Consider the following 143,801-nt stretch of genomic DNA (forward strand, 5'->3'; position numbering starts at 1 on the left):
TCCAAGTCTATTAATAAGTAACCAGTAACCAGTGCTGGGACTGAAATCATGCTTCTGCTTCTGTAAACCTGCTTCTGCTCTCCCTAACTCTATAAAAAGAGACCCTTCCCCTTGCCCGGCGCACTCAGCCTCTCGAAGGACTGGAGTGCCCGCAGGCGCCTGTGTAAACAATAAAGCTGCCTCTTGCCTTTGCATCCAGTGGCTCGGTCTTGGTTCTTGGGCGCGGGTCTCCCACCACGGAAGATTCCCCCTCCCCCGGGAATCTTACAGAGCCAGCATTTAATCCCAGCTGAGAGAGATAAGGGACCTTTTGGGCTTTATTTTTTTATTTTGTTTTTTCGAGGTAAGGTCTCATTCTAGCTCAGGCTGACCTGGAATTCACCATGTAGTCTCAGGGTGGCCTTGAACTCACGGCGATCCTCATACCTCCCGAGTGCGGGGATTAAAGGCATGCACCACGCCCGGCCCTTCTGGCTTCTTGCGGCAGTGTCTCACTCTAGCCCAGGCTGGCCTCGAACTCAGGGGGAGATTCTCCTGCCTCAGACTCCCGGTTGCTGGACTTGCAGGCGCACAGCACCACCTCTAGCTTTGCTTTAGGCTCTTAGACTGGCTTCTCCAGGTCCCCTCCTGCTGTGAGGACGAAGGTGACCTTAACGTGGGGCGTGTCGAAGGATCGCACTGGCCACCTCGCTCTTTGGGGAGCTAAGGGTCCTGCGCGGGCCTAGCCAGGCGGGAGCGCGCACCCCCAACCCCCGCGGGCGGCGCCCCAGCCTCTTCCTCTGCTGCCGAAAGCGGAAATGCGCACGGCGCACAGCGCGAACAAGTTGGTGGCCAGCGCCTGTCTGCTGGGACGCAGTAAAGTGGCTCAGGTGGGCTCTCAGGTTTTGCCTTTTATGCACCAGCGCGGAGATTTCCTTCCCCCATAGAGTCTGGGCACTATCTCGACGACGTTAAGAGCACCAGTTGTAGAAATCATAGGGTGCTGTGATTTTCTTGTTTCCTCCAACAATATCTTTAAAAGCATTCTCTAGAAGGCGTTTGTGAAGTGTATGTTCTCATTTGAAATTACAGAATTTAGGGAGAGCTTTGGGGTCAATATTTGAACATTCCTAATTCATCTCTTGGCATAATAAAAACATGAAATGACTATGGGTGTGCGATCTTGTAAATCCAGCTGCACCTGAGGCTGAGGCAGGAGGATGGAAAGTTTAATGCATGTGGTTAGCAAGATGCTGCGTCCCAAAATAGCAAAGTGGGAGCCTGACACACGCCTTCCAGCACACAGGAAGCAGAGGTAGGAGGTTGGGCTGTGAGTTCGAGGCCAGCCTGGGACAACAAAGTAAGTATCTGTCCAGCCTGGCCTATAGTGAGAACCTTCCTTGAATAAAACAAAAAGCATAGTGTGTGTGGGAGTCCTGAAGAGATGGCTCAGCAGTCAAAGGGGTTTGCTTGCAAAGCCTAATGGCCCCCAGGTTTGATTCCTCACTACCCATACATGAAGTGGCACATGGCATCTTGAGGTTTGTGGTGGCAGGGGCCCCTAATGCACCCATACCCTCTCTCTGTCTTCAACTTTCTCAAATAAATACATAATTTTAAAAATAATAATAATTTTTTTATGGTTCCTTCTTTTGCCTCAAAAGTGATATTTATTCAGAGAAAGGAAAAAAAAAAAAGACAGGATGTCCATCCCTTGGCTCCCTTCCCTCCCGCCTCCAATTGCTCCTCAGGCCCCCAGGATTGAACCCTGGCTAGGGCCAGGAAGCAGACAGCCCCCCCCCCAATGAGGTCAGCAACATTGAGGGGCATCTCTTTAATGCAGGTGTTGTAGAAAGTCTTGATGTCTCGAAGAGTCCTCTTGTCTTCTGTCACCATGTTAATAGCCACACCCTTGCGGCAAAACGACCATCCCAACCAATTCTGTGAATGTAGTTTTCCCTGTTGGTGGGTAATTGATGACTAAAGAAACCTGTTGCACATCAATGCCACTGGCCTGTCAAGAAAAGAAAGCTTGTTAGAATAAAAGTCTTAAAAATTAAGCATGCGTGATGTAGGCAGCCAAAGGAAGGCAAAGGAAATACACATCCCATGCACTCCAAGGACCCTAGGCATGCCAGGTTTTCTTCTAAGTTGCTATGTTCCTGAAAGGGGCTAAATAATTATTTTATTTTTATTTATTTATTGGAGACAGAGAGAAGGGGAAGAGAGAGACAGTAAATAGGCACTCCAGGGCCTCTAGCCACTGCAAACAAACTCCAGACACATGTGCCACCTTGTGCGTCTGGCTCATATGGGACCTGAAAAATCAAACCTGTGTCCTTAGGCTTTACAGGCAAGTAGTGCCTTAACCGCTAAGCCATCTCTCCAGCCCCATAATTAACTTTTAAAAAGCAAAATGTAGGAATCTACCCATGCTTATAATTCCAGCACTAAGGAGGTAGAGGCAGAATCTGGAGTTCAAAGTCATCTGCAGCTATATAGCAAGTTCAAGGACAGCCTGGGATACTGGAGACTCTCAAAAACAGAACAAATAAAAACAATAAACTCAGGGGCTGGGAAGAAGGCTCAGTGTTTAAAGGAATTTACTTGCAAATCTTGGCAGGCCCTATTCAATTCCCAAGCCACTCACATAAGCCAGACACAAAAAGTAGTGCAAGTTTACTGAGTGTATGCAGCAGCAAGAGGCCCTGGCACCCACCTCCGCCCCCACATACAAATAAAAATTAAAGAAAAAAATAGGTGTGTAGGTACACCCCTTTAATTCTAGCACTGGGGAGGCTGACATAGGAGGATCACTGTGAGTTCCAGACTTGCCTGAATTTTAGATTCATTAAGAGTCCCAGGCCAGCCCGGACTAGAGTAAGACCCTGCCTCAAAATAAATAAATAAATAAATAAAAAAGTAGGGCTGGAGAGATGGCTTATGGTTAAGGCTCTTGCATATCCAAGTTGGCACATGTGTCTGGAGTTCATTTGGCCTTGAACTCATAGTGATCCTCCAACCTTTGCCTCCTGAGTGCTGGGATTAAAGGCATGCCCGCCCAGCAAGGGCCCAGTTTCTTTCTCTCCCCATTCTCTGTCTGCTTCTCTCTCAAATAAAAATTTTTTAAAAATGTCTTTAAAAATAATAATAATAAATTAAGAAAAACACTGAAACATAATGCTGAATACAGACACACCCTGTAAAATTTATGGCTTATATAGTAGGTCTGTATTTTCAAATAGGGCAATTTAATGGACAGCATATGTCTTTTTACCCCCTCTTTCTTTTTTTTTCTCAATTTTTATTAACATTTTCCATGATTATAAAAAATATCCCATGTAATACCCTCTCTCCCCCCCATTTTCCCTTTGAAATTACATTCTCCATCATATCCCCTCCCCATCTCAATCATCCCCTTTTTCTTTATATTAATTAGTTTTTGTTTTTTTGAGGTAGGGCCTAACCCAGGTTGACGTGTCATTAGTCTTAGGCTGGCCTCAAATGCAGGGCAATTCTCCTCTGCCTCCCGAGTGATGGGATTAAAGGTGTGTGACACCACACCTGCTTTTTTTTTTTTTTTCCCCCAGGTAATGTCTCGCTCTAGCCCAGGTTGACCTGGGATTTACTATCTAGTCTCAGAGTGGCCTTGAACTCATGGCAATCCCTACCTCAGCCTTCTGAGTGCTGGGATTATGTGCACCACCACGCTCGGCTTTTTTTTTTGTTTAATGGTAGAGTCTCATTCTAGCCCACTTTGACCTGGAATTTACTTTGTTGCTCCAGGTTGCCCTCAAACTGTGGGTCACCATGCCCAGCTTTAAATAACCTTTTTTGTTTTACAAGGTAGGGTTTTGCCATAGTCCAGGCTGACCTGGAATTTACTACGTATCAAAGGCTGCCCTAGAACTCACAGCAATCCTACCTCTACCTCCTGGGTGCTGAGATTAAAGGCATGTGCCACCACACTGGGCTAACCACTGAGACTGTAAAAGTCTCTCTCAAAAAAAAAAAAAAAAAAAAAAAAAAATTTCTGTTAAAATATGTACTTTTGTATTATTCCATTAATATACAATCCTAAACCATCTGTTAAAGGCATGTGCCACCACACTGGGCTAACCACTGAGACTGTAAAAGTCTCTCTCTCAAAAAAAAAAAAAACATTTCTGTTAAAATATGTGCTTTTGTATTATTCCATTAATATACAATCCTAAACCATCTGTGGAATTACACTGTTAAAACATGCTTGGGAAATGATAAACTGTAGTGTGGCACTCGAATCTGAAATAACTGTGCAGTTAACATTAATGTGATATACTCATAGCTGCTTGTGGGAGAGCAGGTATAAAAGGAAATCACTAACCAGCTTTCAAGGAAATAAATGAGAGCACAGGTATCTGACCTATTCTATTCCCAATGTTTTCATTGGCACTATGTTTTATCTTATCAGAGATGAGGACATCAAGGTGATTTTATTCCTATGTGACTAGCTAAGAACACTAGAATACTTCCAGGTGAAAAAGGAAGTTGTGAGGGCTCGAGAGATGGCTTAATGGTTAAGGCACTTGCCTGCAAAGCCAAAGGACTCAGGTTCAATTCTCTAGGACCCACAAGCCAGCTGCATAAGGAGGCGCACACGTGTGGAATTTGTTTGCAGCGGCTGGAGGCCCTGGTGCGCCCATTCTCTCTGTCTCTCTCTCAAATAAATAAAAATGAGCACTTAAAAAAACGAAGTTGTAAACTGGGCGTGGTGGCGCATGCCTTTAATCCCAGCACTCAGGAGGCAGAGGTAGGGGGATTGCCATGAGTTCCAGGCCACCCTGAGACTACATAGAGAAATTTCTGGGCTAGAGTGAGACCCTACCTAAAAAACAAACAAACAAACAAAAATCCCTACCAACTTGTGAGAGAATATGGACAGGACACAAAAGACTTGGTGTACGTGGTATGCAGAGTTCCCAGGTTTGAGCCCTAGCAACCTTCCCCACCCCTGAAAAAGAAAAGGCTTTGTGGGTAGAAAAAAAATAAGTTATGTACATGTTCTAGGAAAACTTTGCCTAGATTCTTTAATTAAAATGATCAAAATTAAATGAAAATGAAGTTAGAGGCCTAATGAAGAAGAAAACCTGACTCTAAATTTTTTAAAAATTTATTTTATTTCTATGTATTTATTTGACAGCAACAGACAAGAGAGAAAGGCAGATAGAATGAACGCACCAGGACCTCCAGCCACTGCAAACGACCTCCAGATGCGTGAGCCCCCTTGTACGACTGTAGATTTTATAAGGAGTGGTCTACTAAGACAGTATTTCCTAAGATTTTTTTCATTTAAGGAAAAAGCTGACTTGATGGCACATGTGTGTAATCCCGGAGTTTGGGAAGCATGGGAGAATGAGTAGTTTAGGGTCAGCATTTTAGCTGGGTGTGGTGGTGCACGCCTTTAATCCCAGCACTTGGGAGGCAGAGGTAGGACTGCTGTGAGTTCAAGGCCACGCTGAGTCTACCACTACCGAGTTAATTCCAGGTCAGCCTGGGCTAGAGCAAGACCCTAATCTCGAGTAACCAAAATAAATAAGTAAATAAATAAAATAAAAATTTAAAAGTAAAAGCTCTTTATTACTGGCAGCACGCAGGAGGCCCTGGATTCCATCCCTCATTAAAGAATGTTTTCACTCCCTAGCATTAAAAACAAAACAAATTTATCTTTCTTCGGATCATTTCTTAGGGTCTGATCTGCGAAATCGACATAAAAAGGTCCCATCTTTAGGCCCAGCTACTTGGGAAGCTGAGGCAGGAGGGTCATTTGAACCAGAAGGTCCACACATTTCTGTTTAACATCGTGAGACCTCCATACTCAAACAACTCCCAAACCAAAATAGGTCAACTCTTTCCAACCTCTCGATTTATGCCAAAAATGCAGTTGCATCGAAAAGGAAGGCAGAATATAAAAGCAGTTTGCTGGACATGGTGGCTCACGCCTTTAATCTCAGCCCTTGGAAGCAAGCGCCTTAACCGCTGAGCCATCTCTTCAGCCCTGGGGAGGCAGAGGTAGGATTGCTGTGAATTCGAGGCCAGTTACTGAAAACAGGCCAGCCGCTTGCGTGCGTGGGAGCAGCACCGGCCTCACACCGTGGGCAGGGCAGGGCAGGGCAGGCTGATTCCGGGGCGGAGCGGGCAAGGCTGAGCTGAGTCTACTCGACGTCACGAGGACAGCCTTCTCTGACGGCTTCTCGGGCTCCCAAGTGACTGTCCTCTAACAAAAAGGCCGAGCACACACATGACCGACACTAGCAAGGTCTTTTTATGTCGCAATAGTAGAATCAACAAAGCTGAGTGCAGGGTGGGGTCTATTTGAACGGAAATCTAGACATTTGGGGTTTAGGCAGGGGTCGCCGCCGCTATCCCGCAGAGGCCAGGGGTGAGGCCAAGACCCGCGGCAGGGCGAAGGCACACCCCAGTGTCCACTCAACCTCTGTGCTAAGCCACGAAGAAAAGGAAGATTCTGGACTGCCTTTCTGGCGATTCCTAGCCGCCCCACCCCCGGCTGGAACCAGGAGTAATTCATACAAAAGGAGGACTCGCCTCTGCCCTCGGGAATCCCAGGGACCGTCGATAAATTCTCTTAATACCCGCCCCGCGGCCTCCGAGTCGAGGAGAGCATGGGCCGCCGAACTGGTTGCGGATCAGGGCGCCGAGCCCACAGCATCACGGTCCCCGAGGGCGGGGGAGGGGACGGCAAGGGAGCAAGGCCAGGAGGAGGCGGCGCGGGGCAAACTGGGAAAGTGGTGTCGTGTGCTGGCTCCGCCCTCTTTCCGAGGGTGGGGGAGAACGGTATATAAGTGCCGTAGTCGCCCTGGACGTTCTTTTTCGCAACGGGTTTGCCGTCAGAACGCAGGTGGGTGCTGGGTGTTGCTTCCGTAGGCCTGGCCCGGGCCGGGAGCTGGCGGTGGGCCTGCCGGGCCTCTCTCCCGGGCAGCGCCTCCAGCTGCCGTGCGGGCCTCGGCCCCGAGCCCGAGGGGCGCGGCCTTTGCCTTTCCAGAAGCCTCGGCCTCGTGTTCTGGGGCGAGGCCTGGCTTGGCGTCCGGAGCGCCGCGTGCCGGTTCGGGCGCGCTGTGGCGGCTGCCTGCTGCCTGGGTCTCGAGTCCAGGCCTTTTGGGATAACAAAGGAGCCCCGGGTGGTAGTCGCCCGCGGAGCGGAGCCGCTCTCTATGGCAGGACCTCCGCCCCCGGACCGGGCGGGCCCGCGCACAAGCCTCGTGTCGCTTGAGCGAGGGGAGGCCTTGGTCCGTCGCCGGGTCGGTGGGGGCAGTTTGGTGGCCCGGCGTCCCGTCCAACCCGGGGCATCCCCTAGTTCCGCTTCGGGCGGCCTTGGCCGCTCGGCACCAGTTGCGTGCGCGGAAAGATGGCCGCTACGGGCCTGCTCCGGGAGCTCAAAATGGAGGACGCGGCGGCCGGGCGGTGAGTCACCCACACAAAGAGACGGGGCCTTCCCCGCCGGCCGCCGCGTCCTGTGACCCCCGCGGCGCTCTGCCCGCCATTGGTCACCTGGGTTACTCTATGTCGCGGTGGGGGAGGGGAGGCAGGCAGTGCGTTGGAGTTTGCTCGCACTCGGTGGGTGGAGACGAAGTCAGGCCAGCGTGGCCTCGCATGTCAGTCTTGGAGTTTGCCCCTCTCGGTCTGGTTCGTGACTTACTTGGCTCTTACAGCGGTTCTCAGACAATTTTTTTTCCACTTGTTGCCTTAGGTGTCGTGAAAACCACCGCTAAACCGAAGCCAAAATGGGAAAGGAAAAGACTCATATCAACATCGTTGTCATAGGACACGTAGATTCGGGCAAGTCCACCACTACTGGCCATCTGATCTACAAATGCGGTGGGATCGACAAAAGAACCATTGAGAAATTTGAGAAGGAGGCTGCTGAGGCAAGTACGAAGGAAACTTTGGGCTAAACTATACTGAGCAGAAACATTAGGAATAACAACATTAGAAGTTTAAGAAAGGATTTGAATGTTACAAGTGGCAATGCGGGTAAAATGTTGCTGCCATACTGAGCTAACGTGTTTATACCACTTTAACCACTGTAAATCGTTACAGATGGGAAAGGGCTCCTTCAAATATGCCTGGGTTTTGGACAAACTGAAAGCAGAGCGTGAGCGTGGTATCACTATTGACATCTCCCTGTGGAAATTTGAGACCAGCAAATATTATGTGACTATAATTGATGCTCCAGGACACAGAGACTTTATCAAGAACATGATTACAGGCACTTCTCAGGTTTGTAAGATTAGTACCTTTATGACATTCTATAGTGGGGAAACCTTTTGCTTGAAGAGCATTCTTTAAAAATGTAACTTCCCTTTTTCCTGAAAGGCTGACTGTGCTGTCCTGATTGTTGCTGCTGGTGTTGGTGAATTTGAAGCTGGTATATCCAAGAATGGGCAGACCCGAGAGCATGCTCTCCTGGCTTACACACTGGGTGTGAAACAACTAATTGTTGGGGTCAACAAAATGGATTCCACCGAGCCACCCTACAGCCAGAAGAGATACGAGGAAATTGTTAAGGAAGTCAGTACCTACATTAAGAAAATTGGCTACAACCCTGACACAGTAGCATTTGTGCCAATTTCTGGTTGGAATGGTGACAACATGTTGGAGCCAAGTGCAAATGTAAGTGACCTGTCTTAACAGTTCAGTGGAAAGGCATGGGAATAGGGAGTTGGTACTGACAATGTTCTGTTTCAGATGCCGTGGTTCAAGGGCTGGAAAGTCACCCGCAAGGATGGCAGTGCCAGTGGAACCACACTGCTGGAAGCTCTGGATTGCATCCTACCACCTACTCGTCCAACTGACAAGCCTCTGCGTCTGCCCCTTCAGGATGTCTATAAAATTGGAGGTAAGTTTTGCATTTTGCATGTGTACAGCTGCCAACTTGACTTGTAAAATAATTATGCTGTAAATGTTTCAGGTATTGGAACTGTTCCTGTGGGTCGAGTGGAGACTGGTGTTCTCAAACCTGGCATGGTGGTTACCTTTGCTCCAGTCAACGTCACAACTGAAGTCAAGTCAGTTGAAATGCACCATGAGGCCCTGAGTGAAGCTCTCCCTGGAGACAATGTAGGCTTCAATGTGAAGAATGTGTCTGTCAAAGATGTTCGCCGTGGTAATGTTGCTGGTGACAGCAAAAACGATCCACCAATGGAGGCAGCAGGCTTTACTGCTCAGGTAACAATTTGTAATAGGCATTTTAAGACTTAAGTGCAGAAAGCCTAACATCAGTTCACTGAAGGCTTGTCTTTTCTCAAGGTGATTATCCTGAACCACCCAGGCCAAATCAGTGCTGGCTATGCCCCTGTGCTGGATTGTCACACAGCTCACATAGCTTGCAAGTTTGCTGAGCTGAAAGAAAAGATTGATCGTCGTTCTGGTAAGAAGCTGGAAGATGGACCCAAGTTCCTAAAGTCTGGCGATGCTGCCATTGTTGACATGGTTCCAGGCAAGCCCATGTGTGTGGAGAGCTTCTCTGACTACCCTCCTCTGGGTAAGCAAGGATTAAGCAGTTGTACTGCAGATGAAGTGCTATATGGTATGTAACAACCTTCAGTGTTTCTCATCCTAATGTTCTCTTTATAGGTCGTTTTGCTGTTCGTGATATGAGGCAGACAGTTGCTGTGGGTGTCATCAAAGCTGTGGACAAGAAGGCTGCTGGAGCTGGCAAGGTCACCAAGTCTGCCCAGAAAGCTCAGAAGGCTAAATGAATATTACCCCTAACACCTGCCACCCCAGTCTTAATCAGTGGTGGAAGAACGGTCTCAGAACTGTTTGTCGCAATTGGCCATTTAAGTTTAATAGTAAAAGACTGGTTAATGATAACAATGCATCGTAAAACCTTCAGAAGGAAAGGAAAATGTTTGTGGACCTTTTTTTTGTGTGTGGCAGTTTTAAGTTATTAGTTTTTAAAATCAGTAATTTTTAATGGAAACAACTTGACCAAAAACCTGTCACAGAATTTTGAGACCCATTAAAACAGTTTAATGAAGTCTGTCTTTTGGTCAATACTGGGCTGTGGCTGGTGAAACTTGGAACTAGAGGAAATAGTCATAACTGAGAATTTAAATAGGCCAGCCTGATCTAAGCCTCAACCTTGATCTGCCATTCTATTGCTGGGATGAATTACTTGCAAGCAGCTGAAAACATTAGATGGTCTTGCCTAAAAAGGTTTGGTTAAAGGAGTTTTCATCTAGAGGGCAAGACATTTGTAGTAACTTTATAGCAGAAAGCTAAGGTGCTATTGAAATGACTGGCTTTTTTTTTTTGAGGTAGTTTAGCCCAGGCTGACAAGGAATTCAACTGAGTCTCTGGGTGGCCTCAAACTCAAAGCAACCCTCCTACCTCTACCTCCCAGAGTGCTGGGATTAAAGGTACCATGCCTAATTGGCTTCATTGTTGCACAGTTGATAGTAACACAAGCATGGTGCAAGTTTGCCGTCTTTGGGATACAGGAGACCTTGGTTTCTTCTAGTCCACCTGCTGACAAAACTGGGTGGGAGTGAAAAAAACACTTAGGCAAAGCAAACATGTTAGAGCATCAGTTTTATAGACACTTGTGAAGGAAATTTTACTTTGGCTTTTTGAGGTAGGGTCTCCAGTCCAGGCTGACTCAGAATTCACTATGGAGCCTCAGGGTGACCTTGAATTCTGGAGATCCTTCTACCCCTGCCTGTGTTGGCAGGGGAAGTTTTAATCTAGTGTTAAGATGTGTTCTGCAAAGAATGCTAAGGATTTTTGAGACAGGGCAGGGTCTCCCTGACAGGCTTTTTGCCTAGATGGGATTTTTGAAAGTGTAGATGGTTGGCGGACAGCAGCTGGAGCTTAGAGGCTAAGATGCCTGCAAAGCCAAGTACTCTAGGACCAATGTAAGCCAGATGTGTGGTGCATATGTCTGGAGTTTGTGGTGGCTAGAGGCTCTGGTGTTGCCACTCTGCAAGGTCAAAATTAAGAGACGTGGGTAGTGAAAATCTTACCCCTTCCGTACCTAAGTTTATATGAGGGATGCATTGAGGGTTGAAAAGAGCTGTCAGATTTCATGAAATCTAGGAGTATGCTTTTTGCTTGAAGGACAGCAACTGATAGGTGAAGAATTTAGTACCATGGTGGCAGTTATTTAAATGTTAATGGCCGGCCCTCTTTAGAAAGTCTAAACCTGCCAGGTGTGGTGCATGCCTTTAATCCCTGCACTTGGAAGGCAGAGGAATTCCTGGTCAGCCTAAGCCAGTGAGACCCTACTCTACCTTTTTTTTTAAATAAAAAAAGCTGGGTTGAGCGCCACCTGCTGGCAGTTACTGTTAAGGAACAGTTTCATTTGGTAAATATTAAGTACCCCCTTTTTCTCTGGTAGGGATGGGGGCCAAACAGGGCTTCAGCATGCATCTCAAACCTATAGAGTGTTTGGTTAAAGGCAAACTATCAAGTTGATTTGAATACCTATTCCGTCTTCAGTCTTAGTTACAACCTTGGTGGGAACTTGAGCTGAATTTGCCCTCATGGGTGATATCAGAATAAGGCATTCTAGATAATGGAATTACATAGTTTGTAAGGCTTTTTGATCCATCCTCAGATATGCAATGAAAAACTCATGGTTTTGGAAGTACTACTGCCTTTTACAGAGCATGTGTTATTAAGTCACCATTTCAAATGAGTGCTTTTGAAAATAAAGTACAGTGCTTGGGAAGGCAGGATGGTCAGTTCAAGGTGAGTTTGAGAGCAAGGCTCTGGGCTACATGGGTGACTTCATTTTTTTCAGTGCTCTTAAAAAATGCTCTCTACCACTGGTTGTAGTGGCACACCTCCCAGCATTCCGGAGGCTCACAGTTTGAGGCCACTCTGAGACTACAGTAGTGAATTCCAGGTCAGCCTGCGCTAGTTTGAGACCATAACTCAGGGGAAAAAACTCCCTACAGGGCTGGAGGGATGGCTTGGCAGTTAATGGTGTTTGTCTGCAAAGCCAAAGGACCGCATTGCCCCAGGACCCACATTAGCCAGATGCGCAAGGGGCTGGAGCCCTGGCATACCCATTCAAATTTTTAAAAATGTTCCCTACAGTGTCACTTGCAGCTATGTTAAATCAGTTCCTCTTGATAATTTTGGGGAGAGGGCCCTGGAATTTCTATCCCCAGACTGGGCTCTTGGTGATACCTCTCAAGTGCTGGGATTAAAGATGTGCACCACCATGCCCAGCTAAAATATTTTTTGGTTTTTCGAGGTAGTGTCTCACTCTGGTCCAGGCCAACCTGTAATTCTGTCTCAGGGTGGCCTTGAACTCTCAGTGATCTTACCTCTGTCTCCGGAATTCTGGGATTTAAGGTGTGCCACTCCTCCTACCTCTGCCTCCCAAGTGCTGGAATCAAAGGCAGCTCTGGTCTTCAGTCCTGTGGCTTCTGGTGTTCAAAGGATGGTAAAACTGGGAGATGCAGCAAATAGTCAGGCAAAAGGCCTTTCTGGGAGTAGACTGCTGCAGGAAGGTCTTCAGCCCCCAGTTAAACACCAGTTAGGTATGTGCTTATTCTTTTTGAGGTAGGGTCCAGGCTGACCTGGAATTCACTCTAGTCTCAGGGTGGCCTCAAACTCATGTAATCCTTGTACCCTCTGCCTCCTGAGTGCTGGGATTAAAAGCATGTGCCACCATAATACCATGCTCTAGGTATGCTTCTTGGAAAAGACTTCACAGATTTGCCCAAGAGGCATGTCTCTTATTCCTACTCTGACAAAATGCACAGGAGCCTCTTTCTGGGCTAACAGACATACAGATTGGCATTCCAGGGACAAGCAGTCATCAGGCCTAATGGTCTTCTGAGTTCTCACTAGTCTGTCCATAAAGGCTAAGGAGTCAGCCAAGCCAGCCCAGCTGGTCACAGCATTATAACCCTTATAACTACCAGATGTACACCAGCACCTTTCTGGTTTTTGTCAGTTCTGACAGACTGGGAAATCTGCCTTAATAGGGTTTTATAAGAAAAAAGGTCTATCAGGGCTTAGTGGTCAAGTCAACCAAAGAACCTAGGTGCATCTGAAGTTCATTTGCAGTGGCTGGTGTGCCCCATTGTGTCTCCACCTCCTGTCAAAAAAATAAAACTGGGTGTGTGGCACACATCTTTGATCCCAGTACTTGAGAAGCAGAGGTAGGAGGGTCACCTTGAGTGAGGGCCACCATGAGACTACACAGCCTGAGCTAGAGTGAGACCCTTACCTCAGAACCCCCCCCCCAAAAAAAAAAGGTCTATCAGGCTGGTCGTGGTGGCGCACTCGGGAGGCAGAAGTAGGAGGATTGTGAGTTTGAGGCTACCCTGAGACTCCACTGTAGCATGGGCTACAGTGAAAAACCAAAAAGAGTACAGGCTGGAGAGATGGATCAGCAGTTGAATGAAGGCACAGGCTCACAATGCCTGAAAGCCTAGGTTTGATTCCCCAGTATGGATCTGCAGTTTGGCGGAAAGGAGGCCCCTAGCACACCCATTCGCTCTCCCTCATAATTATAAAAAGGGGGGGGGGGGGTTAGCGGTTGGGGCCCTTAGCTGCAAACCCTGAGGACCCAGGCTCTGGAGTTCCTGTGAACCACCACACCCAGCTTTTTTTTATTTACTTATTTATTTGAGAGAGCTGACCCGGAATTCACTATGTAGTCTCAGCATGTGCTACACAACTATAATCTTTGTCTTACAAACTAATGACAAGCCCAAAACCCAGTCAAAATTTTCACAGGTGTTACAACTGTTCTATTCACACTCTCCATCTATTTGTTTTACAAGTCTTCCATGAAATAAAAAAACTACAACTTCCTCTCTTGAAATTTCTCTGTGCCATGTAAGTACTCATCAGTTTGGGGCAGTTTCTTCATGGCTCCCTGTCTTTGCTGAGAAGTCTTCACAAATCTGAGCAGATTGACGATGGCAGCAGGTGTCACTCCAGGTATACGACTAGCAGCCCCAATCTAGGAATTCAAGCCACAGAAGAACCAAAGTGAGCCATATCAAATCAAATCCATTCTCCTTACAACTTTATGTGGATTTAAAATTTTTTATTATTTTTATTTATTTGAGAGCGGGAAAGAGAGAAAGAATGAGAATGGCACACCAGGGCTATCAGCCATCTGCAAACTCCAGATGCATGCACCACCTTGTGCATCTGGCTTACATGGGTACTGGGGAATCGAACAGAGGCTTTGCAGGCAAGCAAATTAACTGCTAAGCCATCTCTCCAGCCCCTCACCCTTTTTTGAGGTAAGGTCTTGCCCAGGCTAACCTGGAATTAACCATGCAGTTTCAGGGTGACCTCAAACTCATGGTGATTCAACTACCTAGGCCTCCTGAGTGCTGGGATTAAAGGTATGTGCCACTACACCTGGCTCACACAAACATTTTTTAAATTGACAACCCATGGTAATTCCTTCCCTCCCCGCTCTTTCCCCTTTGAAATTCCACTCTCCATCATATCCTCTCCCCTCTCAATCAGTCTCTTTTATTTTGATGTCATGTTTTCCTCCTATTATGATGGTCTTGTATAGGTAGTGTCAGGCACTGTGACATCATGGATATCCAGGCCATTCTGTGTCTGGAGGAGCACGCTGTAGGAGTCCTACGTTTGGGTGTGACAGATACTTCAGCTGAGAAGTGACAGAGAAGTATCGGCACTGAAACATCTGTCACATCTTCCAAGGCTCAGAGTCTGTTGTGGAAGAGGTGGCCAAAAGAATGTAAGAGCCAAAGGAAGGGTAGGACTGCTTATGATGCAATCTTCCAGAAATTACAGAAATTGGCCTGGATATCCATGACCTCACAACAACAAACAACAACAACAAAAATATGGCTGACAGTTAAAGGCACTTGCTTACAAAGCCTGACAGCCTGGATTTGATTTCCCAGTACCCATGTAAAGTATGAAGTGGTGTATGCACCAGTTCAGTTCCAGCGGCAGTTGGCCCTGGTGTGGCTATACTCTCTGTTTATCTGAAATTAAATAAAATAGCAGGGCATGGTGGCACACGCCTTTAATCCCAACTCGGGAGGCAGAGATAGGAGGAGTTCGAGGCCACCCTGAGAATAGAGTGAATTCCAGGTCAGCCTGTGAAGACCCTACCTCAAAAAACAAACCGACCCCCCCAAAAAAACCCCACCAAAAACAAAACAAAGACATACAAAAGTAACATAAAAATTATTTTACGTGTGTGTAGAGGTCAGAGAACAACCTTGAGGTGTTGGTTATTTCACCTTTTTTCAAGGTAGCCCATATGTTTTTCACACTAGCCCATACTGACCTAGATAGAATTCACTATGTGGTAGTTTCAGGGTGGCCTCAAACTCACATTAATCCTCCTACCTCAGGCAGGCGTGTGCCACCATGCCCAACCTTTATTTTTTTTGGTTTTTCAAGGTAGGGTCTCACTCTGGTCCAGGCTGACCTGGAATTAACTCTGTAGTCTCACGGCGGTCCTCCTACCTTTGCCTCCTGAGTGCTGGGATTAAAGGCCTCCACGCCTGGCTTTTTTTTTTTTTTTTTTTAAACAGGGCCTCTCTTGTTTGCCTCTGGGAAAGCTAGGCTAGTGTTGAGATTCTCTCGACTCTTAACTCCCACTGCTATATGCATGTTGGGATTTCTGATGCATGTGCCACTTCATATCCAGTTTTAAATGAATGCTGGGGATCTGAACTCTGGTTAGCAAGGTTTCCAGCACAAGTGTCTATAACTGAGAGTCACCTCCCAAGCCCCTCTTTTTGAAACAGGATCTCAACAAATACATACATAATAAACATTTATTAGAAATGCAATACTAACTTTGCTTATATTAACTATGAAGAAACTTGCTTACACACACATACTGAGGCTAAAGCATGGGGTGAGGAACTCTGGCTCCCTTCTTACTCCCATTAGCTTTCAGGCAACACTGTGCAGTCCCTAAGGAGGGATGAGAGTAGTAATTTGAAAACCATGAAAATGTGTTATATGGTTTAAATCATGAATGTGTACACATGCTCATAGAGACATATGAACATCTGTTGCATGTAAATAAAACTTAACTGTTTTTATTTTTTTTCAAAAGACAGAATCAGGATCCCCAGCCACTGCAAACTCCAGATGCATGCACCATCTTGTGTATCTGGCTTCTGTGGCTCCAGGGGAATCGAACCAGGGTCCTCTGGCTTTGCAGCCCATAAATAAAAGTTAAGGATAGTTTATGATTAAAGAAACCATGGCGGGGGTGGTGTGGGAGGGAAGTCTGGGGAGATGGCTCAATGGTTAAGTTACTTGCCTGAAAAGCCTAACAAGCTGGGTTGGTTTCCCCAGTACCCATGTAAAGCCAGATGTACAAGGTGGCACATGTATCTGGTGTTTGTTTACAGTGGCAGGAGGCCTTGGAATGCCCATTCTCTCTCTTTCTCTGCAAATAAATAAAGTGTGTGTGTGTGTGTGTGTGTGTGTGTGTGTGTAAATGAAACAGGGCTACAGAGATGGCTTAATGCTTAAGGCGCTTGCTGGTAAAGCCTAAGGATTCAGGTGTGATTACCTAGGACCCACATAAGTCAGATGTACATGGTGGCACATGCATCTAGATTTTGTTTCCAGAGGCCCTGGCATAACCATTCTCTCTCATAAATAAATAAATGGAAAAAAAAAAAAAACAGAAACAAAACATCAGCGCTGGACAGATGGCTAAGCAATTAAAGGCTCTTGCTGATAACATGGGTTCAATTCCCCAATACCCACTTAAAAGCTAGATGTACAAGTGTGTCTAGATTTCATTTGCAGTGGCAGGAAGCCCTGGCATGCCTATTCTTTCTCTCTCTCTCTTCTTGAAAATGAATAATAAAATATTATCTTTGCCTGGTGTGGTGGTGCATGCCTTTAATCCCAGCACTCAGGAGGGGAGGTAGGAGGATTGCAGTGAGTCTCTACCACAAAAAGCCAATAAATAAATAAATAAATAAAGTAAAAACGGGAGATGTATGCAAGCTATAAGCCTTAAAAACACAAAAAGCAAGGCTCTTTGTCACCTGTTCTTGTTCTGCTGCTGCCCATTTTCTTACCGTCTGTGGGCGACTGAATTGTAGTTTCTCTCGAACTTCATCTGACAAAGACACATCCCTGATAGTTAAATAATCCAGGTCTTGTGGCAGCTCTAAAGCTTCATCTCGCTGAACTTCATTGATTTCTTGTAGCTGATAAAACAGTACTGACTCATATGTAGCTGACAACAAAATGAGAATTATATCATTATACCAAGATTATATGAAGGATCCTTTACTAGTTACAAAGAGCTTTTGCATGCACCATTGCATTCAGCACAATGAACATGCTGTTGGTCAACCTTGTGTTTTTTGTTGTGTATGTACGTGTGAGACTTTTAAGGCAGGATCTCATGTAGCACAGGTTAGCCTCAAACTTGTTTGTAATGACCTGGAGTTCCTGATCTTTCTGCCTCAGCTTCCCAAGTGCTAGATTACAGGCATGTGCCAATCTCACCAGGCAGGTATTCCCTTTGCATATTAACTACAATATTCCATTTAATAGTTTAATGCCTATCTTTTTCAAACATCTAGGCAAGAAAAAGACCTATGAAAGCCTACTTTTTTAGACAATGACACACCCAGAAGCCATAGGTTGTTACTAGAAATTTTTCTGTGCCAGAAATGGGTTATCTTCTAGTGAGTTGTTGGCCAGGGAGTCCTCTGTTGCCTCTAAAACATCTCCCTACCTATTTCTCTCTTCCTCGCTCTCTCAAATAAATAAAATAATAAAAAAACTATTTTTAAAAAGCCTAGCATTCCAGGCGTGGTGGTGCACGCCTTTAATCCCAGCACTTGGGAGGCAGAGGTAGGAGGATTGCCGTGAGTTTGAGGCCACCCTGAAACTTCATAGTGAATTCCAGGTCAGCCTATGCTAGAGTGAGACCCTACCTCGAAAAACCAAAACCAAACAAACAAAAAAACCTAAAAACAAATAAAAGCCTATGGCATGGGAGGTCATGAGCCTTAGGGATGTAAAGCCTGCTCTTGACTGGCTACATGCATATATTATGCTCACCAAACTGCCCTGTAAGCACTACACTTAATGTTCATACCCATATATTAATGTTACTCTCACTTTTGGTTAGAGAAGCTTCTCTTTTAGATGGCAGAGACCACTGGGATGACCCCAATAGCAACACTGCGCTGAGAAGTGACAGAGGAGTGTCCAGCACTGAAACATCTCTATCATACCCTCCAAGGCTCAGGGTCTGTTGTGGAAGAGGTGGCAGAAAGAACATAAGAGCCAAAGGAAGGTAGGATTCCTTACAATGCAACTGTCAAGAGAGAAATTGGCCTCGATATCCATGACCTCACAGTGCCTAGCAGTACCTTCATAAGACCCTCATAATAGGAGAAAAAGATGATGACATCAAAATAAAAAAGAGACTAACAGACAGATGGAGGGGATATGATGGAAAATGGTGTTGTGAAGGGGAAAGTGGGGGAGGGGAGGGGAATTATCATGGTTTATTGTCTGTAAGTATAGAAGTTGTCAATAAAAAAATTATTCAGTAAAAAAGATTTGCCTCTCTTTTTCAGCCACTTCTCTCTCTCCTTCTGACCATGCTGTCTCCCCTACCAATAAGTATCTCTCTTTCTTTCGGACAGTCTTCTGTAGCCCAGGTTGGTTTCAAACTCACTATGTAGTCAAGGGTAACTTTGAACTACTAATTCTCTTGCCTCTACACATTCCAAGTGCTGGCATTACAAGCATGTGATACTGTGCCCAGCCACATTTTCTTTTCTTTTTTCCCTTCCTTCTTCCCTCTCCCTCCTCCTCCTCTCTTCTTTTTTTTTTTTTTTTTTTTATTTTTCGAGGTAGGGTATCACTGTAGCCTAGGCTGAATTCACTATGAGTTTGAGGATGGCCTCAAACTCATGGAGATCCTCTTTACTTCTGCCTCCCAAGTGCTGGGATTAAAGGCATGCGCCACCATGACCGATTACATTTGATTTTCTTGTCAGTGCAAATCTTATTTACAACTTTCCCTCAGTTTGAATGGTAGTTCACAAGATGTTTCTCCAAGAAAATGGTTTTCTGAATTATTGTCACATAAAGTTGCGTATGTGTGTGATGCTAGAGATTAAACGCAGGGTGCTCTACATGATAGGCAAGTGTTCAACTACTGAGCCATATCCTCAACCCCAAAGCTGTTATTCTTTAAAACGAGGCTTCTTAGTTGAAAACAGATACATAATTTAGTTGTTTTGTTTGTTTGTTTGTTTTTGCTTTTTCTGAGGCAGGGTCTCATTCACTCTAGCCTAAACTGGCATGGAAGTCACTCTTCCTAACTCAGTCTCCTGAGTGCTGGGATGAAAGGTGTGCTCTACCACACCCAGTTTATTTTTATGTTTTTTGAGATAGCACCTTACTAAATTGGCCAGACTGGCCTTGAATTTGCTTTGTAGTCCAAGTAGGCCTTGAATTTGTAATGCTCCTGCTATCTGGGATAATAGGTCTGTGATACCAGGCCCAACAAAATTTGTTTTAAAACCCAAGGTGTCCCATTCAACAAAGGTTACGTTTTTACCATGTAAGAGGATCTGTCATTCACATAGCAAGTTCAAGATCAGCCTGGACTACATCAGACCTTGACTCAAAAATAAACAAACAAATAAAAAGAGGGCTTGGGAAATAACTCAGCAGATAAAGGCCTTGTCTCAGGTTTGATTCCCCAGTGCCCATGTAAGTCAGATGCAAAAGTGGTGCATGCGTCTACAGTTCTTCTGCAGTGGCAAGAGGCTCTGGTGTACCCCCCACCCCCAATACTCTCTCTGCTGGTAAATAGGGCTACAGTGAGATCCTACCTAGAAAAACAAAACTAAACTAAAAAAAAAAAAAGTTGTAAAGTACCAAGGCTTTGTTTGCAGTCAGACATTGTAGGTTCAAATCCTAACCATGCCACTCGCCAAATGAGCGATCTTTGAAAAGTTATTACTATCTAAAACATGTGGCTTGGAAGATAGCTCAGTAGATGAAGCACCTGCTGTCCAATTCTTGAGTATCTCAGTTCAGATGCTGAGACCCTCATGAAAAATAGTTGAAAGCTATGGTGGGCTTTGTAATCCTAGTGTATCTATGAAGAAGGAAGATGGACACAGGAAAATTTTCTGGAAGCTCATGAAGGGAATGGTGAACCACAATGAGACCCTGCCTGAAAACAAGAAGGAAGGCAAGCTGTCATCCTCTGACATGGCACAGGCATGCAAGGGCCTCTTGTCAGCTGCAAACTCCAGATGCATGTTTCACCAGTGTATCTGTCTTTACATGGGCATGGGGAAATTGAGCCTGGGGACAGCAGGCTTTGGTAGCGAGCATCCTTTCTTCTTCCTTTTTTTTTGGGGGGGGGGGCTGTTTCGAGGTAGGGTCTCACTTTGGCCCAGGCCGACCTGGATTTCACGATGTAGTCTCAGGGTGGCCATGAACTCAAGGCAATCCTCCTACCTGTACCTCCCAAGTGCTGGGGTTAAAGGCATGTGCAACCATGCCCGACTTACTTTTTCTTTTAATTATTATCATTTTAGAGAAAGCAAGAGAGTGAGTACAAGAAAGAATTTGTACGCCAGGGTCTCAGCCACTGAAATTGAACTCCAGATGCTTGTGCCACCTAGTGGGCATGTGCCACCTTGTGCTTGCCTCAACTTTGTGAGTCTGGCTTACGTGGGACCTAGAGAGCTGAACATGGGTCCTTAGGCTTCTCAGGCTAGCACCTTAATCACTGAACCATCTCTCCATTTCAGGAAGCAAGCATTTTTAACCACTGACACAAGTTCCCAGCCTGTTCCACCTTTGACACAAGTTCCCATCTAACCCAGCCTGGCCTTGACTCACAGTGATCCTCCTACTTTAGCCATGCCCAGCTTAAAAAAGAAGTTTTAGGGCTGAAGGGATGGCTTAATGGTTAAAGCATTTGCCTACAAAGCCAAAGGTTTGATTCCCCAGGACCCATGTTAGCCAGATGCACATGGGGCACATGCATCTGGAGTTGTCTGCAGCGGCTAGAGGCCCTGGCATGCCCATTTTCTCTCCCCCTCTTTCTCTGTCAAATAAATAAATAAAAATAAGTTTTTTTTTAAAGCAGTTTTAGGCCAGGTGTGATGGCGCATGTCTTCAATCCTAGCACTTGGGAGGCAGAGATAGAAGGTGGGAGGATCACCAGCAGTTTGAGGCCACCCTGAGACTACAGAGTGAATTCTTGGTCAGCCTGGACTAGAACAAGAGCTTACCTTATAAAACCAAAGGCAGGGGTTAGAGAGATAGCTTAGCCGTTAATGCACTTGCTGCAAAGCCTAAGGACCCATGTTTGACTCTCCAGATTCCATGTAAGCCAGATGCACAAAGGTGAGGCAAGTGCAAGGTTGTACATGCCCATTAGGTGGCACAATTGTCTGGAGTTCGTCAAGTCCCTGGTGTGCCAATTCTCTCTCTCTCTAAAAAAAAAGGTGTGATGAAGCATGCCTTTAATCTCAGCACCTGGAAGGCAGAGGTGGGAGGATCTTCTCTGTGAGTTTAAGGCCAGCCTGGGGCTACATAGTGAGTTCCAGGTCAGCCTGGGCTGGAGTGAGACCCTACCTAAAAAAAAAAAACAAAAAGAGACTGGAGAAATGGCTTAGTGGTTAAGACATTTGCCTGCAAAGCCAAAGGATCCAGGTTCCATTCCCCAGGACCCACGTAAGTCAGATGCACAAGGTGGCACATGCGTTTGGAGTTCACTTCCAGAAACTGGAGACCATGGTGTGCCCATATTCTCTCTTTCAAATAAATAAAATTAAATAATAAAAAACCAACCAATCAACCAAACAAACAAACAAAGAAAAACAACACCAAAGTGAAGCAGGGCTTGGTGGTGCATGCCTTTAATCCCAGCACTTGGGAGGCAGAGGCAGGTGGATAGTCTTGAGTTCGAGGTCACCCTGAGACTACATAGTGAATTTCAGGTCAGCCTGTGCTAAAGTGAGACCCTACCTCAAAACAAAACAAAGTATATATGTATTTTAAGCAAAAAAGTTCTTACCTTCTATTTTTAGTCTCTCAGCCAGCTCTCTACATGTTGTATATTTCTTTAATGGCTCTGGAACTGCCCTGGCTAGTGTCTCCATGTCAACGTCCTCATACTTCAGAACATCTAGGGCTCTGCAAAGGTATAACTTTCATTAACATAGGATCCAATTACATGATATAAAGCAGGTTAAAAATAATTGCTGGGGGCTGGAGAGATGGCTTAGCGGTTAAGCGCTTGCCTGTGAAGCCTAAGGACTCTGGTTCAACGCTCAATTCCCCAAGACCCACGTAAGCCAGATGCACAAGGTGGTGCATGTATCTGGAGTTCGTTTGCAGGGGCTGGAGGCCCTGGCGCACCCATTCTCTATTTATCTGCCTCGTTCTCTCTGTGTCTGTCTGTCACACTCAAATGGAAAAAAAAAAAAAAAAAAAATCCTGGCTCAGTGCTTTGTTAAAGGCACTTGTGTCAAAGCCTGACATTTTGGTTTTGATTTTCTAGTACCTACATACAGCCACACACACACAATGTCTCAGTGCATGTGTCTGGAGTTTGTGTCCACTGGCAAGAGGCCCTGGGGTGCCCATTTTCTCTATGTCATATAAACAAACAGATTATAAAAAAAAAAAAAAAGAATGAAGGCTGGAGAGATAGCTTATCAGTTAAGGCGTTTGCCTGCAAAGCCTAAGGACCCAGTTTGATTCCCCAGGACCCACATAGGGGGTACATGCATCTGGGCACAAGGGGGTAAATGCATCTGGAGTTCGTTTGTAGTGGCTGGAGGTCCTGGCATGCCCATTCTCTATATATCTGCTTCTTTTTTTCCTCTCTCTCTTAACATATTTTTTTCCTTATTATTATTATTATTTTTTGTTTTTTTTGAGGTAGGGTCTCACTCTGGTCCAGGCTGACCTGGAATTAACTCTGTAGTCTCAGGGTGGCCTTGAACTCACGGCGATCCTCCTACCTCTGCCTCCCAAGTGCTGGGATTAAAGGCGTGCGCCACCACGCCTAGCCTTATTTTTATTTATTTATTTGACAGCGACAGAGAGAGAGAAAAAGAGTGGGGGGGAGAGAATGGGCACGCCAGGGCTTCCAACCACTGCAAATGAACTCCACACGCGTGCGCCCCTTGTGTATCTGGCTAACTTGGGTCCTGGGGAATCAAGCCTCGAACCGGGGTCCTTAGGCTTCACAAGCAAGCACTTAACCACTAAGCCATCTCTCCAGCCCTTAAAATATATATTTTTTAAAAGAATGAAATTCTTTAGATTAATAACTTTAGAATAATCAAGATATTCTTCTCAGCCGGGCATGGTGGCACACGCCTTTAATCCTAGCACTCAGGAGGCAGAGGTAGGAGGGTCACTGTGAGTTTGAGACCACCCTGAGACTACATAGTGAATTCCAGGTCAGCCTGGACAAGAGTTAAGACCCTACCTTGAAAAACAAAAACAAAAAAGGATATTCTTCTTTGCAAGCATAGTGACCAAATGTAGGAGCATTTACAAAATACTAGGACATCCATGATTTAGTATTGTCACTGGGCCTAGTGACATATAACTGTTATTCTAGCACTTGGGAGGTGGAGGCAGGTGAATTAGGAGTTCAAGGCCAGCCTTGGCTACACAGTAAGTTCAAAGCCAGCCTGGGTTATAGGAGATGCTGTCTCAAAAGAGAAAAATGGCCGGGCGTGGTAGCGCACGCCTTTAATCCCAGCACTTGGGAGGCAGAGGTAGGAGGATTGCCATGAGTTCAAGGCCACCCTGAGATGACAGAGTTAATTCCAGGTCAGCCTGGACCATAGTGAGACCCTACCTCAAAAAACAAAAAAAAAAAAAAAAAAAAAAAAAGAGAGAGAAAAATGGGCCAGGATGGTGGTGCACGCCTTTAATCCCAGCACTTGGAAGGCTGAGGTAGGAAGTGTACTGTAAATTCAAAGCCACCCTGAGACTACATAATGAATTCCAGGTCAGCTTGGGCTAGTGCAAGACAATATCTTGAAAAACCAAACAAGAGAGAGAAAAATAAAATATCAATCCATAACTATGTATGAGAATTAGAATGCTAATGAGGTTATAACAGATTTTTTTTTTTTTTCAGGTAGGGTGTTACTGTAGCCCAGGCTGACCTGGAATTCACTATATAGTCTCAGAGTGGCCTTGAGCTCACTGCGAACCTCTTACCTCTACCTCCCAAGTGCTAGGATTAAAGGTGTGTACCACCATACCTGGCTTTCAATTACAAAGAAAATATTTATTTATTGGAGAGAGAGAGAGGGGCAGATAGAATGGGTGCACCAAGGCCTCCAGCCACTGAAAACGAACTCCAGATGCATGCACCACCTTGTGCATCTGGCTAACGTGAGTTCTGGGGAGTTCAACCCAGGTCCTTTGGCTTTGCAAGCAAGTGCCTCAGTCGCTAAGCCATCTCTCCAGGCCCTCTGTTTCAATTTTTACCATGAGAGGTTTTGGCAGTTTTTGGTTCTTTTCTGTTGTTTGAGAAAGGGTCATTGGTGAGTGTTCAGTTATATTTCTACTGTCTATTCTAGGCAAGGGCATGGAGAGAGAAAAGCATATATGCAGTTAATTCCCCCATAATGTACACAGATTCCAAAATAATATGCCTAAGTAGTACTGCTGCAGACAGAACAGATGAGATTCCTAGAAACCTCACACACTGGCACATATTGAGATCCAACTAATAACAGAAACTTAAGGTATGCTCAGGTATATCGTGACTAGTTTAAACCCTTTTATGCTGATCCAGGTATATAGCCTTTCATACAACTTTTAGCCTCAAAATGATCCCAGATAGTACCTTAAAGTGGCATTAACTAGATGGCTTGTTGCTCAGTTGATTCTTCACTTATAGGAAGGCTTTAAATTTTGTTTAAGCCAGGCATGGTGGTGCACACGGAGGTAGGAGGATCTCTGAGTTCAAGACCAGCCTGAGACTATACAGTAAATTCCAGGTCAGCCTGGGCAAGACCTTACCTCAAAAATTTTTTTCTTTTTGGTTAAAAAGTTTTTGTGGGCATGCTCCCTTCAGACACAAAAGGGCCTGGATATCCATGACCTCACAGTGCCTGACACTACCTACACAAGTCCATCATAAGAGGTGGAAAAGATCATGACACAAAATAAAAGAGAGACTAATTGAGAAGGGGAAGGGATATGATGGAGAATGGAGTTTCAGAGGGGAAAGTGGAGGGAGGGAGGGTATTACCATGGGATATTTTTTATAATCATGGAAGCTGTTAATAAAAACTTGAAAAAAAAAAAAAGTTTTGTGGGCTGGAGTGACGGGTTAGTGGTTAGGGCGCTTCCCTGCAAAGCCCAAGGACATGCGTCTGGCGTTTGTTTGAGGTGGCTGGAGGCCCTGAGGTGACCATTCTCTTTTTCTGCCTCTTTCTGTTTCTCTCAAATAAATATATATCTTAAAAAGTGGGCTGGAGAGATGGCTTAGTGATTAAGGTGCTTGCCTGCAAAGCCAAGGGACCCAGGTTAGATTCCCCAGGACCCATGTAAACGAGTTTGTGTGCTCATTCTCCCTCAAATAAATAAATAATTAAAAAAAAAAAAGCCAGGAGTAGTGGCTCATGGTTTGAATCTCAGCACTTGGGAGGCAGAGGTAGGAGGAGTGTCATGAGTTCAAGGTCACCCTGAGAATATAGAGTGAATTCTAGGTCAGCCTGGGTTAGAGTGAGACCCTATCTCAAAAAAAAAAAAAAAAAAAAAAAGACAAAAAACTTTTTATGAGCTGGGTGTGGTGGTGCATGCCTTTAATTCCAGTACTTGAGAGGCTGGGGTAGGAGGATCGCTATAAGTTCAAGGCCAGCTTGGAACTACATAGTGAATTTCAGGTCAGCTTGTACTAGAGTGAGATGCCACCTTGAAAAAAAAAAAAACAAAAACAAAAGTTATTGTAATAGCCTCCTGAGTACTGGGATCAAAGGCGTGTGCCACCATACTCAGCATGATAGCATTTTTGCAGGAATAGAACATCTCATTTTTCCGGAACCATCTCTTGCTTCTTTTTTTTTTTTTTTTAAATTTTATTTATTTATTTGAGAGCGACAGACACAGAGAGAAAGACAGATAAAGGGGGAGAGAGAGAGAGAATGGGAGAGAGAGAATGGGCGTGCCAGGGCTTCCAGCCTCTGCAAACAAACTCCAGACGCGTGCGCCCCCTTGTGCATCTGGCTAACGTGGGACCTGGGGAACCGAGCCTCGAACCGGGGTCCTTAGGCTTCACAGGCAAGCGCTTAACCGCTAAGCCATCTCTCCAGCCCCCATCTCTTGCTTCTTTGAGCAAGAGCTCTGCATTTCTTTTGTTTCTTTTTCTTTTTTTTTTTTTTTAACTTTAAAGATCAGATTTATTTGGAGAAAACAAAACAAAACAAAAAAAAAACAAAACAAAAAACCCACAACCCAAAGAATGGGATTTTACATCTCAAGACATCTCCCAGGTAATGTCTACAGATTACAAATCATTTTCATAGAAGATATTTTTGTACAAATTTTACATGTTCAGGAGCGGGACATAAGTCAACCCCTGTTTTTATTTTAACAGAGGAGCAAAGAAGGCGAGTGGGATAAAACAGCTTTTTTTTTTTTTTAAATGCAACTAGTTGGAAGGAAAATAGACATGAAGAGGGCCAACTACCTTTTCATTGTCTACAACCAGTGGTTTTTAAAAAACCCATTCAACCTTGGTTCTCTCTCTAAAAGCCCACTTCCTAACTACTAGTCAATCAAGTCCACTGGATAAGCGATTTGCTATGCCCACTGCTGCAGCACACATAAATCAACATCCCCCACCCCCGGCAGGGCTTGCAAATAAGACCAAGACATCATTTGTCTGTAAGTATCCCAACTGCCCACAATGGGGAAGGATTCCATCTATGAGCTGACCCCTGCAGAGGTACACATCTTAGCAAACTACTGTGTTGCCAAGAGAAGCCTGGACCTTGTCAGGTAGTTCTTTTGTATCCTTTACTCTCTCAAGGGAAGCCATGAATACCAACCCCCTAAGCAGAAAACTGCACATAGTCCAGGTCACCAAGCACTCAAGCTTGTTTCTTTTTCTTATTTTGGTTTTTCAAGATAGGGTCTCGCTCTGGCCCAAACTGGCCTGGAATTCACTCTGTAGTCTCAGGTTGTCCTCAAACTCAATGGCGATCCGACTACAGCTGCTGCATAATGAGTGCTGGGATTAAAGGCATGCACCACCATGTCTGGCTTCTGTTCTTTATTTATTTGTTTTTTTACTGATTTATTTTTAGTTATTTATTTCTTGGAGAGGGAGAGAAACAGAGCATGAGAATGAGTGCGCCAGGGCCTCTGGCTACTGTAGACAAACTCCAGACGCTTGGGTTACCATGTGCATCAGGCTTACATGGGACCTGGCTTGCATGGCTTCTTTTTCAAAAATATGTATTTTTTAGCCAGGTGTGGTGGCACATGCCTTTAATCCCAGCACCTGGGAGGCAGAGGTAGGAGAATCGCCATGAGTTTGAGGCCACCCTGAGACTACATAGTGAATTCCAGATCAGCCTGAGCTAGATAGAGTTAGACCATACCTTGGAAAAGCAAAAAAGAGGACTAGAGATATGGCTTAGCAGTTAAGCGTTTGCCTGTGAAACCTAAGGACTCCAGTTCAAGGTTCGATTCCCAAGGACCCATGTTAGCCAGATGCACAAGGGGGTGCACATGTCTGGAGTTCATATGCAGTTGCTGGAGGTCCTGGCACGCCCATTCTCTCTCTTTCTCTCTCTCTCTCTGCCTGTCGATCTCAAATAAATAAATAAATAAAAATAAACAACAAAAAGATTAAGAAAAAAGAAAAAAAACATAATTTATTCATTGACACACAGAGAGAGAATGTGCATGCCAGGGCCTCCAGCCGCTGCAAACGAACTCCAGATGCATTCATCACCTCGTGCATCTGGCTTATGAGTCCTGGGGTAATCAAACCCGGCTCCTTTGGCTTTGCAGACAAGCGTCTTAACTGCTAAGCCCTCTCTCCAGCCCATTAGTGTCCAGACTCACGTGCCACCTTGTGCATCTGGCTTATGTGGGTCCTGGGGAATTGAACCTAGGTTCTTTGGCTTTACAGACAAGTGCCTTAACCACTAAGCCATCTCCCCAGCTCCCCAGAAACTTTTAAAATATTTACATTTACTTATTTGCAAGTAGAGAGAGAGAGAGAGAGAGAAACAGAAAATGGGTGCACAAAGGCCTCTTGCCACTGCAAACAAACTTTAGGTGCATGTGCCACTTTGTACATCTGTCTTTAAATAGGTACTGGGGAAGCAAACCTGGGCTGTTAGGCGCTACAAGCAAGCATCTTCAATTGCTGAGCCATCTCTCCAGTTCAAGCATCAATTTTTATAGCCCAATACTACAATTTTTATTTTTAAATTTTATTTATTTTTGTTTCTATTTTTTTCAAGATCAAGTCTCACTGTAGTTCAGGCTGCCCTGGAATTCATTATGTAGTCTCAGGTCTCAAACTCACAGCAACTGGTTGCTCCTACCTCTGCCTCTCCAGTGCTGGGATTAAAGAAAGGCATGTGCCACCACTCCTGGCTTTTCAATACTACAAATTTTAAATTTATGTGTGTGTGGATATATGCACACAAGTTTGTTTGTATGGAGGTGTATGCATGCGTGTGTATGTACATGTGGAAGCCAGAAGAAAACTTTGGGTGTTGTTTGTCCTCCAGAAAACTGACCATTTTCATTAAGACAGTTTCTCATTGGACTGGAGCTCAGCATCAGGCTAGATGGGCTGGCCACCAAGCAACAGAGATCTTTTTGTCTCCACTTCCCAGTACTGGGATGAAGGGCACACACCACCATGCCCAGCATCTTATGTGGGTATTGGGGATCACACTCAGGTCAGTGAGATTTTCTCCCTAGCCCTGCAATTAAAAAAAAAAAAAAGAAAACCAAGTGAATTTCAGGTCATCTTGCAGGGAAACCCTACCTCAATAAAACAAAACCAAAAAACAAACAGGAAAAAAAAAAAAAAAAAAAGAATTGAATTTTGGGCTGGAAGATGGCTTGGCAGTAAAGACACATGCCTGCAGAGCCAAACAGCCTGAGTTTGATTCCTCAGTATCCACATAAAGCCAGATGTACAAATTGGCTCATGCATCTGGAGTTCATATGTAGTGGCTGGAAGCCTTGGCATACCCATTTGCTGTCTGTCGATCTCTCTTCTTTCTCTGCTTGCAAGAAAATAAATAAAATTATAAAGAAAAAAAGGAACCGGGCATGGTGGCACAAGCCTTTTAATCCCAGCACTTGGGAGAGAGGTAGGAGGATCGCTGTGAGTTTGACACTCTGAGACTACATAGTGAATTCCAGGTCAGCCCAGGATAGAATGAGACCCTACTTAAAAAAAAAAACAAAAACAAAACCCTGGCCTAGAGAGATGGCTTAGTGGTTAAGGCACTTGCCTATGATGAAGCCTAAAGACCCGCCAAGACCCATGTAAGCTAGATGCACATGGTGGTGCAGGCATCTGGAGTTTGTCTGTAGCAGTAGGAGGCCCTGGTGTACCCATTCTCTCTCTTTTTTCCCTCTTTCTCTCTCTCATGTAAATAAATAAAAAGTATTTAAAAAGCCCCAAAACCATAAAATATAAACTTTAAAATAATGTTGAGGTAATGAGATGGCTCAATGGTTAAAGAAGCTTGCTTACAGTTTGCCCACCCAGGTCCGACTCCCCAGTACCCATGCAAAGCCAGATGCATAACATGGTATATACATCTGGAGTTCATTTGCAGCAGCAAGAAGCTCTTGTGCATGCCTTCTCTCTCTCTCAAACAAATTAATTGAAAAAAATCATAATTGGGCTGGAGAGATGGCTTAGCGGTTAAGCGCTTGCCTGTGAAGCCTAAGGACCCCGGTTCGAGGCTCAGTTCCCCAGGTCCCACGTTAGCCAGATGCACAAGGGGGCGCACACGTCTGGAGTTCGTTTGCAGTGGCTGGAAGCCCTGGCATGCCCATTCTCTCTCTCTCCCTCTATCTGCCTTTCTCTCTATGTATGTCGCTCTCAAATAAATAAATAAAAAATGAACAAAAAAAAAAAATTAAAGGTGTGTGCCACCACACCTAGTTAAAAAAAATATTAAAAAAAAAATCATAATTGTTCTGAGCTTTTATAAATGTCTTTCTTTTGTGTGTTTTTTTTTTTCGAAGTAGGGTCTTATTCTAGCTCAGGCTGACCTGGAATTCACTATATAGTCTCAGGGTGGCCTCGAACTCACAGTGGATCCTCCTACCTCTGCCTCCCAAGTGTTGAGATTAAAGGTATGTGCCACCATGCCCAGCTACATATATATACATCTTATACATACATACATATATATATATAATTATACATACATACATACATACATACATATATGTATATATATAATCATTATTATTATTTGGTGTTTCGAGGTAGGGTCTCACTCTAGCCCAGGCTGACCTGGAATTAACTATAGTCTCACAGTGGCCTTGAACTCATGGTGCTCCTCCTACCTCTGCCTCCTGAGTGCTGGGATTAAAGGTGTGCACCACTACGCTTGCTATTTTTTTAAAGAGAAAGAGAATTGGCACACAAGGGTCTCAGCCACTGCATTACAACTCCAGATGCTTGCACCACCTAGTGTGTGTGTGTGTGTGTGTGTGTGTAACCTTGTCTCATGCACCTAAATGCTAAGCCATCGCTCCAGCCCCCATACACACACACACACACACACACACACACACACACACACTTTATCTTTTTGTTTTGAGGGCTGGAGCGATGGCTTAGCAGTTAAGGCACTTGCTTGAAAGCTAAAGGACCTAGGTTCAACTTCCTAAAATCCACATAAGCCAGATGCACAAGGTAGTACATGCACCTGGGGTTCATTTTATCTTTTTATTTTTTAAAATATTTTTATTTATTTATTTATTTGAGAGCAACAGACAGAGAGATAAAGGGGGGGAGAGAGAAAGAGAGAGAGAGAGTGAGAAAATGGGCACGCTAGGGCCTCCAGACACTGCAAACGAACTCCAGACGCGTGCGCCCCCTTTGTGCATCTGGCTAATTAATGTGGATCCTGGGGAGCCAAGCCTCGAACAGGGTTCCTTAGGCTTCACAGGCAAGTGCTTAACCACTAAGCCATCTCTCCAGCCCCTAGGGTTCATTTTAAAAAAGAGAAAAAAATTATTGTTTTGAGACAGGGTTTATGTAGGCCAGTTTAGCCTCCATCTTTTAATGTAGCTGAGGCCAGCCTTAAACACCTGATCCTCCTTCCTGTCTTCACTTCCCAAGTCATGAGATTATAGGAATGCCTGGTTAAATAAGAAGATGAATTACACCTAAAGCATCCTGATCCCAATGAAGAAACATACACATGTCTTACTTCCTGTCCCAGTGCCAGAGCTTGAAAAGGTGAACCTACTGGGACTGGCTGGGGGAGAAGAGGAAAATTTGTTCCAGAATGAACTGTCTGAGGGATAATCACAGTTTTCATACAGGGCAAAAGGAATTACGCTGTGTTGGAACAAAGGTGGCTGTTTGTCTTTTCTCCTGATCTGAGGCAAGAACAATATGCATACAAATGGTCCTATATGTTAAAGTTAGTATTTGATGAGTAACCAAGATGAAAAGAAAGGAGTCAAATCTTCCCAGAAAACAAAGCTAGGAACTTTGAGATCTCACAACTAAGATACAATAGTCATCTTTATTTTCCTAATAAAGCTATTGCTCTTACACTTTAAAAAAAATAACCACCACAAAAAAAAAGAAAGGATCCTTGAAAGAAGCCAAGAGCATGCTACATTAATTTGTCTAAGTATGGACATTATACATAAACATTCTGAAATGATCTCATTTTTCTGTAAAAAGAGTCTCTATATTGAAAATACTTACCTGAGGGGCAGACTTTTATTAGTACTTATAGAAGCCTGTGGAATTAACGTTTTCCACTTGAAGCCTGAAAATGTGATGGATTTCAACACAGAAATGGCTTCTTCTAAAGAAGATTTCATTTGAGAGGCTTTTTCATGTCGCTGCTGGGACACACAGCCAGCTTCTTTATACCCTAGGAAAGGAGACTCAGAGACAACCTCCATATATACAATGGACCCAGACTATAATCTCCCATCACCCTTCTTTTTCCCCTCCTCACTTTTTTTTTTTTTTTTTTTTTTTACTCTTCTCTTTTTCTTTTTTCAAGGTAGGGTCTCATTCTAGCCCAGGCTGACCTGGAATTCACTATGTAGTCTCAGGATGGCCTTGAACTCATAGCGATCCTCCTACCTCTGCCTCCCAAGTGCTGGGATTGTTTTGTTTTTTAATATTTTTATTTATTTGCACATGTGTGTGAGTGCATATGTGTGTGGCCTCTTGCCTCTGCAAATGAACTCCAGACCCATACTCCACATTTTGGCTTTTCTTTTTGGAGGTAAAGTTTTACTTTAGCCCAGGCTGACCTGGAATTCATTCACTATGTAGTTTCAGGGTGGCCGCAAACTCACAATGATCCTCCTACCTCTGAACTCCCAAATGCTGGGATGAAAGGAGTGCACCACAACACCTGGCTTGTTGTTTGTTTTCTTTAATTTATTTGAGAGAGAAAGAGAGCACACGCATGCCAGGGCCTCTAGCCATTGCAAATAAACCCCACATGCATGCACCACCATGTGCATCTGGCTTATGTGAGTTCTTCTGGGCAATTGAACCAGGGTCCTTAGGCTTTGCAGGGAAGCACCTTAAGCGCTAAGCCATTTCTCCAGCCCTGCTTGTTTGTTTTTTTGAGGCAGGGTCTCACTCTAGCACAGGCTGAGCTCAAATTCACTATGTAGTATCAGGCTGGACTTGAATGCATGCAATCCTCCCGAGGGCTGAGATTAAAGGTGTATGCCACCATGCCCAGCCATGCCCTACTTTAAAAAACAAAATTTACTTGCTAATGAGAGACAGAGATAGAAAATGGGTATAACAGCTGGGCGTGGTGGCGCACGTCTTTAATCCCAGCACTCAGGAGGCAGAGGTAGGAGGATCGCTGTGAGTTCAAGGCCACCCTGAGACTACAGAGTTAATTCCAGGTCAGCCTGGACCAGAGTGAGACCCTACCTCGAAAAACCAAAAAAAAAAAAAAAAAAAGAAAATGGGTACAACAAAGCCTCCAGCCATTGCAAACAAACTCCAGATGCATGCGCCACCATGTGCATCAAACTTGGGACCTTAGGCTTCATAGACAAATGCCTTAACCACTAAGACATCTCTACAGTCCATTCCACTTAAAAAAAAGTTCATTTATTTATTTGCAGTCAGAGACAGAAGACAGACAAAGAGAATGGGTGAACCAGGGCCTCCAGCCACTGCAAACAGACTCCAGATGCATATACCACATTGCATCTGGTGTTACGTGGGTAGTGGGGAATCAAACTCAAGTCATCAGGCCAGGCCAAATGAGCCAACAGGTTTACAATAGTGGCATACCTGTTATGGGGGAAACCAACTGCTTTCTAATTGGACTGGAGGCCCATTCCATGGGAGGGAATACATACCTGATACTGAAAAACTACAACGGGGGTAGTCATGAGCTCTAGGGAAATAACATCCACTGGAGTATGGCTAAATGTATATAGTATGCTCACCAAACTGCCCAGTAACCACTTCTCTTTATGTTCACCTATATATTAATGCTACTCTCACATTAAAAAAGGGTTTTTTTGTTCATTTTTATTTATTATTTGAAAGCAATAGACAGAGTGAGAAAGGCAGATAGAGAGAGAGAAAGAATGGGCGTGCCAGGGCCTCCAGCCACTGCAAACAAACTCCAGATGCGTGTGCCCCCTTGTGCATCTGGCTACTGTGGGTCCTGGGGAATCGAGCCTCAAACTGGGGTCCTTAGGCTTCACAGGCAAACGCTTAACCACTAAGCCACCTCTCCGGGCCTACTCTCAGTTTTGGTTACAGAACCTTCTCTTTTCAGATGGCAGTGACTTTGGGATGACTCAGAAGGAACCACGGTGCTAAGAAGAGACAGAGGAGTGCTCAGCATTGAAATATCTCAATCACACCTTCCAAGGCTCAGGATCCATTGCAGAAGAGGTGGTGGAAAGAATGTAATAGTCAAAGGAAGGGTAGGACTCCTTTCAACGTGCTCCTTCAGACACAAAATGACCTGGATATATCCATGACCTCACAGTGCCTGACACTACTTAAACAAGGCCATCATAATAAGAGGAAAAGATTATGACATCAAAATAAAAAGAGTGAATGAGAGGGGGAGAGGATATGATGGAGAGTGGAGTTTCAAAGGGGAAAGTGGTGGGGAGGGAGGGAATTACCATGGGGTATTGTTTACAATTATGGCAGTTGTCAATTATAAAAACGGGGGGGGGGGGAGCTGGTCATGGTGGCACACGCTTTTAATCCCAGCACTTGGGAGGCAGAGGATCACCATGAGTTCAAGGCCATGCTGAAACTATATAGTAAATTCCAGGTCAGCCTGACCTAGAGTGAGACCCTACCTTGGAAAAAAATAAAAAAACTTACCCTGTGGGCTGGAGTGATAGCTCAGTGGTTAAAGTGTTTGTCTTCAGTACCTAAATATCTAGGTCCTAAAGCTAGATATACAAAGTGGTGCATGCATCTGGAGTTTTTGCAGTGGCTAGAGGTCCTGGATCACCATTCAGTCTCTCTCAACTTGTAAATTAATAAACACAATATTAAAAACCAAAAGGAGGCTGGGTGTGGTGGTTCACACCTTTTATTCCAGCACTCAGGAGACAGAGGTAGGAAGATTGCCGTGAGTTCGAGGCCACCCTGAGACTACATAGTGAATTCCAGATCAGCCTGGGCTATAGTAAGACTCTACCTCGAACCCCCCCCAAAAAGTTAAAAAGGGCTGGAGAGATGGCTTAACGGTTAAGCGCTTGCCTGTGAAGCCTAAGGACCCCGGTTCGAGGCTTGGTTCCCCAGGTCCCACGTTAGCCAGATGCACAAGGGGGCGCACGCGTCTGGAGTTCGTTTGCAGAGGCTGGTAGCCCTGGCGCGCCCATTCTCTCTCTCTCCCTCTCTCTGTCCTTCTCTCTGTGTCTGTCGCTCTCAAATAAATAAATAAATAAAAACTTAAAAAAAAAAAAAGTTAAAAAAAAGGAGCTAGGTGTATTGGTGCACACCTTTTATGCCAGCACTTGGGAGGCAGAGGTAGGAGGGATCACCCTGGCATGTTCATTTTTTCTCCCTGTCTGACTCTCTTTTTCAAATAAATAAAAATAAAGTTTAAAAAAAAGAAAGAAAGAAAGAAGTATCATGGGGGCTGGAAGATGGCTCAGCAGTTAAATGCACTTGCTTGCAAAGCCTAGCAGGTTTAATTCTCTAGTTCCCATGTAGAGCCAAGTGTACAAAGTGGTAGGAATCTAGTTTGTTTTAAGTTGCAGGAGGCCCTAGTGTGCCCATACTCACTCTGTCTGCCTGCCTATAAGTCTGTAGTCTTGTCTTTTTCTCTCAAATAAATAAAATTACCTCGGAATGTGAGCCGGGCATCAGCATTATCAGGACGCAATGACAAACGAAACTCCACTCGGCTGGTAAACATGCGGTATGGTTCATTTGTGCCCAGTGTGGTGAGGTCATCAATCAATACTCCTATGTAGCCTTCTGTTCGACTGACTATGAAGGGTGGTTTACGACTAACCCGAAGACTGGCGTTGATCCCAGCTATCACACCCTACAAGAGGACTTAAATGTTTAAGAGGCTATTATGAACTGGACAAACAGCTATCTCATTCAGAAAATATCTGGAAAAGAATACACGGGGCAGAAGAAAATGGGCCCAGCAGGACATAAAGAGGTAGAAAATGTGACCCATCTTTTTCTCCTTCCCCCCCTTCTCCCCTTGCCTCCCTCATTTTCCTTCCCCTTCCCCCTCTCTTCTTCTCCCATTAAAATCAAACCTTAAACTCAAAAGCAAACTAACAGGAAAAGGAAATGTGGTCCAGATTCAGAAACAGAGTATGGAATATATAGCATGCATCATGTTAGCTATGCTGATCTTTTTTGAAAAACCTACCTCCCAGATGTCTCTACCCTTTTCCCACTCACAAAAATAAAAATGGGGCTGGAGGTATGGCTTAGAAGTTAAGGTGTTTGCCTGCAAAGCCAAAGGACCCAGGTTCAATTCCAATGGACCCATGTTAGCCAGATGCTCAAGGGGGCACACGCTTCTGGAGCTCCTTTGCAGTGGTTAGAGGCCCTGGCACACCCATTCTCTCTCTTTCCCCCTCCCTCTTTCTCTGTTAAAGAAATTAATTAAAAAAATAATGATATAATTTCCAAATGGTAATAATGTAATGTTATAAGAATAAATATTCTTTCTTAAAATAAATTTTATTAATTTGCAAGTGTGTGCATGTATGGATTACAAATGAAAGCTAGGTGCATGTGCTGCTTTGGTACATGTGGCTTTATAGGGGTGGTGGGGACCCGACCCTGGGTCACCATGTTTTGCAAACAAGTGCCTTTAATCTTTAATTGCTCAGCCCCAGGCCAACTATATATACATATGTATGTATATATATAAACTACAGAAGCAATACCTTTGCAAAATTAAACTATATTAGATCTAGAAACTCAGAATGAGTAAAGCTACCAGTGTTTAAAAAAATCCTACTATAGGGCTGAAGAGATGGACTAGTGGTTAAAGCGTTTGCCTGCAAAGCCAAAGGACCGAGGTTTTGATTCTCCAGAACCCACATAAGCCAGTTGCACAAGGTGGCACCTGGAGTTTGTTTGCATTGGCTGGAGGCCCTGGTGTGCCCACTCTCCCTCTCACCCAAATAAATAAATAAATAAATTAATTAATTAAATTTAGGTTTTTCGAGGTAGGGTCTCACTCTGGCCCAAGCTGACCTGGAATTCACTATGTAATCTCAGGGTGGCCTCGAACTCATGGTGATCCTCCTACCTCTGCCTCCTGAGTACTGGGATTAAAGGCATGAACCACCATGCCTGGCTAAATATGTATATTTATTATTATTATTATTTATTTGTTTATTTATTTATTTATTTATTTTTGGTTTTTCAAGGTAGAGTCTTGCTCTAGCCCAGCTGACCTGGAATTCACAATGTACTCTCAGGGTGGCCTACCTCTGCCTACAGAGTGCTCCGATTAAAGGCATGAACCCCTACACCAGGCAATAAAATATTTTTTTAAAAAATCCTACTATAGACCAGGAATGCCTTTATTCTCAGCACACAGGAGGCAGAGGCAGGAGGATCACTGTGAGTTCAAGGCCAGCCTGGGACTAGAGTGAAACCTTACCCTGAAAAGACCAAAAATAAAGAGTGGCCAGGTGTGGGCATGCATGCCTTTAATCCCAACACTTGGGAGGCAAAGTTTGGAGGATCACTGTGAGTTTGAGTACACCCTACTCAGCCTAGGCTAGAGCAAGACCCTACTTCAAAACAAAACAAAACAAACAAAAAAGAATGATTAAGTAGCTCCTCTGGTGTGCATGGCATCTGAATGAAGTCTTACTTGAGCTGCAGCTTCCTCGTAACCAGTGGTACCATTTATCTGTCCAGCAAAGAAGAGCCGTTGAACCTGTCGAGTCTCCAGGGAAGGCGTGATCTGTCGGGGATCCAAGTAGTCATACTGAACGCCATACCCTGACCAAAGAAAACATGCAGAAGGTAAGTCAAAACAGTTGCATTTGCCTCAAGGTCACTGCTCAATGTTGTGAGTTTGAGATCACCCTCAGACTACAGAGTGAATTCCAGGTCAGCCTGAGCTAGAGTCAGACCCTACCTCAAAAAAAAAAAAAAAAAAAGGCCAGAGGGATGGCTTAGTGGTTAAGGTGTTTGCCTGAGAAGCCAAAAGACCCAGGTTCAATTCCCCAGGATGGATACACAAGGTGGTGCATGTGTCTGGAGTATGTTACAGTGGCTGAAGGCCCTGGCACACCCATTCTCTGTCTCTTTATAAGGGCAGCAATGAATCTCTTACTCTCTCTCTCTTTTTTTGGTCTTTCAAGGTAGGGTCTCACCCTAGCTCAGGCTGACCTGGAATTCACTATGTCATCTCAGGGTGGCCTCAAACTCACAGCGATCCTCCTACCTCTGGCTCCCAAGTGCTGGGATTAAAGGAGTGCGACACCACACCTGGCTTAGCAATGATTCTTTTTACCTGGATGAATCATTTTAGCTCTTTCCAAGCCTCTAATGCATGTGATCATTTTCTCTTGTAACTCAGCTGGTAGCGTCACAGATAACCCTTGGGGATAGATAAGGTCAGAATCCATTCCTTCAGGTTCCAACCAAACTTGATGTGCACGGTTTGGAAAACGTAACACCTTTGATTCAATGGAGGGACAGTATCTAGAATAGGACATTAAAAAATTTAAAACAAAGAATTATATTATCCCTTAAAGTATAAAGCACTATCTTGTGTCCTTACCTGGGTCCTCTTGTAGTTTCCTTAACATGACTATTTAGATGAAGGTTCTCAAGGACAACCTTATCCACTCCAGGGTTGGTATGAGTCAAGTAACAAGGCAACTGATCTTCTGGCTACAGAATGGTAATCAAATACAATATGGTTTAGGCTGTTTTCCTGCTTTACCCATTGAATGCTGGTATGATAGGTATGGGTCACCATGACTTGCATCAATACTGCTTTGCTTCTCTACCAGGTTGCCTCTTTTCCAAATAAGCTTTACATAGCATCTACTTATATTACTAGCCATTAAATTTATGCATCATTAAGGTTTTTTGACAAAAATAAACATAACCAAGAGATGAACCTGAATATAATTAAGACTCTAAATCTAATTATCAGTTTGTAGGTCAGGGAGTAGAAAAATGAGGCACCAGAAAGATAAAATCAAACAAATCTAGACAGTAGGAAGTTCTAGAGAGAAAAACAACTTGCTAATTCATTTCTTCCATACATGAATGTCAAAAAAAAAAAAAAAAAGATTAAAAAAAAGAAAGGAGCCAGGTATGATGGATCACACCTTTAATGTCACAGCACTCAGGAGACAAAGGCAGGAAAAGCATCATGAGTTTGAGGCCAGCCTGGGACTACAGAGTGAGTTTCAGGTCTGCTAGAGTGAGACCCTACCATGTAAAAACAAAAGAAATGACAATAAAATAAAAAAGGCAGGCGGCTGGGAAGATAGCTTTGTAAAGTGCTTGTTATGTTGCTAAAGCATGAGGACCTGTGTTTCATCCCTGGAACTCATGTAAAAATGCTTGTGAGCTGGGGAAATAGCTCAGCAGTTAAAAGGCAATCACTTGCAAAGTCTGAGGTCCCAGGTTCAATCCCCCAGCATAATATAAATCAGAAGCAAATTGGTGCACATCTGGTGTTTGTTTGCAGCAGCAACAGCACCTGGTGCATGAACATACATTCAACACAGATTAAAAAAAAAAAAAGTTGCCTAGTGAGAGAAATAAACAGACTCAAACTCTCCTACTGAAAAGTGAAGGTATATAAAAGTTAGTATCAACCACAGCAGATAAGCAGGAAAGACCAAGATCTTCCAGAAAGGAGGAAACTGGCCAGAATCCTGTCAAAGCCCCAGTAACCCCAATCTGTGAGTCTTCAAGTCTGTCTGGCTGGCCAGCAGCACAGAGTAGCAGGAGCAGAAACAAAGTGAGGGGGATTTTTCACCCATGTTGGCCTCTTCACAAGTCAAGAAACCTGAAGGGGAAGATGCTTAGACTAGCTGAGCAGCTCCAGTACAACTGCAGGTACCCTGCAAAGTCTCCCATTCCCTAAGTGTCAGGGTCAAGAACGTTCAGAGAACTCATTCACCCCTGGCTACCTGGCACTAAGAGGGATCAAGGTGGACACTAAGCACTGGTGAGATGGAAAGTCATCCCCCAAATCAAAAGGGCCTACTTACACAAAACCAGATATATAGGCCTGCACTAGAAGCACTATTCTTTCTTTCCATGGCAGGAAAGATTAAGTATTACATTTGAATGATATTCCTGGCTACCTTTACCATTCTCAAATAAGCTGTATTTTGGTGTTGACCATTGTTACCTTTGACATTTCCTTATTTAAGGGCCTTTGTTTTTTTTTTTTTTTTTTTTGAGATAGGGTTTGACTCTAGCCCAGGCTGACCTGTAATTCACTATGGAGTCTTAGGGTGGCCTCGTACTCACGGCTATCCTCCTACCTCTGCCTCCCGAGTGCTGGGATTAAAAGCATGTGCCACCATGCCCAGCATTTGTCTTTTTTTTAAGTCACTATTGGAGGCAGGGACTGACTTGGCCCAGGCTGACATAGAACTTATTTCCAACTAGATATCACAACCTCCTAGTTGACAGGATTAAGGGTGTGGGGCAACACATACCCTTAGAGATTTTGGCTTTACTAGATTATCTGCTTAGCTTAATCCCCACACTTGTATAAATACTTTGTGCTGGTTTTGATTGAATGTCTACATTGTTCAATTGAATTATAGAATCTACTAGTAATTTGCTTCACCCAGTCTACTACAATGCTTGAATAGCAGGCAAACTCAGCACCTAGGGTCACTTCTGCTGTTTCTCTTGAAGTAGAAGAGCCACATCTGATGCCTTAAACTCCTACACTGAAGATCTATAAAGTCAGATTTACATGGCTAAGAACACAGCAGATAATTAGAAAACCCAAGCACCAAGTTAACCCAAGATGCAAAAATATTATATACAAGAAACACAAAAAGTCAAGAAAATACAATCCCACCAAAAATTATGATCCATCAGAAATGACCTCCAGTGAGACTGCCTTTAGATGAAATGTCTGAAAAAGGTTGAAAAAAAAAAAAAAAAAAACAAGATTACATCTATGCTTAACGAAATCAAAGAAGAAAACCAACTCCTGAGGGAATCCCAAGAGACCATAGGTAAACAAATTAATGAAATAAGTAGGTCAATGCAAAACAAGAGTAAGGAAATAGAAATAATGAAAAAAAAATACCCATCAGAAATACCAGGAATTAGAATGATTGAGATGGGGAGGGGATATGATGGAGAATGGAATTTCAAAGGGGAAAGTGGGGGAGGGGAAGTAGGGTATTACCATGGGATATTTTTTATAATCATGGAAAATGTTGATAAAAATTGAGAAAAAAAAAAAGAAATACCAGGAATGAAAAACAGAGTAAGTCAAATAGAAAACTCTGCAGAAAATCTCACCAGTAGAATGGATCAAGGAGCGGACAGAATGTCGATCTACACTAGAAAACCAGGTGGCAGATCTCAACAGGCCAACAAAAGGTAAGACAAACTAATAGGAAGGCATGAATAGGAATTTCAAGAAATTCAGGACACTATGAATAAGAATTCAGGGTATAATAGGAGAAGAAATTCATTCCAAAGGCTTAACAGGTATTTTCAAAAAAATCATAGAAGAAAACTTCCCCAAGTACAGGGAGCCTACAGAATGCCAAACAGACAAACAAGAAAGAACCTCTCACCATCATATAATTAAACCAGAAAACACACAAATCAAAAAATACATATATTAAAAGCAGTTAGAGAGAAAAATCAAATCACATACAAAGGCAAGCCCATCAGGATAACAGCAGATTACTCAACAGAAACTTTAAAAGCCAGAAGAGCTTGGAATGATGTATTCCAAATTCTGAAAGATGATAACTGTCAACCAAGATTACTTTATCCTACAAAGCTATATATTCAAATAAACAGAAATAAGGACATTCCACAACAAAAGCAGGCTAACGGAACATATGAAGACCAAACCAGCTCCACAGAAAATACTTGAAAGATCTTCCATGCTGAAGAGAAAGAAAAACACACACATAAGGAACCTGGAAAAAATAAACCATACTTAAATACTAGTTAACACAAGAGAGGAAAGGTAAAACTGGAAGAACTACAAAAAAAAAAAAAAAAAAAAAAAAAAAGGCAAAAGTAAATCCATACCTTTCAATAACTCTTAATATCAATGGCCTCAATGCCCCAAAGACAATTTGCAGACTGGGATAAAAAGCAGGATCCTTCTTAGCCAGGTGTGGTGGCTCACACCTTTAATCCCAGCACTAAGAGAGGCAGAGGTAAGAGGATCACCAAGAGTTCGAGGCCATCCTAAGACTACATAGTGAATTCAAGGTCAGCCTGAGCTAGAGACCCTACCTTAAACCATCCATCCCCCCAAAAAAGCAAGATCCTTCAATTTGTTGCCTTCAAGAAACTTACCTTTCCACAAAACATGGCCACTATCTTAGAGTGAAAGGTTGGAAAATGGTGCTTTAAGCAAGTATGCCTAGAAAATAAGGAGGTGTCACTATACTAACATGGGACAAAGTAGACTTCAGACCAGTAGAAAGATCACTTTATATTGATTAAAGGAATGCTCCAACAGGAGGACATTACAAGCCTAAACATATATGCACCTAACATGGGGACTCCCAATTTCATCAAACAAACACTATTAATGTCGCAGATAACACCAAACACAGTTGTAATGGGTGACTTCAACACCCCACTCTTATCAATTGACAGGTCATCCTGGCAAAACATAAACAGAGATGCACCTGGATTAAATGAGGTCATTGAACAAATGGACCTAACAGATATCTACAAGACATTTCACCCAAATGGTGCAGAATACATATTCTTTTCAGCAGCACATGGAACATTCTCTAAAACAGACCATGTATTAGGACACAAAGCAAATCTTAATAAATACAGGAAAACTGAAATAATTCTTGCACTTTATCTGATCAAAATGAGATCAAAGTACAAAGCAATAACAAGAAAAGCTATATAGCATAAACAAAATCATGGAAACTAAACTCAACTAAATGAATGAGTCAATGAAGAAATCAGGAAGTAAATGAAAAATTCATAGAATCAAATGATAATGAGAATACAACATACCAAAACATTTGGACACATGTTGGGTCATGATGTGCAGAGACATTTATCGTACCAATAATTGTGGGCTAACCCCACAATGCATGACCCATATACCTCAACAAGGAGGGGCCAATGGGGAGGGGGTAGGCCAGGGATGAGCCTAATAATGGCACCAAACTGCCTATATTTGCTGAATACAAAACAAATTTAAAAAAAAGTGGGCTGGAGAGATGGCTTAGCGGTTAAGCGCTTGCCTGTGCAACCTAAGGATCCCAGTTCGAGGCTCGGTTCCCCAGGTCCCACGTTAGCCACATGCACAAGGGGGCGCATGCATCTGGAGTTCGTTTGCAGAGGCTGGAAGCCCTGGCGCGCCCATTCTCTCTCTCTCCCTCTGTCTTTCTCTCTGTGTCCGTCGCTCTCAAATAAATAAATAAATAATTAAAAAAAAAAAAGTTCAGGCCCAGATGGATTCACCAGTGAATTTTACCAAACATGGAAAAACTAACACCAATGCTTCTCAAACTTTTCCATAAAACAGAAAAGGAATGAATCCTACCAAACTCCTTCTATGAAGCCAGCATCACCCTGATGCCAAAACCAGACAAAGATAGAACAAAAAAAGAAATTTATAGAACCTCCCTCATGAACATAGATGGAAAAATACTCAAGAAAATATTGCCAAGCCAGTTGTGGTGGTACACACCTTTAATCCCAGTACTTAGGAGGATCACCATGAGTTCAAGGCCACCATGAAACTAAATAGTGAATTCTAGGGCAGCCTGAGCTAGAGTGTGACCTTACCTCAAAAACAAACAAACAAAAAAAAAATTGCCAAACAATACAAAAATATGTCAGAAAATTCATTTACCCTGACCAAGTAGGCTTTATCACAGAGATGCAGGGATGATTCAACATATACAAATTGATAAATGTACACATCATATAAATGGACTTTAGGACAAACATCACATGATCATCTCATTAGATAGAGAAAAAGCATTTGATAAAACCCAACATTCCTTCATAATAAAAGTCCTACAGAAACATACTAAAGGCTATTTATGACAAACCTACAGCCAACATAATACCAAACAGAGAAAAACCTGAAGCTTTTCCACTAAAATTGGAACAAGACAAGGATGTCCATTGTCCCCACTAAAAAAAAAAAAAAAATTATTGACAACTTCCATGATTGTAAACAATATCTCATGGTAATTCCCTCTCTTCCCCAACTTTCCTTTTTGAAATTCCACTCTCCAGCATATCCCCTGCCCCTGTCAATCCTTCTTTTATTTTGATGTAATCATCTTTTCCTCCTATTATAATGGTCTTGTGTAGGTAGTATCAGGCACTGTGAGGTCATGGATATTCAGGCCATTTTGTATCTGGAGGAGCACATTGTGAGGAGTCCTACCCTTCCTTTGGCTCTTACATTCTTTCTGCCACCTCTTCTGCCATGGACCCTGAGCCTTGAAGGTATGATAGAGATATTTCAGTGCTGAGCACTCCTCTGTCACTTCTCCCCACCATGGTTCCTTCTGAGTCATCCCAAGGTCACTGCCATCTGAAAAGAGAAGGTTCTCTAACCAAAACTAAGAGTAGCATAAATATATAGGTATGAACATTAAGAGAAGTGCTTACTGGGCAGTTTGGTGAGCACAGTATATATATTTAGCCAGACAGTAGCAGACGTTATACCCGTAGGGCTCATGACTACTCTTGTTGTAGGTCTTCAGCATCAGGGATGTATTCCATCCCATGGAGTGGGCCTCCAGTCAAATTAGAAGGCAGGTGGCTTCCCCCATTAACAGATATGCCACTATAACACCTGTTGGCTCATTTGGCCTGGCCCACTTTTATTTAATATACTACTGGAAGTCTTAGCCATAGCAATAAGGCAAGAGAAACACATAAAAAGGATACAAATTTCGAAAAGAAGAGACCAAGCTATCATTATTTGCAGATGATGTGATTCTATACATAAAGGACCCTAAAGACTACCAGCAAACTGTCAGAGCTGATAAACACTGCAACATAGCAGGAAACAAAATAAACACAAAGAGGGGCTGGAGGGATGGCTTAGCTGTTAAAGTATTTGCCTGCAAAGCCAAAGGACCCAAGCTAGCCAGATGCACAAGGGGGTGCATGTGTCTGGAGTTCCATTTGCAGTGGCTGAAGGCCCTGGCGTGTGCCCATTCTCTCTCCCTGCCTCTCTCCCCACTTTCTCTCTGCCAAATAAATAAGTAAAAATAAAATATTATAATAATAATAACAATAATAATAAAAAACACTGAAATCAATAGCCTTCTTATATGCTAACAACAATCACACAGAGGATGACATCAGAGAATCACTCACATTAAAATTACATCAATCAATCAATAAATAAATAGAAGTTCCTAGGAATAAACCAAGCCAAGGAAGTGGAGGATCTCTACAATGAAAACTTTAAAACACTCAAGAGAGAAGTTGCAGAAGACATTAGGAAATAGAAAGACATCCCTTGTTCTTGGACTGGAAGAATAGAGATTCTGAAAATGGCAATCTTACCAAAAATAATCTATACATTTAATGCAATCTCCATCAAAATTACAATGGCATTCTTCATGAAAATTCCTAAAATTCATTTGGAAGCATAAAAAAACCTCAAATATCTAAAGCAATTTTGAGCAGCAAAAATAAGGCTGGTGGTATTACCATACCTGATTTTAACCATATTATAGAGCCATAATAACAAAAACTATATGGTACTGGTACAAAAACAGACATGTAGAACAAGAGAAAAGAATAGAGGACTCAGATGTAAATCCAGGTAGCTGATCTTCAACAAAAATGTAAAAAATTCTCACTGGAGGAAAGATACCCTCTTCAGCAAAAAGTGCTGGGAAAACTGGGTATGTATCTGCAGAAGGAAGGAAATAGATCCTTGTCTCTCTTCATGAAAAAGAATTAAGTCCAAATGGATCAAAGACCTTAATACCAGACCTGAAACTCTGAAACTGCTAGAGGAAAAAATAGGGGAAACTTCAACATACTAGTATTGGCAAAGAGTTTCTGAATATAACCCCAGTTGCTCTGCTGGAACCTCCTGAAATTACAAAGCTTTTGTACAGCAAAGGACATTGTGAATAGAGCAAAGAGGCAAACTACAGAATGGGAGAAAATCTCTTCCAGCTAAACATCCGACAGAGGATTAAAATCCAGGATATACAAAGAACTCAAAAAACTAAATAATAAGAAATCAAACAACCCGATTAAAAAATGTGCTATGTGCTAATTTGCCATGATTCAGACCATCGTTAGGCTCCATGTTTGTTGTCCTGATCTCATCAGATGATGGTTGCTTGTTTTGCTCAATAGAATCATAAACATTTTTTTTCTTCCTTTGGAAAAAAAAAAAGTGCTATGCAAATAGAGTTCTCAAAAGAAGAAATACACATGGCATATAAACATCTAAAAAAAATGTTCTATATGACCCAGCTATAGCACTCCTAGGCATATATCCAAAGGACTCATCTCATTTCCTTAGACGTACGTGCTCAACCATGTTTATTGCTGCTCAATTTATAATAGCTGGGAAATGGAACCAGCCTAGATGTCCCTCAACTGATGAGTGGATAATGAAGATGTGGCACATTTATACAATGGAGTTCTACTCAGCGGTAAAGAAAAATGAAGTTATGAAATTTGCAGGAAAATGGATGGATCTGGAAAGGATTATACTAAGTGAGGTAACCCAGGCCCAGAAAGCCAAGCGCCACATGTTCTCTCTCATATGTGGATCCTAGCTACAGATGATTGGGCTTCTGCATGAGAATGAAAATACTTAGTAGCAGAGGCCAGTAAGTTGAAAAGGAGACATAAAGGGAAGAGAAAGGAAGGGAGGAGGATACTTATAGGTTGATATTTTATATATGTAATTACAATGATTGTAATGGGGAGGTAATATGATGGAGAATGGAATTTCAAATGTGAAAGTGTGGGGGTGAGGAGGGAGGGAATTACCATGGGATATATTTTATAATCATGGAAAATGTTAATAAAAATTAAAAAAAGAAAAAAGAAAAAAAATGTTCTAAATCTCTACCCATCAGGGAAATCAATGCAGCTTAAAACTACTTTACGATCCCATCTCATTCCTGTCAAGCAAACAAATGAGGGGCTGGAGAAATGGCTTAAGTTAAGGCACTTGCCTGCAAATCCAAAGGACCCAGGTTCAATTTCCCAGCACTCACATAAGCCAGATGCATAAGCGGGCACACGCACCTGGGGTTCATTTGCACTGGCTGAAGGCCCTGCATGACCATTCTCCTCTTTTTCCCTGCCTATTTCTCACAAATTAAAAAAAAAAAAAAAAAATCACCTAACCATGGAGAGTGATTGAGGAAGATACCCAACATTGACCTCCCTCTGGCCTCCACATGCACACATAGCTATGAAAACACACAGGCACACCACACACATACACACATACACAAATGCAAAAAAAAAAAAAAAAAAAAAGAAAGAAAGAAAGAAAGAAAGAAAGAAAAATGACTGGGTGTGGTTGCGCGCAATTTTAATCCCAGCACTCAGGAAGCAGAGGTAGGAGGAGTACCAAGAGTTTGAGGCCACCCTGAGACTACATAGTGAATTCCAGGTCAACCCGAGCTAGAGTGAGACCCTACCTAAAAAAAAAAAAAAAAAAAAAAAAAGACACTAAAGGCTGGCAAGGATGCAGAAAAAGAGGAACTCTTCTACACTGTTGGTGGGAGCGAATGCAATATGGTCAGCCATTGTGGAAATCAGTGTGGAGGTTCTGAGACAGCTAAAAGTAGATTTACCATATGACCCAGCTATAGTACTCCTAGGCCTATATCCTAAGGACTCGTCTCACTACCTTAGAGATACTTGCTCAACCATGTTTACTGCCGCTCTATTCACATAGCTAGGACATGGAACCAGCCTAGATGTCCCTCAACTGATGAGTAGATAATGATGATATGGCACAATTATACAATGGAGCTCTACTCAGCAGTAAAGAAAAATGAAGTTATGAAATTTGCAGGAAAACGGATGGATCTGGAAAGGATTATACTAAGTGAGGTAACCCAGGCCCAGAAAGCCAAACATCGCATGTTCTCTCTCATATGTGGATCCCAGCTACAGATGACTGGACTTCTGTGTGAGTAGGAAGAAAACTCAGCAGCAAATTCCATTAAGCTAGAAAAGAGATATAAAGGGAAGAGAAAGGAAGGAAGGGGGGTACTTAATAGGATGGTATTGTATATATGTAAGTAGAAGAATAGATTAATGGGGGTGAAAAGGCCCAAAGTGAGGTCAGGGGAAGAGACTGAGTAAAGGAAAGGTGGAGGGAGGGCTAATCAAAATCTAAGAGTATGTAAATAAATCATATGGAAACCTACTTTTTAGGACAATGGAATACTCAGGAGCCATAGATTGTTACTAGAAAATTTTCAGTGCCAGTGAGTTGTTGGCCACGGAGGTCCCTGATGCCCTCAAAGCATTACAGGCCATTGCCGAGGCCCTTGGTTTCCCACCAGGAATAGATGGTAAGACCCTATTGCTGAAGACTCCACATACTTGGGCTGCAAAGCCTCTGAGAAATCCTGCTGGAGCTGAGCTGAAAACCTCCTCTGTGTAGTCCAGCTGACAGAAAGCTGAAAAAAGCTATGCTGCATGAAGTTCCATGGGAGAGAGAGAAGTCACCAGTGAGGATACCCAACAGTGGACACTACAAGCCTTAAATTAGGTTAGCCAGGCCAAATGAGCCAATGGGTGCAACAGTGGCACATCTGGGGAAACTAACTGCTCTCTAACTGGACTGGAGGCCCGCTCCATGGGAGGGAATACATTCCTGACACTGAAAACCTATGATATAGGGTAGTCATGAGCCCCAGAGGTGTATCCTCTGCTGGTATCTAGCTTCATGCATATACTATGCTCACCAAACTGCCCAGTAAGCACTTTTCTTAATGTTCATACTAATATATTAATGCTTCTCTCACTTTTGGTTAGAGAAACTTTTTTTTTAAGATGCTGGTGACCTTGGGATGACTCAAAAGGCACCACGGTGCTGAGAAGTGACAGAGAAGTGCTCAACACTGAAATATCTCTATCACACTGTCCAAGACTCAGGGTTCATTATGGAAGGGGTGGCAGACAGAATATAAGAGTCAAAAGAGGGATAGGACTACTTACAATGTGCTCCCCTAGACACAAAATTGCCTGGATATCCATGACTTCACAGTGCCTGATACTACCTACACAAGACCATCATAATAGGAGGAAAAGATGATTGCATCAAAATAAAAGAGACTGATTGACAGGGGCAAGAGGTATGATTGAGAGTGGAGTTTCATAGGGGAAAGTGGGCGAGGGAGGGCATTACCATGGGGTACTGTCTATAATTAGGAAGTTGTCAATAAAATAATAAATTTTTTTAAAAAAGGACTACACGGGCTAGAGAGATGGCTTGGCGGTTAAGCACTTGCCTGTGAAGCCTAAGGACCCCGGTTCGAGGCTCGGTTCCCCAGGTCCCACGTTAGCCAGATGCACAAGGGGGCGCACGCATCTGGGGTTCGTTTGCAGAGGCTGGAAGCCCTGGCGCGCCCATTCTCTCTCTCTCTCTCTATCTGTCTTTCTCTCTGTGTCTGTCACTCTCAAATAAATAAATAAATAAAATTAAAAAAAAAAAAAAAGGACTACACAAGACCATTGTAATAGGATGTGGTGGTTTGATTCAGGTTTCCCCCCATAAACTTAGATGTTCTAGATGCTAGGTCCCCAGCTGATGGCAGTTGGAAATTAAAGCCTCCTGGAGGTGGCGTATTGTTGGGCGGGCTTATGGTTGTTATAGCAGTTTCCCCTTGCCAGTGTTTGGCACACTCTCCTGTTGCTACGGTACACCATATGTTGGCCAGGGGCTGTTGTCCACTCCCTGCTCATGCCATTCTGGAGTTTTCCCTCAAGCCTGTAAACCAAAATAAACCTCTTTTTCCCACAAGCTGCTCCTGGTTGGTTGATTTCTACCAGCAATGCAAACCTGACTGCAATAAGGAGGAGATAATGATGATATCAAAATAAAAGACAGGGCTGGAGAGATGGCTTAGCAGTTAAGCCCTTGCCTGTGAAGCCTACAGACCCCGGTTTGAGGCTCAATTACCCAGGACCCATGTTAGCCAGATGCACAAGGGACGCACACATCTGGAGTTTGTTTGCAATGGCTGGAAGCCCTGGTGTGCCCATTCTCTCTCTCTCTTTCCCTCTTTCTCTCTCTGTCGCTCTCACATCAATAAATAAATAAAACTAAAAAAATATTAAAAGAAATAAAATAAAAGACAGTGCTGCATGGTGGTGCACGCCTTTAATCCCAGCACTCAGGAGGCAGAGGTAGGAGCACTGTGTGAGTTTGAGGCCACCCTGAGCTACAGTGAGACCCTATCTCGGAAAACAAAACTAAACACACACACACAAAAATTAATTAATTAATTAAAGGAAATATAATAAAAGAGAGACTGATTTGAGAGGGGGAAGGGAAATGATGGAGAGTGGAGTTGTGAAGGGAAATGTGGGGGGGAGGGGAAGATTTACCATGGTTTATTATCTATAATTTTGGAAGCTGTCAATAAAAAACAAATTTTTTAAAAAAGGGTCTGTAGAGATGGCTCTGCAGTTAAGGTGCTTGCCTGCAAAGCCAAAGGAGTTAGGTTTTATCATTTGTCCATGTAAGACAGATGCACAAGGTGGCGCATGTGTCTGGAGTTAGCTTGTAGAGGCTGGAGGCCCTGCTGTGCCCATTCTCTTAATCTTTCTTTCTCTTTGCCAGGAAATAAATGAAAATATTACCATGTTTTTTTGTTTTATGAGATGTGCCACCACACCCAGCTTTTAATAAAAATATTTTTAAAAAATAGGTAAGCAGGGTGTGGAGGTGCACACTTTTTATCCCGGTACTTGGGAGGCCAAAATAGGAAGACTGCTATTAGTTAGAGGCTGCCCTGAGACTACAAAGTGAATTTCAGGTCAGCACAGCTGCAGTGAGACCCTATCTCTTTCTCTATATATGCCTCTTTCTCTGCCATGTAAATAAAGAAAAAAAAAAAGGCTGGCATGGTGGCACTGTACTGTACTGTAATCCCAGTCTTAGGGTCTTGGAGACAGATGGGTCCTTGGTGGCATACACCTGGCATAAATACTTTAAAAAAATAAATATATAGTGTACCCCTTTAATTTCAACACTTGGGAGGTAGAGGTAGGAGGATCAGTATGAGTTTTAGGCCAGCCTCAGTCTACAAAGTGTATTCCAGGCTAGCCTGGGTTAGATCAAGACCCTACCTCAATCCCCCCAATAAAAAAGTTGAATATATCGGGCTGGAGAGATGGCTTAGCGGTTAAGCGCTTGCCTGTGAAGCCTAAGGACCCTGGTTTGAGGCTCGGTTCCCCAGGTCCCACATTAGCCAGATGCACAAGGGGGCGCATGCGTCTGGAGTTCGTTTGCAGAGGCTGGAAGCCCTGGCGCACTCATTCTCTCTCTCCCTCTATCTGTCTTTCTCTCTGTGTCTGTCGCTCTCAAATAAATAAATAAAAATTAAAAAAAAATATATTCTCTAAAAAGTTGAATATATAAAATAAGTCAAGTTACACAAACAAGCTAATAATTTCAAATCAATTATTAGCACCCTAAGCAATAGTGATGGCAACTGCTACAAAAAAAAATAATAATAAATAAAACATAAAAAAAAAAAGGAAAAAGTGTAGTCGTCATGCCTGTAATCTCAACACTGAGAAAGCTGAGGCAGTACCACCAGGAGTTCAAGGACAGTGTAGACTGGTAAGTTATAGGCTAGCCTGGGATACATACACTGGGATTCTTTCTTTTTCTTTTCTAATATTTTATTCATTTATTTATTTGAGAGAGACAGAGGACGGGCACACCAGGGCCTCCAGCCACTGCAAACACTCCAGATGCATACATCACCTTGTGTATCTGCCTTATGTGGGTACTAGGGAATTGAATCTGGGTCCTTAGGCTTCACAGGTGAGCACCATTCCATCTCTCCAGCCCCCCCCCCCCCAGGTAGGGTCTCACTCTGACGCAGGCTTACCTGGAATTAACTATGTATTCTCAGGGTGGCCTTGAACTCACGGCTATCCTCCTACCTCTGTCTGAGTGCTGGGATTAAAGGCATGCGCCACTGCATCTGGCTTAATTTTTATTATTTATTTGAGGGAGGGAAAGAAAGAGGCAAATAGAGAAAAAATGGGCACACCAGGGCCTCCAGCCACTACAAATAACTCTAGACATATGTACCACCTTGTGCATCTGGCTTATGTGGGTCCTGGGGAATCAAACCGGGGTCTTTTGGCTTTGCGGACAAATACCTTAACTGCTAAGTCATCTCTCCAGCCCCCCCTCCCTTTTTTTTTACTTTTACTGTGAGCTTCTGTCTTAAAGAAAGAGAAGAATAGAGAGGCTACTTCCTTCTATGGACAGCCTGTATCAGCCATCAAGCCAGGTTTTCATAAACAGTCTTACCTTGATCCACACGGTTTCACTGACAAAGCTGAATGGTGTGGATGGGTTATCTGGGGTATGCTTGTTTAGAATGCTGAAGTTAATAGAGTCCTTGGCAATTCGGGGTGGAGTTCCAGTCTTCAATCTTCCTGCCACAAACCCCAACTTCTCCAGAGTCTGAGCCAACCCTATAGAAGGCTGATCTCCCATACGGCCCGCAGGATGCGTCTCTAATCCAATTACCACCATGCCCCTCAGAAATGTCCCAGTAGTCAGAATCACACTCTCTGCAAAGACTGTGCTTCCATCCACTATGACAGGGAAAAAAAAAAAAAAAAAAAAGAGCAAAACCATTTTGTAGTTATTACTTCAGATCAAAATGGGATGTGACTATTTCATTTTAGAACTACAGTAAAACTTTCGTCTTTAGTAATTTCAGAATCTATAGATATATATTTATTTGAGAGAGAAAGAAAGAGGCAGATAGAATGGACACACCAGGGCCTCTAGCCACTTCTACTGAACTCCAGACGCATAAGCCACCTTGTGGATCCTGGGTAATTGAACCTGGACCTTTAGGCTTTACAGGCAAGGGCCTTAACCACTGAACCATCTCTCCAGCGGCCCACCCCACCACTCCTTTTCATAGTACTTGTTTTTTCAAGCTTTATTAACTGACAAAGAGCTGTATATATTTACAGTGACCATGATGGTATTTTGCCGTAAATAGACCTTGTGCAATATTAGAAACAAGCTAATTAGAATATTGGGGCTTGAATATGAAATGTTCTCCACGAGCTCATGTACTTGAACACTTATTCCACCACTGGTGGCACTGTTTGGGAATGTCATGGAAACGTTAGGAGGCAGATCCACAGGAGGAAGAGTCACTGTGTCAAGACCTGAGGCTTTATAGGCTGGCTCTACTTCCTGTTCTTCCTCTACTTCCTGGATGAAATGCCTGCCATGCCTTAGCTGCTCTAAGAGACTACAGCCCTTTGAAATGAAAGCATAATAAACCCTTTCCTTCCTTAAACTGAATCAGGTCAGGTATTTTGTTCCAGAGCAAGTAACTAATACACAAATCTACCATCTCATGGTTACTTTTATGTGTACTGTAGACTGAAGATCTATTCAAGTACACATTTCTAGAAAGTTTGTAGCTTTAGAACCTCTAGGCAAAGAATTTTAAATGAGGAACACTAGGTGATATTAACCCCAAGAATTCAAGATATCTGGAATAAACAATATGTAAAGCAGGAAAGACCAGAAATAGGAAATAATGTCACAAGATAAGTCTGTCTGTGTGTGTCTATCAACTAATCAATTTTTTTTTGTTTTTTCTTTTTAATTTTTATTTACTTGCAAGCAGAGAAAGATAGAAGACAGATATAGAGAGAATGGGCATGCCAGAGCCTTCAGCCACTGCAAACAAACTCCAGACGCATGCAACCCATTATGCATCTGTCTTACGTGGATCCTGTGGAATTGAACCTGGGTCCTTTTGCTTGGCAGGCAAACATCTTAACTGCTAAGCCATCTCTTCAGCACCCCCTCCCAGGCTGACCTAGAATTCACTCTAGTCTTAGGGTAGCTTTGAACTCACAAGTGATCCTCCCACGTTTGCCTCCTGAGTTCTAGGATTAAAGGCATATGCCACCATGCCTGGCTAGTTTATATATTTTTTAAAATATGTATTTATTAGAGAGATAGACAAACAGAGAATAGGCACACTAGGGCCTCCTACCACTTCAAACTCCAGACACGTGCCACTTTGTGTACGTGCTGTTACATGGGTATGAGGAAATTGAACCCAGGCTGGTAGGCTTTGCAAGCAAGTTTTTAACCACAGAGCCATCTTTCCAGCCCACAAAATAAGTTTCATGTTTTTTTTTTATTTGTGTGTAAGGTCAGAGAACAACCTCAGAATGTTTGTCCTCTCCTCCCACTTTCTTTTTTCTTTTGGTTTTTCGAGGTAAGAGTTTTACTCTAGCTCAGGCTGACCTGGAATTCACTATGTAATCTCAGGGTGGCCTTGAATTCACAGCGATCCTCCTACCTCTGCCTCCCAAGTACTGGGATTAAAAGCGTGCACCACCTTGTCCAGCTTTGTGTTTGTTTCTTTGAGGTAGGGTCTTGCTCTAGTCCAGGCTGACCTGGAATACACTATGTAGTCTCAGGGTCACCACAAACTTATGGCAATCCTCCTACCTCTGCCTCCCAAGGGCTGGGATTAAGGTGTGAGCAACCACGCTTGGCTCACAGTTGATTTTTTTTTTTTTTTGAAAATTATTTTGTGCATCTGGCTTTATCTGAGTAGCAGGGAATCAAAAACAGGCCATAGGCTTTTGCAATCAAGTACCTTTAATGCTGCACTCTCTAGTCTCATCCCTTGTTATTTCTGCCACTGTGCAGATCAAGCTAGCTAGCTTTCAAGCTTCCAGATTCTTTTCAATTCCTACTGCCACTCTGTCCAGCCTTACATGGGTGCTAGGGAATTGAACGTGGGCGTGCATGCCTGCTAAAGTGTCCCAACACCCAAATTCAATGTATTATTACTTCTCAAGGTAGTGTCTCACTCTAACCCAGGCTGACCTGAAACTCATTCTGTAGTCCCAGGTTGGCCTTGAAATCACATTGATCCTCCCACCTCTGCCTTGTGAGTACTGGGATTAAAGGTGTTGCCACTGTGGTAGAAAAGAAGCTACAAATTGAACTAATTCACTGAGTTACTTTAAGAGTTAGGTGCTGAGGAGCTAAAACTTATCTTTGTCAGCAGATGGAAGAAACTGTCCAGAAAGAGCCCAAAAGGATGACAAGAAGGAAAGACAGTTTAGGCTAAAACAAAGTAAAATGGAGTTCATTGTTAGGGTGGCCTGACTACAGAAATAGTTGGTATGTAAATTCCCACATCTTGTTTGTCCACTTACCCCTCCCCTTGGCTATGAAAACTATAAAATGGCAGTAAAATTGCAGCTGGGGCCAAAGCTTCTTTGGAGGGCTACCTCAAGCTTTTTGGCCCCTGGGTAATAAACACCTCAACTTCTACTCATACTGGCATTGAAGTGATCTTTCCAGAGAATTTCTACATCTCTGGAGGCCCCTGTAAGATTTTCCTTCGCCACAACCCCAGTTGGTCAGGAAAGACTGTTGCTCCTGGGCCTCCCAGCCTGCCAAAAGTCCCTGGAACTGGGAATCGCATGCACCCCCAACATGATTGCAGGGTCCATTTCCAGGTGGCCCAAGGAGACTGTGAAACACCACACCAGAGTTCCTCAGTGGAAGGAGACGAGCCTGAGTCAGACATTTGGAACAGGTAAGAATTCTCCAGGGAAATTGGGATTGTGACTAGTCAGGTCTGGAAGAGCTGGCATGGACTGCTCCCTGCAAGAGGAAGCCCCGAGCCTCGATATTGCTGTAAGGTGACAGCCCTCTTTCCATCAGGTATCAGGGTAACCGATGGTATTTGGGCTTGTGCTTGATCAAGGTTATGAATGGGATTAAATAAGAAAAATTATTTAAACTCTGAATGAATCAATGGATGTGTGAGGGGGAGATGGCCATCTGGTATCTATGAAAAGTGCACTTGATATGAATGCATGCATTAGGTCACAGACCAAAGGTTGCAGAATAGCTTTGTCTTTGTGTCTGTTCTGCAGCACTATCACAGTGAGAAATTCACTATGGAGGAAGTTCTCTACCAAGCCCACTGTCCTAGACTGCATAGTCAAAAACAAACTATACTTCAGAAGGAAATATTCAGGAGATTATAATACTAAGATGACACCACAAAGATGAAAGGCCTCTGTAAATTAGGAAGGCCAGCTTTTAATGTTGAATGGCCCCCAGAGTAAACAGTAAAAGAAAGAAAGACAGGGAAAAATGCAAGGTTATCCTACACTTAAAAGTCATAAAATGGCAAGATCAAGGAGCTGCTCTGTAGCACAGAGAGAAATCCAAAACTTGTCCTGGGAAAAACAGAACAACAACAAAAAAAAAGCAACAATAACAACAAAACATGTTCAACTAGAGTTAAAACAGAAACTTCAAGGCCAGAGATCCTCCTCACACAGCTGCCTCTGAACACACTCTCCAGTAATGAGGTACTGGCTGGCAGAATTTAAAATTGGCAAAACCGAAGGCCACAGAAAAGGGGAGGGAGGGGTAAAGGGAGATAATGTTGTCTGAGCTATGGGGAAATTCCACCACTCCAGGGCCTGACACTACAAGTCTCACTGCAAGGTTTTACAACTGCTTCTGAGTTAAACAAATGTGATGAAAGTCAGTCAAGCCCTAAACTCAACCATATACTTACCAGAAGAGGAGGGAAAGACCCTCCACATTTGCAGAGAAGGGTTATGCTGCCCTGCTGTGTTCCCCAGGGGTTAAAGGTCAATCAAAAATAGATAAATTCTGGGGTCAGTCCCAGGCAAGTGCTAGAAACCTGGGGAAGCTCAGGTGTCTTGCTTTCACAACTGGGGCAGCTCTCCAAGGCAAGGGCAAAATGGGGACTACACATGAGCAGGTGCCTGCAATTGCAATGTGTCATTTAGTGCTTCCCTTCCAGGGCTTGACCTATATGATGGCCAGATGGCCCTAGAGTAGGAGGCGGAACCTGACACACAAGTCTCACAGGATAGAGAGACAAGGCACAAACCTCTCAGGATTTATGCCAACCCCTAGGAAATCTCTGATGGCTCTGCTTTCCTGGCTTTCTTGCCTTACCGACCCAGGGGGATCTACAGGTACAGGGAATCCCAGGGTCCTGGTCCAACATGATGATGGATGAGTCCCAAATTGCTGCAGACAGATGGGAACTTCTTATAAGACATGCTTCCTGTTTACCTTATCTCTCTATGCTTCTATGGAACTGCTAATAGACAACAGTCCCAAGGTTTGTGTTCAGACTGAGAAGTATTCAATACTGAGTTTGTCAGAAAATTTCTAAAACTTCTAATAATGTTCTTATCTGCTTTCATATTTTTTAAATATGTTTCAGAAAGCTGATAAAGAGAGGTTCCAAAAATCAACAAATGACAAAATCCATATGTATATTCTGAGAAAATAATGTAAGTCAATTTGGTCTACTCTTTTATCAAAGATAATTTCAAAAAGCCTTTTGAGGGTGTGGTGGTTTGATTCAGGTGTCCCCCATAGACTTATGTGTTCTGGAGGCTAGGTTTCCAGCTGATGGAGATCTGGGAATTAACACCTCCAGGAGGCAGTGTTATTATTGGGGGCGGGCTTATGAGTATTATAGCTAGTGTCCTCTTGCCAGTTTTTGGCATACTTTTTGTTCCTGGTCAACTTATGTGGGCCAAGGGGTGAGATCAAATCTCTGCTCATGCCATTTTTTTCCCCTGCCATCATGGAGATTCCCCTCGAGTCTATAAGCCAAAATAAACCTCTTTTTCCCACAAGCTGCTCTTGGTTGGGTGATTTCTACCAGCAATGCGAACCTGACTGCAACAGTAAAATGGTACCAGTGAGTGGGGTTGCTGCTAGACACTTGTGTGGTTTTGGCCTTTTGGAGCTAAGTTTCAAGAGGAATGGGAAAGGACTTGAAACCTTGGCCTAAGAGATGCCTTGCAGTGCTGTAAGTACAGCTTGATGGACTATTTTGGTCAGAGTTGGAAGGCGTGAATGTAGTAAGAACTATGGGCTGTGAGGTTTGGCTTATGAGGGTGAGAAAGAGCTTTGCCTAGACTGGGCTAGCAGTTTGTGTGGGAAGCTTACTATGAGTATCGAGAATTTGTGCAGGGTTGCTTTGCATAGAAATGAACCGCTGTGAGCACAGGGATATGGTACAGAAAAAAAGAAAAATCTTTGGGTGAACTGCTGCCCACTCAGCTGCAACTGAGAGATTACAACCTTTGAGACTGGGCTAGCTGACCTGCACTAGGGCAACAGGAAGAATAGACTCTTTTGGAGGGATCTGAGTGCTCAAGAAGTGTCCTGTTCTTCAAAGTCTGTTTTATTCCCCACTGGATTAGCAAATTGGCACCCTACCTGGTATTGTGGAGTATAAGAAATGCTGGAAAGAGGGTCATTGAGTTTGCAACATGATCTTGTGTTTTGGAAATGGCCATGGGCAGTGTGAAGCAGGTTTGCTGGATGCCTGCATAGAGACCCCATGAGGCCATGAGGATGAACTGTGGATTGCAGTGGAGACCCAGTGACGATGCCAGGACCACAAGATGGCTGCTAAGGAAAGCTGCTGGCCCTGATGAAGTTTTCAGGGCGGAATTAAAATACCAGAATCTTGTTGTTTAGAATTATTGGACTTGGAGACTTGTCACTGCCTAGAGTCGTTGGACTTAGAGCTAGAGAGTTTGGTGTTTGCCCTGTTTAAATCATGTATTGCTTGAATATTTCTTTGCTATGCCCAATGCCATGTTTTGCAGTGTGAGTGCTTAATCTGTGCCATTATGTTTGTTAGGTGATTTTTAAAATTTTTATTTATTTTTTGGTATTATGGCTCAACTAAAAGATCTTGGACTATTATGGGGATTGGGGATGTATGAACATCATTGGAATTGATGAATGTATTGCATTTTACATCATGTATGATTATCAGTTTATGGGGGCCAGGGGCAGAATGTGGTGGTTGGATTTAGATATCTCCCATAAACTTACAGGTTCTGGATGCTAGGTTTCCAGCTGATGGAGATTTGGGAATTAACACCTCCAGGAAGCAGTGTTATTGTGGGGGGCGGGCTTATGGGTGTTATAGCCAGTGGCCCCTTGCCAGTGTTTGGCATACTCTCTTGTTCCTATTGTCCATTTATGTGGGCCAGGAGGTGATGTCCACCCTCTGCTCATGCCATTGTTTTCCCCTACCATTGCGGAGCTTCCCCTCGAGCCTGTAAGCCAAAATAAACCTCTTTTTCCCACAAGCTGCTCTTGGTTGGGTGATTTCTACCAGCAATGCGAACCTAACTGCAACAGAAGGCAAAAGAAAAAAATCCTTAAATGGTCATATAAACAGGTCTTATGATAAGGACAATAAAAGTCTTGCTGGTAATTATAATGAGATAAACTAGATAAAAGAATAAACTGAAGAAGAAACTTTAAATGTTGGATATTACATGTTTGATAAAGAAGACTGTTACAGAATGGTTACACAGATTGTAAGGTAAAAGTATGTAGATAAAGGTATGAGTTAACTTAAACACAAGGCTTAAAGACAAAGCTGAGTAAGTCTTCAAGTGTGTAATCAGATTATGGACTACTTGAGATTAAGGTGACTATTAGCCTAGAGTTTATATCAGACTAACAAAGGATGGCACTAGATGGTTGCCGGATGTTATGATACTTAGGTTGTAAATTTAAAACTTTTATCATAACTGATGTAAATCTGATCATAACAACAGTTATAAGGTTGTAAAAGACTGCCTTTAAAATTAACCAAATTTAAAATCAACCAAGTTTGCTATGTTCCTCTATTTGCCAACTTTTTACTATTTAATAAGGTTATTATATCTTTTGTTTTGTTTTGTTTGTTTTTTCGAGGTGGGGTCTCACTCTAGTTCAGGCTGACCTGGAATTCACTATGTAGTCTCAGGGTGGCCTCGAGCGATCCTCCTACCTCTGCCTCCTGAGTGCTGAGATTAAAGGCGTGCACCACCACGCCTGGATAAAGTTATATCTTAAAAAACAAAAACACTGTAACCTTAAGATGGTTCCTGCCTTGTTCAGGCTGTTTTAGTGGGCGATTATCACTGAGATTATTGTCTAAGCCTTATAAAATGTGATTTAGTCATTGTGACTTTGCTCTTAGGGAAAATGAAGAAGCTGTCCTAGGAAAGCCTGCAATATACAAACAATGTTAATATCGTTTGTCTAGGCTCCATATATTCTACCAGTTGTAGATTTTTTATTGCCAGCACTTGGGAGGCAGAGGTACGAGGATCACTGTGAGTTTGAGGTCATCCTGAGACTACACAGTTAATTCCAGGTCAGGCTGGGCCAGAGTGAGACCCTACCTCAAAAAACCAAAATAAAATAAAATAAAATAAAAATAATAAAAATGGTTCAATGATTAAAAGTAGTTGATGAAGAGGGCTGGAGAGATGGCTTAGCGGTTAAATGCTTGCCTGTGAAGCCTAAGGACCCCGGTTCAAGGCTCGGTTCCCCAGGTCCCACGTTAGCCAGATGCACAAGGGGGCGCACACGTCTGGAGTTCGTTTGCAGAGGCTGGAAGCCCTGGCGCGCCCATTCTCTCTCTCTCCCTCTATCTGTCTTTCTCTCTGTGTCTCTCACTCTCAAATAAAATAAATAAAAAAATTTTTAAAAAAAGTAGTTGATGAAGAAATCACTTTATGTCTATCATAATGTCTCCAATGTTTGTTAAAATCAGACCAATTTAGCTCAACAATGATCAGGTTTGGCTTTATTCGTAAGCTATGCATAATCAGACTCAGTCAAGGTTTTACTCAAGTAATTGTCTCATTTCTTGTATCTTAAGTTCATTACTTATAGATATATTGCTACTTAAGACATGTTCACTGCTCTAGAAAAACAATGCTGTTGTTCTGCTTCCAGTTTTTGGGTAATTGGTACCTACATAAGTATATAGACTGGCTAAAGTTGTTTTCAAACACAGATGCCAAGTTTTTTTACTGTCTTTTCCTGACATACAGTTTCTAGATCAAATCAATTGATTTAAAGTTGTGGACAAAATGTTTCAGGGCTACTAGCATGTTCTACCTATGCTTATAACTGACAGATCAAATGTCTGTTTTTTATGTTCCAGATATAACTCACACTGTTACCTGACAACTGAACTTTTGTGTCATTCTCTGACCAGATCTGCTTTGCTAACTAAATAGGTTCTTTTAAAAAAAGATTTATTTATTTATTTGAGACAGAGAGAGGGGTGAGGTGGGGGGGGGGGAGAGAAACAGCAAGAGAAAATGGGCCCACCAGGGCCTCTAGCCATTGCAAACGAACTCCAGACACACGTGCAACCATGTGCTTATGTGGAACCTGGAGAATCAAACCTAGGTCTTTAGGCTTCATAGGCAAGCATCTTAACTGCTAAACCATCTCTCCAGCCCTAACCAAATATGTTCTGTACCTTTTTAACTAAATGTTTTACTAATCAGATAGGTACAGTCTCTCTGAGTGATTAATAACCGTATGTAGAAGCCAAGGTCAACTGGAAACATTGGAGTTAAAAGGATAGCTAACATTTTGGTTCCTGCTCCCAAGACAGAAGGCCACAGGAGATGATGGGATACTTCCTAACTTTCTAGCCTCTGGTAAGTTTCCCGTTGTCTTGATCAGGGAAGACCTGGAGATGTTCTCCAAATCAATGTATCTGCAACCGGAGAGTCACAACATGGGAGGAATATCAGTCCTCCAGGCTTCCCAAAAGAGGGAGGGCCACTTGGTCAGCACGGTCTGGACTTATCCTAGCAAATGACAATGCTGAAAGTCATGAAACTCCTCACAGGTCCCTAGTGTCTCTCTTACAGAACTATGAATGACCTCCAAAATATAATACATAGTTAAGTTTTGCTGCCTACACAGTCTTAAACAGCCAGTATGAGAATATAACTACATTTATTACAATATAAACCAAGAGTCAGACTCATAGCCTGCCCTGCCTGACGCTGACTTGCAGTACTAACTATTAACTCATGCCTTCTGACTCTGCCTGGCCCTGATTAGTCAGCACTGTTTGCTTTTAAATTAAAGACCCAAAGTTGTCTTCACTGATTATGTTTACCTGATAGTTATTGATTTATATTAGTCCAATCTCTCCTTGACATGTTTTTTACTATTTTTTATTTATTTATTTATTTATTTATTTATTTATTTATTTGACAGGGAAAGGGAGAGAGAATGAATGGGTGCACCAGGCCCTCCAGCTAGTGCAAACTCCAGATGCTTAAGCCCCATTGTGCATCTGGCTAATGTAGGATTCTGGGGAATCAAACCTGGGTCCTTTGGCTTTGCAAGCAAACACTTTAACCACTAAGCCATCCCTCCAGCCTGACATGTCTTATTAAAAGGAGGTATGCCGGGCATGGTGGTGCACGACTTTGATCCCAGCACTCAGGAGGCAGAGGAAGGAGGATCACAGTGAGTTTGAGGCTGCCCTGAGACTACATAGTTAATTCCAGGTCAGCCTGGGCCAGAGTGAAACCCTACCCCCAAAAACCAAAATAATAATAAAGTAAATAAATAAATAAAAGGAGGTATATCTCTAAGGACAGATCTTAAAGCCAAGCTCTAAAGTACATTTAGGGCAAATCTAGAGCCTAGGGCAAATCTAGAGCCTAGTCCTAAAATATAAAATCAATGTAGAATTCTGGTTGTTTCTATTTGCTTATGCCAGTGGTGCAGGTTGTTTAATGATCTTTATTTGCTAAGATTTATAGAGCTAAGCCTGATTCTCCTGCCACTGGTGATGATAAGAAGGAAAGACAGTTTAGGCTAAAACAAAGCAAAATGGAATTCATTGTTAGGGTGGCTTGACTACAGAAATGACTGATATGCAAATTGTTACATCCTGTTTGTTCACTTACTGCTCCCCTTGACTATGAAACTACAAAATGTAAATAAAATCTCAGCTCAGGGCCAGAGCTTCTTTGGAGGGCTATCTCAAGCTCTTTGTCCACTGGGTAATAAACTCTTCTACTTTCACTCATACTGGCATCAGAGTGATCTTTCCGGAGAATTTCTACAATACCACTATACCCGGTTTCAGTGTATTTTTGAATGACAGAAAGTTGGTGGAAGCTGGTTATGGTAGCACACTTCTTTAGTTCAAGTACTCAGAAGGCTGAGGTAGGAGGACTGCTATGAGTTCTGAAGTCAGCCTGGGGCCAGAGAGTGAGTTCCAGGTGAATCTGGGCCAGAGTGAGGTGGAGAGGAGGGAGAAGAGAAGGGAGAGGAGGGAAAGGAGGGGAAGGAGGGAGAGGAAATGGAGGGGGGGGAGGGGAGGGGAAGGGAGAGGAAGGGAATAAGAGGGGAGGGGACAGGAAGGGAAAGGAGGGGAAGGGAAGGGACGGAAGAAGAAGAGAAGGGAAGGGAGGGGAAGGGAGGAGAGGAGAGAAGTAGTTAAAAGAATCACTGCCATAGAGGGGAAATGTCTGTAACTTATATACCCGAGAACAGTGGGAATGAACTAATTTGTACTGCAAAAGCTCAGAAATCAGAAAACTGAGGACAAATCTAAAAGGATATAAATAAATCATATGGAATTCTCTGATTTTGGACAATGGAACACTCAGGAGCCATAGATCATTGCCAGAAAATTTTCAGTGCCAGGGATGGGATACCTCCAGTGAGTTGTTGGCCAGGGAGGTCCCTGATGTCCCCAAAACATTATAGGCCATTGCTGAGGCCCTTGGTTTCCCACCAGGAATCAATGGTAAGACCCTATTGCTGAAGACTGCACATACTTGGGCTGCAAGGCCACTGAGAAATCCTGCTGGAACCTCCTCCATGTAGACCAGCTGACAGAAAGCTGGAAAAAGCCATTCTACATGTAGTTCAATGGGAGAAAGAGATAACACCAGTGAAGATACTCAACAGTGGACACTGCAAGCCTTATAATTGGCCAGCCAGCCCAAATGAGCCAACGGGTGCAATAGTGGCAGGTCTGTCATGGTGGAAACCAACTCTCCTCCAATCGGACTGGAGGCCCGCTCCAAGGGAGGGAATACATCCCTGATACTGAAAACTTAAAACAGGGGAAGTCATGATCCCTAGGGTTGTAACATCTGCTGATGTCTGGATAAGTGTACATACCATGCTTATCAAACTGCCCAGTAAGCACTTCTCTTAATATTCATACCCTTATATTAATGCTACTGTCACTTTGGGGAGAGAATCTTCTCTTTTCAGATGACAGTGACCTTGGGATGACTCAGAAGGCATCACGGTGCTGGAAAGTAGTGATTAGAGTACAGAGTAACATCTCCATCACAACTTCCAAGGCTCAGGGTCTAATGAGGGAAGAGGTGGCGGAAAGAATGTAAGAACCAAAGGAAAGGTAGGACTCCTTACAACATGCTCCCTCCAGACATGAAATGGCTTCGATATCCATGACCTCATAGTGCCTGGCACTACCTACACAAGACCATCATAAGAGGAGGGAAAGATCACAGCATCAAAATAAAAGAGAGACTGATTGAGATGGGTAGGGGATATGATGGAGAATGGAATTTCAAAGGAGAAAAGGGGGGAGGGAGGGTATTACCATGGGATATTTTTTATAATCATGGAAAATGTTTTAAAAAATTGAGAAAAAATAAAATAAAATAAAATAAAAAAAGATTAAAAAAAAAAAAGGAAAACTGAGGACAGAATGAGAACTGAGGAATGTATGGGTAGAGGATGGAGCTCACTGACAAAGTGCTGGCCTAACAAGCATGAAGCCCTGGGTTTAGATCCCTAGCACTGCACATACTGGGCATGACTGCATATGCCTGTAATCCCAAAACTTGGGAGACAAAAAGCTAGATGATCAGAAGTTCAACACCATTCTTAGTTGCAGAGTTGGTGGCCAGCCTGAGGTACATGAGACCCTGTTTCAAAAAATAAAAAAATACAGGGAATTGGGAGATGACTTAGTGGTTAAAGTGTTTACTTGCAAAGCCTAAGGACCCAAATTCGATTCCTCAGGACCTACATAAGCCAGATGCAAAAAGTGGTGCATGCATCTGGAGTTCATTTGTAGTGCTAGAGGCCGTGGCATGCCCATTCTCTCTTTCTGTCTTCCTCTTTCTCTGTCTCAAATAAAAAAAAAAAAAAGTACAATTTAAAAGCACTTAAGGCTGGAGAGATGGCTCAGTGTTTAAGGTACTTGCCTGAAAAGCCTAAGGACCTGAGTTCAATTCCCCATTACCCATGAAACAGATATTGTTTTGTTTTTTGAGGTACGGTCTCACTCTAGCTCAGGCTGACCTGGAATTCACTCTGTAGTCTCAAGGTGGCCTTGAACTCACAGCGATCCTCCTAACTCAACCTCCAGAATGCTGGGATTAAAGGTGTGCACCACCATGCCTGCCTGAAACACCCGATGTATAATGTGGTACATACATTTGGAGTTCATTTGTGGTGGCTACAGGCCCTGGCACACCCATTCTCTCTCTCTCTCTCTCTCTTTCTTTTTTTTTTCTTCTTTTGGTTTTCCAAGGTAGGGTTTCACTCTAGCTCAGGCTGACCTGGAATCCACTATGTTGTCTCAGGGTGGCCTTGAACGCATGGCAATCCTCTGCCTCCCAGGTGCTGAGATTAAAGACATGTGCCACCACTCCCAGCTCTTTTCTTTTTTAATTTTTATTTATTTATTTATTTTGGTTTTGCGAGGTAGGGTTTCACTCTAGTCTAGGCTGACCTGGAATTCACTGTCTTCTCAGGGTGGCCTTGAACTCATGGTGATCCTGCTACCTCTGCCTCCCAAGTGCTGGGATTAAAGGTGTGTGCTACCACACCCGGCTTCTTTTTATTTTTTTTAACGTATTTATTTATTTATTGTGGGGGGCAGACAAGAGAGAGAGAGAATGGGCACGCATATACCCTCTTGTGCATCTGGCTTATGTGGGTCCTGGGGAATCTACTAGCAAACACCTTTACCACAAAGCCATTTCCCCAGCCCCCCATTCTCTCTATCTACCTCTGTTTCTCTAATGAATAAATAAAGAAAGAAAATATTTATTTTTCTTGAAAAATACAGATATTAGTGTCCTTTCTTTTCCTTTGGATTTTCGAGGTAGGGTCTCACTCTAGTCCAGGCTGATCTATAAGTCACTATGGAGTTTCAGGCCGGCCTTGAACTCACGGCGATAATCCTACCTCTGCCTCCCGAGTGCTGGGATTAAAGGCGTGCGCCACCACACCTGGCAAAAAAATACACGTATTATAATAAGAGGCTCAGGAACAAAAGACTCAAATATGTAGGCTATGCAAGTCCTTCATAGACAGAACTGATGAACACAGAATCTGAACAAAGTATGTGATAGTCAAAACAAACAAAAACATTATTTATATAGTTTTCCTTATTCAAACAGAGAAAACAAAACTTTTAGAATTAAAAAAAAAAAAATCTCAAATTGGGATGGTAACATCTTGAAAAACAAAAATCTCCATAGTTTTCTCTATGGAAAATAATCACATCGAGTTTTTTAATATGATGCTATTATTATTCACCAATACATACCCAAAACAACACCACTGACACGGCATTTCCCAGTATGTTCAGGCTCTGCTTCGGTTAGAACCAGGTCTTCTACAGCTCCCTCCTGAACAGTAAGCCGCGGTGTATTCAGGATTTCTTTCTGTCAAAAACAAATACGCAGTGAAACCCAGCAGCTAAATTATCTCTGCAGTCTCTCCTGTGCCATGGCCCATCCTCACCTGCATGTTTTGTTTATAAAGCTTCCTATCAATCTGTGCTCTCAGTCCCCACACAGCTGGGCCCTTGCGCCGGTTTAAGACTTTGTAATGTACACCAGACTGGTCACAGATTCGAGAACACAGGCCATCCAAGGCATCTACTTCCCTCATTAAATGTCCCTTTCCGATGCCACCAAAGGAAGGATTACAGGACATCTGACCTAAGGAAAATGGACATAAACAAAATAAATATAGGCAGCTTGCAAATAGTGAGCATTTCACAAGGAACTGTTCAGACAGGTGATTAGTCATTACATGTGATAAAAACAGAAAACCTGAAACACATGCTATACTGTAAAGAAAACTTCACACTCCCAATGGGATGAAGAGCTGTCAAGGAATCGATTTGTACTCAATGACTGCAACCTTACCTCGATTTAAGGTTATTTTTTTTTAATTTTTTTAATTATTTATTTATTTATTTGAGAGCGACAGACACAGAGAGAAGGACAGATAGAGGGAGAGAGAGAGAATGGGCGCACCAGGGCTTCTAGCCACTGCAAGCGAACTCCAGACACGTGCGCCCCCTTGTGCATCTGGCTAACGTGGGACCTGGGGAACCGAGCCTCAAACCGGGGTCCTTAGGCTTCACAGGCAAGCGCTTAACCACTAAGCCATCTCTCCAGCCCTAAGGTTATTTTTTTCAAGGTATGATTTCACTCTAGCCTGGGTTAACTTGGAATTCATTATGTAGTCTCAGGCTGGCCTTGAACTCACAGTGATGCTCCCAACTCGGCCTCCTGAGTACTACAATTTAGTGCGTGCACCACCACACCCAGCAGGGTTGTATTTTTGTTATTTGTTTTCCTGAGGTATGGTCTCACTCTAATCCAGGCTGACCTGGAATTCACTATGTAGTCTGAGGGTAGCCTTGAACTCACAGTGATCCTCCTACCACAGCCTCCAGAATACTGGTGTTAATTTAAAGGTGTACCCCACTATGCCTGGCTATTTTTAGTTATTTGGTTTATTTATTTGAGTGAGGAAGAGGCATATATGGAGAATAGTTGTGACAGGATCTCCAGCCACTGCAAATGAACTCCAGACACATGCACTACTTTGTGCATCTGAGGGTACTAGGGAATCAAACCTGGGTTTAGCAGGCAAGCGCCTAAATCACTATCTCTCCAGCCCAGCATTTTTTAAAATTTATTTATTTATTAGAGACTTGGCGGGGGGGAATGGGTGCATCAGGGCCTCTGCCACTGCAAATGAACTCCAGATGCATGTGCCACCACGTGCATCTGGCTTATGTGGGCCTTGAAGAATCAAACCTGGGTCCTTAGGCTTTGCAGGCATGTGCCTTAACCATTAAGCCATCTCTCCAGCCCAAGCGTTGTCTTTATAAAAACATTATTTTTATTTATTTATTTATTTATTTATTTATTTATTTATTTATTTTTATGGGCTGAGGAGATGGCTCAGCAGTCAAATGTACCTGCGTCCTCATAAAGCCTGATACAAAGTGGCACATGTGTCTGTGAACCCAAGGCCCTAGACAATAGGAGGAGCACCCAGCAGAGTCTGAAGATAACGAGCCAACTACTCAGATATTGGTGTTTGATTTATAGCAGCAAGAAACCCTGTCTGAAGGAGGGTGGAAGAGCACAAACACCTTCAGGTTCTCTTCTGACCTACACACTTAAACACTAAAAATTGGTATTTATTTGAGAGATAAAAAGGCAGACAGAGAGAATACACACCAGGGCCTCTAGCCACTGCAAACAAGCTCCAGACATTTACACCACCTTGTGCACCCAGTTTTACATAAGCCATCTCTCCAGCACCCCCCTTCCATGATTTTTAAGGTGTGTGTGTATATAATCTCATTGAATTTTTCTGAGAGGTAGTTTAAAACAGGGCTCTAGGCTGGTCCTGAATTTACCATGTAGCTGAGATGGTCTTGCATTTCTGATTCTCACACTTCCATTCTATGTGATAGGATTATAGCCACCAGGCCTAGATGTAAATGAACCTTTTTTGTGTAGTGCTGGAGACAGAAGTTGGGCCTTATAAATGCTAAACTAATGAGCTACATTGCCAATTCTCACTAAGTATTTTATTATTTATTATACACAGTCAGTTTGGTCAGTACACTGCAAAGAAAGGGGGTGTGATGGCAACAAAAGAACTGCCTGCTGGTACTTCCTGTTAAGATGGAACCACGCCAAAGCTGCCTACGGGAGAAAAAGTCAAAAAAACACCAAAAAAAAAAAATGCCACACAAAAAAAAAAACCAAAAACAGCAAAATACACTCTTCTACTAAAAAGTGAAGTGTATAAGAAATTACCAATGGCAGCAGAGAAATAGGAGAGATCCAGAGCATCTACAGCCCACATAGGCAGGCAGAAGCGGCTCCAGCAGTGTTGGCACCAGGTCGGCAGGGCCACAGCCGCCAGGCTCGCTTGAGACATAGGAAAAGGCAGATGAGGGGATTTTCCACTTACTCTGAAGCTCCTCACAAACTCAAGAAACATAACGGTAGGACCACAGTGGCCAACGGAGGAGCAGATCACAAGGTAGAGAGGATCACATGCACCAGCAGGAGAACTAGAACCACCATCCACAGCCTCCCCTCCCCCACTGCCAGCGCAAGCACCAGACACCTGGGGAAGGGAGATCACAGCACCCAGCCCCAGCAACCATAGCAGCAATCCAGCCAGCCTACTTGAATCCACAGCATAACAAACAGGGACCCATGCAGAAGCGCAGCATAACTGACACCAAAATCACCCCAAAAGGTAACTGGTATTACACCAGTACCCACCAAATCAGCCTGGTATATAGGCTTGAATCAGAAGTACTAATTGCACCTTCCATATCAGGATAAATTATATGTTAAATCTGATGGATGGTCGGATTTGCCATTCTTAAATAAGCTATATTTTGGGCTTGTTATTTGTTGCTTCCTGATTTATAGTGGCTTTGTTCCCTCTTCTGTTGTTCATTAGGGAAGGGCTCCACTTGGTCACAAGCTTACTTGGAACCCTAAATAGACCAAAAATCTTAACCTCCTAGTTGACAGGATTAAGGGTGTGGGGCAACACACACCCTAAGGGACTGTGACTTGGTTAGAGGATCTGGCTGTCATAATACCTACTTTTTGTTGTTGTTTTTTGAGGTAGGGTCTCACTCTAGCCCAGGCTGACCTGGAATTCACTATGGAGTCTCAGGGTGGCTTTAAACTCACGGCAATCCTCCTACCTCTGCCTCCCGAGTACTGGGATTAAAGACATGTGCCACCACACCCGGCAATACCTTTTCTTGCATAAATACTCTGTGCTGTTTATACTGAATGCATACATTGTTTAGTTAAATTTTAGAATCTGGGGGCTGGAGAGATGGCTTAGCAGTTAAGCGCTTGCCTGTAAACCTAAGGATCCCGGTTCAAAGCTCAACTCCCCAGGACCCACATTAGCCAGATGCACAAGGGGGCGCACGGGTTTGGAGTTCGTTTGCAGTGGCTGGAGGCCCTGGCGCACCCATTCTCTCTCTCTGTGTCTGTTTGCCTCTTTTTGTCTGTTGCTCTCAAATAAATAAATAAACAATTAAAAAAAAAAAACTTTTAGAATCTGCCTGTATTTTGTTCCACTCGCCTACTTGAATACTCTCTTAACAGGGAGACCTAACATCTAGGGTCACCTTTGTAGATACTCTGAGAGTCTTCCAGAGCCACACCTACCACATTAAGCTCCTCCCCTGAAGATATATAACATCAGATTGATTGATACATCTAATAATACTTCAGCTAACTAGAAAATCCAAGCATTAAATTAATCCAAGTTGCAAAAATATGTACATTGTAACACAAGACACATCAAAACTCAAGACAATATAAATTCACCAAAAAGTATTAATGCATCAGAAATGACCTCCAGTGAGAATGAGTTAGAGAAAATACCTGAGAAACATATCAAAAGAATGATTATAAATATGCTCAAAGAAGTCAAAGAGGAAATTAAAGGAATCAAAGACACAGGAAACCAATTTGATGAAATAAAAAAGTCAAAATAACACATAAATAAGGAAATAGAAATAATAAAGAAAAACCAGTCAGAATTACTAGCAATGAAGAACACAGTCAATGAAAGTGTCGGGGTGGGGGGAGGGAGGGAAATTACCATGGGATATTTTTTTATAATCATGGAAAATGTTAATAAAAATTAAAAAAATAAAAAAAAGAACACAGTCCATGAAATAAAAAACTCTGTAGAAAATCTCACCAGTAGAATGGATGAAGGAGAGGACAGAATATCTAAACTAGAAAACCAGGTGACAGATCTAATATAGTCCAACAAAGAGAAAGACAAACTAATAGGAAAGTATGAATGGCAATTTCAAGCTATTCGGAACACTATGAAAAGACCAAACATAATAATTCAGGGCATTATAGAAAGGAGAATTTCACTACAAAGGCATAGTAGGCATTTTCAACAAAGTCATCAAAGAAGACTTCCCCCAAATTAGGAAAGAGATGCCAATGCAGACAAAGGAATCCTTTAAGACACCAACCAGACAAAACCTGGACAGAACCTCTCCTCGCCATAATATGATTAAACTACCAAACATACAAACCAAAGAAAATATATTGAAAGCAATTAGAGAGAAAAATCAGGTTACCTACAAAGGCAAGCCCATCCGGAGGATCACAGCAGATTACTCAACATAAACTTTAAAAGCAAAAAGGGCTTGGAGTGATGTATTCTAAGTTCTGAAATTTAACAACTGTCAACCAAGGTTACTTTATCCTGCAAAGCTATCCACTCAAATAGAGAAATAAGGACATTCCACAACAAAAGCAGGCTAAAGGAATATTTGAAGACAAAACCAGCTCTACAGAAAATACTTGAAAGGATCCTCCATGCTGAAGAGAAAGAAAAGCACACACAGAAGGAACCTGGAAAAAAACAAACCATACTCAAATACTAGTTAATACAAAGCAAAGGTAAAACCAAAAGAACTAGCAAAAAAAAAAAGGCAAAAATAAATACACACCTTTCTTTTTTTTTTTTTTTTTAATGTGAAAAGCCAGTAAACTTTTAAGAGATTTCCCATGTGCTTCCTTCATTGTCCATTGTGGTCACCTTAGTTCTGCTGAAGCCCAGTACTTGCAAGAACTGATTAAGTTGAGCAATTAATTGGACATATACCATAATTTCCTGAGTCTCTCTCTGGTTGAATGACAAAGTTTCTGAGATCTCTGACATCTAATTCCTAGAAGCAATTTACTTTAGGGTCCAATGTAAGATAGCTGATCTGTCTACTTCTTAACTGCTGACACCCTAGAAAAGTTGTAAAGTCATGCTTATCAGCTCGAACTCTAGTGTAACAAATTATAAAATTGTATCAATAGAAATACCAGGTTTAACTGCACAAGGCCAAGAAAACCAGCGATGCCAGATATTGAATTTCTATCGCACTGTCCTTTGAACACATCAGCAGGAATAAACTGCTGAGTGCAGATACCATGCAGTGCAAATACCTTTCAATAATATCTCAATATCAATGGCCTCAATGCCCCAACCAAAAGACATAGGTCTGCAGACTGAGTTAAAAAGCAGGATCTTTCAACTTGTTTCCTCCTAGAAACCCGCCTTTCTACAAAGGATTGACACTGTCTTAGGGTGAAAGGTTGGAAAACGGTGTTTCAAGCAAATGGACCTAGAAAACAAGCAGAGGTTGCTATCTTAATATCTGACAAGGTAGACTTCAGTCCAACATTAGTTAAGAAAGATAAGGAATGTCACTTTATAGTGATTAAAGGCACAGTGCAACAGGAGGACATTACAATCCTAAACATATATGCACCTAACATGGGGTTCCCAACTTCATCAAACAAATGCTATTAGAACTGCCTGCTAAGATTTACTTTGGGGCCAGACATGGCGGCTCATGCCTACCACCCCCAGTACTCAACAGGAAAGGCAAGAGGATTGCCACAAGTTTGAGACTAGCCTCATCTACCTAGCAAGTTCAGGCTTGGGCTACAGAGCAAGACTCTCTCTCTCAAAAAAGCAAAAACAGGGCTGGAGAGACGGCTTAGCGGTTAAGCGCTTGCCTGTGAAGCCTAAGGACCCCAGTTCGAGGCTCGGTTCCCCAGGTCCCACGTTAGCCAGATGCACAAGGGGGCACATGCGTCTGGAGTTCGTTTGCAGTGGCTGGAAGCCCTGGCGCGCCCATTCTCTCTCTCCCCCTCTATCTGTCTTTCTCTCTGTGTCTGTTGCTCTCAAATAAATAAATAAAAAGAAAATAAAAAAAATTTAAAAAAACTCTTAAAAAAGCAAAAACAACCAACCAAACTTTGGGGGGGGAAAAAAAAGCCTCAACAGTATATGATGGTTCCTTCGTCATCCCAGCAACAAGGAATCTGAAGCAGGAGGATTCCCAGTTCAAGGCCTGCCTGGGCTACAAGCTAAATCTAAGATCAGCTTGAGAAATTTAGTTAGACCTTATGGCAAAATAAAAAATAGGCTTGATACAGATGACTGGGCTTCTGCATGAGAATGAAAATACTTAGTAGCAGAGGCCAGTAAGTTAAAAAGGAGACATAAAGGGAAGAGAAAGGAAGGGAGGAGGGTAGTTAATAGGTTGATATTGTATATATGTAAGACAATGATTGTGATGGGGAGGTAATATGATGGAGAATGGAATTTCAAAGGGGAAAGTGTGGGGGGGGGGAATTAACATGGGATTTTTTTATAATCATGGAAAATGCTAATAAAAATTTAAAAAAAAGGCTAGAGGATATACTTCTTGCTTAGCTTGTATGAGGCCCTGGGTTGAATCTCCAGTACCATATTTATAGAAATAATTAATAAACCCCCTCTATAGTGATTATTTCCCCTTATGTGAAAAAAATGTCTATATATATGCATACCTTCACATAAATCTTAAAAAAAATTTTTTTTTCAACCAGGCATGGTGGTGCACACCTTTAATCCCAGCACTTGGAAGGCAGAGGTAAGGGGATCATGAGTTTGAGTCCACCCTGAGACGACATAGTGAATTCCAGGTTAGCCTGGGCTAGAATGAGACATTACCTTGGAAAACCAAAAAAGAAATTTTTTTTTCATTTTTTTTTGAGGGGGGGGGCGGGTGTTTCAAGGTAGGGTTTCACTCTAGCTCAGGCTGACCTGGAATTCACTGGTTCAATTCCCCAGGACCTGCATAAGCCAGATACACAAGGCAGAGCATGTGTCTGGAGTTTGTTTGCAGTAGCTGAAGGCCCTAGCGGGCCCATTCTCCCCCCTTTCTATCTCTCTCAAATAAACCAAATTAAATTAAATTAAATTAAATTTTAAAATATTTACTTGTTTGCAAGCAGAGAAAGGGAGGGAGGGAGGAAGGAAGGAAGGGAAAAGGGGGCAAGGAGAAAATGGGCACACCAGGGCCTCCAGCCACTGCAAAGAAACTCCAGATGCATGTACCACTTTGTGCATCTGGCTTTACCAAGGCACCAAATGGGATTATTACACTTTGCAGACAAGCCTCTTAACTGCAAAGCTCTCCCCAGCCCCATACCTTTCTTAAAATGCAGCATCAAAATATATGAAGTGTGATTTTTTTACAATAGTATAGCTCCTTCTCCCTCAAAAGAATCACTGTTAACAGGATTTCCCCACAATTATGAGCTTAATGTAAATTAAAAGGCATTTATTTATAGAAATATGATTTATTCACAAGTTTTACAAAATACAATAAATAATCCAACTACTGTTTATTCCTAAGTAGAAGAAAGGGGCTGGAGAGATGGGTTAAGGCGTTTGCCTGCAAAGCCAAAGGACCTCGGTTGGATTCCACAGGACCCACATAAGCCAGATGCACAAGGTGACGCACACTTCTGGAGTTCCTTTGCAGTGGCTGGAGGCCCTGGCGCGCCCATTCTCTCTCACTCTAGTCTTGTTTTCTTTCTCTCTCTCTCTCAAAAAAAAAAAAAAAAAAAAAAAGAAAGAAAGAAAGAAAGAAAAAGAAAAAGAAAAAAAGAAAAAGAAAAAGAAGTCAAGACATAGGCATAGGCATGCCTTGGTAAGATGTTTCAGGAGCTGGGAGCTAGCCCTTGCTGTGCAAGCTTGAGTTCGAATCCCTAGCAATCAGACAAATGCTGGGTGAGCCTGAGGAGTCTGTAATTCTAGTGGAGACATGATCTTCAGGGTAAACTGACTAGACTAGCCTAATTGGCAATTCAAATGACAGCTTGTCTCAGTAAATAAAACGATGGAGGAAAAGAGGCGCACTGCCACACACATCCACATGCACAGCAGACATAAACGATACAAACAGAATAAAAGCTAATGTTTCAGGTAGCCCCTACCATGCTGCTACATGAGTTTTGCTTTAAATTATGAGTGCCCAACTATCACCCATAAAGAGAGGCCCTCCTCAAGCGCCACATGAGTCTAAACACAAAACGAAAAACTAATACCAACACAAACACAGAACGAACAAAAAACATAACAATCGGGCTGGAGAGATGGCTCACCGGTTAAAGCACTCACCTGCGAAGCCTAAGGACCCACATTCCACTCCCCAGTGCCTAAGTAAAGCCAAATACACAAGGTGAAAGCCAGATGCACCAGGCGGCGCATGCACCTAGAGTTCGTTCGCAGTGGCGCGCCTATCCTTTCTTCTTACAAATAAAATATTACAAAAACGCCCACTCAATAAACGTGTGTGAAAAATGTGTCTTCCCCCTTTATCTGAAGTAACAAGACAGCGGAAGGAAAGCCAACCACGATCTAAGATGCTGCGGCGCGGTACCGAGGCTCCCCCTTCGCCAGACGCCGCTCCCTCCCGCGTCCGCCGCCCGGAGGAGAGGAGCTCCCACACGGGCCGGGGGCGCTGGCAGCCGACGAGAGCCGCCCGCGCTCTCACCGATCGTGTCCACACGGTGTGTTAGCAGCAGGGTCCGCGAGCCGCAGCGCGCGGCGGCAGCCGCCGCCTCTGTCCCCGCATGCCCGCCGCCGATGACCACCACGTCGAAGTGCGGAGTCCGAGGCGCCGCGCTGTCTCCGCCGAGCCGGGCCGAGGACGCGAGGTGTTGGCTGAGAGAAGCCGCGAGCCGGCGGCCACAGCCTAGGATGGGGAACATGCCGGGACCCAGACGACAGACACCCAAGAGGAGCTAGGGACGAGTGACACGCCAGGGCGCCGCCATCTTGCCTACGTCAGGACGTAACTCGTCTAAGGGCAGCGTCCCCGCTGATTGGCGGTTCGTCAGCAGGTGACTTCCGGTGCCAGCGTGTGCGGTCTTTCCCAGGGAGCTCAGAGTGGGGGTGACCTCCTCTGGCTGGGGTGTCTCACTATTTGTCTTGGGTTCTCTTTCGTGCGCGGCCAGATTGCCACCTGCGAGCTATAAATTTGATCAAGTTGTTCTAGATACTCTGAATTTTCTGATTCGACTATAAAAATTAGAGTGTGAAGATACAGTTAGTCTTGAAAGGTGTTCAAATTACATTTGTGGAGGAAAGATGCTAGCGGGGCTGGAGAGATGGCTCAGCAGTCGAAGGTGCTTGCTTGCAAAGCCCGAGGGCCAGGGTTCGATTCCCCACTACTCATGCATCTGGAGCCCATTTGCAGCGGCAAGATGCCTTGGTGCGCCCACCCCTACTGGCATTCCAATAAATTAAATAAATAAATAAAACAAAACAAACAAAAAGATTCATGCTGGCGATTAGTGGAATCGAGTGGTTGGTAATTAAATATCCCGACTTTTGGAATTGGTAACTCTCTCTCTCTCTTTTTTTTTAAGTTTTTCTAGGTACGGTCTCACACTAGCACAGGCTGACCTGGAATTCACTATGTAGTCTCAGGGTGGCCTTGAACTCTACGTGATCCTCCTACATCTCCCTCCTGAGTGCTGGGATTAAAGGTGTGTGCCACCATGCCTAGTTTTTATTGTTTGTTTGTTTTGTTTTTTTGTTTTGTTTTGAGGTAGGGCCTCCCTTTAGTCCAGGCTGACCTGGAATTCAGTATGTAGTCTTAGTTACCAATCCCTGCCTCCCAAGTGCTGGGATTAAAGGCCTGTGCAACCACACCTGGCCCTAAAATTTTTATTTATTTATTTAAGAAAGAGGGTGTATTGGGGTATTGAACTTGGGGCCTTAGGTTTTGCAGGCAAGCGCCTTAACCACTAAGCCCCCCCTTTTTTTTTTTTTTAGTTTTCAAAAATATTTATTATTTATATATGCACTTACATACACAGCCTCACTTACCCCAGGTTATCCTAGTGCTGCTCATCCATCAGCCCAGTCCAGCAAGGATCATTGTCACGTTTGGGCAAGGTAGCCAAAAATGAATTCAATGTAATCTGCCATTTAAAACTATAAAGGGGGAGCGGGAGAGATGGAATAGCGATTAAGGCGCTTGCCTGAGAAGCCTAAGGATCCAAGTTCAATACCCCAGTACCCACGTAAGTTGGGTTGTGCATGTGTCTGGAGTTCATTTGCAGTGGCTAGACACCCTGGCGCACCTATTCTTTCTCTCTTTCTCTCTCTCATATAAATAAATACTAAAAATTGAAATAAATGAATGTATATATTTTTTGGAGGTAGGGTCTCATTCTAGTTCAGGCTAGCCTGGAATTCACTATGTAGTCTCAGGGTGGCCTCGAACTCACTGTGATCCTCTTACCTCTGCTTCCCAAGTGCTGGGATTAAAGGTGTACACCACCATGCCCTGACTTGCTTCTCCTATGCTGTGAGTTAGACAGTCAAAAACTGTTGCTGCTAAGCTGCTCCTTCTGTCATGAGAGCTGCAAGTGATATAGGAATTTTGGGTTCCTTCTACACAATTAGAAGCATGAAATCAACAGACCAGAGGGTAAGGTTCAGAAAGATTTTATTGTAGCTTAAAGCTCTATGAGGGAGAAGAGAAGGGAGGCTTAAGCCTAGAACATAAGAGAAGGAGGGAAGGTGGAGCTCTTGCCCAGGGAGGCAAGAGGTGGTTTAAGAAGCCCATCTCCAGATTTAGTTTTGGGTGTTTTGTTTTGTTTTGTTTTGAGGTAGGCTTTCAGTTTATCTTAGGCTGACTTGGAACTCACTGTGTAGTCCCAATTGAACTCATGGCAACCCTCCTACCTCTGTCTCTTGAGTGCTGAGATTAAAGGCGTGTGCCACTGATGCAGGATTTGGGGGCTCAGAAAGGGTCTCCCAAGTTTGTGGACCCAAATTTGTGTCTTGTTCTATGTTAACAAAGTCTTGGTTAAAAAAAACTCAAGAAGGATAAATTATGAATAATTAAGTTTATTTAGGGAGAAATAACAAATTGTGGGGTTTACTTAAGGGAAATTGGAATATAGGAGGAAGGCTAGAACAGAGTCACATGGGAAGTGGGAAACTACTGCACACAGGTGGCAAATACTGCATAGTTCATAAAGCTCATTTAAGAGAAATTGAGGTTTTTAGCTGGGTGTGGTGGCACATGGCTTGAATCCCAGCACTCAGGAGTCAGAGGTAGAAGGATCACTGTGAGTTCAAGGCCAGCCTGGGATTATAGAGTGAGTACCAGCTCAGTCTGGGCTAGAGTGAGACCCTACCTTGAAAAACAAAAACAAGAGAAATTGAGACTTTTAAGGAAAGACTGGAATAGAGCCACAAGCATGTGGAGGATAGTTCATAAAGGTCATTTAAAAGAAATTGAGGCTTTCAAGGAAAGATTGGAGTAGAGCCATGATCATGTGGGAAATAGAACTTAGATGTATATATTGGGAGACTTAGAAGAAACATATATAGCATCCTCCTTGTGCTTCCTGATAGAAGGAAGTTAAGAGGTCCACTGGTGGGAGCTTAAGGAAGAATAACTGAGAAAATATCAAAGCAGAGACCAAGAAATTTAGATGAGCAATGAATGAGTAGTAAAGAGAGTTATACCTATGGCTATCCTAAGTTTAGAGAAGTTACACAGGTAACAGGTATAGAGTTTGAAAGCATCCATGTGGTAGATCTGGAGTGTAAGGAAAATACACACATGGTAGATTCAGAGACCAGAGAAAATAATTAAAGTGAGAAATTACCCCAAATTATAAAGCAGAGGCAAGCAGAAAAGATCCCCCAGACTAACAAACAGTATTACATTCTCCTCTCCACACACCTAGCAGGAGGAGAGGCCACACTCATGTGTCTCTCTGTGGACAGAATGAGAAGAGGCAGATAGGTAGTGTGACAGGAAGAAGACCAAAGCTTTTATAGTATAGAAAATGTATTCTTTTTAAAAAATATATTTATTTATTTATTTATTTTTAAGTAAAGAGAGAGAGAAAAAATGGGCTCAACAGGGCCTTTAGCCACTTCAAATAAACACAAGATGTATGTGACACTGCATCTGGCTTTACGTGGGTACTGGGAAATTGAACCCAGGTATTTGGCTTTGCAGGCAAGCACATTAAATGCTATGCTACCTCTCCAGCCCTTTTTAAAAAATATTTTTAAGCGGGGCGTGGTGGCGCACGCCTTTAATCCCAGCACTCGGGAGTCAGAGGTAGGAGGATCGCCGTGAGTTCAAGGCCACCCTGAGACTACAGAGTTAATTCCAGGTCAGCCTGGACCAGAGTGAGACCCTACCTCGAGAAACCAAATATATATATATATATATTTAGCTAGGTGTGGTAGTGTACACCTTTAATCCCAGAATTTGGGAGGCAGAGGTAGGAAGATCACTATGACTTCCAGGTCAGCCTGGGCTAGAGTGAGATCCTGCCTTGGAAATATGCTCCCCCCCCCCGCATTTTTCTTTTTTTTTAAATTAAAATATTTTATATTTATTTATTTGAGAGAGGGAAGGAAGAAGAGAGAGAGAGAGAATGGGCATGCCAGGGCCCTGCGAGCGAACTTCAGACGCATATGCCACCTCGTGCATCTGGCTTATGTGGGAACTAGGGAATCGAATCGAGGTCCTTTGGCTTTGCAGGAAAGTGCCTTAACCACTAAGCCATCTCTCCAGCACCGCCCCCCCCCCCACATTTTAAAAATTATTTGTTTGTAAGCAGGGGGGGGGGAGAGGGAGAGAGAAAAGAATGAATGGGCACACCAGGGTCTCCAGCCACTGCAAATGAACTCAAGATGTATGCACCACTGCATCCAGCTTTACATGGACACTAGGAAATTGAACCCAGGTTGTTAGGCTTTGCAGGCAAGTGCCTCAACCACTAAGCCATCCCTCCAGCCCTTTTGTTTTGTTTTGTTTTTCTTTTTGAGGTAGTGTCTCACTCTAGCCCAGGCTGATCTGGAATTCGCTCTGTATTCTCAGGGTGGCCTCCAACTGACAGTGATCCTCCTACCTCTGCCTCCCAAGTGCTGGGATTAAAGGCGTGTGCCACCATGCCCAGCTCCAGCACTTTAAAAAAAAAGTATTTATTTATTTATTTATTCATAAGCAGCAGCAGAGAGAGAGAGAGAGAGAGAGAGAGAGAGAGAGAGAGAGAGAGAGGAAGGGAGGGAGGGAGGGAGGGAGGGAGGGGGAGAAAGAATGGACATAAATAAATAAATAAATTTATTTAAAAAAAAAAAAGGGCCAGGCGTGGTGGCGCATGCCTTTAATCCCAGCACTAGGGAGGCAGAGGTAGGAGGATTGCCATGAGTTCGAGGCCACTCTGATACTCCATAGTGAATTCCAGGTCAGCCTGGGCTACAGTGAGACCCTACCTTGAAAAAGCAAAAAAAAAAGGGCTAGAGACATGGTTTAGCAGTTAAGGCACTTGCCTGCGAAGCCTAAGGAACCAAGTTTGATTCTCCAGGCCCCCATAAGCCAGATGCACGTGGTGGTTTATGCATCTGGAGTTTGTTTGCAGTGGCTAGGGGCCCTGGTGCGCCCATTCTCTCTCCCTTTCTCTGTCTCAAATAAATAAATAAATAAATAAATAAATAAATAAATAAATAAATAAATAAGTTATTAAAAAAAAGAATGGACATGCCAGGGCTTCCAGCCTCTGCAAATGAACTCCCAGACATATGTGCCACTGAGCAGCTGGCTTTATGTGAGCACTGGGGAATTGAATATGGGTTGCAGGCAAGCACTGTTACCACTGAGCAATCTCTCTAGTCCAGAAAACATGTTCTTTTGTCAGATCCAGATATGTAGAGGGAAGACCTAATTGGTTTGTGGATTTGGGGGGCAAACACTAGAGGGCAGTGCACCTAGGTAGTATGCTAGACTATGGGCAGCAAGGAATACTGTAGCAAGTTGTAAATGAGTCTCCATCAGACCTGAGTTCCATTCTGCCAAAAGTTCCACTGCTGCCAAGGAGGGATGGTATCTCCTAGTTCTCTTGGCCTCAATTTCGAACTGAAACTGCCTAAAAGAAGCTAGCTTTCTCCTATTTCTCTTTCATCACCATTCCACACTAGTTCTTTCTCTCTTTCTTTCTTTCTTTCTTTCTTTCTTTCTTTCTTTCTTTCTTTCTTTCTTTCTTTCTTTCTTTCTTTTTTAAATGGGGGTTGGCTACTTGAGGGAGATCAGGCTTGCAGGTTGTTTTGCTTCTTTAATCCCAGCACTTGGGAGGCAGAGGTTTGAGGATTGCTGTGAGTTCAAGGTCAGCCTGAGACTACATAGTGAATTCTAGGATAGCCTGTGCTGGAGTGAAACCCTCCCTCAAAAAACAAAAAACAAAAAAAAAAAACAAAATAAAAAACCCCAAAAAACCATACAGCTGTGTAGCTGGGTGTTGTGGTGCACACCTTTAATCCCAGAATTTGGGAGGCAGAGGTAGGAGGATCGCTTGAGTTCAAGGCCACCCTGCGACTACATAGTGAATCCCAGGTCAGCCTGAGCTACAGTGAAACCCTACTTTGAAAAAAACAAAAGGTATACAGCTGTGCTCCCTCCTCATTTCTGCAAGCTTATTTGCTGCTGAAGGAAATTTCCTGCCCATGAAGCAGTCACGTAACCCAGAAGTTTAACCTACCAATAATGTGTGGAGAATTTAAGATGATGTCAGACTGTCTGCCATACTGTGTATAAAAACTCTGTATCAGAGCTCATTGCTCAGGATTTGGAAGTTCTTCCTGAGTCCATGTTGACGTGAATAAATTTGATTCTCCACTCTTCCTCTGGTACTATGTGTGCCTCAGTTTCCCATAATGTAGTGATACTATCCATAGGACAATTTTATTGCTCTGGTCAGTAAAATCAACAAAATAATTTATAACTTTGTTGTTTTTATTAATAATTAACATTCTTTGCCTGATGTGGTGTACAGCTTGTTACCCTAGCACAGGGAGGCAGAGACAGGAAGACTGCCTCAGGTTCAAGGCCAGCTGAGGCTGCATAATAAGATCTTGTCATAAATAACCAAACATAAATGAAGAAATAAATTATTTTTTAATTTTAAAAATATTTATCTATTTGTTTATTTGAGAGAGAAAGAGAGAGAGGCAAATAGAGAAAGATAGAAGGAATGGGTGTGTCAGGGCCTCCAGCCACTGCAAATGAACTCCAGATGCATGCTGGTTTATGGGGTCCTGGAGAATCAAACCTGGGTTCTTTGGCTTTTCAGGCAAGCATAGCCACTAAGCCATCTCTCCAGCCCCAAAGCATTCTTTACATATAATTTAAATATTGAAAAAAAATACAAGACTTGCAGAATTAACTTCTGCCAGGTGTTCTATCTCCACTTCACAATGAATGTCAACATTTTGTTGCTATTTTTATACACTATTTTTTTTTTCAAGGTAGGGTCTTACTCTGGCCCAGCCTGACCTAGAACTCACTATGTAGTCTCAGGGTGGCCTCAAACTCACAACGATCCTCCTACCTCTGCCTCATGAGTGCTGGGATTAAAGGCATGCGCCACCACACCCAGCTTTTATACACTATTTTTATATACATAGGAATGTTTTTAATTTGTGTCTATAATGCTGTGATTATACTATCTTGTACTTTGCTTCTTTCTACATAATAATGTTTTAATTTTTGATGTTTTCCCATGGTAGTGTATATGTATCTTATATTTAAACATTCAATTGTGTATGGAAACATGATTTATTTAATAAACTCCACTTAATGAACATGACATTATGTCTAATTTTTGATATTCTGTCATTATACATGTCTTTTTATTATTTAATTAGTTTTTGTTGTTGTTTAGTTTAGTTTTGTTTTCCAAGGTAAGGTCTCAGTCTAGCCCAGGCTGACCTGAAATTCACTATGTAGACTCAGGATGGCCTTGAACTCATAGCAATCCTCCTACCTCAGCCTCCCAAGTGCTGGGATTAAAGGCATGCACTACCATGCCCAGCAATTCAAACTTTTGAGTCTCCTGTGGGAAGCAGTTCATATTGGAATCTAATGACTCATTATCTGGCCAGGGCATTTATCACACAGGGACCAATCAAGAGTACTAGGAGGGCTGGAGAGATGGCTTAGCGGTTAAGCGCTTGCCTGTGAAGCCTAAGGACCCCGGTTCGAGGCTCGGTTCCCCAGGTCCCACGTTAGCCAGATGCACAAGGGGGAGCACGCGTCTGGAGTTCGTTTGCAGCGGCTGGAAGCCCTGGCGCGCCCATTCTCTCTCTCTCCCCCTCTATCTGTCTTTCTCTCTGTGTCTGTCGCTCTCAAATAAATAAATAAAAATTTAAAAAAAAAGAGTACTAGGAATATTATTACTAAGGGCCCTATAAATGGTAGTAGGTATTGTAAGGTTTAGGAGTGACTAAGACTACACAGGACCACTCTCAGGTAAAGATGAAAGCTTTTATTCAGGAAAAGCACAAGCTGCCAGGGCTGACTCACAAGAGAGGAGCACAGCCAACCTGAGTTTTCAGGTGTGGGCTTTATAGGGCTTTTTCAATAGGGGGAAGGTGAGGAAGGACACAAAAACTTTGTTAAATTTAATAGAAAAGTTTCTTTGGGGGAGAGCATTACATTAACCATTTAAAATAGCTAGGGTGTGATACCAGACCGGTGACTAGGTGACTTATGAGATAAGGGGGCAGGAAACCATGACCTGGGGCACTGTTAGGTAAATTGGGGATAATGATCTGGTGGTTTCTTGAAGAATGTGTGCAGTCCACTTCCCCATGCCTCTGTCACTATTCTGCTGACCATGGTGACTCCATCTTGGGAGCCGGTCCTGACCTAAGAGGTATGGCATTCATCCATTCAGTCCTGGCCAAAGGAAGGAGGTGTATTTTAGGTCCTCCTTTATCCTTTGTAGATTCTCCTGTAATTGCCTTATTTTATCTTTTACTATACCTGAGCTATTTGCATAAAAGCAACATTTTTCCTTTAGAAACAGTCATATGTTCCCTTCTTTAGCTGTCAAGAAGTCTAGTCCTCTTCAATTTTGAAGGACCATGTCAACTAGTGAGTCCAGCTGAACCTGTAAAGCTAACACTGTATCTGATACCTGTTGGATAGCGTCAATCATCTTGGAAGACAGTTGTTTATAATAATCGAGAGAAGTTCTGATGCTGGCTGATCCTGTACTGAAGCTGGCTGTTATTCCCAATCCTATCAATAGGGGGATTAGCTGTACAGCTCATTTGTTTCGTTCTAGAGTGTGGTTTACAACGGGTATGGGGAGGCTTTGATTTCCAAGGGCAATTTCTACTTCTGGCAACATTAGTACCAGTATACATATATCTGTCAGGTTTGGGGGAAGAATACTATAAGCTGTATTTCTGCACAGGAAGATAGTGCTATTTATAGTTGAGCAGAGAGGTTCATTCACTTTGATGGTAGTAATATTTTCATATAGGGCTGACTGTACCATTCCCACTTGTTTTGTGCCTTTTTTTTCTTTTTGTTTTTTTCCAGGTTGAGACTCACTCTAGCCCAGACTGACCTGGAATTCACTATGTAATCTCTGGGTGGCCTCGAACTCACGGCAATCCTCCTACCTCTGACTCTCATGTGCCACCATGTCCGGCTGTTTTGTACCATTTTGATGTAGGCAGGATACTGGGGATACCCCAGGAGAGACAGAAACATCAGGAAGAGGGGAAAACTTGGAGCATCCACTTGGGAAGGGAGGAAAGGTCCATCTATAAGTCAGAGGGGTGGCTGAGGCCCTAAGGGTCATCCTGAAACACGTCCAACAATCTTTAGCTAGGTTTGTTCTATTAAAGAGGTCATGGGTGGTCTCTAATAACAGTTGAGTACTTGGATCCAGCTGTAGGGACCCTTTAGGTTCTGGCATACATAGGGGCTTAGGCTGGGGTAACTGCTGGCTTGATTTTAGTTGCTATGTTATCTTTTTTGCAACCTGTTCTATGTGTTCCCTTTCAGCATGGTCTTAGACCCCTCCCCTGTCAGACAGACCAATAGGGGTCTAAAGTTCCAGCAGATAAATTTTCCCTGGTCAGGGCATATATAAACTGCATCATTGTCCAGAGCTATTCTTTGCCAATATTTGGCACCATTGTAAATACACAAACTAGCTGACTCATAATAGCTTGCTTAGAGATAGTTTAGGTATGAGAAAACATTGTTTTCTATACAACTAGTTCAAGGCAGGGGGCCCCAGGAGCAGGAGCAGGAAGGAGTATGTGTTATTTCCAGCATACAACTTTTCCCATTACCCTGGTCATTCATCAGAGGTCCCTTGCAAGAGATTCGCAGCATAGTACAGAATTTCTGTACTATCTCTTCCCCTGACCTCACTTTGGGCCTTTTCACCCCTGAAGTACTTCTTTAAAGAGTTTCTACTGCATGTGGAGTGGTGATCATAAAATCTTGCCCCAGGGTCAGTTTATCTGCTTCCTTTATTAGCAGGGCTGTGGCCACTATAGCCCTTTGGCTTGCTGGCCATCCAGCTGCCACTGGATCTAGTCTCTTAGAGAGGCAGGCAAAAGGTCACTTCCAGGGCCCAAGTTTTTGTGTTAGGCCCCCCCCTAGGTATCCCTTCCTCTTATCGACAAACAAGTAGAACAGTTTGGCAATGTCAGGCAAGAATAATGCTGGTGCTGAGATCAGTGCCTGTCTGATTTTGAAAGGCTTGTTCTTCCATTGTGGACCAGTTAAAGTCTCTTTTAGTACCTCAGGTAGCTAGGTATAGAGGCTTGGCCAGTTCAGCAAACCTGGGTATCCACAGCCTACAAGGCCCAAGGAATTCCTGTAGTTGCCTTGCCTCTTTGTCTTGTGGGCTGGGATCTGGGTAATCGCCTGGATTCTGCCATAAAGAAAAACAGTAGCCTCTTAACTTCCTGAAGTTCATACTCCAGGTATGTTGCTTTACGAGTGCACACTTGAACATTTTTCATGGAGACTTGACATCCCAGGTGTTGCAGTATCTCTAATAGTTGTACTGTCAGTTGGAGTCAATCTTCCTCTGTTTGGCTGCCAGGAAGAGGTCATCAACATATTGCAGAAGGGTCACATTTGTAGCAGTAGACCTGAAAACCTGCAAGTCTTGGTGTGTTGGGCCTTGAGAGACCTGGACATGAGGCCTAGTGGAACTTCCTGAGCCTAGCTAAAGTTTGGTGAACTGCCTCCGGCCAGCTATGACTCAGCAGGGCGCCAAATGGCCTCTGGCCTACTACTTCCACACAGGCAGTTAGAGTTAGAACCAATCATCTCAGAGGTCGCGGTATGCTATTGACCCTTACATCTCACCCCATCCTAAGATCCCCGCCTTCATTCTCAACATTATATAAATACCTGCCCGTAACAATAAAGTAAGTTCCTGCTTTGATGAGACTCTGGCTCCGTGGTTTTGTACCTGGCTGTCGACACCCACCCTCCTCCTCAACCCTTTGGGAGGCACCAGCGGGCCTGGTCCTCCCCCAGGACTACCTGTTGGGGAGCCTGGCATTGGTGGAGTGCTTCATCGAATAAGGTTGGAGGGTTTTTAAACCCTTGTGCCAGCCTAGTAGATGTCAATTGGCCACTGGTCTCTTTATCCATATGTACCCATTTGAAGGCAAATATCAGTTGGCTTGATTTTGCCAAGGGAATGCTAAAGAAAGCATCCTTCAAATCCAGTATGGCATATACTTATTTTTCAGGGGGAAGTGAACTCAGGAGGGTGTATGGATTTGGGACCATTGGATGGATGTCTTGTACACTCCTGTTTACCTCTTGGACAACTGGCTCTTTTTTTAAAAAAAAATTATTTATTTATTTATTTATTTGAGAGTGACAGACACAGAGAGAAAGACAGATAGAGGGAGAGAGAGAGAATGGGCGCGCCAGGGCTTCCAGCCACTGCAAACGAACTCCAGACGCGTGCGCCCCCTTGTGCATCTGGCTAATGTGGGACCTGGGGAACCGAGCCTCAAACCGGGGTCCTTAGGCTTCACAGGCAAGCGCTTAACCACTAAGCCATTTCTCCAGCCCAACTGGCTCTTTTGACAGGCAACAATGAAGTATTCCAGGGGGAATGGCATGGGACCAGTATGCCAGCTTCAAGTAGCCTATTAATATGAATTTTAATCCCCTGTTTTGCCTCCAGTGTCATAGGGTATTGCTTTCTCTTGGCAGGCGTGGCATTACTTCTTAATTCCACTATGATGGGAGCTGGTGAGCCGCCAATCCTGGCGGGTTTGTTTCAGTCCAAACAAGAGGAAATTTCTGTTGTAAGATCTCCAATAAATCAGATTTCCCCTTCTGGGGATAATTGCTCAGTAAAATATAATCCTTTCCTAAGGGGATAGTCAATAGAATTTTGTTCATAATTTTAGGATTTTTCAAGTCCAATCTAATTTCATCTTTTTCAAACTGTATCTCTTGAAGTTGTGCAGCAAATCATGTCCCAATAGGGGATATGGGAACTCAGGCATGACTAAGAAGGAGTGAGTCACTGGTCCCTTCCCTAAATCTACAGTCCTTTTGGTGGTCCAGGAACAAACCTGTGAGCCTATGGCCCTTTGAATTACAGTCTGCTTCTTATTCAGAGGATTGTCTTCTTGGGTTAAAACGGAATAACTGGTGCCAGTATTGACCAGAAAACTGATGGGAGTCCTCCCCTACTTTGAGTGTTATCCTGGTCTCCAGGGGAGGCAGTTGAGCCCATACCCCATTGGTCTGTCTCCACTTGGAGCACGGATGCAACTTTCTCCAGTTTGGATATTCATTTTTCCAATGGCCTGTCTCCTTGCTTTGGTCTTTTCTTCAAAGGGGCTTACCCTTTATGTTTGTCTTTTTTGTTTTCTGGTTCTCCCCAGTGAATTCTGCCCACTGTGGTTTTCCTCTCTGGAAATTATTTTCTTTGCCTGTTTCTCCTCTGGACTGTCCCTATTATTGTTAGCCCTTGCAGCAATCTCTACTAATTCCCACAATAACTTGCCTTCAAAACCTTCTGTCTTTTGAATTTTCCTCCTGATGTCTGGTGCTGACTGTGAAATAAGGCTATTCAGGGGCTTCTGGGTCAATCCAAGTATAGGTCTGATAAGCCTCTTGGCGGCATTCCAGAAAAGTAGAGAACTACTTGTTTGAGCCTTGAATGATCTCGCTTACCCCACACAAATTTTTAGAGCACTTTGCAGCAGCCCAGAGACCACCTACCAGAATTCAGTAAAAATGATTAAGAGACTCTCAGCTGGGCATGGTGGTGCACGCCTTTAACCCCAGCACTTGGGAGGCAGAGGTAAGAGGATTGCCGTGAGTTTGAGGTCACCCTGAGACTCCATAGTGAATTCCAGGTCAGCCTGGACCAGAGTGAGACCCTACCTTGAAAAACAAAACAAACAAACAAACAAACAAAAAAAAAAGAGATTCCCTACCTTCCTCAGAGTTCAGGTCCCAGTTTGGGTAGGTGACTCTACGTTCTGTTAGTGAGCCACATTGATGGGTTTCCTATTAGGCCCAATAAATAGTTTTGCACCTCATGTTGGATCCTGTCTCTTCAGTGGCAAAAGTGTCTGCAGAAGTTGTTCATAGTTCTCCCATGTAGGCTGATGCATATAAAAGAGTTTTTAATAAGGAGAACAGTACCTGTGGTTTTTCTGAAAAAGGATTCTGATTTTTCCAGTTACAAAAATAACTATTAGAGCTGGAGGGATGGCTTGGCAGTTAATGCTCTTGCCTGCAAAGCCAAAAGATCCAGGTTGGATTCCCCAGGACTCACATAAGCCAGATGGACAAGAGGGTGAACACATCTAGAGTTCATTTGCAGTGGTTGGAGGCCCTGGCACACCTATTCTCTCTCTGTGTATCTATCTATCTATCTGCCTATTTCTATATCTCTCTCTCTCAAATAAATAAATAAAATGTTTTTTAAAATCACTAGTAGAAAAGGAGACATACACCATGAAGGGATGGACATCTCTTTACACTTGGAGATGTCCCCCCTGGGGTAAAGGCCTGCCTTAAAGGAAGGATTCCTGGGGTTGGAGGCCCAGTGATAGAATCAAACGATGGAGAAAAATGTAAGCTAGCCTCTAAAGGGGACTCCCATGGCCAACGTGGCACCAGGCACTGTCCATTTGGGGTCACTAGTTGATAGGAAGACTCATTTCAAGGATGAGCTGAGCTAGGAAGGGCTTCCAGTAGCTTGTCCCTGTTTGGTGGTGGGAGCCTCTATTTCCCCTGGAACATAGGGTAGTGGCATTTCTTCTTCTTCTAGTGCTTCTGGCAAGACCAATGGGGGAAGGGAGTTTTTGCTGCCTTTGACACAAGAATAGATTCATTACAAGGAAGTGAAGGTTGGTTTGCTTTAATCCATGAGAGGGGCTCGTCTACCAGGAATCTCCAAACTATGATGTAGGGGACCTGGTCAGGGTGTCCTGGTTTTGTAAAGATGACATTTTGTATCACGTAAATAAGTGGAAGATAAAAGGTTCCCTCTGAGGGCCAGCCAACCTGAAAAGCTGGCCACTCTAGGGTGCAAAGAGTGGTTAATCTTCCAATAAGCACCTGGTCTCCAGACTTGCATGCTTCCTTTGGAAACTCTAGAAAATACTTTTTTCATTAGTTCTAGAGGTCTTTTCTGAGTTGATAGCTTTTGGTGCATTTCTTCCCAGATAAGCAACAACACAATAATTAGACAAACCACAACACAAAGCACAAACAAGACTTTTCATTTTGGTGGCCACCAAGGACTATAAGCAGGCTAATGCCTCTCAGAACCAGATTCCAGGTCATGAAAATGAACTGGCTGAACAGAGTGGATAGGCGTGGTGCTGCCTCTCCCACTGACTTGTGAATTAGCATGGTGTCCAGTTTTCCATGAGTCTCAAAATTGCGTGCAACCAGAAATAGAAACAAAACTTACCTCCAGAGTGCTTCCATGTCTCTCTTCCTAAAGAGGATGGAGATTTTAATGCATCTTTGTCTTCTTTAGTTTCAGAAGACATCTAGGTGTTTAGGTCCCAGAAACCTTGCCAATGCCAATACCAATGCGAGGCCTTACTCAGGCCAAAGCAAAATCGCTTCATCAACTGCCCCAATGGGCTTGGCCCTTGGTGCTTCACTGGACATTTCTCAGGTCTTAAGGCCGCTCAGAAAAATGCAGGAGTGAATCGGGATGATTCCCTGGCAGATCTTGGACAAGCCCCCAATTGTAATGGGTCTGGGGTTGTTCAGAGATTCACCAGTCTGACATGAATATATTAGTAAAATAAGCCGGGCATGGTGGTGCACGCCTTTAATCCCAGCCCTCAGGAGGCAGAGGTAGGAGGATTGCCATGAGTTTGAGGCCACCCTAAGACTCCATAGTGAATTCCAGGTCAGCCTGGGCTAGAGTGAGACCCTATCTTGAAAAACAAAAAACAAACAAACAAACAAACAAAAAAAGTAAAATAGACACATTTATTTCTGGCCAGGAGTACACTTTGAGCTGGGAACTCAAGAGTGTAGCTCCCCAGTTACATCTGATCAGGGGTTATAAGGACAAATTGCTAAACAAGTCTATGCGACAGCAATCACAAGCTTTTTACAAAAGCAGAGAGGGAAAAAAATGGTTAGTGGTTATCTCACTCAAGCAGATGGTTTGGCATTATCCTGCCTACCAAAGGTAACATTTGTTTATAGCATTTCCTTATTCCCTTATCTATCACATTCCTGGAGTGTGTTGCGTGGCTTCTTTCTCTCTTCTTGGACCTGTGAAAGCAGGAGAGCTTCTTCTGCCATTATGGAACTTCACTGGATCTGCAAATTTCAATAAACATCCCTTACTCCATAACCGTGCCTTGTCTAAAGATCATCTCAGCCACCTGAAGCTGTCTACTACACCAGCTGATGGCCATTTGGGAATTAATGCCTCCTGGAGACAGTGTATTGTTGGGGGCAGCTTATGGGTGTTATAGTCAGCTTCCTCTTGTCAGTGTTTGGCACAGTCTGTTGTTGCTGTTGTCTATCTGATGTTGGCCAGGAGGTGATTTCCACCTTCTGCTCATGCCATAATTTTCCCCTGCCACCATGGAGTTTCCCCTTGAGTCTGTAAGCCCAAATAAAACTTTTTTCCTACAAACTGCTTTTGGTTGAGTGACCTATGACAGCAATGTGAACCTGAATGCAACAGTAAATTTGGTACCAAGAAGTGGGATTATTACTGCTAGAAACCTGACTTTGTGGCTTTTGGCCCTTTGGAGCTGATTTTTGGAGGAATGTGGAAGGATTTGAAACCTTGGCCCTTTAATAAGAGATGCCTTGCAATGCTGTCAGTTGAAAGACCTGAATGCAGTAAGAACTATGGTCTGTGAGGTTTGGCTTGTGAGAGTGAGAAAGACCTTTGCCTGTACTGGGCTAGAGTCAGTTTGTATGAGAGGTTTGCTGCTATGTCCATGTACTAAGAACTTGTGCAGGTTTGCACTGCATATAAATATACTGGTGTGAGCAAAGGAACATGACACAGAAATTAAATCTTTGGGCCAAAACTTCTGTTTAGCTGCAATTGTTGGAGAGATTACAACCATTGATATTGGGCCAGCTGACCTGCACTGGGACAATGGGAAGAATGCAAACTCTTTTGAAGGGGCCTGAATGCTGAAATAGTGTCCCATTCTTCAAAGTCAGCTTTATTCCTCCCCTGGATTAACAAATTGGCAGCCTGCCTAGTATTAGCAAAGGAAGAGAGTCATTGAATTTGCAACATGATTTTGTATTTTGGAAATGGCCATGGGCAGTGTGAAGCAGGCTTGCTGGATTACCTGTGTGGAGACCCAATAGAGCTATGAGGATGAACTGTGGGTTGCAGTGGAGACCCAGTGGAAATGCCAGGACGATGGGATGGCTGCCAAGGAGAGCTGCTGGCACCAGATGAAGTTTGCCAGTACTGTGAATAGCCCAGCTGGAAGGATGGAATTGTAACTCCAGAGACTTATCACTAACCAGTCCTTAACCAGAGTTGTTGGACTTGGAGCTACAGTGTTTGGTATTTGCCCTGTTTAAATCTTGTATTGGTTGAGTACTTCTTGTTATTTTTTAATTTCATTGATTCATTTGCAAGATGAGAGAGATAGAGAGAGAAAGAGAATGGGTGTGCCAGGGTCTCCAATTGCTACAAACAAACTCCTGATGCATGGCCCCCTTTGTGTATCTGGCTTTTTTTTTTTTGTCTTTATTGACTTTATTTTAGTTTTGTACACAAAGAAAAATCATGTTCATATCCATCATGAACAAAAACTTAAAAAGGCAGAACTAGAAGACATGTGTCCTTCACCCAAGCAAAGCTGTGCTAAAGGTTCCAAACATTTCCGTTCTTAAAATAAGTATTTCCATTTTCCGATGTCTACTTTCATGTCTTCAGAGTGTCACAGGAAATCGCAGCCTATTATGAGTTACAATTTTGTTTAGAGTCCCAGCTCACTGCGTTTGGTAACTTGCCATTCCATATCCAGCTTGGCTAGGAGGAGGTATTACAGGAGGGGGAGCTTGTCCTTGGGGAGGCTGAGCACCAAATCCACCCATCCAAGCAGCAGAAGGTGTTTGATCTACTCCAAATCCTTGCTGATTCCACGGCTGCCCATATACTCCATAGGGCGGCACTTGCCACCCATTGGCCATGTACTGCCCATACTGCTGTGGGTTCCCATACACTTGGCTCCACTGGCCCCATTGAGTATAGTCGACCTGTTGGAAGTTTTTAGTCATATCAGGAGATTCTTTACCCCAATAGCATTTAACCACATGTCCCTCAATTGTAGTACCATTCACGGAGACAATGGCATGGGCTGCACTTTCATGAGTTGAAAATCTGACAAATGAATAGCCCTTTTCTGGAAAAACTCATATCTCCATAATTTGTCCAAATGGTGAGAATATTTGTCTCATGAGCTGATCTGTTAGCCCAGAAGCAATTCCTCCACAGTACACAGTACAATTTTTTGGACTTGACTGGTTTACTACATCTTCAAACCTTAACTGCTTAGTGTTAGTTTCTTGTGTAGTTTTAGGTGCAGGCGGTTTTCGCGTGGCCCAATTGGTTCTGATTTGTTGACCTCCCAACCACTGACCACCTATATGCACAATTGCATTTTCTGCATCCAGTTTATTATAAAAAGACACAAAACCATAGCCTTTGGATTTTCCAGTTCCCATGTCTTTAACTACCCGGGCATCGATATTTTACCAAAGGGGGCAAATGCTGATTTGATATCTTCTGTTGTAATTTCTAGACTCAAATCCCCAACAAACACATGAAAGTGATTGGAAGTATCTTTTTTCTGGCTACTTGGTGTTGTTGCCCAGTTTAATTTGACCTCCTTTCCCAAAATTTTTCTCCCATTCATAGCAGCTAATGCAGCAGCTGCATCTCTGTGTTCATAAAATTCCACAAAGCAATATGGGTCATTGCTTGTATGCTCTGTTATCATGTTACAGCTCTTACAGGGTCCGATCTGACTGAATAACTGAAGTATTAGTACTTCGGTCACATCTCTGGAGAGGTTACCTACATATAAAGTGCAGGGTTGTCCGTCGTCTTGTATCTGGCATTTTTTTTTTAAATATTTTATTTATTTTTTTATTAATTTATTTATTTGAGAGTGACAGACATAGAGAGAAAGACAGATAAAGGGAGAGAGAGAGAGAATGGGCACGCCAGGGCTTCCAGCCGCTGCAAACGAACTCCAGACGCGTGTGCCCCCTTGTGCATCTGGCTAACGTGGGAACCGGGGTCCTTAGGCTTCACAGGCAAGCGCTTAACCGCTAAGCCATCTCTCCAGCCCATATCTGGCTTTTTTATGTGGGTCCTGGGGAACCAAACCCAGGTCATTAGGCTTGGCAGGCAGGTGCCTTAAAACTTTGAGCCATCTCTCTAGCCCTGGTTGAGTATTTCTTTGCTCTGCCCAGTGCCATCTTTTGTAGTATGAATGGTTATTTTGTGGCATTATGGCTTTTTTTTTTTTTGTATTTCAGCTCAGCTAAAAGACCTTGGATTATGGGGATTTTTGAACATTGTTGGGATTGATAAAAGCTATGAGGACTTTTAAAGTTGGTTGAATGCATTGCATTTCACATCATATATGGCTATCAGTTTATGAGGGCCAGGGATGGAATGTGGTGGTTTGATTCAGGTGTCCTCCTTACACTTAAGTATTCTGAATGTTAGGTTCTCAGCTGATGGTGATTTGGGAATTAACGCCTCCTGGAGGCAATGTATTGTTCGAGGAGAGCTTCCTCTTGCCAGTGTTTGGCACACTCTCTTAATACTGTCATCCATCTGATGTTGGCCAGGAGGTGATGTCCACCATCTGCTCATGCCATTGTTTTCCCTGCCATCATGGAGTTTCCCCTTGAGTCTGCAAGCCATGGAGTTTCACCTTGAGTCTGCAAGCCAAAATAAACAAACATTTATTTATTTATTTATTTATTTATTTATTTATTTATTTATTTATTTATGTGAGAGTGACAGAAAGAGGCAGATCGAGAGAGAGTGAAAGAATGGGTGTGCCAGGGCTTCCAGCCATTGCAAACGAACTCTAGATGTGTGTGTCCACTTGTGCATCTGGCTAACGTGGGTCTGGGAGAATCGAGCCTCAAACCGGGGTCCTTAGGCTTCACAGGAAAGCGCTTAACCACTAAGCCATCTCTCCAGCCCTAAAATAAACTTTTTTTCCTACAAGCTGCTCTTGGTTTGGAGTTTTCTGACAGCAATGTGAACCTGACTGCAACAGCGGTTAAGGCGCTTGCCTGAGAAGCCCAAGGACTCATGTTTGACTCTCCGGGTCCCATGTAAGGCAGATGCACAATGACAGAAATGTACAAAATTGCATATGCATGCAAGGGGGCACACATATCTGTAGTTCTATTGCAGTGGTTGGAGGATAGGAACGCCAATTCTCTCTCTTATTCACACATTAAAAAAAAAACACCTGACAACAAATTCTGGCAAGGATATGGGAAAGAGGGATTTTTGTTTGTTTGTTTGTTTTCGAGGTAGAGTTTCACTTTAGCCCAGGCTGAGCTGGAATTCACTATGTAGTCTCAAGCTGGCCTTAAGCTCATGGCGATCCTCCTAACCTCTGCCTCCTGAATGCTGGCATTAAAGGTGAGTGCCACCACACCTGGCAGAAATATTTTTGTTTTTGAGGTAGGGTCTCACTCTAGCCCATACTGGTCTTGAACTCATGGTGATCCTACCTCTCTCTGCTTCCCGAGTGTTGGGACCATGTGCTACTGCTGCTGGTAGGAATGCAGACTAGAATAACCAGAAGTCAGTGTTGAGGTATTGCAAAAATTAGAAATGGCCAGGCATGGTGGCACATGCCTTTAATCCCAGCACTTGGGAGGCAGAGGCAGGAATTATCACTGTGAGTTTAAGGTTACTCTGAGACTACATAGTGAATTCTAGGTCAGCCTAGGCTAGAGCGAAACCCTACCATGAACAACCAAATAAGAAAAAAAAAAAAAAAAAAAGGTAGAGGACTAGAGAGATGGCTCAGCTGTTAAGATGCTTGCCTGCAATGCTTAATGACCCAGGTTTGATTCCCCAGTGCCCTCATAAAGCCAGATGCATAAAGTGGTGCAAGCATCTGGCATTTGTTTGCAGCAGCTAGAGGCCCTGGCATGCCCATTCTCTCTCTCTCTCTCTGTGTCTGTTTCTTTACTTGTAAGTAAGTAAATAAATAAATAAAATTAGAGATAGAACTCCCATACAACCCAGCTGTACCACTCCTGGCATAGAGAGATACTTGCACATCCATATTTAGTCTTCTCTGTTTACAACAGCTAAAAATAGAATCAGCCTAGATGTCAGTGAACAGATTAATGGATAATGAAAATGTAGTACATATACATAATGAAATTATACTCAGTGGTACAGAAAAGTGAAATTATGAAATTTGCAGGAAAATGAATAGACCTCAAAATAACTGGATTCAGAAAGACCAAAACCACATGCTCTCTGTGATGTGCAGATTCTAGCTTGTAATATATACAAATATATGTAATGTATGTGTACACAATATATACATGTTTAATATATATATGATTCCTGTATCTATATATGGGGCAAATGTGGGTGAAACCTGTATAGGTAGAAAGGTACCCAAGAGTGAGCATAAAGAGATGAGCAGAGCTGGGGAGATATCTCATTGGTTAAAGGTGCTTGTTTGTAAAGCCTGCCTGCCTGCCCAGATTTGATTCCCTAGAACCCACTTGATACTAGATACACAAAGTAGTGCATGTAGCTGAAGTTCATTTGCAGTGCCAAGATGCCCTGGTAGGCCCACTCTCTCTCATCTTATAAATACATAAGACACTTTATTAAAAAAAAATTTATTTGAAAGTGACAGAGAGAGAGGGAGAGAAAGAGACAGAGAGGGAATGGGCGCGCCAGGGCTTCCAGCCACTGCAAACGAACTCCAGACGCATGCGCCCCCTTGTGCATCTGGCTAACGTGGGTCCTGGGGAAACGAGCCTCAAACCAGGGTCCTTAGGCTTCACAGGCAAGCACTTAACTGCTAAGCCATCGCTTCAGCCCAAGACACTTTTTTAAAAAAGGGCTGGAGGAATAGTTCAGTAGTAAGGTGCTAGCTTGCAAAGCTAAAGGACCCAGATTCGATTCTGCAGAACCCATGTAAGCCAGGTGCACAAGATAGTGCATGCTTCTGGAGTTAGTTGCAGTGGCTGAAGGTCCTGGTGTGCCCATTCTCTCTCTCCATCTCTTTCTCTCCCTCTGTCTCTTTCTCTCTTAAATGTAAATAAAAATAAAATACATTAAAAAAATTTTAAAAAAGAAAGAGATGAGCAAGGGCTGGAGAGATGACTTAGCAGTTAAGGCACTTGTCTATGAATCCTAAGGATCTAGATTTGATTCCCCAGTGTATTAGTCAGGGTTCTCTAGAGGAACAGAACTGCTAACATGAATTATTTTAAAAAGGGAATTTATTGGATTAGTTTACGGTAGTCCAATAGCAGTTGCAGGTCCAAGAATCAAGGAATCTGGTCCAGGTGGCCAGATGCCTCAGCAGTCCCAATCCAACACTAAAGATGGTGCCAGAAGGCCTGCAGGCTTCCTCGGGAGCTGCTGGATTTTGATCCATGTGGGTCTTAAGATGATGCTGGTCTTCAGCCGGTGCTGGTCTTCAATCCACACTGAAAGGCAGCAAGCAGCTCTGGCAGCCAAGTGGGAAGAAGGAAGGGCTCTTTTCACCCAGAGCTTCCTTACATGAAGTCCCCCTCTGAGGGGGGGCTGCCCTTTCTGGAGGAAGGGCTTACTCTGGGGGATGGACTTCCTCCTTCAGTTAATCCTTCCTGGAAGCAACCTCAAGGATCCACTCAAAAGGGATTTCTGTAGATTACTAAACAGATCAAGTTGACAACACCTTAACTATCACACCCAGTAAGCCATTATCCCATGTAAGCCACATAAATGAGGTGGCACATGTGTTTGAAGTTTGTTTGCAGTGGCTGGAGGCCCTGGCATGACCATTCTCTCTCTCTATTTGCCTCTTTATTGTTCTCCAATAAATAGATAAATAAAAATAAAACATTAAAAAAAAGGGATAAGCAGAATGAGGTATGAGGTGACTGGAATGATGGTTCAGCAGTTAAAAGTGCTTGTGAAGTTTGTTGGCCTGGATTTGATTCCCCAAATATAAAAAGTGGTGCATGCATCTGAAGTTTGTTTACAATGCTAGTAGGCCCTGGCACATCCATTTATACTCTGTCTCTCTCACTCTCTCTAAGCTTGCAAGTCAATCAATCAATAATTTTTTTTTAAATGAGGGTGATGGGGGCTGGCTTAGCAATTAAGGCACTTGCCTGCAAAGCCATTGGTTTGATTCCCCAGAACCCATGTAAGCCAGATGCACAAGGTGGCCATGTGTCTGGAGTTCATTTGCAGTGGTTGGAGGCCCTGGTATACCCATTTTCCCTCTCTCTCTCTCCCTCTCTCCTTTTTCTTCTCTCATTCTCTCAAATAAATAAATAAATAAATTTCTTTTTAAAAAAATTAGGGTGGTGGACTAGAGAGATGACTAAGGTTAAGGTGCTTGCCTGCAAAGCCTAAGGACCTGGGTTCAATTCCCCAGTACCCACACAAGGTAGTGCATGTGTCATTTGCAATGGCTAGAGGCCCTGGCACACTTATTCTGTCTCTCTCTCTCTCTCATAAATAAATAAATACTTAAAAAATGAGGGTGAGGAAAGGGTGAAAGGACACATGTTACATGTAAAAAAAAGGGGGAAAGGATTCCGGGAGGAGAGAAAGACTGGGGAGAGGGGAAATTTGGAATGGGGAGTGAGAATAAACTAAAATACACTGGATTTGAAAATGCCAGGATGTTAATTAACTAATTATGTTAATTACATTAATTAGAATGGGGTTGTGATTCAATATAACTTCACTGTGGTTAAATATGACTTAAAGTACTCAACAGTAGTTGAAATCACAGAAAGTGACTGCCCCAGTCTAGATGGAAGAGGAGTTGTTTAATGGTACAGTTTGGCAACATGAAGATGCCAGAGAATTATGGAGATGGGGACTGCACAATGATATACATGGCCGTGCATTTAGACATGATAAAGAGGCATCATGTCTGAAATATGTTTCTGTAAAATAGGAAGTGCTTCTGGACCCACATCTGGCAGCTTTGCTACTCAAAGGCCAATTCTCAGGACAAGACTTCCCATCTTGGGACTGACTCTCAGGTACAGAAACAGGCATTCATAGGGAGGGAATGGATTACAGGGGCAAAAGGCAGGGTGGGCACATGCTGAGCAGCATCTTTTTCTCCAGGCTGTGTCTCTGCATTTTTATGTTTGGCCAGAGCTCTACAATTCATCTTGCCCCCTGAGGCTGTTCCAAGCCCACAGTATCATAGCAGTTCATTGGTTTTGGTTACTTATTACAGTTACCTTCAAGTTTCTGGGGCCCACACCCAAACCAAAAGCAGTTTATGGGAGAAAAAGGATTATTTCAGGCTTACAGATTCCAGGGACACATTTCAATGTGGAAGAAGCTGGCTCACTTCCATAGATCCAAACAGGGAGACATCACCAAACAACCAGCAAACACCAACGAGCATGAACAACCAGAGCTCCAAATTTCTCTTCACACATTTAGTAAGGCTGCACTAAAGATCAGACCCAAAACCTCCTCCAGCTGGGCTGCTTGAGACTCAAGCTACTTACTTACTTAAAAATACCTCAGGTGTCTCTCTCTCAAGTAAATGAATAATAGATATATATATTTTTAAAGGCTAGAGAGATGGCTCAATGATTAAGAAGCTTACCTGAAAAGCGTAAAAACCCTGGGCCAATTCCCCAGTATCCACATAAAGGCAGATACACAAGGTGGTGCATGCATCTGGAGTTTGTTTGCAGTGGCTAGAGGCCCTAGTGTGCCTGTTCTCTTTCTCTCAAAAAAATAATAAAATAATTTTTAAAAACCCTCAAGCTATGGGGACATACATTCAAATGCAAACCTCCACACTTGATGACAGGATTGTGTAGCAAGAAGGAGAGTTATGGATGCTCAGCTTCTGGGTTCTGTAAATCTAAAGAAAGATGATTTAGCAGGCAATCACTTATGTTCAGGAAAAGCCAAAGTAATTCTGTCAAGGACAACACCTTGTTGGTATTGTCACCTTCTGGTGTCAACTGAACCTGTTTCCAAGTACTGAGGAACTGAGCTGTGCCAGGGCAAATCAACAGAACCGGGGGACTCCAGGTGATATCTTCTGCACAGGAGCCCAGAGGCAGCAGCCTGCAGCACTTTTGTTAGAACAGTTGTGTACAAGGTTCATGCAGAGTTTATGTAGATGTGCCGGCCTGCAGCACAAGAGTCAAAACAGACCCTGAAGGAGGGAGTGGGAATGAATCTGAGACAAGAACACAAGGAATGGGGCCAAGACAAGTTCTGATCAAGGCTCAGGTTTATTCAGGCAGACACAAGCTTATATACAGAATAAAAAACTTTCTTGACAATGCCTACATGTCTAAAGTCAGCTTCACCAGGGCTAATATGATAATTTATGCCTCTGTGTCTGGTGAATGTTTCACCAAGGCTGTACATTAATTGGCTCTGTGTCAAGAGGTCAAAGACCAGCTGCAGCTCCTGACATCTCCTCTTTGTTTATTTACTAAAAGAAGTGACTGTGCCTGTCTTAGGTTGTCAGAGGCAGAAGAACATCCTTACCTATCATAGGACAAACATATTATCCTTCAATACGTGCCTTGTCTTAGGTTGGATGCCTCCTCCCCCGATCTTACCTGTCTCTGGCTACCAGCTGGATAAAATTCAGGGAGAATTAGGATAAAGTCTGAGGGAGCCAAGGACATGCTCTATAGTGCTTACCTCGGACCTCTGCGTGAACATTCACAATAGACTTCATTAGACACTTGAAGAAAATAGGCAATAGGCATAAGAGAAGCAGAAGGCAAACTCCCACAGCTGCAAAGCTGCCTATCCAGGAACTTAGAGAATTCCAATCAGGCAGCACAGGCTTAATTGCAGCAAGTAAATCATTAGCAGTCTTAGTGGCAACAAAATCAAGATGACTCTTCTGTATAGCTAGAATTTCTGAATGTAAACTAACCAAATCTAACAAAATGTTATCATGGTGCCAAATTCCTTCCAAGTGCATTTGGACCTTTACCCAATCTTCATAACTAGCATTGTAAATTTTAGAGGTGATGCAGATCCATTGGTAATCTGCATGGCATTCCAATTGAGCTGTAATCTTCATTCCTTGAATTTGCTCTCCTAAATAGGTCACTACATCAAACAAAGCATCTACTTTTTCTCCTAACTTCTTGTCTATGGCTACTTGAGTTCCCAAAGAAACAGAAATGTTTTTAGCTAAATTATTAACAAAGTGCGCAGTATGAACTTCTTGTGTAAGAGCAACAGCAGCAGTAGTAATAGAAGCTAATAATGTAATAAGTGCAACAATCCCAGCAATAATTAAACCTACAATTCTCTTTTGTCTACTTAAACTATTTTTAACCTCCTCTAGAATTTGAAATACCCTTGTCAGAATACCAAGGCTTTGAAAGATTAACAGGAATCATAACAAATGCAGGTTGTTTGACAATCATTACAGTTTCAGAATCAGAGAAACACAATTGGACAGACTACAATTATCACAAGTAACATTAAACATTCCTTCAGACCTGTGATACCAAGTAATATTTATATTTCCTAACATCAGGGCATAAGGTGGTGTAATACAGGCCATAACAGTTCCCTTCGGAAGACTATTTGAATTATTGCTGGCAGATGTAACCTTAACACCTCCCATAGCAGCAGCAATTTTCCACATGTAAGTTTGCTGATGTCCATTGTCTGACCACCACAATCCTGAGGACAGACCAGTAGACTTTACTACAAGCAAGATGTAGATGACACCATATCATCAGGATCAGTAGTGTCCTCTTATTTGATCTCGTGGCCTGCATACTGGACCAAACGTTCTGGCAACCATCTGGCTCCATTTTCTTTCTATGAAAAAATACAAACAGATCTTTGTCCCAATATTAATACAGGGTTGGGTCCGCTCCATTTGTTAGTCAATGGGTCTTCCCACATTACTTTAGCATAATTAGTCTTGGTTTGTGCATGTCCCAAACGGTCAGCAGCAGAAAACCTTTTTGCATTTAAAATAAATAAATTTAAAATAAATAATTAAAATTTAAAATAAATAAAGTATGATTTAACCATTTTGTTACTGACCCCTCTGTCATTTCCCCCTTTTTAGGTTTTTTTTTCCCCCACAGGTTAATGGGTTTAATAAGTTTACCCCCCTTCAGTTCCTATTTGCAGTACCCAATATTCCTTTGAAATACCAATCAGACCCAGCATTGGCCAACAATAAATTTTCATCTTCCAGAGTTGAAAAGTTCAGATTCTCCAAGCATTCTGTATTCCAGTGGCACTTGTCCGGAATTGGTATCTCCCCTAGCTAGGGAATTTTAAATGTACCAGTGAAAAAAAGCTTTTTCCCCTTCAAGGGGAAGAAAGAAAATTATTCCTCAGCAGCCAGCCAATCTGGTTGTGAGGTCTGTCCTGTCCCATCTCTTCAGGCTCACTCTTTTTTTTTTTCTTTTTGCAATAGAGCAAGAGACCAAAACCTAACCTGAGTTACAAGAAACAAGACAGTGATGGCTAGTAAGGGAGTCAGCAAGAGTAACTGAGATACTCCTTCACCTCCCACATCCAATGTATGTGCTTCACAGAAAAACAATAACAACAAATTCACAAAATACAACAGTTAGGATTACAAAACCCATTCATCCGAGGGTGCTGGAAGGTAGCAAAGAGAGGTGGAAGGGTAATGGCACAGGGAGAAAAACCAAGTATTCAAATCTGTCCAGGCACAGGGGCTGGTAAATGCTAGAAAAAAGCTGGAAAACCTGTGGTCTTTTCAGACTCACGGTGGTGGTAAAACTGCACATACTGGGTCAGGACGATCCTGCCTTATGTGCACCAGAGACAAAGATTCCAATTCCTCAAAGAGAAGGGGATATGCAGAGGCCCTTGGCAGTGGGTCCCACCTTCCCTGGTAGGGAAGGAGAACAGGAAAAGGAGCTGCCACAGCCTCCATCCAATCCCACTGTCTCCTTTGGACAGCAGGAAACTCAGCGGCCTGCAGCAGCCTTCAGTTTGGCAGGAGATGGATGCGGTGAGGGGAGCTTCTCTGTGGAGGTTGAGCTGCTTAGGGCTGACTGCAGGTAGACTGTCTTGTGGAATAGTCTGTTGCTTAAGAAGACCACCAAGGAGAAGAGGCGCAGCTAGAAAAGGTATGCTTTCCCAGGAGTCTTTGCTTCATTGGCGCTGATGATGAATAAAGGAAACAGGATAGAGAAGAGGCAGCCACTGATGATGTAGGAGGACTGCATTGCTGTGAGGAACGCCAAGGGCAAGCCAAATCCAAAGTAATAAGGCCAATTCCTTTCTATGTTTGACAATCGCTGGTGCATTTCAATTCCAGCTGGCCAATGAGATGGATGGGGAAGAGACTCACAAACATCCCCTGGATAAGGAAAAGAGCCTGTAGCAGAAGGTTGAAGAGCATGTCAGCAATTATTTTGCTGACACTGGGGAATGGATGAGGCTTCCTCCCTGATACCTCAAATGCCAGGTCAGCTATATCCTGAAACCAAATGGCATTCACAACTTTGCTAAGCACAAACAGGAGGAGCACCCAAAGAGCACTGAAAATGGAGGTGAGAAAGAATTCCAGCCATGACCAGACATCTCCATGGAGCGATGGGTCACCAATGATCCGGGCTGTTACTGACTGAAGTGCAGGAATAAACACTCGGTAAAACAAGAGGAGACTGAACCAGAATACTCCACCATTCCAAGCACAACACTGGAAAATTCGACTAACAATGCATGGCTCACTCTAGCGCTCTCTCTGTGACGTTCTGGAACATAGGCTTGCACTCCTTACCTCTCTTGTTTTTGCTCTATGCTCTGGGCTCTCCTCTGTGTCAGGACACTACTTGCCCTTCTTCAACGCTGCACTACTCTCTTTTGCTGGATTCGGGCATCTAGCTTTGAGATGGTGCAAATGCCCCAGATGGAGTCTTTGATTCCCCTGCCAAGGTCCTGGAGAAAGGTTTTAACACTGTCCGCCATCTCCTCACCGCCCAGACTATCAATTACTCAGAGAGGGAAGTACCCCTGAAGTTCTCATCATGAAAGACCCCGCAGCCCTGCTGGGCCGCCGCTTGACCCCCACGGCCCGGCTCAGCAGCTCCGTGCCGGCCACCCGCTCTGCCCGGCGCTCCCTTTTTAGTTTTTTGTAACCAGGTTTTTAATGTTTTATTTGTTTGTTTAATGATACCTTGCCCTTGTGTCGCGAGCACTCTCAAAGGTGATTGGTTGAGAGGATTCCGCCCACGAAGGTCAATGATACGGAGACACTGGTGTACTTGCAAAGGAGTTTACTGGGATGAAAGTCACACACAAGCAAGTCCAAACTATCACAACTAATATTATAGCTAATATAATATATAACCAAATTATATTCATCACTACTAACACAAGAATATTTCTAATGAGTCTAACATGTATACAACCTGATAACGCGAGACTTGGGCTGCAGTAATGCGAGACTTGGGCTGCGACGTCTCAGACGCTTTATAACCTGGCAATGTGGAGTCCGTGCTGCGACTTTTCTCTCGGTTCGCGGTGTTTCAAGCCAAGTCTTGATCGTTCGGACAGCGTGTTGGGCAGATGAATTCGGATCGGTGATGCGTCTCGCGGAGGTCTCGGTCCGGACTGCTGAGCAACCTTTCAGTCAGTCAGTGTCGGGAAGACTGAGACAACAGTTGCTGAGCAGCTGGGGTTTTTATATTTTCCACTACTTATCTAGAGTTCCACACACACACCTGCTAATCTCCACTATGTCACCACACACAGCTTAGTCTTAATTTTTGCTCACAAGGTTTGACTTTGCATTTTTACTCTCACAAAAAAAAAAACTTATTTATCTAAACTGGCCCTGGACCATATGCTGGTCCTTACATGCTCATAACATTCCACCCCCTGACACCTGAAATGTAATCAGCATAAAAGGTGTCATGTACTGGTTATCCGCTTCTAATAGGATACCAGAGTTGTCTCACAGGACTGGGGTTTACAGAGTCATACGGTCGCCTATCTGATGAGCTTGTAATGTTATCAAAAGGTCTGCATAATTTTATTGATAAAGCAAGCATTTTTGTTCTTCTATAAGTTCTATGAAGTTCGTACCAAGTTTTATAAGCGGAAAATTCTTTAAGCAAATCTCTTAAGAGAGGGTGTAATATTATTCTCATAGACCATGATTGCAGTGATTGTGGTTCTGTAGGTGCACTGATTGCAGTGCAACAGTGCCAATCTCCATATAACAATTGCTCAGCTTCCTCCGGTCTATGTCTAATCATATTTCTACAAAGCTCATAATGGGCATGATTGCCTTTACAAATTAAGCATGAAAAAAGGCTAGCTAAGATATGTAGGAATTTGTCGATTGGATGTCTTTCAACATATTCTATACCGTGACACATGAAATGAGTAAAGAGTAACAATAAGGAATCATCAGTTCTAGGACCATTTAGGAATCTGGAAGAATATCTTGAGAGGCAAAAGTGGCAATCTGGCATATCATTATGGCGAAAGTTGAATCCCATGCGGTAAAATAGGTCCATGATGGGTCTAAGGTGTCTGTTGTAATGATGTCTCAGAGTAATGATCACACCGTTCTTCTGGATTAAATCACATTTCCTTCCAGAGGGATTTTTCTTTGAGCGAGGCATATTTCTTTTTCCTCCTGCAACATATTAGTAATCTCAACAAAATTATGCATGCAATAAGTATCATTATTACATACATGATCTCTTTAAACCATTCCCACCATCCATGTAGTGGGGTGCAAATAAAGTCGAGTTGTATCAATCTTGCCATATAATCAAAGAAACTACATTTTTTGATTTGTTGTATCCAGTCCTTATGTATCATAGTATTTGTTCTAATCAATCCGACCAGATTATGTGTTTTAGTAATACTATGAGTTAAAGAATATTGTGCTTGTTGTATTTTCTTGTGGATTGAGTCTAATTGTTTTGAATTAAATTCTGCTACTTTTTCCAATTCTTGTGCTGTTTTTACAAATTGCTCAAAGTGTTCCTTTTCTAGTTGTTGTATAAAGATGTTGGGTGAAGAGTAAAAATGACTTTCTTGTAAGGATAGGGATGTCACCAGTGTCTTATTTAGAGTACTATGTGTTACTTTTGAGCAATTGTGTAAAACCCAGCATCCTGGTTGTGGGTTAAATGAGAAGATGTCATCTTCTTGAGTTGTACTATTGTAGTTGATACATGTGACATTAACATTATCTTTAGTGGTACAGATTAAGAATGACCAATCCCCTAAATCTGTGATGGAATCAATCATGGTTGAGGATGTAAGCCTTGTTTCTGCTAAATTTGTTATTGGTAGATGTGGATAAATGTATGTATTAGCTCCTAAGTTATAGACATCATCTGTTGGGATGTATACTGGTTGTTTATATACTATATTGTTTAGGTTTATAAAGAAAAAGTGATCAATTGGTGTCACCCATTGTGCTGTAAGTGTTTTCCATGGGTCTGTTTTCTGGTCCCACCTTTGTGGTACAGATTTAGTATGAAATCCTTTATAAGCATTATCTAAGAAAACTTGTATTACATGTATCTTGCAAAAGCCTTCATCACATCCGCTATCTTCATTAGGGTCTAGGAGAGTTTGATATTCAGGAGTCCTTCTCCCTAGGCCTTGAATGAATAGCGTATCTAATTCTCTAGTCATTCTTTCTGCTGCTAGTTTATATTGTAGGCACATAAGGTTATTATGATTGGTTACCATTCCTTCTGTGTGCCATAGTTTGTCTCTTCCGTATTCTCTTTTAAAAATTTCTATTTCAGCATGCATTTGTTGTTGTACAATATTTAATGAATCAATAGATCCTGATATAGCTGCCAGGGCCTCTGAAGTATGTCTATTGAGTTGATTTATATGTGTGAGTTCAGCTTTTATGGGTTCTAACATAGCTGCGGATACACCTCCGCACATAATACCTCCCAGTATGGCTCCTGCAAGGACTGCTCCTAATACCATAAACTGTAAAGGTTTTCTTCCCACCTTTATTGGGGTTGTATATTGTAATTGTTGTAGTTTGTCTGTAATGTACTGACAATATTTGGAGGGTACTTTAAGAGCTTGTAGGTCGACTATCATAGAGATTTTTCTTATTTTAGGATATAATATAATTTTTACTGGTGTAGTCATATCTGGTATTATCATGGGTGCCAATACCATATTTGGTGGTCCGGGCGGTGGGCATAAATATCCTTGAGGAAAGTGGGCTGTGAATAAATGAAATTCTTCCTTGTTTTGATTAATTGTGCCTCTATAGATTAGTTTACCAACATGTAATGGGGTTATGCCTTCCCAAAGTTTATGTGTTAGAGGGATGTAATATATTTTATCCCAGTCTATCATAAGAGAATTATTTAAGCCTTTCGGCGTATGTGCGATCCATTCTGCTTGCATCCAATTTTGTTTACGTGGGTGTAGGGTCCATGTTGAAAAATGGTAGGGATGACCCGTGTGTATAGTTGTATGTGCATTATATGATGTTACATTTATGTATTGCAGCCACAAAATAGATGTTGATACATTAGATGTATAGTGTGCAAAGAGTTTTGTTGCCGCAACTACCAATTTATTACCTGCAACTCTAAGGTGATAAGTACTATATGGTAACACATAAGAAATGTTGGTTATTGTTTCTGTAATATTAATTGTTGGTATACTTATTGGGTTGTTTAGGTTGTTGGCGTATCCTATGGTTAAGTTCCTTGTTTCAAGAAAACAAGTTGTTTCATTAAATGATATATCATATAGTATTGGAAAATCATCAATGTCTGGTAAGGATACACATGCTGGAAGGGGTCTTTTTATTTTGTCAAACGACATAATTTCTATTAGTGATGGAATACCTGGGATATCCTCTGTGCCATTATATACATAATGTGAGGAGTTAAAGATGTAAATATTTGTGGTGTTATGTAAGTATAATACTTTGAGGGGTTGTTGTATGATTACATCCATTAGGTTATCTATTGTCCATCGTGGTACTGAAATATTATATCTATTATTTGTAAAGGTTGTTATTGTTTTATCTATCTGATATTGTAAGCACAGCACAATTAATGTGCCCTTGCTGGTGGTGTTGGAATTTGTTTTAATGGCTTTGGCACATATGTATTGGGGAATTCCACAAGTGGTCATTAATGAATAATCTCTAAGTTGTCCCCATGGTTGTGGTAATATTGATGTTAGTATGATTGGGAATCTCCAATGTTCCACTCCTAATGCTAAGATTCTATTCCAAAAGGACCAATCCCAATGATCTGATGTGTTAGCTTCAGGGACTGTATGTTGGTTGTATTTTCTAATATAATGTGTCCAAAGTGGTGCTCCATTATAGTCTATAGGTGTCAAATTACCATAGAAGGGTAAGTTTGGGAATTCAGATACGCATAATATGTTGTATTTGGTAATGTTATGTGGTAAATTATCTCTAATTCCAATTGCCCTGATTTGTAGTTTCTTTAAAAAGGATTTTGGGCATTTGTTCCCCCATGGTTCTGGTAGAGGTGGCATCCCTTCTTTAATAAAGATAGGTGTGAACATATCATCCACCCATTGGCAGCCTCTAGTTACATTATTTGCGAATGACATATGTAAGGGTAATTCTAGGTCATCAAAAAGAAGTTTAGGACCATTTAGCTCATAATGGGTACATGGGTCTGGTTTTGGTATTGGTATTGGGATGTTACGTGTATCAAAATCTAGGATATCAGTGTCATTGCCATCATCAGTGTCATTATATTCACTATAATCATAGTAGTCAGAGAAGAAGGTTCCTTCTTGAAAAGATTGAGTTGTTCTATTGAACATCAGGCCATGATAATATCCATAAGCTTGGAAAATCATTGGTTTAAACCAAGATCTCACAAAGGTTGTGTTCATGGCCATTCCACATGTGAAATATGGGTTATATTCTGTGTTAAATTCTTCCATCTGTGTTTCTACTATCCTGTATTTATTATTAACTTTAATATGCATTTTGTTAATCTTCCATATCCTCCATGCTGAAGCATAGATTGCCATGTGGCTTGTTTTTTTCCCCCTAATTCTATCCCATGGCATTTTAATGGGTTTTGCTCATCTAAATCGGTAGCATTATAGAGCATATCTGCCATGAAAGTTTTATAATGATATGAATGTCCTATTGCTTTCCTATATTCTTCGCATCCCATATACCATTGGTATTCCATACAGTAGGAGTATTTTCTCCAAAAGCTAGCAAATATGTTTCTTATTCTGGTAAAAGTTCTTATATCACTCCATACTTCTGGAAATCTATTAGTAATATTCTGGAACTTAACCTCATATTTATCCCTAATAAATTCTGTATCTTCTTGGGCTGATGTAATTATCATAATCATAAGAAATGAAACCAACATAATGTGTAATTTATGGCCTTTGTGCCTGGGTGTGCTATGGTGCGATTTTCTACCATGGTGTGGTTCCAAATAAGGAAACAAAAATTCCATACCAGGTTCAATATGGGTAGTGCGATCCAGATGAGCACTACAAAAATGGATAGGAATATTAATGTAAGTTTAATTATCTTGTTCCAGGACCACATTTATGCAATATTTTCTAGTTTAGCTAGTTTGAGATCTCCCTTACCTTGCGTGATCCACACATTATTTCCTGTTCCTTGGGCCACAATCTCGGCCTTTGTGATCAGATTATTTTTCTGATTCCTGTGGAGGCATAGATGAGGTCTTATTAAATCTCTGTTTCCCTCCACTGGATATTCCAAAAATGGTTGTAATTTTAGGGCCTCTTGTAAGGGGCTATTTCTGTTTAATCTAGGTCTCTGATTTAATTCTAATGTAGAATATAGTAGTGCTTTTTCTAATGGTTCGCCTATTCTGTGTGTTAATTGTGTTTTTAGCAATCCATTAAAACGTTCTATGGCTCCAGCACTTGGATTGTATGCTTTATGAAAGTCCCACATTATTCCTAAATTATTTGCTATTCTTTGTGTAAGTGTTCCTGTAAAGTGTGATCCCTGGTCAGATTGAATGACTTGTGGTGGTCCATATTGGGCACACCACATTAACAAGGTCATGATGCATGCTTGTTGGTCTGGATGGTTACCTGGTCTTGTCATAGCTAATCCTGTGGTAACATCAACCATAGTGCATGCATATTTATTTCTAAATCTCGGCAATGGTCCAATAAAATCAATCTGTACCAGAGTATTAAATCCCATTTTATAACCAACTTTTCCATGATAATTCTTATTGAACCTCAACTTGCTATTAGGACAATTAACACACATTTTTAAGGCTTGGTTTATAGTATGCCATGTAACCTTCAAATTCCTTTGATCAAACCACTGTTTCAAGGCATGGGCACCAGTGTGTCCCATAGCATTGTGGAGATTCAATATCTCCTGTTTATGAATATTAATTGTCTCAGGGGAACCCAATGTTCCCTGTTCTGTATTTTCTGGGTTGTGTATTTTATAAGTTGTTACAATTTTCTTTTTCAGAGGACCAATGTCCTCTACCTTATATTGTTTTTTGATTTTAATATTGGTTAATAGAGCTGCTAATCTGTCCACAACCTCATTATTCTTATGGGTTTCATCTTGTTTTCCTGTATGGGCATCTACATGATGTACAATAATTTTAACTGTTTCTGAGATTTTATCTAGTTCTTTCCATATCTTGTCTGACCATAGTGATTTACCATTTATTTTCCAGTCTGCTCTACGCCATTTACCTGACCAAACTGCAATTCCATTGGCTACACAGCAGGAATCTGTATATAAATTTAGCTCTTTTTTATTTTCTTTTTGAGTTTGTCTTGCAGCTAAAAGTGCTGCAATTACTTCAGCATGTTGTGCAGATTTATCAGTTCCTTGGTCTGTAATAATCATACCATCACTAGGCCTATAGGTGGCAGCTTTCCACTTTACTCTGTTATTAGAGGTTGTTGAAGATCCATCAGTGAACCAAGCGTTTGGGATGCCTTGTTGGAACTCCTTAATGCCCACAGACCAATGGTCCGATCTGGGCCAGGTTCCTTTATTTTAGGTATCACCTTTGGACTTATTAGCCATTCTGATTCCTCTGGTGCTGGTTGTGTTCTCAGTATGTTCTTTGAGTTCTGGGGTATCTTGCCTTGTGTAGACACTTCATTGTGCTTCACAAAGTCATTTAGATACCATTTCCATTGTAGCACCTTTCCTTCCATGGGCAGTCCAGCCCAGGCTTGCTCTGGTGCCTTAATCCAATCCATGATTGGTATTTCCGTTCTCAGAATGACCTTATGGCCTCTAATTAGAGAATGAGTAGTTCTGCATGCCTCATAGGTTGTCCATATGGTTTTCTCAAATAATGAGAACTTATTATCAGACCAAGGAAACCTTTTACAATAAAATCCAATCAGTGTTAATCTATTTCCTTTTGCAAAAATATTCCAATTGCCATAACCTGAAGTAAATAATATTTCAATAATAATAATATCACCTGGTTGTGTGTAGCCAAGGTCCTTGTATTGTTTGATCAGTTCTAATATAGTGGTCACTGCTTGTTCTTGGGCTGTTTCCCATACAAAATCCTCAGCCTTTTTTATTATTTTATATAATGGCTGGAGTATTAGTTGCAGATATGGTATGTGTTGGTGCCAATAGCCGAACATACCAATTAGGTGCTGTACCTGTGTTTTATTTTGTGGTCTCTCTAATGCATTTAATTTTTCTATCACTTCATCTGGGATTTTTGGTCCACTAGTTGTCCAATGTACTCCTAGGAACTTAACTTGTTCTGCTGGCCCCTGGATCTTGGATGGATTAATTGTCCAACCATGATCCCTTAAGTGTTGGATTAATTTTTGGGCTGCAGTAGCCACTGTTTCTTTATCTTGTCCTAAAATCAATAGGGCGTCTATGTAAGTTAAAATTTCCACCCCCTGGCACTCAAAGTCTTCTAAAGTGCTAGTTAGGGTGGTATGGGCTATTACTGGACTGTTTAGATAGCCTTGTGGCAGTCTCAGAAATTTATACTGTTTATTCTGCCAAGTGAAAGTAGTAATTTCTTGGGAATCTGGGTGCAAGGGAATACCAATGAACATGTCTGATAAATCTATAGTTGCCAACCATTTGGGGGATGCTTGCCTAATCCTGAGGAAAATGTCCTCTACATCAGGTAATGAGCCAGGCATTTTTGGAGTTTTCTCATTAATTTTCCTGTAATCTACTGTGAATCTCCATTTACCATTGGGTTTCATTACCGGCCAGATGGGTGAATTATAATTAAAACTCTGAGTTGGTGCCACTATGCCTTCCTTAAGCAAATCCTTCAATGTCTTGGTAATATCCTCAATTCCTCCTTTTATAGGGTATTGAGGGGTAAAAGACGGGGGAATTTTTGGTAATCTTACCGGGTCCATTTTTACCTCTGCTAAATTAACAAATACCTTTTTAATAGCCTTATTATTTAAAAATTCTGGAAATATTTTCCTTATTTCATTAATTCCTAGAACGTTAGAGGGCGCTGTTAAGCTTGCAGCTTCTTTATCTATAAGCTTATCATAAACTTGCAAACACACATTTATTACTGGCGCATCTCTATGAGAATTTATTCCTTGTATAGAAATATATTTTTTAGCTTTTTCTTGATTAGGGTGAGTAGTAATTATACTTATCTGGCTACCGGTATCTAGTAGCCACTTGGTAGGTATTAGTTTATTTTTTAATTTTATGGGAATATTTACAAACGGTCTGCTGTCATAGTTTCCTAGATTTATCTGGAAAACCTTGGTTGGTGGGGTTGGAAATTCGCGCGGTTTGTTATCTGTCTGCGCGGATTCCGCCCAGCAGGGGGCCTGATGGGCCCCGTCGTCTGAAAAAAGGTCTGGAATAATTTGGTCTACCAAAGGGATAGTTTCTTTGGCCAAAAACATGGTGAAAGGGGCCTGTGGGTCCCTTAGGCCTTATAGGCATTGTATTTCTATTTCCAAAGGGTCTTATTTTAATATTAAAATAAGGTCTGGGTCTGTCCTTTTTCCCATTAAACCTCTTCCTGGGAAGTGTCCGTGCCTTAACTTGAAAAGACACTACATTTTCTGCTTCAAGTTCTCTGAATCCTTTAAAGAACTGAATAGCATCAGCTATAGTTTCTGCACCTTGTAAGTTACCTACAAGACTCATTTTTAGATGTTGTGGGGCGCCCTTAATGATGGGCCTTCTAAAAGCAGGTAATAAAGGTGAGGCTTGTGGTGTCTCTACCTGATTATACACATAATATAATACTCCCAGTTTTCTACAAATTTGTATTGCGTCTGAATATGAATTCCACCTTCCTGCAGTTTCAAATTGAGTTAAGTCCAGAGAGGGGAAAGCTAATCTCCAAGCTGCAGTTAGCCAGTCTATCAGGGAATGGGTGTCACCCTTTGAGGTTTCTAAAACATGTTCTAAAGCTTCATGAATGGAGGGGTTTTCAATAATACCTCTAATTTTTCTCATTTCTGTTTCATGAAGCATCACTGTGTCTGCCCCCTTTTCCCATAATTTTACTAAATACTGGGCATCCTTTAGTCCATTCTGTGCATAATCCCTCCTTAAATCAGACAATTCTTGGGGACTAAAGGTTCTGGACTCCTCTATGCAAGTTCCCAGTTTGGCGGGGGCTTTAGACCAATTAGGAGCTAATTTTTGTATAGCTCTACCCATGGGAGTCCTTTTCGTAGTAGTAGTAACCAGGAAGGAGTAAGAAGCACCAGAAGGGTTGATCAGGTCCTTCTGATTCTTCACAATATTCATGGCTAGCCTTTTGCCCATTAATCTGTCCTTGTCTAAATCTTGCACAGTTTTCATTAATACTGCCGGCACCACCTGTTTTTTAGAAACTGATTCCACAAAGGGTTTTACTCTTTCTGGGTTAATTAAATCCAAATCAATATTAATTGGCTCCATTCCTATCCTAGACTGTACTGCTTCAGCAGTAGTTCTCCATTTGTCTTCCTCTTCTGAGGAGGGAGGTTCTCCTGTAACCGGAGAAACCTTTATTCCCTTCAGATTTTAATTAGGGAATTCATCTCCACAATAGGTCTGATAACCAATAAAGAAACTTAACTTCTCGTTTGCGAATATACCAGGTCAAATTCGATGGATTTTCTAGTCTCATTAGCTGTTCAAATTTTAAATCAGCTCTTCTTTCAATCCTTTTGCTTAGTAATTTCCACATAAGTTCTGACTTAGTGACTCGGTTCCAATGCACATCAACCCGCTCTTCCTCCTGTTACAGAGTTGGCTTTGTGGCGTCAAGTTACCGGTAATTCCGCACCCTTAGGGAGGGTGGTGTTTTCCCGGCCGGGCTTTCTCCAGCACCAATACCCACTCTTCCTCCTGTTACAGAGTTGGCATCGTGGTGGTTGGTACTAACCCGTCGGTCACTTAGTCATATACTTAGTTTCAATTTCAAAGCTAGGATTTCTAGGAACTATAATTTGAAATTGACCTTCTAATTATGGCGGATCCTGCCTACTACGCCAGCTGTCGTAAGCACTCTCAAAGGTGATTGGTTGAGAGGATTCCGCCCACGAAGGTCAATGATACGGAGACACTGGTGTACTTGCAAAGGAGTTTACTGGGATGAAAGTCACACACAAGCAAGTCCAAACTATCACAACTAATATTATAGCTAATATAATATATAGCCAAATTATATTCATCACTACTAACACAAGAATATTTCTAACAAGTCTAACATGTATACAACCTGATAACGCGAGACTTGGGCTGCAGTAACGCGAGACTTGGGCTGCGACGTCTCGGATGCTTTATGACCTGGCAATGCGGAGTCCGTGCTGCGACTTTTCTCTCGGTTCACGGTGTTTCAAGCCGAGTCTTGATCGTTCGGACAGCGTGTCGGGCAGATGAATTCGGATCGGTGATGCGTCTCGCGGAGGTCTCGGTCCGGACTGCTGAGCAACCTTTTAGTCAGTCATAGTGTCGGGAAGACTGAGACAACGGTTGCTGAGCAGCTGGGGTTTTTATATTTTCCACTACTTATCTAGAGTTCCACACACACACCTGCTAATCTCCACTATGTCACCACACACAGCTTAGTCTTAATTTTTGCTTACAAGGTTTGACTTTGCATTTTTACTCTCACAAAAAATAAACTTATTTATCTAAACTGGCCCTGGACCATATGCTGGTCCTTACATGCTCATAACACCTTGGGGGTTAAAAGGAATTCTAATAACACGCTCAATATCAAAAGAACAAAAGTGCTTAAATCCTACACTTGTATATCCTGGACCATGGCTAAGCTATCTCTAACAATACCCAAATTGTTGATATAAAAGCAACACTGGGGGACTTCTGGTTAAGATGGCAGCATAGGTACCACACCAAAGCAGCCTAGAGGGGAAAACGACCAAAAAACCTCACCAAAATACACACTTTTACTAAAAAATTGAAGTGGCAGCGGAGAAGTAGGAGAGATCCAGAGCATCCAGAGCCTGCACAGGCCGGCAAAAGCGGTTCCGGCAGCTCTGCCAACTGTGGTGGCGGCGCACCAGAAAGTGGCCAGACTCGGCTCCAGCTGCAGGAAAAGCCAGGTGCGGGGATTTTCCCCTCACACCGGCGCTCTCCGCAACTCAGGAAACGTGAAGGGAGAGCAGCAGTGAGCAACAGAGGAGCAGACCATGAGGTAGAAGAAAATGTGGAGCAGCGAGAGAACCAGAGCAGCTGCAGCTCCCTCCCTTCCCCCACCGCCTGAGCCCAGCTCCGGGGAACAGAGCAGCGGTCCCAGGACCCGGCCACGCCAACTTGGGCTGACAGCAGGACCCAAACAGGAGCAGAGTTCGGCAGCAACATCAGTGGCTTCAGCACTGGTAACAGCGGCCCCAGCAGTAGCAGCTCCAGTCACGGCAGCACCAGCAGACCCAACAGCATCAGACCCAGGAGCAGCAGCAGCGGCAGATCCCAGAGCAGCAGCTTCAATGGCAGCAGCGGCAGTGGACACAGCAGCAGCAGCTTCAGCAGCAGCAGTTCCAGCAACAGGGGTGCTGATCTGTAGGGCCACACTTGCCAGGCTCGGTTTGCTGTGTAGGAAAAGCCAGTGCCCAGCTCCAGAAATCAGAACAGCAACCCGACGACCCAGGCAGCAATTTGACTGAGACCAAAATCATCCAAGGTAACTGGGACTGAACCAGGGAAGGGTCTCACTTGGTTGCAAGCTGACTTGGATCCCTAAACAGACCAGAAATCTTAACCTCTATGTTGATAGAGGAGCTGGTTGTTAAAATAACTAGTCTGGCATACATACTTGGGGCTGTTTTTGATTGAATGGGTACAGTGTTCAGTTAAATTTTACAATCTACCTGTATTTTATTCCACTCAGCCTGCTTGAATACTCCCATAGCAGGGAAACTCATCCCCTAGGAAAACCTTTGTAGATACTCTGAGAGTCTTAAAGAGCCACACCTAACACCTTAAGCTCCTACCCTGAAAATATATAACATCAAATCAATTGATACAGCTAAGAATACACAGCTAGCTAGAAAATCTAAGCATTAACTTAATCCAAGATGCAAAAATATATACATTATAACACAAGAAACACTAAAAAACAAAATGATATAAATCCACCTAAAAGTATTAATGCATCAAAAATGTCCTCCAGTGAGAATGAGTTAGAGGAAATGCCTGAGAAAGAGTTCAAAAGAATGATTATAAATATGTTCAAAGAGGTCAAAGAACAAATCAAAAGAATCAAAGAAGAAATCAAAGAGGAAATAAAAGGAATCAAAGAAGATGCAGGACACCAATTTCATGAAATAAAGAAGGCAATACAAGACATAAATAAAGAAATAGAAATAATAAAAAAAAAACCAGTCAGAATTACTAGCAATGAAGAACACAGTTAATGAAATAAAAAACTCTGTAGAAAATCTCACCAGTAGGATGGATGAGGGAGAGGACAGAATATCTAAGCTAGAAGACCAGGTGGCAGATCTAATACAGGCCAACAAAGAGAAAGACAAACTTATAGAAAAGTATGAGTGGGAATTTCAAGACATTCGGAACACTATGAAAAGATCCAATATAAGAATTCAGGGCAGCCGGGTGTGGTGGTGCATGCCTTTAATCCCAGCACTTGGGAGGCAGAGGTAGGAGGATCGCCATGAGTTCAAGGCCACCCTGAGACTACAGAGTTAATTCCAGGTCAGTCTGGACCAGAGTGAGACCCTACCTCGAAAAACCAAAAAAAAAAAAAAAAAAAAAAAAAAAAAATTCAGGGCATAGTAGAAGGAGAAGAATTCCACTCCAAAGGCATAGTAGGCATCTTCAACAAAATCATAGAAGAAAATTTCCCCTAAATTGGGAAAGAGGTGCCAATGCAGATACAGGAAGCCTTTAGAACCCCAGCCAGACAAAACCCGGAAAGAACCTCTCCTCGCCATATTATAATCAAACTTCCAAACACACACACCAAAGAAAAAATATTGAAAGCAGTTAGAGAGAAAAATCAAGTTACCTCCAAAAGCAAGCCCATCAGGATTACAGCAGATTATTCAACACAAACTTTTAAAGCCAGAAGGGCTTGGAGTGATATATTCCAAGTTCTGAAAGATAACAAATGTCAACCAAAGTTACTTTATCCTGCAAAGTTATCCATTCAAATAGACCGAGAAATAAGGACATTCCATGACAAAAGCAGGTTAAAGGAGTATTTGAAGACAAAACCAGCTCTACAGAAAATACTTGATAGAATCCTCCATGCTGAAGAAAAGGAAAAGCACATATATAAGGAACCTAGAAAAAACAAGCAATACTTAAATACTAGTTAGCAGAAGAGAACAAAGATAGAACCAAAACCACACACACACACACACAAAATGGCAAACATAAATACACACCTTTCAATAATATCTCTTAATATCAACGGCCTCAATGCCCCAATGAGAAGACATAGGTTTGCACACTGGGTTAAAAAGCAGGATCCTACAATTTGTTGTGTCCAAGAAACTCACCTTTCTTTTTTTTTTTTTTGGTTTTTCAAGGTAGGGTCTCACTCTGGCTTAGGCTGACCTGGAATTCACTATGTAGTCTCAGGGTGGCCTTGAACTCATGGTGATCCTCCTATCTCTGCCTCCCGAGTGCTGGTATTAAAGGCGTGTGCCACCACGCCCGGCGAAACTCACCTTTCTACAAAGGATAGACATTATGTTAGGGTGAAAGGTTGGAAGACGGTGTTTCAAGCAAGTGGGCCTAGAAAACAAGCAGGGGTTGCTATCCTAATATCGGACAAGGTAGACTTTAGTCCAACGTTAGTGAAGAAAGATAAGGAAGTTCACTTTATATTGATTAAGGGCACACTCCAACAGGCGGACATTACAATCCTAAATATATATGCACCTAACATGGGGGCTCCCAAATTTGTCAAACAAACACTATTAGAACTAAGGTCACAGATAACACCAAACACAGTGGTGGTGGGTGACTTTAACACCCCACTCTCATCAATTGACAGGTCATCCCGGGAAAAAAATAAAAAGAGAGGAAACTGGACTAAATGAGGTCATAGAAAGAATGGACCTAACAGATATATACAGGACATTTCATCCAAAGGCTGCAGAATATACATTCTTTTCAGCAGCACATGGAACATTCTCTAAAATAGACCATATCTTAGGACACAAAGAAAATCTTAACAAATTCAGGAAAATTGAAATAATTCCTTGCATTCTATCTGACCACAATGGAATTAAGCTACAAATCAGTAGCAAGAAAGGCTATAGAGCATACACACAATCATGGAAACTAAACAATACACTACTAAATGATGAATGGGTCAATGTAGAAATCAAGAAGGAAATCAAAAAATTTATAGAGTCAATTGATAATGAGAACACAACATACCAAAATCTCTGGGACACAATGAAAGCAGTTCTAAGAGGTAAATTTATAGCCTTAAGTGCCTATATTAAGAAATTAGAGCTCCTCCCCCACCCCGCCTGCTCGGCGCGGCGGAGGCGGCGGCAGCAGCAGCGGTGCTCCTGCCCCTCCGCCACCTCCCCCGCAGCCTCTTCCCTGGCCGGCGGCGTTGGCGGGGAGGGGGCGGTAGTTGTAGACGCCCGCCCCTGCTCGGAGAAGGTGAAGGAGGATAAGATACTGGACAAAAGTAGATGCCTACCTCATGGTACAGTCTTCCTTTGGGGAAAGTTCATGCTGAAAAACTGAAGCAACTAGTGGGTGAATATGATCAAATTTCTCTACCAAGCTGTCAGACTGATAAAGAAAAACCCTTTTTGTCACCCTAATGAAGCATTCAAACAAGTCCTGTGACTCTTTTCAAGATGAACTTGAAAATTACATTAAAGCACAGAAAGCCAGAGGCCTAGAGCCAGAGACTTCTTTCAGAAGGACGAGAGAGGACTATTTAAGAAATGGTAGGTACAGAGAAGAGGCTGATACCAGACCCACGTACAGAATGTTTGACCCAGGATTTTCATCTGGAACCATCCAGACCCATCCAAGATCATGCAATATTTCACAAACTGTACAGAACCGGTTCCCAGCTCACAACAGCAAGCTATCACTAGACACTCTGGGTTACTGTCAGTTTATCAGGGACTATTTCTCAGAAAAAACAGTGCCCCTGAACTTTAGTCAGCAAGAATACAATTGTGGCTCATACAGCCTAGAGTTTGGAGTTCACAAACACCTCTGCTCAGGTTTCAGCGCCAGCGACTCTCATGCCAGTCATAAACATATGCATCCAAAAAGGAAAAGGCACCTAGAAGAAGACAGAGAAAGAACTGAGCGGCCCAAGCATGAGAGAAAAAGAAGTTCTGAGGAAGTGGATTTAAACAAACAAAAGAGCATCCAAAGAAAGAAACCGAAGGGAGAAACAGAAACTGAACCAGTCAGTACAGAAAAGCTTAAGACTCAAAAAGAGAAAAACCCGAGATGAAGCCTCTAAGAGAGAGGACCGCAAGCGCAGAAAGGAGAAGAAGGAACAGGGCGAAGAAAGGACGGAGGAAGAAATGCTCTGGGACCAGTCTATCCTTGGATTTTGAAACTCTTCAATTGGTTCTCCTGGGATTAAGTTGAAAAATATTTGAGAGCTTGGTTTCATGATACTCATGCCACTTATCCTATGTCAAGAGGTACTTTAATTTCTGACAGTGAGCACAAAGTATTTAGTTTGCTTGTTTTCCAATATGAAAATTACATTTTCTAAAAGCGTCATTACATCTTACACATAATTTCCCTTTATGAGAGTGGTGCTGCTTTTTGTTAAATTGCTGTGATGGAATTATTTTCCCTTGGGAGACCCATTTATTTTAAATTGGAGGATTAACACTTTGCAGGATCTATGTTTTGGTTGGGTTTGTTTTAGTTTTGTGTCAGGTATTTTTATGCTCACTGGTTTTCTATGAAGCAGTTTAGACTTCCTTTGTTAGATCTAATTTGCAGTGTTGGAGAGTGAAATACATTATAATAAGCTTATCTTACATACAGTTCCAAAAGTTTCAGCATCTTCACACAAATTCAGTTTCTAATCTGGGAATGTTTATAATAAAGTTCTAATTTCTGAAAAAAAAAAAAAAAGAAATTAGAAAGGTTGCAAGTAAACGACCTAATGCTTCACCTTAAAACCTTGGAAAAAGAAGAACAAGGCAAACCAAAAATCAGTAGATGAGAAGAAATAATAAAGATTAGGGCAGATTAATGAAATAGAAACAAACAAAAAAAAACAGTCCAAAGAATTAATGAAACAAAGAGTTGGTTCTTTGAAAGGATAAACAAGATTGATAAACCCTTAGCAAATCTGACGAAAAGAAAAGAGAAGAGACACAAATTAATAAAATCAGAGATGAACAAGGTAACATCACAACAGGTTCCAGAGAAATTCAAAAAATCATAGGGACATACTATAAAAGCATATACTCCACAAAGTATGAAAATCTGTAAGAAATGGATGATTTCCTTGATTTATATGACCTACCTAAATTAAATCAAAATGAGATTAATCACTTAAATAGACCTATAACAAACATGGAGATCCAAACACTTATTAATAATTTCCCAACTAAAAAAAGCCCAGGCCCAGATAGATTCACTGCTGAATTTTACCAGACCTTTAAGGAAGAGCTAACACCATTGCTTCTTAAGCCTTTCCAGGAAATAGAAAAAGAAGGAATTCTACCAAACTCCTTCTATGAGGCCAGCATCACCCTGATACTAAAAACAGGCAAAGATAGAACAAAAAAAAGAAAATTACAGACCAATCTCCCTCATGAACATAGATGCAAAAATTCTCAACAAAATATTGGCAAACAGAATACAAGAGTATATCAAAAAATTCATTCGGGCTGGAGAGATGGCTTAGAGGTTAAGCGCTTGTCTGTGAAGCCTAAGGACCCCGGTTCGAGGCTCGGTTCCCCAGGTCCCACGTTAGCCAGATGCACAAGGGGGTGCACACGTCTGGAGTTCGTTTGCAGAGGAAACCCTGGCGCGCCCATTCTCTCTCTGTCCCTCTATCTGTCTTTCTCTCTGTGTCTGTCACTCTCAAATAAATAAATAAAAAATTAAAAAAAAAAAATCATTCACCCTGACCAAGTAGGCATTATCCCAGAGATGCAGGGATAGTTCAACATACGCAAATCTATAAATGTAATACATTACATAAACGGGTTGAAGGACAAAAATCACATGATCATCTCATTAGACGCAGAGAAAGCATTTGACAAAATCCAACATCCCTTCATGATAAAAGTCCTACAGAGACTGGGAATAGAAGGAACATATCTCTATATAATAAAGGCTATTTATGACAAGCCTACAACCAACATACTACTAAATGGGGAAAAACTGGAAGCTTTTCCACTAAAATTAGGAACAAGACAAGGATGTCCACTGTCCCCACTTTTACTTAATATAGTTTTGGAAGTCTTAGCCATAGCAATAAGGCAAGAGACACACATAAAAGGGATACAAATTGGAAAGGGAGAGATCAAGTTATCATTATTTGCGGATGACATGATTCTATACATAAAGGACCCTAAAGACTCTACTAGCAAACTGTTAGAGCTGATCAAACCCTACAGCAATATAGCAGGATACAAAATAAATACACAGAAATCAGTAGCCTTCATATATGCTAACAACAAACACACAGAGGATGAAATCAGAGAATCACTCCCATTCACAATTGCATCAAAAAAAAAATAAAGTACCTTGGAATAAACCTAACCAAGGAAGTAAAGAATCTCTACAATGAGAACTTTAAAACACTCAAGCAAGAAATTGCAGAAGACACTAGAAAGTGGAGAAACATCCCTTGTTCCTGGATGGGAAGAATCAATATTGTGAAAATGGCAATCTTACCTAAAGCAATCTACACATTTAATGCAATCCTTATCAAAATTCCAAAGGCATTCTTCATGGAAATAGAAAAACAATCCAAAAATTCATTTGGAATCACAAAAACCTCGAATATCTAAAATAGTACTGAGCAACAAAAATGAGGCTGGTGGTATCACCATACCTGATTTTAACCTATACTACAGAGTCATAGTAGCAAAAACAGCATGGTACTGGCACAAAAACAGACATGTAGATCAGTGGAACAGAATAGAGGACCCAGATGTAAGCCCAAGTAGCTATAGCCACCTGATATTTGAAAAAAAATGCCAAAAATACTCATTGGAGAAAAGACAGCCTCTTCAGCAAATGGTGTTTTGAAAACTGGATATATATCTGCAGAAGGATGAAAATAGATTCCTCTCTCTCGCCATGCACAAGAATTAAGTCCAAATGGATTAAAGACCTTAACATCAGACCTGAAACTCTGAAACTGCTAGAGGAAAAAGTAGGGGAAACCCTCCAACATATTGGTCTTGGCAAAGACTTTCTGAATACAACCCCAATTGCTTAGGCAATAAAACCACAGATTAATCACTGGGACCTCATGAAATTACAGACATTTTGCACTGCAAAGGACACAGTGAAAAAAGCAAAGAGGCAACCTACAGAATGGGAAAAAATCTTCGCCAGCTATATATCTGATAGAGGATTAATATCTAGGATATACAAACAACTCAAAAAGTTAAATAATAAGGAATCAAACAAGCCTATCAAAAAATGGGCTGTGGAGCTAAATAGAGCATTCTCAAAGGAAGAAATACGAATGGCATATAAGCATCTAAAACAATGTTCTACATCACTAGTCATCAAGGAAATGCAGATTAAAACTACATTGAGATTCCATCTCACTCCTGACAGATTTGCCACCATCATGAAAACAAATGATCATAAATGTTGGCGGGGATGTGGAAAAAGAACCCTTCTACACTGCTGGTGGGAATGCAATCTGGTCCAGCCATTGTGGAAAACAGTGTGGAGGTTCCTAAAACAGCTAAAGATTGATCTACCATATGACCCAGCTATAGCATATATATATATATATATATATATATATATATATATATATATATATATATATATATATATATGCTATATAGCTAGGCTTATATCCAAAGGACTCATCTAATTTCCTTAGAAGTACGTGCTCTACCATGTTTATTGCTGCTCAATTTATAATAGCTGGGAAATTGAACCAGCCTAGATGTCCCTCAACTGATGATAATGAAGATGTAGCACATTTATACAATGGAGTTCTACTCAGCGGTAAAGAAAAATGAAGTTATGAAATTTGCAGAAAAATGGATGGACCTGGAATGGATTATACTAAGTGAGGTAACCCAGGCCCAGAAAGCCAAGCGCCACATGTTCTCTCTCATATGTGGATCCTAGCTATGGATGATTGGGCTTCTGCGTGAGAAGGGAAATACTTGGTAGCAGAGGCCAGTAAGTTTAAAAGGAGACATAAAGGGAAGAGAAAGGAAGGGAGGAGGATACTTAATAGGTTGATATTGTATATATGTAAGTACAATGATTGTAATGGGGAAGTAATATGATGGAGAATGGAATTTCAAAGGGGAAAGTGTGGGGGTGGGGAGGGAGGGAATTACCATGGGATATTTTTTTATAATCATGGAAAATGCTAATAAAAATTTTAAAAAAAGATAGTAAGGAGGGATGATTTAGTCAAAAAAGGGGAGGAGGAAGCTTTTAGTAGTAATTATCTTTACTGAGGTGAGTTACATGATAGACTTGGACAGAACTTGATAGTGCTGTACTAGAGCTATAAAAATGTTCATGGCCTCATAAATGTTGCTCTTGGAGATTTGTCTTAAAGCTATTTCAAAAGAAATAAATTCTTTCTAGAAGATAGGAGTCAGTTGAGGGCTGAGTTTGAAAGGGGGTAAAGGTAGGATGGTGAGAGGGGATTATAATCATGTATATTGTTTATGCTTAAGGAAATTATCAATTAAGAATTTTTTTTAAAAAATAAACTCTTGGGACTGGAGAAGAAAAAAAAAAAAGCAACATTGCTCCCCTAGGGCTTGGCATAGTCCTCCTTGTTGTAGGAAGAGTAGTTCTAATCCCCTCGTATTTCTCCCTGTCGTGAGAAGACACTCTAACTGCTTTAGGGGACTGGGTTGAAGACATCAGATCATTTACTATTTCCTGCTGAATGGGACACAAAGTGGGGACTTGTTGCAGTTAGATAGTCTCTCCCAGAGAGGGGAACTATTTTAATGGATCCCAAAATGTAGGAAGATAGTCTTGAAAGAGAACATTGGGGAGAAAGAATAAAAGTAAGGAGTTAATGAGAAGTGAGCACATAGCAAACTGGTTTTTTTGGAGGTTGAGGGAATCCAGGTAGACAGGTTTGGATCATTTCAGGACCATCTGAGGATCAGCCAGCTGAGATTTTCTTTCAGAACTGTTCATTAAATGGCACAGTAGTATTCAACATGGCTTGTAAAACAGATGAGATATTAGCAGACTTATCAGAAACATATACACAACATTTAATCTTGATAATAAAGAGCTATCGGGTGCCATTAAAGGCTGTACAAATATATTTTTTGGTATCAGAACTTATTTACATATTTTAGATTTGAAAATAACCCTTTGAACATTTATAGTTGTTTTTTTTTAATTTTTTTGTTCATTTTTATTTTTATTTTTATTTTATTTACTTGAGAGTGACAGAGAGAGAAAGAGGCAGAGAGAGAGAGAGAGAGAGAGAGAGAGAGAGAGAGAGAGAGAGAGAGAATGGGTGCACCGGGGCCTCCAGCCACTGCAAAAGAACTCCAGACGCGTGCGCCCCTTTGTGCATCTGGCTAATGTGGGTCCTGGGGAATCGAGCCTTGAACCGGGGTCCTTAGGCTTCACAGGCAAGCACTTAACCACTAAGCCATCTCTCCAGCCCCATATAGTTGGTTTTTTTTTTTTTTTAAATTATTATTATAGAATTAGAACTATGGGGAAAAGATGTCTTAATGTTTGTTTGTTTCCCCTCTTGAAAAGCTCTTGTGTTACTTAATAGGCCATTCATATATTTAAGGTATTTTTTATTTTTGGTTATACATTTCTCTCTGAGTGTTTAGGACCATGCAGATAGCCAAAAGTTAATTAAGGATTAATTTTGGAGGTCATTAATGGCTCTCCAAAGAGACTTTAGGGACACAGGAGTAGTCCCATAGCTTACTGATGTCTTTTGCCTGTGAGGATGAGTCAGGGTCATGCTGGCTAAGTAGTTTTCCCTTCTTTGGGAAGTCAGGAGGACTGATTGCTCCTCAATTGTGACTCTTCTGTTTCACATTGTACATCAATTTTGTTTGGGTCTCCATATCCTCCCTGCTCAGGAAGACAGGTGACTTACCAGGGGACCAGTGTAGAAGTGTCCCATCATCTCTAGTGGCCTCATGACATGGGAACACAAGCCAAAATATTGACACTTTTTACTCCAGTCATTCCAATTGGCTTTGGTTCTACGTAGGTGATTAACACATTTAGAAAGCAAGTTACACCAGCCTGGATGTATGTACATAAAGAGCGCATAAAATTACTGAAATAGACTTAGTTAAAGAATGGCACAAGGGCTTCTAAAATTATTTTGTCTTATCTTTAAAATTTTAGTTGTACTATGGCAGCATAAGCCTTATATATAATATATAGAAAGTAGGCACATCTCATATTTTAAATATCTAATATTTATAAATATAAGCAGAACCTGTTACCAGTCTTGAAAACAGTACCAGTTGATTTACAAACTTAACTAATTTAACCTAGAAATTATCAGAAAAGGACAAGTAAGACAGTATAAGGTCTTAGCGCCTGTATAAAAACATCTTTGATTAGTTCAGATACCTGTGTGGGTACAAATTACCCAGAGAACATTGGAAAGAGAACCATGGAACTTGGATATTTTTCTTTTCAGATGAGGACCATTGTTTGAGCATGAGGCTGCACCCTACGGTAGGGAATATGTCTTAAGGGTTAATTTTGTTGTAAGCACTGGATTTAAGATGCCAAAATTGAGACAGTTATTTTACATACAATAGAGTAGGATCTGGTCTTTTCTGAGCCAAAACAGCTAGGTAAATATTAATATAATCATTGATAAATCTTTTTGAAAGAGAAAACATTATTTGACAACCAATAATTTTAAACTTAAATTTTAAAGCTTAAACTTGATAGCTATTTATTTCATGTACCACAGAAATTTTTATTAACATAAAACAATTTTATGTTTTACCTATGACTTAAATTTGATAAAGCTTAAGCAAGCTATCCTAACATATTTTAGCCTGAAAATTAGTGTTTGTTTTTTTTAAAGAGTTTGTAAACAGTTTAAAAACCTCTAACTTTAAGCATGGTTTTTAGGTTTAGCCTGAAAATTCCTTTTTTCTTTTTCTTTTTTTACATCCTCACACCTTTATTTACATACTTTAATATTCTGATCTAAGTACCACTCAAAAGGCATTTTAAACAAGCACTCTATGTCCCAACATTGAAAAATTCCTTCCCAGTTCCTTCAATCAATTCATCTCACCCCATCATTAACCATCTTTTTTTTTTTTGTAATTTTTTTTTTTTTTGTAATTTTTGTTTATTTATTTGAGAGAGACAGAGAGGGACAGAAAGAGGCAGGTAAGGAGAGGGAGAGAGAATGGGCACGCCAGGGCCTCCAGCCACTGCAAACGAACTCCAGACGCATGCGCCCCCTTGTGCATCTGGCTAACGTGGGTCCTGGGGATTCGAGCCTCGAACCAGGGTCCTTAGGTTTCACAGGCAAGCGCTTAACCGCTAAGCCATCTCTCCAGCCCTAACCATCTTTCTTATAAGGCTATTAAAAAATTACACCAGAGCCGGGCGTGGTGGCGCACGCCTTTAATCCCAGCACTCGGGAGGCAGAGGTAGGAGGATTGCCATGAGTTCAAGGTCACCCTGAGATGACAGAGTTAATTCCAGGTCAGCCTGGACCAGAGTGAGACCCTACCTCGAAAAAAAAAAAATTACACCAAATTGATTAATCCTATTACTAAAAAGAAAGTAGTCTTAATACAATTTTATGTCATCAATACCAATAACACACTTGGAAATGATTTTATTAGGAGTAACTAAGGTAAATTGTGTTGCTATCTTGAGACAGGCTGGCTTAGAAGTCAGGTCAGTTGCTTCCTCCTTTTAAGTAACAGAACATTACAATCCTTTTTAAAATATCTGACAAATTATAAGTTACCTCTTCAGAGGGAGTTATGTTGTTTTTAATAATCCTCTATTGAAGGTGAAGTTGACCTAGAAAAAATATCTGGCAAATTTGCTCCTGCAAAAGACATTTAACTTTTCCTTTTTAATTTTTATGCTTAGGTCTTTGATTTCCTTGAAATGTTTTTCTAGAAGAGAAAGGGGTGTTATCTGCATCTGTCTAATCTCTTTAGTTACAATCATAAACACCACATAACTAGCAAGCACAATGAACACACACAAACACAAACACTACACAAACAAAAAGAACAAATCCCCCCTGATAAACAAACTTTGCCTAGAGATTTCCAATCATCTGCTGTTAGAATTTTCCCTGTCCTGCTCTATAATTGACATAATATATGGTGACGTAGGTCCATATTGTGCACAAGCTGTTTTTAATTCTTTTATGTCTTTAAAATTAAAGGAAGCATATTGCCTCATCATTTGATTACCCTGGTGAATTTCAGTTACTGGATAAGCCAATGGGAAAGCTCGTGCTTCCTCATCACCTTTTCCCATGGCTTTCTGTATTACCCTTTCTAAGGGGGAGCAATTAAAAACAGGCTGAGTAGGATGCAATGAAGATATGTGGACAATTTCAGAAGGCTTCTTAGTAATACTATCTAACTCATCTTTTAACTTTCTTTTTTCTTTCTCCAGGTTTACTCTCTCTTCTAAGGCTGCCACTTCACTTTATAATTCTGCTACATATACTTGTGCGGAGGTCATGGAGGCTGAGGGACGAGGTGGGTCCCAATCTGCATGATAATTAGCCGTCTCTTCCTCTAATTCTGCTGCTTCATCTGGCTCTGATCCCTCCTCTTCCTCGTCACTATCTTCCTTAGAAACTTGTAAAGAATGCAATGTTTTATTCAATTCTTTGTGAGTTACAGGTGTCCCTTTTTCAGAACTTTGAGTTCTAATTTCTTCAATGATATCTTGAGTGTGATCTAACATTTGCTTCACGAAATGAATCCAAGGCATCCTTCATCAATGACCATAAGGAAAAAGCAATTACTGGAACCTTACTAGGACCATGACTTTGTAAAAAGACATTTAATTCTTTCCCTACTTTCTCCCAAGCATCTGAATCAACATTTCCCTGCTTTATAAACCAAGGGCTCGTTTTATGAACAAAATCAAAAAATTTGCTTAAGGAACTTGATGCAATCCCAATTCCTTGTGCTTTTAAAATATCTTTTACTACACTACAGCAATTAGCTCCTTTTTACTCTTTGCTTGTCCCATAATTGCACCAACTTACCTTATTACAGAAGACTGAGCAGGCAACTATAGTTCTCTTTTTAGTTTTTCTTTCTTCCGCGGATCCTGAGTTGGTGTTGGTGTTCCTCACTGAAGTCCTTCCTATTCAGGTCCCTATTCTGGATGCCACATTGTGCTGGCCTGCAGCACAAGAGTCAAAACAGACCCTGAAGGAGGGAGTGGGAATGAATCTGAGACAAGAACACAAGGAATGGAGCCAAGACAAGTTCTGATCAAGGCTCAGGTTTATTCAGGCAGACACAAGTGTATATACAGAATAAAAAACTTTCTCGACAATGCCTACATGCCTAAAGTCAGCTTCACCAGAGCCGTACAGTTATTTTTGCCTCTGTGTCTGGTGCATGCTTCACCAAGGCTGTACATTAATTGCCTCTGTGTCAAGAGGTCAAAGACCAGCTGCAATTCCCGAGGTCAAAGAGCAGCTGCAGCTCCAAACAGTAGATAATGGCTTAAACAAAACAAAGTAGACAGCAACTCCCTATCTCAGAAGCAGGAGACATTTTGGCTAGCTTGAAACTATAGATGAATATTAGGGTTCCCTAACAACAGGAGAGTAGATATCACAAAGTCTATTCTCAGCATACCGGGATAAGTATAGATGTCCTTATTCTCAAAACATGGGGTCAGGGCTAGAGAGATGGATTAGTGGTTAAGGCGTTTGCCTGCAAAGCCTAAGGACCCAGGTTCCATTCTCTAGGTCCCACGTTAGCCATATGCACAAGGTGGCACGTGGATCTGGAGTTCGTCAGCAGGGGCCGGAGGTCCTGGTACACCCATTCTCACTCTCTCTGTCTCTCTCTCTCTCTCTTTTTTTTTTTTTAAGCTAAAACCAGAATTATATTAAGACAATCCATGAGTTTACTGTCATACTCTCTCTGTCTCTTATCCTCTCTCTGTTTCAAGTAAATAAATAAAATAGATAAATAAAAAGAAATGTCAAAAAATGGGGTCAGCAGAATCACAAATTGTTCTGAAACAGAAAATTTTTAATAGGATAGGCTAAAAGACCCCTGCAACATACAAAGGAACAGCCACTGTAAAAAAAAAAAGAAAAAAAAGAAAAAGAAAAAAAAAAAAGACTGGCCTTTTATTAAGTTAAAAATGAAACATGTTGCTGGGCATGGTATTACATGCCTTTAATCCCAGTACTCAGGAGGCAGAAGTAGGAGTATAGCCATGAGTTTGAGGCCATTCTGAGACTACAGAGTGAATTCCAGGTCAGCCTGGGTTAGGAAAAAAAAAGGAAACATGATGTATGGGGTCTGGTGTCGCACAAGTCAGATAATCAACTCATGGATATGAGGCAAAGTTTTATTGGGTAAAAAGAAAGAAAAGTCTGGTATGTTAGTGCTCCACTCCAGATTGTGAATGAAGCCCTGAACTGTTCAGAGTGTCAGTTTTTATTGGAAATAAGCACATTATGTTAGAAAAAATCCGGATGGGAGTTAAACCCTAAATCATAATTTACATGTGACAGTTACAGCCATAAAAGTAAAAAAAAAAAAAAAAAAAAAAAAAAAAGGAACTTGCAAACAAATCAGTTACAGTACCTTGGGGGTACAAGGTAGGCCTGTGACCAGGAGTCCAACTTATCTTAAGGAGTCTGCTCAACAATGCAGGCCCTAGGAAATGCTATTCATTTCAGCAGCACATCTTGTTTACCTATTAGCAGAGCCTCCTGTTTGTCTGCCTTGAACCAAGCCTCCTGACTTCTATATTTCTCTACGCTAGTTATAAAGAAATGTAGAGAAATATAACATTTTACTCTCTTTACACATGAAATTAAAAAAAAAAAAACACAACACAGAAACTGTCTGCAAGAATAGTGTGGCAAACCAACTCCTATAAAAGAGCATCTTGGTGACTACAGTTATTGTAAGGTTGGAGAAAAATAAAAATGCAATTTAGCTTAAGAAGTTGTAAGTTACTTGCAAATGAACTCCTTTCTTTTTTTCTCAATTTTTATTAACATTTTCCATGATTATAAAAATATCCCATGGTAATACCCTCCCTGCCCCCCCCCACTTTCCCCTTTGAAATTCCATTCTCTATCGTATCCCCTCCCCATCTCAATCAGTCTCTCTTTTATTTTGATGCCATGATCTTTTCCTCCTCTTATGATGGTCTTATGTAGGTAGTGTCAGGCATGGTGAGGTCATGGATATGCAGGCCATTTTGTGTTTGGAGGAGCATGTTGTAAGGAGTCCTACCCTTCCTTTGGCTCTTACATTCTTTCTGCCACCTCTTCCGCATTAGACCCTGAGCCTGGGAAGGTGTGATTGAGATGTTACTCAGTACTCCAGTCACTTCTTTCCAGCACTATGATACCTTCTGAGTCATCCCAAGGTCACTGCCATCTAAAAAGAGAAGATTCTCTACCCAAAGTGAGAGTAGCATTAATATACAGGTAAGAATATTATGAGAAGTGCTTACTGGGCAGTTTGATAAGCATAGTATATACATTTTTCCAGACATCAGCAGATGTTACACCCCTAGGGCTCATGACTACCCATTTTAAGTTTTCAGTATCAGGGATGTATTCCCCCTCCCCCCCGTGGAGTCGGCCTCCAGTCCAATTGGAGGGCAGTTGGTTTCCACCATGACAGACGTGCCACTATTGCACCCATTGGCTCATTTGGGCTGGCTGGCCAAATATAAGGCTTGCAGTGTCCACTGTTGAGTATCTTCACTGGTGGTATCTCTTTCTCCCATTGAACTACATGTAGAATGGCTTCTTTCAGCTTTCTGTCAGCTGGTCTACATGGAGGAAGATATCAGCTCAGTTCCAGCAGGATTTCTCAGTGGCCTTGCAGCCCAAGTATGTGGAGTCTTCAGCAATAGGGTCTTACCATCTATTTCTGGTGGGAACCAAGGGCCTTGGCAATGGCCTATAATGTTTTGGGGGCATCAGGGAAGGAAAGACTGCAGAGAACTTTGTTGGAACTGGGCTACTGTCCAGGCCCAGAGAGTTTGATCAAGGTTAAATTTGTAATGGACTGATGTGCTTGGCTAGAGATATTGGACTGAAAGATTTAAGATTTTAAGCTGGAAAACCTTAAGCAAGTTAAAATTACAGGTACTGAGACTGTTTGAAGTTTGATGTTTGTTTGATGGTGGTTAAGTTTGCATTGTTTTAGTGTCTCCTTATTATGCCTTACACCAGTTGAAAATGTTTACTCTGTGCCTTTATATGTTAGAAATGTTTAACTTTGATTTTACAGGTCTTAATATCTTAAGTCAAGACTGTGGGGTCCTTTGAAATTGAACTGAGTACAATTTACAGTGTGTGATGGTTATAAATCTATTGGGGGCCAGGGACAGAATGTGGTGGTTTGAATTGATGGCCCCCAATATATTCATTTGTTTGTTTGTAGTTTGCATCTGCAGACACCTGGCTGGAGGCAGTATCACTGGATGGATCTTAAGGTGTGGTGGTGGGTTTCAGATTACAATCTAAAGATATGCAAAGTGTGCCTAGCTGGAGTTCCTGAAGTGTGCTGTGCTGTGTGGCTTTTGGCTTTAGGCTTGTGCTTCTCTCTCTGCTTGGTCCTGTGAAGCAGGCCAGTTTTTTCTGCCATTATGGAACTTCCCCTGGATCTGTAAACTTCAATAACTATCCCTTCATCCATAACTGTGCTTGGTCTGGAAGTTCATCTCAGTGAACCTGAAGCTGTCTGCTACACACTACAACTGTGTTTGGTGTAATCTGTGACCTTAGTTATACTAGTGTTTATTTGATGAAGTTGAGAGCCCCCGTGTTTGGTGCATGTATGTTTAGGATTGTAATGTCTTCCTGTTGGAGTGTGCCTTTAATCAATATAAAGTGACCTTTCTTATCTTTCCTAACCAATTTTGGAATGAAGTCTACTTTGTCAGATATTAGGATAGCCACCCCTGCTTGTTTTCTAGGCCCATTTTCTTGAAACACTGTTTTCCAACCTTTCACCTTAAGATAGTGTCCATCCTTTGTAGAAAGGTGAGTTTTTTGGAGGCAACAAATTGAAATATCCTGATTTTTAACCCAGTCTGCAAACCTATGTCTTTTTTTGGGCACTGAGGCCATTGATATTAAGAGATATTACTGAAAGGTGTGTATTTATTTTTGCCATTTTTTGTAGTTCTTCTGGTTTTACCTTTGTTCTCTTGTATTAACTAGTATTTGAGTATGGTTTGTTTTTTTCCAGGTTCCTTATATTTGTGCTTTTCTTTCTCTTCAGCATGGAGGATTCTTTCAAGTTTTTTCTGTAGAGCTGGTTTTGTCTTCAAATATTCTTTTAGCCTCCTTTTGTTGTGGAATGTCCTTATTTCTCCATCTATTTGAATGGATAGTTTGCAGGATAAGTAACCTTGGTTGACAGTTGTTATATTTCAAATATTATAATACATCACTCCAAGCCCTTTTTGCTTTTCAAATTTATGTTGATTAATCTGCTGTGACCCTGATGGATTTGCCTTTGTATGCAACTTGATTTTTCTTTCTAACTGCTTTCAATATAATTTTTTGGTTAGTATGTTTGGTAGTTTAATTATAATGTGGCAAGAAGAGGTTATTTCCAGGTTTTGTCTGGTAGGTGTTCTAAAGGATTCCTGTATCTGCATTGGAATCTCTTTCCCAGTTTGGGAGAAGTCTTCTTCTATGATTTTGTTGAAAACACTTACCATGCCTTTGGAGTGAAATTCTTCTTCTTCTTCTTCTTTTTTTTTTTTTTTTTTTTTCCAGTGTCCACATGAAATCTCTGGTTTTATTGCTTGCTTTTCCATGCATCTAGAATATTTTACAATCAAATTACACATTTCTTACAGTACAGAAGAGAACACACCTGGCCCCATTCTAGGTGTGTAGCCTAAATAACCAAGCAGAAATTTTACTGTAATACAAGTTTTATTTATATTAACCTCTCTGAAAGTGCATTGCAAGTACAGATATCAGCAAATTCATTATACATTTAGTTTACTAAGAGAAATAAAACAGGAGGTGACAGCGGTAACTATTTTCACCATGGCCTGTAACTTTGGTCCAGGACTTCAGAACACCAAGGTCCCATTGGGAGCCTCTTCACATGGCTGCAGGCTGCACTGTAGCACCACAGCGCTCTGCTTCAGCTCCTGGGGGAAGTAGTGAGCACATGTGTTTACAATATCTGCAGATGGGCTGGAGAGATAGATGGCTTAGTGGTTAAGCGCTTGCCAGTGAAGCATAAGGACCCTGGTTCAAGGCTCAATTCCCCAGGACCCACATTAGCCAGATGCACAAGGGGGTGCAAACGTCTGGAGTTTATTTGCAGTGGCTGGAAGCCCTGGCACACCCATTCTCTCTCTCCCTCTCTCTTTCTATCTGTCTCTCTGTCTGTCACTCTCAAATAAAGAAAAATTAAAAAAATATATATATCTGCAGATATAAACAAGCCACAGCTTTGGCTACCCATTCATTCAGTTTTATAGTATCTTTTTGTTGCAAATCTGCCTACCAAATCTGGATTCTGACATCTGTTTTGAATTATGTTAAGATCAAGTTAAGCCAGGTGTTGGTGGTGCACTTTTAGTCCCAGCACTTGGGAGGCAGAGGTAGGAGGACCACTGTGAATTCTAGGCCAGTCTGAGACTACAGATTGAATTCCAAGTCAGCCTGGGCTTGAGTGAGACCTTATCTCCAAAACAAAAACAAAAACATTTAGTAATTACAGATAAAGAACTCTTCTTAAATAACACTGTTCACAAGCAAAGATTGGTAACATGAAACAATGTGCTATTAAACTCAAGGGAAATTTCATTAGATATGAACTTACACATGTACAAGCTTTCCACATTGCTTAATCAAGTGACTTACAGTACACACCTTCCTGGACACTTCTCACTGTGTTGCCACTTTTTTTTTTTTTTTTAATTTTCTGCATTTAGCTTAAAAGGTGTTTCTTCCCAAGAAACTGGACTTTTCTGTCAAATGCACTTGACCGAATGGGTGAATTGGGCTCATAAAATGGGTTCATTGCAAACTTGATATACAAATCATAAATGTCGGTACAGAAGTTCTTAATCCCGTCCTCTTGCCGCACATCATGCAGCATAATGAAACGCATCTGGCCCGTGGTGACAAACGCCGACACAAACCACTCGTTGAATTTGTCCACAGTTTTCAAGTACATGTTGTTGGACAGCCACATGTTTTCATCCATGAGGTCAAGGGCAGCATGAGCTATGAACTAGTTGAGGTGATGATGGTCATCTTTGGATTCTGCTTACCCTGCTGGCAAAAATTTCATCTCAAAAACCGGACTGTCATGGTGGCCAACAATTACAAAGTAGAAACTTCCAGACATTGTCTTCAGTCTTCAGTGTGTGGCTCCTGAGATAAGCCGCCTTCCTTGCAGTCGTGGTGGGGCACTGAGGCAGCTGGAGCAGGACGATACGTCAGCGGCCATGACCTGGGGTGTCCCTGGCGCCTCTTCTCCTTTTTATATACTCTGAATTATTATGTTTGATCTTTTCATAGTGTCCCAAATAGCTTGAAATTCCCATTCATATTTTCCTATTAGTTTGTCTTTTTTCTTTGTTGGACTGTATTAGAGCTGCAATCTGGTCTTCTATTTTAGGTATTCTGTCCTCTCCTTCATCCATTCTACTGGTGAGATTTTCTACAGAGTTTTGTATTTCATTGACTGTGTTTTTCATTGCTAGTAATTCTGACTGGTTTTTCTTTATTTCTATTTCCTTATTTATGTCTTGTATTGTCCTCTCTATTTCATTACATTCATTTCCTGTGTCTTCTTTAATTCCTTTGATTTCCTCTTTGACTTCTTTGGGAATATTATAATCATTCTTTTGAAATCTTTCTCAGGCATTTCCTCTAACTCATTCTCACTGGAGGTCATTTCTGATGCATTAATACATTTTGGTGGGTTTATATTGTCTTGACTTTGGGTGTTTCTTGTGTTATAATGTACATATTTTTGCATCTTGGATCAATTGAATGCTTGGATTTCCTGTTAGCTGCAGTATTATTAGATGTATCAATCAATGTGATGTTATATATCTTCAGAGTAGGAGCTTAATGTGGTAGGTGTGGCTCTGAATACTCTCAGAATATCTACAAAGGTGACCCTAGATGTTAGGTTTGCCTGCTATGAGAGTATTCAAGTAGGCTGAGTGAAACAAAATACAGGCTGATTCTAAAATTCAACTAAGCAATGTACACATTTAATGAAAAACAGCACAGAGTATTTATGCAAGAGTAGGTATTATAACAAACAGATCCTCTAACAAAGTCACAGTCCCTTAGGGTGTGTGTTGCCCCACACCCTTAATCCTGTCAGTTAGGTGGTTAAGATTTATGGTCTGTTGAGGGTTCCAAGTCATCTTATGACCAAGTAGGGCCCTTCCCTAATGAACAACAGAAGAGGAAACAAAGCCACTATAAATCAGGAAGCCACAAATAACAAGCCCAAAATATAGTTTATTTAAGAATGGCAAATCTGCCCAGTGTGGTGGCATGTGCCTTTAATCCCAGCACTCTGGAGGCAGAGGTAGGAGGATTGCTGTGAATTCGAGGCCACCCTGAGACTCCATAGTGAATTCCAGGTCAGCCTGGGCTAGAGTGAGACCCTACCTTTAAAACACACACACACACACACACACACACACACACACACACACACACACACAGAGAGAATGGCAAATCCAATCATTCATCAGATTTAACATATATTTTATCCTGATACGGAAGGTGCAATTAGTACTTCTGATTCAAGCCTATATACCAGGCTGATTTGGCAGGTACTGGCCTGGTGTAATCTCAGTTACCTTTTGGGACGATTTTGGTTTCAGTTATGCTGCGTTCCTGCTTGGGTCTCTCTTTGGTGCACTGTCAGTTCATGTAGGCTGGCTGGGTAGTTGGTTTGCTGCTCTGTCCACTGATGCTCAGTGTGTGATCTCCCTTCCCCAGGTCTCTGGTGCTTGCACTGGCAGTGGGGGAGGGAAGGCTGTGGATGGTGGCTGTAGTTCTCCCACTGGTCCATGAGATCCTCTACTTTGTGATCTGCTCCTCTGTTGGTTGCTGTGGTCCTCCCTTCATGTTTCTTGAGTTATCCCTGTCCATTTTTTATGGAAATCTTTTATTTGTTTCTTGGAGGCAACAAATCAAAGTACCCTGTCTTTTTTTTGTTGTTGTTGTTCATTTGTTTGTTTTTGTCTTTTGGTTTTTTGAGGTAGTCTTCAAACCTGTGTTATTTGGTTGGGGCATTGAAACCAGTGATATTAAGGTGGTACACACCTTTAATCTCAGCAGAGGCAGTGGCAGAGGTAGGAGGATCACCGTGAGTTCAAGACTACCCTGGACCAGAGTGAGACCCTACCTTGAAAAATCATAAAACAAACAAACAAACAAAAACAAAAAAAGAGTTATTATTGAAAGGAGCCTACTTATTCTTGCCATTTTTCTTATTTTGTAGTTTTCCTTTACTGTGTCTTGTATGATATATTATTTGAGTATGATTTATTTTTTTCCTGTTTTCTTGTGTGTGCTTTTCTCTTTCTTTGCCTTTATTCTGGAGGATCTTTTCAAGGTTTTTTTTTTTTTTTTTTTTTTTTTTGTTGTTGTTGTTGTTTTTGAGGTAGGGACTCATGCTAGTTCAGGCTGACCTGGAAGTCACTATGCAGTCTCAGGTGGTCTCCGACCCCTTAAACTCATGGCAATTCTCCTACCTCTGCATCCCAAGTGCTGGGATTAAGTTCATGCGCCACCATGCTCAGCCCTCTAATTTTTACTTTAGAGCTGGTTTAGTGTTCTATATGAATACTGCTTTTGTTGTGGAATGTCCTTATTTCTCCATCTATTTGGATAGATAGCTTTTCAGGATAATGTAATCTTGGTTGACAGTTAACTTTCAGAACTTGAAATATATCATTCCAAGCCTGTCTGGCTTTTAAAGTTTGTGTTGAGTGATCAGTTATCCTGATGGAATTGCCTTTGTATGTGACTTTTCTCTCTAACTGCTTTCAATATACTTTCTCTTGTTTGTATATTTTGTAGCTTAATTATAATATGATGGTGAGAGCTTCTTTACTGATTTTGTCTATTTGGTGTTCTAAAGGTTTCCTTATCTGTATTGGCATCACTTTCTTTACTTGGGGAAAGTTTTCTTCTGTGATTTTTTAAAAATACCTGTTATGCTTTTGGAGTGAAATTCTTCTCCTTCTACTATGCCCTGAATTCTTATGTTTGATCTCTTCATAATGTTCTGTATTTCTTGAAATTCCCATTCATGCCTTCCTATTTGTTTGTCCTTTTCTTTGTTGGACTGTATTATCTGCCACCTGGTCTAGTTTAGATATTCTGTCCTCTCCTTGATCCATTCTAATTGTGAGACTTTTTACTGTTTTCTATTTGACTTACTCTGTTTTCATTTCTAGTATTTCTGATTGGTATTTTAAAATTATTTCTATTTCCTTACTCATGTCTTGTATTGAGCTCCTATTTCATTAAGTTGGTTTCCTGTGTCCTTTTGGGATTCTTCAGAGTTGGTTTTCTTCTTTGAATTTAGATAAGATCATTTTTTTTTTTGAAATTTTTGTTAGTTATTTTTTCTAAAACAGTCTCTGTGGAGGTTATTTTTGGAGGATTTATTTATTTATTTTTGCTTTTTTGAAGTAAGGTCTCACTCTGTAGTCCAGGCTATCCTGTAATTCACTATGTAATCTCAGGGTGGCCTTGAACTCACGGTGATCTTCCTACCTCTGTCTCCTGAGTGCTGGGATTAAAGGCGTGTACCACCATGGCCTGCTTGGATTTATAATTTTTTTTTTTTTTTTTGTTTTTTCGAGGTAGGGTCTCACTCTGGTCCAGGCTAACCTGGAATTAACTCTGTCATCTCAGGGTGGCCTTGAACTCATGGCAATCCTCCTACCTCTGCCTCCCGAGTGCTGGGATTAAAGGTGTGCGCCACCACGCCTGGCATGGATTTATAATTTTTGATGGGATTTTATTGTCTTGAATTTTTGTGTTTTTTGTATTATAATTAGAAATTTTTCATCTTAAGTTAATTTGGTGCTTGGGTTTCCTAATTAACTGCACTGTTCTTAGCCATGTAAATTCAACTATCTGTCTGTCTGTCTGTATATCTATCTATCTATCTTCAGTGTAGGTGTTTAGAGTGCCAGTTGTAGTTCTTATACTCCAAGAGAAAAAGCAGAAGTGACCCTGAGTGTTGACTTTGCCTGCTACTCAAGTATTCTAGTAGACTGGGTGAAGCAAATTACTGGCAAATTCTGAAATTCAACTGAGCAATATAGACATTCAACCAATATCAGCATAGTATTTATGCAAGAGTGGGTATTAAAACAAATAATCTAAAAAAGTCAAAGTCCATAAAGGTATGTGTTGCCCCACCCCACACCCTTAATCCTGTTTTCTGGGCTTCCCTGGCAGGTAGTGCCGAGGAAGGACCAGGCCCACTGATTCCTCCCAAGGGGTTAAGGAGGAGTATGGGTGTCGATGGTGAAGGAACCCCAAGGTGGGGAACCCACGCTCTGCCTGGATATGGTGACACTCCAAATCACTCACGAGAAGTGGTCTTGATGCAAACTGTAAGAGGATTTTATTCCAAGCACGCTGGGGCCCACAGTCGTACACCGCACAGGGGTAGAGGACTGCAGAGCCCTGAATGCAGGAACGGGACAGTTTTTATAGGGTTTCTAACAAAGCCTGCGCATTAGACCAATCATTTTTTTAACATCAGGAGCCCGCGGGGTGCAAGCCAGTCAGTTTGTGCCACTCCATAGTCTGTAAGCCAATTAGTTTAATTTGTTCAAGCCCCTCATGGACCAATCAGTCTCTTATGACCTTGGAGGTCAGCATTTGCGCAGGTCCTTGGGTGGGAGTAGCAGAGTGTGGTATCAGTCTCCTATGACCTTGGTGGTCTGAGGCAGGCTGCTACAGCTTATGGTGCGGGCTACTAAGGCTTACAGTGTGGGCTATTAAGGCTTATGGTGCAGGCTATTAAGGCTTATGGTGCAGGCTATTTACAGAAACCAAATAAGTGGTTCACTTCATTACTCATTTCCCATCCTTGAGGGCTATCTCATGCGTTTTTTTACCTAGTTTTATATTAGGAGCGGGCTCTGATATAATGAGAAGAGGGATTCTTTACTTGCTTGCAACAGAGAGTAAAGCCTGGAGTTTGAGGTATGCAGGGGCCCGCTTAAGCTCCCTTTGGAGCGTGATAGTATTTCTGGGCTTCTGAATTCTTGGGCCTTTCAATGGCCAGGAACAAAACCGCTGAGCTGAGAGTCTTGTCAAAGCAGGAACTCACTTTATTGTTACCGGCAGGTGTTTATATAATGTTGAGAATGAACGCAGGGATTTTAGGATGGGGTGAGATGTAAGGGCCAATAGCATACTGTGATCTCTGAGATGATTGGTTCTAACTCTAACTTCATGTGCAGAGGTGGCAGGCCAGAAGCCATTTGGCCCCCTGCTAAGTCATAGCTGGCCAGAGGCAGTTTGCCAAACTTTAGCTAGGCTCAGGAAGTTCCACTAGGCCTCACGTCCGGGCCTCTCAAGGCCCAACACTGTTGAGGTTGAGACTTCTGGCCTGAAATGGGTCCCATGTTAGTCTTGGGCCAAGTCAGACTTTGCCTCCAATAATGAGAGAAGAAAAAGACAAAGGCCCTGTTTATTAGGAAGCATCTAAGGCTGTTAGTCAACACCAAAATACTGCTTGAGAGTAGTAAAATCAACCATGAATATGTAACATATGACCTGTCCTGTCATGGAAAAGAGAGATTAGCACTTCCAGTGCAGGTCTATGTACCTGTTTTTATGTCATTAGTCCCTGTTATCTTTGGAGATGGCTTCCAACCTCACCAATGCTGAATGCCCACCTCGATCCCTCTCTGTTGCGCCGTGGATCTAGTGTTCTTCCTCGCTGTGCTGGATGCTGGAGCTGGGGATGAATGAGTTCTCCAGTGGTTTGCCCTGGCACTGGTGGTGGTGGATGGGAGACTGCATGGTGCCTGGAGTTGTCCTGGAGCTACTTAGCTGGTCCTGTTTGTGTTCTTCTTCTTCTTTTTTTTTTTTTCTGTTTATGTTCTTCAGTAGTTGCTCAGTTGGTCCCTGTTGTCGTCCCTTCAGGGTTCTTGACTTTGTGAGGAGGCTCTTGTGAGTGGAAAATTCCTCCCCCTAGTTTCTGCTCCTGCAGCTTTGTGCTGGGTGAGTGGACTGGGGCAGCTGGCTCCTTGGTGGTATCTTGGCTGGTTTTGCCATTTCTAGAAGATCTGAGTCTCTCCTACTTCTCTGCTGTGGTTGATAATAACTTATTAACCACTTTTCAGTAGAAGAGTGTATTTTGCTGATTTTTTTTTCCTTTTCTCTCTCCCTAGGCTGCTTTGGTGTAGCTACTGTGCCACCATTTACCCTAGTTAGTCAACTATTCTTTTCTTGCCTGTCACATACTTAAAGTCTCTGAACTCTGAGAACTAACAATAATGAATAGCCCATGATAAGGTATATAAACTCTGAGCCATCAGGGTCTGGTCTCCAAGCTTTGGAAGAGATTCCCCTGGGCTTATACCTGCATAATAATAAAGTGATTCTCCATTCAGTGTCTGCTACTGGTTTTGAGATCCTTAGTTTCCTTAACAAGATGGTGGTAGACAATGAGGAGCCTCAACACTCATCAAAGCAGAAAATCAGAGTCTCCTAGAACTCAACACCACCTGCTTTCCAAGGGTTAGGGAGCATTGTGGAAGGGGGGGGTGTCATAGAGTGGGAAAGTGTACTGTGAGGCATTGTCCTCCCTTAGGTGCATTAATGACCCCACTATAATTACCAATACCCCTACTAAGGAATGCCTCCAGTGGAATGTGGGTGGGGGAGAGGTAATAAAAAAGGATAATGGAATGGGAATAGAACCAATTTGCAGTATGTTCAATAATCCACATATTAAAATTCCCAATAAAATTATTTTTAATTTTTTATTTATTAATTTATTTATTTTGGCTTTTCAAGGTAAGGTTTCACTCTAGCCCAGGCTGACCTGGAATTCACTATAGAGTCTCAGGGTGGCCTTGAATTCATGGTGATCCTCCTACCTCTGCCTCCCGAGTGCTGGGATTAAAGGTGTATGCCACCACACCCGGGTATTTTAAAAATATTTAAAAATAAATAAAGGCCTTATTCTGGAGATAAACATTTGTATACCAAAGTCTGGATTGAGATGCTCTGGAATTACAATGACCAAAGCATTGTGGATGGTTTTAACTGCAACTGTGCTCCTTGGGAGTTGAGCTACGGATGGTAAGATTTGCAAGCAAGCTCCTTTAGCCTCTTTCCAGTTCCAGAGCTGCTTTTCTTGATGAACTCTAGAAGGCCAATGGATAAAACTCATAGATAGTGTAAGACCCCCAAAACGAGGACCCCACACTCTGCCCGGATATGGCGACACCCCAAATCACTCATGAGAAGTGGTCTTGATGCAAACTGCAAGAGGATTTTATTCCAAGCACGCTGGGGCCCACAGTCGTACACCGCACAGGGGTAGAGGACTTCAGAGCCCTGAATGCAGGAACGGGACAGTTTTTATAGGGTTTCTAACAAAGCCTGTGCATTAGACCAATCATTTTTTTAACATCAGGAGCCCGCGGGGTGCGAGCCAGTCAGTTTGTGCCACTCCATAGTCTGTAAGCCAATTAGTTTAATTTGTTCAAGCCCCTCATGGACCAATCAGTCTCTTATGACCTTGGAGGTCAGCATTTGCGCAGGTCCTTGGGTGGGAGTAGCAGAGTGTGGTATCAGTCTCCTATGACCTTGGTGGTCTGAGGCAGGCTGCTACAGCTTATGGTGTGGGCTACTAAGGCTTACAGTGTGGGCTATTAAGGCTTATGGTGCAGGCTATTTACAGAAACCAAATAAGTGGTTCACTTCATTACTCATTTCCCATCCTTGAGGGCTATCTCATGCGTTTTTTTACCTAGTTTTATACTAGGAGCGGGCTCTGATATAATGAGGAGAGGGATTCTTCACTTGCTTTCAACAGAGAGTAAAGCCTGGAGTTTGAGGTATGCAGGGGCCTGCTTAAGCTCCCTTTGGAGCGTGATAGTATTTCTGGGCTTCTGAATTCTTGGGCCTTTCAATAGCAACTTAAAAATTTTTTTTCTTCTGTTTGGTTTTTTGAGGGAGGGTTTTGCTCTAGCCCAGGTTCATCTGGAATTCACTATATAGTCTCAGGGTGGCCTTGAAATCACAGTAATCCTCCTACCTGTGCCTCCTGGTGCTGGGATTAAAGGCTTGCACCACCACACCAGGCAATTTTTCTTAAGGGAAGTAAGGGGCTGGAGAGATGGCTTAACAGTTAAGGTGCTTGCCTGAGAAGCCTTACTAGGGTTCTATTCCCCAATGCCCACATAAACCAGATGCACAAAGTGATGCATGCACCTGAATTCGTTTGCAGTAGCTAGAGACTCTAGTGAACCCATCCATTCTTTCAGCCAAATAAATATTTTTAAAAAGTAAAATGGAATATTAATTTCAATTAGTTGCTATCACATCTTACTTTGTAAAGGTTGATTATTTTCATGAACAACAAATCCTTGTTTTTCTTTTGGATTTTTCAAGGTAGGTTCTCACTCTAGCCCAGACTGACCTGGAATTTACTCTGTAGTCTCAAGGTGTCCTCCTCCTATCTCTGCCTCCTGAGTGCTGGGATTAAAGGCATGCACCACCACACCTGGCCAAACACAACTTCCTTGTTTCAAAAATACACTAAAGGTTGGAGAGATTGCTTGGCAGTTAGGGCTCTTGCCTATGAATTCTAAGGACCCAAGTTCGATTCCCCATCTCCCAAATAAGCCAGCTGCAGAAGGCAGTGCATGCGTCTGGAGTTCACTCGCAGTGGCTAGAGATTCTGGTGTGTCTGTCCATTCTCTCTCTCTCTTTACCTCTCCCAAATATAAGTAAATAAATAGTAACAATATGGGCTGGAGAGATGCTTTAGCGGTTAAGCGCTTGCCTGTGAAGCCTAAGGACCCGGTTCTAGGCTCCATTCCCGAGAACCCACGTTAGCCAGATGCACAAGTGGGGTCAAGCATCTGGAGTTTGTTTGCAGTGGCTGGAGG

General features: G+C 42.2%; 2 protein-coding genes, 3 non-coding genes and 4 pseudogenes across 5 annotated transcripts; 3 read left to right on the top strand and 6 right to left on the bottom strand.

The window, feature by feature from the left end:
- Nucleotides 1-2,046: 2,046 nt before the first annotated feature.
- Nucleotides 2,047-2,195, bottom strand: LOC123464268. The gene has a single exon (XR_006639497.1). It is a non-coding gene; the product is annotated as a small nucleolar RNA SNORA67 (small nucleolar RNA).
- A 4,547-nt stretch (nt 2,196-6,742) lies between these two features.
- Nucleotides 6,743-10,015, top strand: Eef1a1 (eukaryotic translation elongation factor 1 alpha 1). Its single transcript, XM_004660491.3, has 8 exons — nt 6,743-6,874; nt 7,724-7,901; nt 8,074-8,253; nt 8,350-8,646; nt 8,722-8,872; nt 8,945-9,201; nt 9,283-9,517; nt 9,610-10,015. The coding sequence occupies exons 2-8, from the start codon at nt 7,758-7,760 to the stop codon at nt 9,732-9,734; spliced, it is 1,389 nt and encodes a 462-aa protein (XP_004660548.1). The 5' UTR covers nt 6,743-6,874; nt 7,724-7,757; the 3' UTR covers nt 9,735-10,015.
- A 3,647-nt stretch (nt 10,016-13,662) lies between these two features.
- On the bottom strand, nt 13,663-76,007 carry Mto1 (mitochondrial tRNA translation optimization 1). The gene is made up of 12 exons (XM_004660492.2): nt 75,721-76,007; nt 66,810-67,009; nt 66,613-66,730; nt 52,458-52,747; nt 38,499-38,611; nt 38,229-38,419; nt 37,581-37,711; nt 35,567-35,771; nt 31,958-32,129; nt 22,052-22,170; nt 17,055-17,215; nt 13,663-13,963 (listed from the first exon to the last, which is right to left on the bottom strand). Exons 1-12 carry the CDS (start codon nt 75,935-75,937, stop codon nt 13,802-13,804), a joined length of 2,079 nt encoding a protein of 692 aa, XP_004660549.1. The 5' UTR covers nt 75,938-76,007; the 3' UTR covers nt 13,663-13,801.
- LOC123464256 lies at nt 31,419-31,544 on the top strand. Its single transcript, XR_006639486.1, has one exon. It is a non-coding gene; the product is annotated as a small nucleolar RNA SNORD22 (small nucleolar RNA).
- Nucleotides 72,189-72,326, bottom strand: LOC123464275. Its single transcript, XR_006639504.1, has one exon. It is a non-coding gene; the product is annotated as a small nucleolar RNA SNORA8 (small nucleolar RNA).
- Nucleotides 76,008-92,259: 16,252 nt separating the features above from the next.
- On the bottom strand, nt 92,260-93,630 carry LOC101606778 (annotated as a pseudogene).
- Nucleotides 93,631-102,726: 9,096 nt separating this feature from the next.
- Nucleotides 102,727-103,787, bottom strand: LOC123464090 (annotated as a pseudogene).
- Nucleotides 103,788-118,859: 15,072 nt separating this feature from the next.
- Nucleotides 118,860-120,178, top strand: LOC123464094 (annotated as a pseudogene).
- Nucleotides 120,179-134,445: 14,267 nt separating this feature from the next.
- LOC101607068 lies at nt 134,446-135,013 on the bottom strand (annotated as a pseudogene).
- Between the last annotated feature and the right edge of the window lie 8,788 nt (nt 135,014-143,801).

The sequence above is a fragment of the Jaculus jaculus genome, chromosome 10 (genome assembly GCF_020740685.1).
Source record: "Jaculus jaculus isolate mJacJac1 chromosome 10, mJacJac1.mat.Y.cur, whole genome shotgun sequence".
Lineage (NCBI taxonomy): Eukaryota > Metazoa > Chordata > Mammalia > Rodentia > Dipodidae > Jaculus > Jaculus jaculus.

Excerpts from the sequence above, each read along its gene's own strand:
- Eef1a1 (XM_004660491.3), top strand. The coding sequence starts at position 7,758 with ATGGGAAAGGAAAAGACTCATATCAACATCGTTGTCATAGGACACGTA. Across the intron at positions 8,254-8,349 it reads TGATTACAGGCACTTCTCAG|GCTGACTGTGCTGTCCTGAT; the intron begins GTTTGTAAGATT and ends TTTTCCTGAAAG. Across the intron at positions 9,202-9,282 it reads CAGCAGGCTTTACTGCTCAG|GTGATTATCCTGAACCACCC; the intron begins GTAACAATTTGT and ends TCTTTTCTCAAG.
- Mto1 (XM_004660492.2), bottom strand. The coding sequence starts at position 75,937 with ATGTTCCCCATCCTAGGCTGTGGCCGCCGGCTCGCGGCTTCTCTCAGC. Across the intron at positions 38,420-38,498 it reads GAAACTACAAGAGGACCCAG|ATACTGTCCCTCCATTGAAT; the intron begins GTAAGGACACAA and ends GTCCTATTCTAG. Across the intron at positions 17,216-22,051 it reads TGAGAGACTAAAAATAGAAG|CTACATATGAGTCAGTACTG; the intron begins GTAAGAACTTTT and ends TTTTGTTGTCAG.